This window comes from Argopecten irradians, chromosome 16, assembly GCF_041381155.1.
Source record: "Argopecten irradians isolate NY chromosome 16, Ai_NY, whole genome shotgun sequence".
In the NCBI taxonomy this organism is placed as follows: domain Eukaryota; kingdom Metazoa; phylum Mollusca; class Bivalvia; order Pectinida; family Pectinidae; genus Argopecten; species Argopecten irradians.
The window spans coordinates 14,213,955-14,329,386 of NC_091149.1; the positions used below are offsets into that span (position 1 = coordinate 14,213,955).

Consider the following 115,432-nt stretch of genomic DNA (forward strand, 5'->3'; position numbering starts at 1 on the left):
CTATTTGATATTCATAGTCAGTCTATTTGATACCATAGTCAGTCTATTTGATATTCATGGTCAGTCTATTTGTATTCATGGTCAGTCTATTTGATATCCTTAGTCAGTCTATTTGATATCCATGGTCAGTCTATTTGATATTCACGGTTAGTCATTTGATATTCAGGTCAGTCTATTTGATATCCATGGTCAGTCTATTTGATATCTAGTCAGTCTATTTGATATCCATGGTCAGTCTATTTGATATCCATAGTCAGTCTATTTGATATTCATTGTCAGTCTATTTGATATCCATAGTCAGTCTATTTGATATCCATAGTCAGTCTATTTGATATTCATGGTCAGTCTATTTAATATCCATGGTCAGTCTATTTGATATCCATGGTCAGTCTATTTGATATCCATAGTCAGTCTATTTGATATCCATGGTCAGTCTATTTGATATCCATAGTCAGTCTATTTGATATTCATGGTCAGTAAATTTGATATCCATGGTCAGTCTATTTGATATTCACGGTCAGTCTATTTGATATCCATAGTCAGTCTATTTGATATCCATAGTCAGTCTATTTGATATTCATGTCAGTCTATTTAATATCCATGGTCAGTCTATTTCACGGTCAGTCTATTTGATATCCATGGTCAGTCTATTTGATATTCACGGTCAGTCTATTTGATATCCATAGTCAGTCTATTTGATATTCATGGTCAGTCTATTTGATATCCATAGTCAGTCTATTTGATATCCATGGTCAGTCTATTTGATATCCATAGTCAGTCTATTTGATATTCATGGTCAGTCTATTTGATATCCATGGTCAGTCTATTTGATATCCATGGTCAGTCTATTGGAAATCCATATCAACCTATTCGAAGTTAAAAGTGTTATCATCATCAGAAATCAATTGTCAGTCTAATTTCAAAATAAAATATGATTATGATAAAGATAAATGTCCTTTATACAGATGGCATTCATATCGTAAGTTGCACTGATGGGGTTGATCCTTGGCGGTGTCCTTTATATAGAGGTTTCCTTTATTTAGAGGTGTCCTTTATTTAGAGGTGTCCTTTATAGCAGGTTTTACTTTATATGATATAGATCACGGAAAGTCGTGTAACGTACGACTGGCACATGTCATGGTGACATTTCGAACATTATTTCATTATCAAGTTTATTCGAAACTCCTCCATCGAAAGTTATAAACTTAATTTTTTTAAAACTTTCAAATTTTTCATTAGATAAACGAGATATTTTTTCTTGGGTCTTCCGGTATGTTGGGGTTATTTTGGGACAATTAGATTATGACCTCTCCGAACTCTCTTTGTCGCGTAGTTTGTTTTACCCCCAACTGTCGGGGGCGTATTGGCATCATTAAGATAGCAGTCGGTATGTAGGTCAGTCTATCTGGATAATTCCTTGGTAACGTTTAGGATTTCAGTAGTGCACTAGACTGACAACCAGTCTCCATAATATATTACAAAAAGCATAAGTAAATTTTGACGTGATTATGTTTGTCCCTTCTACATGTCTCTCTTACGTTTCAAACTAAGGGGAGATAATCTTGTATCAAACTCTGCTGAGAAAGTCTACCAACAACTAAGGGTACATGTATGTCTGGGGGTCAGATGTCTTGTAGTGTATATTTACTACATTGAAATGTTTAAAAGATGTATAACGACGTATGCTACATGTTCTTCATGCAATTTTACAACATTTTTGACGCACTTAATCTTGCTTTTCTTTGGTCACATATTCCTGCCACCATGTGATATTTAGTGAGATAATTATCTCCCCAAAGATATCACGATAAGTCGGTTGTAATGATAAATAAGCGATAATTTGATCCAGATGATTATCTCACTAAGTATTAAGCGGTGTCAGGAATATGCCACATGGCCATAGTTTTCAGAAAAACATTTAAAGAGTGATGTAGATCGTACAAGAGGTGTCTTTATTCCATGTGTGAATTGTGCTTTAAAAATCCTTTAAGGCTTGTATTGATATATTTTACACTGTTTACAAACAATATGATGTATGTCTTTTGTAGTGTAATTATCCATTTTGTTTTGTTTTAAGTTATATGCGCCGTAACTAGGTGAATTCTTATAGGTTGTTTTCTCCATCTATTGAAAACCAAACTTTTTGATGACTTATGCTGTGAAAATCGTTCGAATGTACAGGCAATATACAGGCATTCCTTATAAGCATTTGAAGCAATAGAGAATATATATTTTTTTATATATGTTTAGATAAAAACATATTTGAAGAGGTCACTAACAGTTTTCGCTGTAAAATAAGCAATATAAACCACAAATTGACTTATTGGTTGACTGTGTGTACTCATTCAACTGAGGACGTAAATATGCTAATGTCCTTACATACAAATGGAATGACAAAAATTGAATTGTTCTTGTCGAGCAAATGCAATAATATTCAATTTAGAGTAAATTGCAAAATAACGTATGTTAAATGAACATTAACAAAGTTTTAAAATACGCAATTTATCTTAAGCACAAAAAGTGATAAACTAAATTAAATACAGCCGTTTGATATTGTATATTGATAATTGACGAAACAACTGAAAAAACACAAACATGAATACATATATTGATGTAAAACTAAATAGAATAATGAAGATACGTGTACTGGGACTTATAATAACTACTAAACTTATAATATATGGCATACAAGGTGTTTCAGAAAACATGTCACAACAAAAGAATTTGAAAACGTCCCTATGAAAGATCACATTTGTATGAAATAAGAATTATGAAAATCAAATGTTATCACTTTTGTTATCATAAAACAATATACAGCTAGTACTATATACTTAGTAATGAATCATTATGACGGCATTGATGACATTATCCAAAACAAAGATATTTGGGTTTACCAAGGTATATCGTGCACAAAAAATTACATTATTGCGACAAAAAATAATCATTTCCCCGATGAGACTGTAACAGAGGTTACTTTTTGCCACGTACTTTTAGACATTAAATAAACTTCATAAAGTGTTTTGTTTTACTAATTTACATTTATATTACATATTTGACTGATCTATGTTCGTTCCTTTACGGTATATGTATTTAGCAAGCTTGAAAGTCATGACATGTTTTCTGAAACACTATGTTTATATCATAATTCATAATATTCTGAGAAACGATAAAATTCTAATTAAACAAAAATGGTTTTAATAAGCTTGAAAGTCAGGACATGCTTTCTAAAACACTGTTTATATCGTAGTTCATAATATTACGTACAAACGATAAAATTGTAATTAGAAAAAAGTTTACCTGCACTATGACGTCTTTCAATTCCACCCGGCTCTACCGGTAGCAAAGATCCAACAATATATTTTAAGTAACGGACAATCCAATATAACTTATCACAGGGTTAAGGGTGTGGCAAGATGGTAAGTTAAGGAGTGCTAACCTGACATACCCGGCAGGTAAATCCGAGTATATATTAGCTTAAGAGCAATGGGGCATTTCTGTTATCAATTTCCAAATAATCTTAAGTTTGTTTTGAAAAAGTCCGTCTACTTGAAATAGCCCCGAAAGATCGCGACCTTGGATACTTACTTGAGGTAATAGTATGTATAGAATTTTGTCACCTTCTTCACGGAAGTGTTTAATGGAATCGTCATAAATTTCCCATGGGGATTGAATGGAGTATGGCTACAAACGGAAAAGTGGTTATTTGATACAAGTATGGTTGTTCTTGTAAGGAAAACTGGTCGCACTCAACTTGTCAATCAATTAACTTTATAAAGAAACTATTATGCCAGCAGAATACATATATAATATGCATCAGGGAAAATAGACTGACCACTAGAACCTAAGTTATTGATACGAATTTCTCAGCTCTCAGCAGAAATCTAATACCAGATTATCTCCCTTAGAATAAGACATGCCGTAGAGACAAAAAGTATAAAGCCACATTTTAGTGACGTTTTAATATTCTAGAGACTGGTGGCCAGTCTACAAGGAACAACCAACCAAATAAAAAGAAAACCTTCGAAATGGCCCCTGTGTATACAAGATGGAGCCCAGGATTGAATTTTAACCCGGCCGCTGATTGGCTGGCTAATTATGAATTTCAAAAGTAAAAATATTTTTGATAGGTAATTATTCCTTAATAACCATGATATAAATTTGGAAATTCAGATTGAGATTTAGGTTGAAAACATCAAATTTGATAATGAATAGGTAAAAACATTAGAATTTCAGGATTTTTTTAGTGAAAAATGCGTCTGATTTCAACATGGCTACCCTGGTTGGAGTTTGGCTAAAGGACCCAAATTTTTTTTTTTATCTAGTGTTATATGAGAAACTAGAATTTGATTATAAAACACAATAGCTAACTAATATTCCTTTGTTTTAATAATACATTACAAATTTTAACAAACTTTAACACTGTGGTCTGTGTAAAATTATTTAGTTGGTTGTCCTCTATACAGGGAAAGCTGTACTCGAGGTTTGTATTCTTGTGTAATGGAAATCAAACAATAAAATTTGTGCGCAATATAAGTCTACCAATAGATCAAGCTTTTTATTATTAATGATATGATTCCTGCTTATTAAATATTACGCTCTAAAGTTATATGTGCCATAACCAGGCAAAACTTTTGACATGTCAATTTTTCTTCAGCAATCTATTTAAAAACATCAGGTATGACGAATTGAGTTGTGAAAATCGTTCAAAAGAACAGATAAACATGAATGATGCCTTATAAAATATAGTTACAACACAGAATTGATGCACTGTAAAATTATTGTTTTATGCTTTATGTGTGTTGAGATGGAAACATACCTGCAGAAATCACTTTACAATATCACTTATATCATTTTGAAAATGCTAAATGATTGTAGATCACAACTTGGCTTCATGGGCTGACCGTTTGTACTCATTTTACTGCATGGTAGCACTATATAGATCTAATGATTTTAGCAGTTCTGCCAAAACTCATTTCCAGCTTCCATTTGTACGTTTTTGTGGTGGAAACATAATAAAAGCTCTTCTTGATTCGTGAGTATGAAAATAACTCACATATAATTGATTAATTGGGATACATATCTTGAAACTGAAAGTGAGCATTAAAATAAAAGAATGGAAATAAAAATAAAATGAATCCTTGAGAAATATCCGTAAAATATTTCAAATGACATCCATGCCTATGACTATTTTATATTGAAATGGATAAAAAATATTAGAACACACTTCATGAAATATTTACACTTATTTTAATGTTCTCTGGAAACAATTTGTATATAACTTCAAGCGTCATCGGGAGATCTGAAAATTCAGCACATACTGGCTGAAACCTAATATCGTGTAAAAGTTATTTAGTGTCGGATTTTAAGGGATCTATATATCATCAACGGACAACTATTCAGATTGATAAAAAAAGATTGTTATGTATGAGAAAAAAAGAAAGAAAGAAAAATATTGTTATGTGTTATGTATGAAGAAAAAATGAAATTGAATATCAAAATATAGATAGCTATTGTAAGTATAATTATTTGTTTTAAATAACTGCTGCAACAATTTTCATGCAAGAGAGAAAACGTGTCTTGTTTGCGACCATTTTATATCGCAAGATTATAGGTACATTGGGAATGAAGCAACCGTCATTTCAAGATATATTTCTTGCAAGACAACGAATGTTCTTCACATGTCTTGATTATTGTTAAACATTTTGAATAAATATCCAAAATAGTTCAATGATCTTTTATAGTGAAAATAATGAAATAAACAAACTGAATAACTAGTATTCCTTTGTTTCCTTTGTAATATCATATATATCATATATTTCATCATCTGGTCAGAATCTTTTATGTCAGTTACTAAGATTGAATTATCTCCCTTCCAACTTTCGTTTTTCAGACGTTGTTGTCTGCTGTCACAGTAAGCAGACGGTACGGGAATTAAGGTCATTTAGCTTAGAATAAAGCCAATACCATTCACCTCCTAGGCCCGTCACCATAAAACTTTCTCAAACACATTTTTTACATTTTATACTTGTGAGATAAGATTTACTGAATTTAGAAGTTTATTCTACGATTCGAATTTTCTTATAAAACCTAATTTTAATAGGAATAATTCACGTACTACCTGATAACGATAACGTTTATGCCGAACTATTGTATCTATTGGTGATTGGATGACGTTGTGCGATGACGCCCCACGCTAATGTAGTTTCAGCAAAGATAACAAAGCGTTACGATCCATCACCATTGGAGAAACTAGTACCTCTCAAATATTATCGGGTATCATGTGGTACGTGAATTATTCTCATTGTTTTGGTATGACGCGCCATTCAAAATCACAAAATGACAACAACAAGTATCAAGTAGAGGTTGTACATATGAACCCTAAAAACGTAACTTTATAAAAAAAAAACCAACAACAGTAAATCTCGTTATTTTCAAATAAAAATACACGCATGTTTTCAAAATTATCTTTGGAAATGACATTTTAAGCTTATATGATCCGAACAGCATCCATAGCCCATCGATCCGTCCTTTAAATCATTACAAGGGAAAATACAATTACAAATATTTAAATCGTTAGCAAAATATGCCTTTAATAGAAACTTTCATGTAACGGCGGTCAATATTTGTCAGCACGGCAGTAAAGTGACATTCTGCATTTGCATATTACCGAGTTATCTGCCCTTGCGTGTAGGTATTGATTGTGACGTCATGGTTTTGCGAGGAGTGTAACGTCATACTTTTCGGAGAAAATGACGTGAATGCGCCAACAAAATAATGACTTTATAATGGATACCTACCCGCAAGGGAGCTAACTCTGTAATGTGCAAAGACGGAATATGTCAATCCTCGATTAGATGTTGGAACTCAGCTGGCTGGTAAATCTGTCTCGAATCCAGTCACTATTGGAAAATGAATTAAGCTGAACGATCCATCTAGAATTCATTCAACATGAAAATGGTATTAGACCAAATGTTAAATTTCGAAACTACTCACTGATAAAAATGGTATTAGGCCAAATGATCATTCTCAAATCCACTCAACGAGTGATCATGTTCAACTCCAATTATCCTTGCAAGAGTCAAGTCAGCATATTACACAATGATAAGTTCGTTGAGTAATATCATTGCGAAGACAAAGTTCCAATGATGATGGCAATTGTTTCAGCGTTTATAAGTTGCTACGCTTGAGTTTTGACCATTGGACTAGTATACAAATTGATGATTATGTCAGGTATCCCTGGTGAGATAAATTAGTAACTAGGTGTACGTTATACAGGTATATAACCAACATAACGCCATGACGGCAGTGGAGTATATGTCCCAGCACTATAGCAAGAGCATTCCTTCGAAATTCAATATGTCGATTTTGAAAAACAACAAAGTCTGTTCTTATTATTGCATCCAAAGCCGTTAGATCTGAAAGTAAAACAATAGAGAATATTAGTGATTTTCCGGAAGAAAAGCTATATCGGACATGCCATTAAATGTTTAGCGAATGATTGTTTGTTTGTTTGATTAATTAACATCTTACTAACAGCAATGATCATGTAAGGACGGTCTCCTATGTATTCAGCGTAAAACATATATACATGCACAATTGTCAGTAAGAACCCTCAATAGAATGTTTAATATGTATTCGCTGTGTAGTTATTTATTGTGTGTTTGTTTATATTGAACAAATGTGGATGTATGGTCCTATGTATGTTGTGTAATTTTAAATAAAAAAAAAATTTGTAAAAAAATAAAACGCGAAACATTAGACTACATACGCAAAAATAAATTGGTTAACAATATATGAACCAAAGTATGAGATAGTAATATAAATGTCAGTATAAACTAGTACGTTTTGATTGATTTATATTGATTTATTCATAAGAAAAAAACCTATTGATTAGTTTAAGTGTTTGCCAAATATACGGGAAAATTAGCATCTGTATTTACATTTCTAAAGAAACATTTTATATTGTAAAGTCTACATTAAAAGCCACACTATACGTAACTATCAACAAAAAGTCAAGTTAGATTCGTCCCCGATACTGAAACTATATTATTTTTGTCCATGTAATTGAGATTAAGATACAAAATGTATATCAAAGAATATTTACATTTATTTCTTTATAATTTTGTTACAGCAGTTGTTGAAAATCGGTACTTGTAAACATGCCTTCATGTCAAAATGGTCGCCATAGGCGTTACGACTATTGTTGAACGGATGTCGGAAAGTTCATGACCCGTTCTCGGAAGAGTTCGGACAGACGTTACGTAGTTACGGTAGTCACATGACATTCTTGGCAACGACGTTACAATGTCGGCTAACTTCGGGTTATTTGGCTAAGTGGGACCCACCTAGCGATGTTCAATATTTATTTGATTTTATCAAAAGTTTCCGAATAATTATTGCTCATCTTGACCTCGATTTAGCCGTGTCTCTGCATGATTTACGAAAGGATTTTTTTTTCAAGATTCTTCTAAATCATGAAAAAAATAAGACAGATAAAGATAGTGGGACTTTAAACATTAAAAAACTATCTTTTTGAGGAGTCTATCTTCAAATGTATGTATAGATGTGAGAGCTTTGCAGATAATTTTCATATTGCGCGAGCTAGTGCCTTATGAATTGATCGTCTACAAAATTAAATTCTTTCATTTAATTGACAATAGATGTTATAACATATATAGTATTGCTGGTTATTTTCATGGGGATATATTTTTTGCGATTTTCGTAATTTGGCGGAACAACACTTTGATTGCCAAAATTTGATCACCGAAATATTGATACATGACCGAGTTGTACATGTATACACCCTGAAAGCTAGGTTTGGTGTGAACAAGACAATAGATCATAAACGATGATTTATAAGATCCAATATACATATTTACATATTTTATATGAGTGACGTTATAATGGTCACGTTTTGGATGTCAAGAATCGTTCTGTAGTAGACTTCACTTCGGTTGGGTTGGTTTATATAATAGTAATCGTGACAAGTGATTATCAATATTGTGAAATATCGACTGAAAAAGCACGTGTTGTTTGTTTAAATTGATAAAGAGTGCACCCACTGATAGTAAGGTAAATGGGTGCGAGGGTGTCATCTTTTATACACAGCTATGCTATCAATTGATCAATTACTTTTATGACGACAACCACTCATCAAAAATAAAAGTCTGAATTACGCTATTTAATGATTACAATGGAAGTAGAACATGTACTGAGTTTTTTCAAACATAAGTTTTATTTTCTTTGTGTATGAGTCAATTATTACAATTAATGTAGTTTTATATAATATTTACAATACATTATTCATTAGGAAGGGTATTTTAAATTATCACGATTTCTATTGTAACGAAAAAACAACCATTAATCGAAATTCTTGTGTATTTACACATATGTATTTGTTTGTTATATCTTTGTAAGTATGTTGCTGAATATCTTTGGACACACCCATTAAAAATAAATTTGTTTTAACGGATCCATACACAGCACTCGAAAACATATATTAGATATGATTGTATACACTCGAGGTTCTATCAATGAAGATGGGATAAGGATAGTTGTTTTTAAATAATTAAGATTTTTGGAAGAAAAGATTTAGAAAAAATCGAAATCTACACATATTTGGTCATAGTTTTCTTCTTTGATAGTAAACTATTCACGTCAAATTAACAGATTTTGGTGACCGGTCAACCACCGAAAAAAAGAATTATGACTATCCATTTCAAAGCATAAGATGAGTTAACTTATCCGAGCTTATACAGGTAAGGAAAGTCACTCGGTGATAATCTTTTCCTTTGAACCTATACTGGCCATATTGTCCCAAGTGTCTTTGATCATTTAAATTCAACATATGTAAATCCTTCTTTCCCCTCGTCCAGAGGAACAGTTTTCAGAAAAAAATATTAAAATGTAATAAGCGTAATGGTTATAGATCGGCGACCATGTAATGTAATTGATAAAGCACTCCGGCTTGTGTTTGGAAGGTCTCCAGTTCGAATCCCGGTATGACCGTGTATATTCCGCCCCAAGTACATAGTATATATATACTTACTCTGCCTTCTTTAAATGAAGTTGTATTGTCATTATCCAGTGATGTGTTATCATAAGCCTGGTTATCTACAGCATATAACTTGTGTATTGTATCAACATCCTCCTTTGTCGACCTGTAGTAGTACGCATCGTTGAATTCTCTACAAAACACACAGAAAAAGAATTATATGAATAAGATTTATTTGATGAATTCTGCGCTTTTATGTATTTGTTCTTAAAATGTACAAAAACACCGTCAATGGGATAAGATAGCAGGCATTGCATATATAGACCCCCTCTTGAACGGTTAGCATAAAGAGAGTGTGACGAACCGCTCAGCCATCGTTACATTGTAGGATAAAGTGATTGGGTAAGATGGGCTGTCCGATGTCTCTGGCAGGATGCAAGTTGCAGATGAACTATAAATACAATTTAGTGAAATATCGCCCAATCAAGAATGTGAAATCACCCCGCCCTGTTAAACACCACCGACGGCGATAAAAATCAATTTATTACTTTCGTGCTATATTACCCATTATAACATGGCTTTGATGTCATTTATTGTTATAGCTTGAGGTATAGTTGGTGCAAAGTCTATTATCACCTACTATTGTGGAATAGTTACCTTTCGCTGTGAAATAGTTTGTGATCTATTCCACAGGAACACAGGTTTTCTGTATTTAAAACACAACTTTCCTTTGAATATTCGTCGATCGGTAGCCTTTTCATGATTTTATTTAATTACATGTATGATATATACAGTTAAAATAGTGTAATAACAAGTTAATATCATGACCATTTAGAAATCTCACCCCAAATAAGCACTCAAACCTTGATATCAGCCCTTGGTCCTAGAGGGCTTGATATCTGTACCCTCAGTTTGATAAGCTGTGTGATATCAGACTGGTTATGAAAAAGTATCCAAATATTAAACAGTTTTCCTTCTATAGCCAAGAAAGCATGTGATAGCGAAAAATACAATTTTATAAACTTTGTCTATATAAATTTATCACAAAACATAATAGAAAAAATGCAAACGGTAAAATAAAATTTTACACTTAAATAAGGATATGGAGTTCTGCGTGAGTGACATCATGCCACCATGCGACAATAATTGGAGTGACCAATATGGACAACTTCAAAAGCTCTTGATAAGCTTGGATAGTTATGTTGTGTGTAGGAGGTTATAAACTGTGAATTTTAAACGTTGTACAGCTATAAAATATTTTATATTCCTTTGTGAATACACTTACTGAAAACTATACTCTCCTCGATCGAATGGCCTTTTCCGGAAACAAATATAGCTGATGAATACTAAAATTAGGATGAGGATAGCTCCGGAAACACAGGCAATAACTATTATGTACTTTTTCTCTAATGCCAGGCGCTCGTCAGAGCTTTCGCAGTAATCGCCGAAATATACTAAATCTGAATCTGATTTACACCTGAAATAAGACAAGGAAAAGTAAACCAATTGTAATTAGATATGAACAGAACGTTTTCCTGTGTAACAAAATTCATTATATTTTTACATAAGTATTGTATAAGTTCATATTTCTTGTCTATTCGAACTGTAGCCAAAGACATATCATGGATGACTGAACAAAGGTTTCCTAAGAAGTGTCATCGACAAATATGGAGGAAATGGCAAATTTAAAATGCGGCATTGCTGTCTAAAAAAAAAAAACACGAAAAAAAACCAGCTGGATGACTGTTGGAAAATATCAGACATGTTAACTGTCTCTTCGATATGACTCCTTCCTATCCAATAGAGTTTGTAAATAGAGCTTAAAACATAGCCACACGACGACTTTTTGTTTTTATTAATTTCAATATCTGATTCTGAGGGATACACATCTTCATGACATGTTGATATAAATAGTAAGATCGTATAAGAAAACGAAATAACTCTGGTATTATCAAATTAATGAATATCATGAATTTCAATGAACACATAGAGAGTTTAATTCAATATATATATATGGACGTCTTCCGAAGGAAAGATATCAGCAATAAGCTTACATGCAAACTATTTCATGTGATATCAATAATATAAGCTTCGGAACATCATGACTAAACCTTGCTAGATTCCGCATTCGGCCTCCGCTCTCCGAAGGGTTTATTGCATTCAATCTTTATAAACCCCGTCTCCTTTTAATTTGTCTTTTTGTACTTGTCAATTATATATCATGTGGCCATGTGTGTTTTATATGTATCATAGTAAAGAGGTAGATTGCCTTGCAAGTTTCACAAAATATTTGGTCTATAGGATAGTATTAGTTTCTTACCTTATATGTGATATTTAACTACTTCACATAATAAAAATGATGTAATGCTTACTTGCATCCAACAAAGTTTTGTTCATTTATATAGCACGTGCCGCCGTTCTGGCACGGGTTATCGGTCGTACACATGTGTACACATGTGGTCTCCTCGGACGTGTGTAGGCACGTGTAGCCGAATGGACATATGTCTGTAGCATTGCATGGTGATTGTGAATCCCTCAAGGCTGCGAATTAAACAAAAGATAACACCATGAAATTAAATCAATGCTAACCCAATATAATAATATATCACCACACGTTAGGCTATTTTACGTAATATTTTCGTGACGTGAAGAAGTTATTGTTGTGAAGAAAATATTTTCACAAAGTTCGCGATGTAGCAGGACAATGAATTGATCGAGTAAAAAGAATCATTAGATAATATAATCATACTCTGGAGGCCAAATTGCAAAATTGTTCATCCGTTTTATTACTCTTTTCATCGTTTCAAGTCAATATTTTTCAAAAATATTTCTTCGAGATAACAATTAGCTATATGGTATATCGAAATATTTACTTGTCTGATATGATATATACACTGCGCATCTTTTCCTTCTTTGTCATCATTAATTTTGAGATGATTTTAGATGGTAATGAAGTAAACAAATCTTTGAAATGCCCTTAAATCTTCGCAAAAAATAAAATAGAATAAATCGTGAAGCTCAATTGTTACAGAAAACTTTATTCAGCCAATTTTCAAGAAAACAAGACGAAGCATTAAACATCTTTAATGGTTGTTGTATTCAATAAGGAGTCCATATCTTCCTACTTTTGTTATTTTTTTTCTAAAACAAATCAATTAATTTATTCTTAGCTGTATAAGGGACATCTTGTTCATCATAATGCAGTCACTAAAGTCACGGTCATTCAAATGCTTAAAAAATTGAGACATTCATCATTTTTCATTATTCAACAATGAGTTGTCTCCCTTACTATCAACTACCATCTTATATCGTTTAAAATTTTTAGTTTTTAATTGTACATAGTTATATGGTCGCCCTCCAGCTTCCCGTAGAAGGATTTCCTCTTTAGCTCAGACGGTAGAGCGGCGGACCAGTACGTTCGGGGTCAAGGGTTCGAGTCAGGCTGGCATAACAATCATAATATGTTTGCAGACACAGCTCGTACTGTACGCCTACCAGCCCAGCATGAAGTTCATCCCAAATGACTTAAAGACAAAAAAGCTGAATCATACAAATATTGATGTGATGGTGTTGATTTATAAACAAGCTATTATCAAAAACAAAGGTGTCCCATCGACATTTAATCTACAAGAGTGATTTTACTAACCTTGTGCAAACTCTGTTTTTCTGTGTCTATTGACGTAGTTAACGCTAAGCTCGCCAATGTTGGCCACAGAACGTCGCGATTCAAGGAGTTCTTGTGCTTCGTTGATCTTCTCCATAGTTACGTTATAGGCTCCCAGTGTTCGGTATAGATATGCCGACACACTCAATGAATATGTACAAACAACACTTCCCTCACTGTAAATATTAAAACTGATTGATAGATTAATTGAGTCTAATTGGAAAATCACATCGTTATGTAAATATACATGTTATCGGATCCCGCAATTAATTGATGAGAACATCTCTGAGATGTTAACAAATTCTTGTTTTAAGTAACGTTACGCTTACGTGGCTTTTCGGATTACACTTTGCTTCTCGTGAACATGAATATTTTCTAGGATATTCAAATCCATATCCCATAACAACATCTTAAACCTAAATGTCAAACGTTTTTGCTTTCATTAGTCAGGTGCTGATATCTGAAAGTTGTTTTCCCATCAATTCGGGGTAATAACCAATTGCTTATTTATAAGGATATTTATGAAACAAATAAAAGGAAATCAAGTGCTATATAGCGTTTCTAATTATTTGATGAGAACGGTTATAAAGAAATAGGTCAAATCAAAACCTGAAATGCTAATGAAGTAAGTATGTTTGTTTGTTTGTTTGTTTAATTAACGTCCTATTAACAGCTATGGTCATGTAAGGACGGCCTCCCATGTATGCGGTGTGTTGCGTGTATGTTGTGCGAGGTGCGTGTTTTGGGAGACTGCGGTAAATTCATGTTATGTCTTCTTGTATAGTGGAACTATTGCCCTTTTTATAGTGCTATATCACTGAAGCATGCCGCCGAAGACACCAAGCAACACACCCCACCCGGTCACATTATACTGACAACGGGCGAACCAGTCGTCCCACTCCCCGTTTGCTGAGCGCTAAGCAGGAGCAGAAACTACCACTTTTATAGACTTTGGTGTGTCTCGGCCAGGGGACAGAACCCAGAGCCTTCCTCACAGGGGCGAACGCTCAACGCAAGGCCAAAAGTGAGGCGGTGCCAAGGAAGGCAGTAGGAAAGATAAAGTCAGTTAGGAAGAAAAGAAAAGATAAGATCCTAAATTTAGTCGCCTTTTACGATCATGCAATAGGGGCAGCAGGTACAATTCTAACGCCCTACCTGCAGGTAAGTATGCAATGAAAACGTCGCAAGATGGTTTGCTAAGTAGGTTCAATGTAATCTCATTTTTATATTTACCTCAAATCGATTATTGTTGAGCTCCGTAGACCCGGTATATGTATGTAAACATCCTCTAACTATAAAAGAGAGAATATAAAATGTATTTTGAGGACTAAATATGTGAGACCATGGTATCTAGTATGGTGTTTAGTTAATTAACATGTATATTTTATCTTGGCGTCTGAAATATGTAAATATTAAATCGAACTACACTGGAAATGCGAAGCACAAAGTGTTTTATTTCAATATTGAAATACATTCTTTTTCAATATAGCTTGACATCTACGGCATTTCGATTTTTCGTGATAGGTACAATGAATAGCAGTAAATTCATGTTTTACTATACAATAAAGAAAAATAGTATTAGAAGGTAAAGACCACGTTAAAATATTTCATGAAATCATAAAAAATGAGAAAAATCGAATACCAAATTTTTTCATAGATATACGGTATAACATTAACGATGTTCCACGGCTGACAAATGGTATTTTTTCACCATCAAAAACAGATGCAGACGAATTAGTATTTTTCTTCAGTTACAAAAGTTACTTATTTTACACCATTACCACCATTGAAAAGTTTGAGCTTCCAATTTTCCTTCTAGTTAAAAATATGAAAAAAAATTAATTGCATCCCGAAAAAAATTCATCTCACTATATCCTATATGGAATGAGTACTGATTGCGCGTGCACCAAAGGCAAAATAAATTATTTCATATTATTTTTTGTGTTAACTAGTCATATATATATAAAGACGATTAAACACCAATTACTGTTCAAATGATGAATATCATTTATGCTCTGTCGGCGGTGGAGTATCTTTGAATATTTGTGTTAACTTTATTTCGTGGTTTGGAGCTTTCATAAAACTTCGTGGATAGAAATATTTGTGGTTAGCCGACAGAGTTGATAAATTAACATGTAGTATATACTCACAAAGACAAGAATTTTATTCGACAGATCCATGTACAAGTTGGTTGTTGTTAGGTCATAGTCTGGTCTCCAGGGAATGTTAAAGGATATAGTAAAATGTAACGGAAATACGGCAACCGCTGAAAAAAAATATATAAGCAACCTAAAATACACGGATATTGTGACATGTGACATTCATTTTTGTGTTGCAAAAAAAATCAAACATTTTATTCAAAAGGAAAGCTTAGTTATGTTCTTACATATCCTGAGGTTAAATATGATTTATAGTTACATAAATATCAGTATACGAATTTCGTTCAAAATTATTAGGCCTATCGATCTAACAAAAATTAGACTTGTAATTCCGCTCCATTACGATGCTCTACAATACAAGATCTAACAACTCCCCGTCAGACGTCACTTCAGCATTACCCCTGTTAGCCAATCAGTGTCTCGCCTACGGAATCTTCGATGTTTTTGACTCTCTCAGAAGTATAAACTGCTAACAGTACGTCCCAAGATGTTCCGATTCTAGGTCATAGATCAAGCTGAGGTGACCCCGAACAAGGTGTTGTTAGATCTTGTATTGGAGAGTATCGTATAGTTGAACGGAATTACAAGTTTAATTTTAATTAGATTGATAGGCCTACAATAATGTATATACTTAATTTCATATTGCGATTAAGAGTAATGAGATTTTAATGTACCTATGCCTCCGTCGTCTTAATTTCGAGATTTCTACTTGCCCGCGAAATATACGAAATTTAGTCGAACCATTTGTTGGTTTACCGCATCTACAATAAAAAATTCATTGCTCACTTATATAATTTTCAACTTACCCCATTGTGGTGGCATATTGTCGTATGATGATGGGGGTGCTGTCACTGATGACGTTGTCACATGTGATGATGACGTCACAGATGATGTTGTGCTATTAATGGGTGTTCTTCCCCACGCCAGACAAACAGCAACGCAATCTATCGATGTAGTTGTTGGTGCCGTGCTTTGAGTTGTGGTTGTTTTAGAACTTGTAGTTGGGGCAGTTGTAGACGCCATGGTTGGATGTGTGGTTGTATGAAGAGTTGTAGGTGATCTTGCTGCAGTTGATGGAGTGTTTGTTGTTGCTTTTATTGTTGATACATGTTCAGTTTGATTAGTAGTATTATAAACCTCAGTTGTGACCTTATCAGATGGTAACGATGCAGGAGTTGTGATTGCGGGAGTTGTTGAAGAATTGGAAGTTGCCACTGTGGATGTGTTCATTCCTACAGTAGTGGTTGTTAATGACGAAATTTCTGCTCCTGCTTTAATCGTCGTGACAGACGACGGAATAGAAGTTTTCTTTGTATATTCCGAAGAATATGATGACGACACATTAGAAGTATTAGACGATGTTGTCATTTCTGGCAGTTTCGTGGTAGGAGTGTGTGTTGTTATAGATGTTGCGGCTGAAGAATTGCTTTCTTTCGATGTCGTTCTTACTGCAGTCGGAGTAGTGTTACCTGCGGTTTCTGTGTGCATTTGTGTGTTGGTGTACGGGGATTCAGTTTCTGCTGTGATTGCATATGGGCTGGTGGCTACAGAACCATCAGTTGGTGGAAGTTTTGATGACGTTGTTACTGTTGGTGCTGTTGATGGTTGTGATGGTGTTGTTGGTGACATTGACGGTGTTGCTAATGCTGGTATTTCGGATGTTGACGCTGGTACTGATGTTGTTCTTGGTGATGTTGCTGATGTTGACGGATTTGGTGATGCTGCAGGAGGTGGAGAATTTGGTGATGTTGTTGATGTTGATGGTTTTGGTGATGCTTCGGGTGGTGGTGGATTTGGTGATGTGATTTTATTTGTACTTGAATATGTTGGTGATGCAGATAACGTGGTGGATTCGGTGACTTTATTTGGTGGTGGTGTAGTTGTTGTTGTTGTTGTTGATGACGATAATGATGATAACGATGAAGATGACCTAAATGTACTTAAGGCTATGGTCGAGGACGAGCCCGGCGTTGTTAAGTCAGGTTTTAATTTTGTTGTCAAGTGATGACCAGCAGTAGTTTGTGCATCCGTCGATACTGCCATACTCGTATTAATTGTTTTGTCAGTGACTGCAAATGGTGACGAGGTATTCGTGGATTCAAGTGGCTTGATGGAGGTAATGTGATGTGCATCTGTTGTACTTGATAGTTCATTGGCTGTAAGGTTTGTCTTTACAATGGTTGAACCAGTCGTTGTTGAAGTATCCGATGCATTTTGTTTGAGACTATCGGTTGTCGTTATATGCGGGTCAGATTCAGCTACGGTAGTCATTGCCAATTTGTCTGTCGTAATTGTTTTGTGGTCTGGTGTAGTCTCATTTAAAGATGACATGGTTGTATGTGTTGGTGCTTTAAGTGTTGTTTTCTCTGTGAGTTTAGAAACCGATGTTGTTTTATCTTCTGAAGTACTGACTTGTGTGGTCACAGCAGCCGTGGTTGATACCGTAACTGGTGTTACAGAGATTTTCGCCCCGGCCGTGGTGTTATTGGGTACAAATGTTGTAGCTATTTCAATTGAATGTGATGTCGCACTGTCAGATTTGGAAGAATCGGTTACATGATCAGGTAAGAGCGTTGAGACACCTCCAGGGATAGAAGACGACATTGCGAAAGTATCAGTTATAGAAGAAAGTGTTGCTGCACTATTAGATACAGAAGAGCCCGTTTCGGTCGACGTCACTATACTTTGTGTTTGCGATGATGGTGTCAGTGATGAACTTGTAGATTTGATTGAAGTCGTATTTGATTTCACTGTTGAAGGTGATGGGATTGCAGCTGTTGTGATTTTTGATGGTGTAGATTTAGTCGATGGCGTAATTGGCGATGATGACGTTTCATTAATCTCTGCAGTCTGTGTATTAGGAGTTGTTTTGTTCGTTAAACCACTTGTTTGTGTTGAAACAGGTATTGCGTTTGTTATATTAGATGTTTTACTAGGCATTCCAGTCGTTTTAGTTTCTGATGTTGCATTTGCTGTGCTTGTGTTAGTATAAGGCGATAATGTTGTTTTATTTCCTACATTAATTTGCGTTTTAGTTGTTTTAGTATTACCTTCCGGTGCTTGCGTTGTTTTAATTGTTGCAGTATTTAGAGTTTCGGTCGTCTCAGTGGTCGAAGCAGCTAATATCACGGTTGATACAACTGGCTTTGCAGTTGGCACAGTGGCTGGTGACGTTTCCAGTGATGTTTGCACTGGTGTCGCAGTCGTTTGTGTAGGTAAAGTAGTGGTTGATGAAGTTGATGTGGATGTAGTGGTAGTTGAGGTTGAAGTGGTAGGACATACAGCATAACACATCGCCAGCGCTGTAATAGAGACTCTTTCCATGTAAACATTATAAACAATCACTCCATACCACAAGCATGATGTACTGCTTTTAACGATTCAAGTATTTGACGGTAAATATTTCAGATGATGGATAAATATTATAATGATGACATATAGATTATTCAAGTCATCTTGTACATGAGAAATGAGATATCAAGCGTACACATTTGGAATTGGGTAAATAATTGATATTAATGATAGCGATATCAAGAATTGTTATACATGATTAATTGTATATAATAGATTAATATATCAACAGCTTATCAGGTTATTATTTGAAAGCAAGCACACTATTTCTCTTCATTATCTGTTATATTTACTATTTCCATATTTGTTGTATGGGTTCAACGAGGTGCAATGTGTAGTACACAATAAGATAACATTTCCATGTAAAACATATAAATTCTTACCAGGGTCAACTGTTATAGCATTACACTTCAGACACAGATACACGGCTATGACTAGAGCACACGGGATGCTCCTGAGCATTTTGGTTTTTCTGAAATTAAATAAATAATAATATCTTGCAAAGTGTAATAATGTTCACTAACAATCATAGCATGTTAATTCCATTAGTCGAATGGTTAAGATGTCCTGACATGTTACCACAAAACCTCCACCTCTGGGTTGTGACTTTGAATCTTATGTGGGGCAGTTGCCAGGTAATGACCGCTGGCCGATGGTTTTCTCTGGCAACTCCGACTTTCCTCCGCCAATTAACCTGGCTCGTCCTTAAATAACCCTTGCTGTTAATTTAATTTAAAAGGTTGTTGACGATTGCAATTCTCATTCTGATAATACTCCAACCAAAAAACTCAAGAGTGTAAGACTCATTCTTATGTTGATACGACGGATAGGGACATCAAACGTTTTCAACATCTTGCAGACCACATATTGCAAAGCTACTTAATAAAACATTCTCATACAAACGTTTTCACGTCGATTTGATTCGGTTAATAACGCTTGTTTTAAATTGCAATTGAGTACAGTTAGTGGTTACTAATATTAGTGAATATGTTGACGAAAAATACTGTATAAGTACTTATTTTAGCGCTGTCAAATTTAGCGAGAATACAAATTAGCGCAATTCGATGCAATATCGAAAACATCCTTTTGCCAACTTTATTGCTGTACACGGATTAGCGTATCACAGACTGCGCGAAAAGCTCTAAAATAAAAGTACCGCTAACAGAAGTACGTTTACAGTATACGAAACTCATTCACATCCGAAAATAAAATTTGTCTGATTAAAGGTACAATGACACGGACAATCGAACCACGGTCACGTTTGTCAAATCCAAACTTGCTACCTCTATTTCACCTGACCACGCAATGCTATATGGAAACATTGGTATTTTAAAATAAATCCTTCCAGGTGAGTTAAATGTTTGTTTAAGGTGATCGATGACCTGAGATGTTCCCTATAAAACAAACATACCTCTCACCTATCATGTAGTACAGGTGACACCCCACCTTGTGTGGATAGATGTCCAAACTGATATACATGTACCCTGATCTCGTTATATGCTTAAATAGCTGCGGTCACACCCAAGCTTATTTCGATTGAGAGCAATATTTTAATGTTAAAAATAGTGAGTAAAGGTCCAATAGCAAAGTCACATTATCGTGTCTTACTTTCCCTTTTTACAATGCGCTGTGGATATATTTATTTAATTAAAATCACATAAAACATAATAATTTATATATCAATTATTTCTACCAGGGTTGGTATAATACCATATGGACCGAATCAAATGTTCTTAATTTTAATTTTAGATTTGTATATTCTTTGGAAAATGTTAAAGATATTATCCAATGTGCATGTTAATTACAAGAAAAACGTTGACCACAGAACGTCACCCTGAAGAACACAACGTTCACAAAAGTACATTGACTCGGTGTTTCTAAAAATGAAAACATCAAGTCGATATGTTATATGCCGAACATCACGTGACCATGTATTACCCAACGATAACAGTGGGAAATCGAAGCATACCTCATAAATATCAATTACAGACCTTTGTTGGGATCATTATGGTGTTTTATTATACCTCGTGTGAGAATCCTGCATTTTGATTGGTCGAGAGATATTTGGTATTTTACACTTTCACACAGCAGTTAACATTTGAACAATAGGAAACAATAGACACGTTCATAGCAACCCACTAGCAGCGGGTGATAGTGTAGTTTTGACAGTGCAAAATATGAACCACCCGAAAAAGATGCGCACTCGTTTCTGTTTTCGACGCCATATTTGTTTTTTGAAGCGACGCTTCAAAATTTATCTGGAGCTATTTAGTAATAGTTTTGCCAAATTAGTCTATTTATCAATATATTTTTTTTTTAAATTAAGGACGGAGCTTTCCGTGCACGCCTTTTCGCTTACCGTCCAAGCACTATATGTTGGTTTTTATGAACTCGTCGGTGATTTTTAGGTGAACGGAAGACATGCGATTTCAAGCGTCTTCGTTGCTAATGTTGTAAACAGACGACGGGACGAAACCAAAATTCATTGAGATTTACAAAAACGTTAAGATTTAAACAAACGCAAGCGACAAGACAACAAGAATTTTCACTAAATGCTTATTATGAGTATTCTTTTTATAATGCAATGATAGTTAGCGCTACTGAGTAGAACTGATATGCTATTCTACTGCCGACGGTGACTGTTCGACTTTTGCTAAAATCAAATATTTCAGTTGATTGCAAATACTTGAAAACTAGTGTTGTTTCTAGACTTTTGGTACAATAAAATAAATACTACCTGCATTAGAGGGTGACAGTGCCTAGTGTAATCCCTCGGAATATCACTGTCACCCTCGGCTTCGCCTCGGGTGACAGTGATATCCACGGGGTGACACTAGGCACCGTCACCCTGTAATGCAGGTAGTATTTATATGATATTACCTCAGTAGAATAAATAATGACCGAGGGTAAAGCCCGGGGTCATTATTTGAAATTCTACAAGCGTAATACCGGCAACAACAGACAAATAATTCATTTCCTACTTAATACTTAATTTTTATATCATTCCATATCATACATTTGTAAGCATAATTATACATCATTTATATAACACGATTAGACATCAATTATTGTCTAAATAGTTAATAATGTTTGTGTACTAAAGTGACGTTATCAATACCTGTAGTTAAGTAAAACATAACATAAATTATTTAATACTGTTAATACAAAGTAATAACATCGTAGTTTTTAATATACACGACGAAAAAAATTGCCAAGAACATATAATGTAAGGAACAACCTGTTTCCATTTTATCATTTTTAAATTGTTTGTACTTTTTATTTTCCAATCATCTTCGGAATGATAAGACATATATATATGTTTTGCAATAATCCTCTTTACCAACGGAAACTTTTATTCTCCGGCGAGGCATACGTAATGATTGTAAATACAATGTACATATCGTTCACACAGATTTATAAACATACTACTGAATTACTTGACCGACATTTCATTGATTTTACACCAAAGTAAATCTGAATGGTTAGAATATTTTGTCACTCAAGTCTACTCTACGACTGATAAGGAAGTGATAACACACAGAGGCTTGAGTAAATATGTTAAACATGGTTTATATGTTTCAATGGTGTTTATTAGGCAATCGGGCATGCAAGTCGAGCCTATTTAATTTTATATCAAATATTAACACATAAAAAAAATTTCCAACAAGCAAGTAATGATGGTAAAAAATAAACCAACGCTAACACATGATCTACATGAGATGGAGAATGTGAGAACGATTTCATTTTTCTTACAATTATGTCAAAATTGAATATGAAATTGCTGAAAATAGATATTTCAATTATAATGTTTCAACTATATTAAGTTTATAGAAAAAAATGTAGAAATGTACTGTAATACAAGGGGGTTAATTAATGTTCTGGTATATACAATAATATACAATAGATATGACACAATACCATTAGTTTCACTGATTAAGAATTCAATCATTTTATATAAACAGGAGTCATGAAACAATATATAAAACAAAATATGTGAAATATAGATTTTTTTATCTGTGATTGAGATGAGTTGCAGAGTTGTTGGAAGGTTCACGGCGAAATATGCCCTATATAATATGATCCGCTGGCAAACTGATTAAGCTAATAATTGGATATGAAATAAAGCTAATAATTGACAAATAAATATTGACGGTCAACCGTACAATGAAGGTCAAACGAAGGTCACCTAGTTATTAGCGATTTTTAGTTATTGGTTTTCTGTTTAAATACGGTATAATATTTCATTCCTTTTACATGTCCATTAGGTTGATTTAACAATTCTGTAATGATTTGTAGCTGATAATTAAGGTGGTTCGATACAGTTAGGCCTAAAAAATTCTCCTCGTTTAGTTTTCTTTAAAGTTTGCTCACTGAAAGATTGGTTGATGTATTGTTTATTAAGGCTTTTATTTGAAATTTGACCGAGCGGTTTTGGAAATATTGTACTCTCAATAACCCTACCGTCTGTTTTACTCAAAATACTATTTTACACACATATTTTCAAAGCTTGGTAATTGACTGAAATATTTCAATCAACAACATTTTTTTATCATATTATGCATTTCCCTTAAAACATACGTGTATTAAGTGTCAACTATTCACAATCTAACGGAGTTTAACAGAAAATGTTTTAATCACTTGATTGTTATCAAATCTCATGTTATTCACCTTATCAAATGGTATCGGCATATATCACTCCGTTTGTATGAGTTATGTTATTTGCAAAAGATACATGTAATTTCAATATATATTAGCTTAGCCAAATTAAAAGCTCTGACAATATAATTTTTTTCTAGGTTGTAGAAACTAGGTCTTACACCTACCATACAAACTTTGATTTTCACCCGGTATCAAGGCAAACCGAACAAAATACAATATCGACAAATACGCCGTTTAACGACTATACTATCCTGATTTTAACGTTAAAATGTAAGATATCGTTAGACGGATATCATATAGACCGCTATTCTTCATAATCTTAGTCACAAAAGAGTTTTCATGTGCTGTTCCGAATGCACTCATTGATCCGAGGAGGTCCGAACGAACGTCCTTTATTTATTTGTTTTTTTTGTAAGTTTAACGTACTGGTAACAGTCAGGGTCATGCAATGACGTGTTAGTTGGTGAAGGAAAACCGGAGTACACGGAGAAAAAAACACCGACAAGCGGTCAGTACCTGTCAACTGCCCCACATGTGATTCGCACTCGCGAACTAGAGGTGTAGGGCTTGTTGTTATATGTCGAGACATCTTAACCCAATAGTCACCACGGCTCATGAATTAATTTATTCAAAATGTAATCTGCAGTAAACACAGCGCTAAATACGGCAATGTTGTTCTGTTCATATAAGGACATATGCAATTCTTTGAATGACACCATGCTTGATTACTCATAATTGTTTATAGCGTATCTTAGTAAAAAAAATATTTAGAATACAAGATTCAAATTAATTATATAGGCTATTTTAATACTTGCTGTGACATCTTTCTCTTCACCTATTCACTAGACTTTGTCGTATCATATAGTGTTTCCGAAGCATTTACGCATATTATTATTTATTTTAAGTAATTTATATTTTTACAGCCAGTGTTCAACCTATATAGGCAACCTATCTTTCATGTTATGTCATGTAAGTTTCACTTTAGGTATATAAAACAAAACTATAAAATATGTCATGTTACATTCTTTGTCGTGAGATGTAATTATATTTTACATACGTATTTTTATTCAAAGGTACATTAATAACATTTTGACAATATAGAATTATTCAATGGTTAAGCATTAAACGTCATTGTAAGTCATCATTTTGGAATATAGAAAGCCAATCTTTAACAGCTATTAAATCATAAGCACATAAAATATATAGAAAAAAGAATAAACTTTTTTTGTAATGTCGAAATTTTAACACGTAGCTTACCTTTTTGTTTTGCCAAATATGTCCTTATCCACTGGTGACAGGTTTAATTTGAAGCGACTAGGAGTGCTATGTAGGATTGGGAAACCCTACCTGGGCGGTACACCTGGGATGTAGCCAGGGATTATTTTAGGGACTGTTTCAGGTATGTGTGTCCCCCAAATACCCTACGTGAGCAGTAGAGCTTTATCATGGAATGAACTTATACATGAGCTATGAAAAAAGACAAAAGACATAGTATCTAAATCGAGGTGTTATCTTTGGTTTGGTTAAGCATGGGCTTGTACGGTGAACGACTAGTCATACTGGAACTGATAATGACCGAGATAAAGCGACCACCATCCATCCAGGTCACAATCTGTCAGAGGGATTACTCAACCTTATGCTAATATTTACAAGGCTGGACACAAAGTAAATAAGAATGCAATATGAAAGGTTATCATATTGGTAAAATGGACTGAAACAGTTTCAAACCAAAGTTACTTTTAGACCTGTTACACACTGATAATGTTTGGATAATGATCTATTTATATGATCATACAATCAAAGTGCTGATTTATATTTAAAACGTTTGTCTGGTACCTTGATTTGTGGCGGAATTTTAACCAATTCATGTAATAGTTCACACAAGTGGCGTAATAATTGAATTGGTGATGCCACACACTCCATATAATTAATATTATTAGAAATAGCATTAACATTGCATGGTTGGTTGTTGCTGATCATCATTTTTTGTATATGTTCACGCGGAAGGACTGAATTCGAAGCGAGCGCAAATGAAGTGGTTTGAACTTGAAGGCCCCAGACTCTTACAATTTCAGCGCATAGAATAGATGGGGTTTAATAACACAGCTCGATATATCTTAGAGGTGCGAGAAAAAATCAATTACCTGTAAGTGATCGAGATCGGGTTATCTCAGTCTCGGGCTAAGATTTTATATTTACATTTACTTGTCACTTTTACTATATATATTAACCAAGGCAAAGTGAAGTACATGACGGTATAACTGACGCCAAAAACGTGACCAATATGACGTCACTGATTTTGACGTTGTGACGTCAACTGATCACCGTCTAAATGGTTGTTCCTTCCTGTGAATTAAATCGTCGTTGATAAGCGGTTTTCCTGGTCCAGCTTAAACAATTTTAATGCGGAAACCCTAAAATGAGTTTATGATGTAAATATAAGCATTAAACTATCTTCCTAGCGCGCATTATGAAGATTGTCTGTAAAGTTGTGGCATCTATATAGACCATAGATGCCATAGGAAGATAGTTTAATGTTTAAATAACATCCCGACCTCGGTCACGTACTGACAATATATTTTATTAGTCACATAATATTTTTTGTGTGTGATGAATGTAGCATGTTATAAACAATTCGTTATTGATACATTTATACCTCACTATATTTTTATGACAGTTTCAGTCAATTCTTTATATGCAATTATTTACTTTAAAAGTATATACCGTAACCAAAACGACTCTGAAAAATGTAACTGTAAAACGATAATTTCGAAGAGTTTTTGACAATTTTTGAAAGTTGATAACTACCCGTTAATATTACAATTAATTCCTAAAGAACTTTAAATAAATAAAGTATTTATTTTCACAACGCTGGTCCTAATTAACACGCGTTAGTGCACTACGCTTTGCGGCAAAAGAGCGAAATGAACCATCATTCTACATGGGATCTTGCTTTTGTTTGGTTGTATATGTTGTGATGTTGTAAGTGTTGTGGTTTCTACTTATGTACAATGATAATGTAGCTTATTTTTTGTTTGGAAACATCACTGGGCTTTGGCTTTCAATAGTTTGTGGAATGGTTCGTTTGGTTACAATCGATTCTTAGGCCTTGTTAGTAATACCTATCCTCCCCATTTTGCCCCAAACGCGTTGCACCGACCGGTTTCGCAGTTACCAGTCATCTGCCTTCTATTCGGGTGGGCTTCTCAATTTCTTTCTTTCGCAACATCATTCAGTCAGATAATATTATACAAACTACAAGAGTCTCTGTATCACATAAAGACACAACACGAACATACTAAGGTCAACGAAATTGTGATATTTGCCTCATATAGAGAAGCATGTCTAAATTTGACTAACAGAAACATAGGAAAGCATTAAAGAAGCAAAGAAAAAAATCATTGAACATTTTGATTTCAATTAAGGTTATTCATTGGCTTAAAATCTCAATAGAATTGCACCACAGAAGCTAGGAAAAATGATAAGTTAAGGAACATCTTTAATGCATTGCCATGGAAAGTTTTAGTTAAAACAATTTCCTTTACTTAAAGAATGTTCATAAAACTGAGCCTTTGTCACTAATGAAACCCACTGTCATTCTGTCCTTGCAAATTACAGAGAAGGGTAGGTATTGATTGTGATGTCATTGTTTTATGAGCGAAACCCACGTCTTTTTTCTCTTTAAAGTATGACGTAACGCTCGCAAACACATGACGTAACAATGCAATATTTACACACCAGGGTATGTCCTTGTGCTATACGCATGAATGAAAAATAGATTAAAGCAATCTGATCCATCCAGATAGCATCCATACACACCATGCTCAATGTAGCCATTAAATGAAATAATGCATGTGGGAGAGAGAATTACAGAATTTAAGTGCACGTGAACTCATTTTGTATAAACACATTGACCATCCATAACTTAATCATATACAATAGGGAAGTGTATATTAATTTCCGCACGTATTACTGTAGACAACACAACTAAGTCTTCCTTTATTTACCTATCAAACTGTGACCTCAGAATCGCATTGGTTCCGCACGCGTCGCTATAGACAATATCAACTAATTCATTGCTCCACTCAGCGTAAAATCATGTGACATAGAAATCCGATCGGGTTCTTGCTTGACTAGATAAAACCATTCAACTAATGGGGTGCCTAATGAAAATGATATTGATGGATATTTTTCTTTTCATTAAGGGTTCCATATTCAATACTTTGAGTTGTTTACAGTGTTACTGACAACTGGTAATTGGAATCACCTAGTACTTCTATAGAATTTATATCACCTTCACGAGGTTTTGTTTTAGATTTCACAGAACCAAATGGTTGTCCATAGACGATGGCGTTGATTGTCACTGTCAAGGTTAGGTTAAAGGCAGTATAAGTCTGATATTTCAATGCTTATTTCATCTCATAAACCTGCAAATTGATTTTCTTTTAGAGATAAACCATCATGCTAAACTTTGAGGTTAGGGTTGTCATCTTGTGTTGAATTTCGCAATATCAAAAAATGGAAAAAAATGTATTTTAATTATCTCCCCTTTCAGAACTTGTCTTGAAAAACAAATTCTTGACACATTTCATATCTCCATGTATTGCCCAATCCAGACATTGATTTTTTGAAATTTCAAACAAATGCTTCCTACAAGTATATAACGTAATAGAAACGGCTTTTATAAAATTGTAGCTACAATTCGAAAAATTTGATGCTAAGGTTTTAGTTTCGGGCTGTCATCTTGTGTTGAATTAAACAAAAATTCATTTTGATTATCTCCCCGTGTCAGAACCATAATTGAAAACAAAATCTTTACATATTTCACATTTTCATTTATTGCCCATTAACCCACAAATTGAACGTTTGGAGCAGATGCTACCTACATATGTTACACAACCAGAGTCTCTTCTCTATGAAATCCTCTACTCAAAAAGGTTTTCCCTGTCCAAAAGGTATCCCCAGAAATTTATTTGTAGTTTGGTGTTGCAATTCGTAATAGGGGGAGATAATCACATATTTCAGGTTAGTGAATTAGAAAAGATAATACCGATTGAACGATCCCGTAATACATTATTTCCTGCTACAGTACAGCGAATCCTCATTACTTCGGAAAACTCACAATCCGGACGGACATACCAGGGAACGGATTTTATGATAAACCAAGTGAAGGGAATCCGGCAGGCAGGAAATTTAACTATCCGGCAGACTGTACAGAAGGACATCGGTGTCCAAATTATCTACGGTTCCTTGTATACGCGACTTTAGTAATGATTTTCATTACTATTACACGTGTAATTGTTTGAAACATTTTTTTTGTTTCTGTTGGTTAAACATACTATTAAAATCATTCAGGGATGAGGCGAAAGAAAACAGCAGTACCCGGAGAAAAACAATCGGCCTTCGGTCAACACCTGACAACTGCCCGACATAGAATTTTGGTCCGGACCCTACCTTGTCTTACTTTCGGATATTGAGCCATTTGTCTATAACAAACCGCAACTATCAAAATCCGAGATAGCGGTCTGTTGGCTCTCCTGCTGACTGATAAGTCCAAAAAATGCAATATGCACAACTAGGAACTTAGGGAAACCTTCATATATAATTCAGAGAAATTGTGGTAAAATTGTTATCGAATGGAAAGACGGACTGACGGACAGACAGATGAAGGAATGGAAGGCAATTTGAAGAGCTCACTATCTGATGATGGTGGGCTAAAAGTCAAATTGTAAGTTTTTGGTTATTCAAGAAAGACAAAATAGCTGTTCTGGACTTTTATATTACATGTACAAAGTTGTAAAATGCCATTAAATAAAATATACCACAAAGTGATAGTAATCATGTCACACGTTCGCTATTTCTCAAGGGTGTGGTTTTAAAGCCTAACATCCTATTACTAGTCATTAAAGGATGTCTTAGTGGATGCAATTTGGAATACTCGGAGAAAAACCATCGACCAGTAGTCACCACCTGGTAACTGGCCCACATGGACTCGCAACCAGGAGATATAGCATTTGTGGCAATATTTATTGTAATTAAGATAGGTGAGCTCAAAATTAGACTGAACCTATGTATTATCAATATATTTTCTGTTTCATTTTATGTGCATTGTTTCTTGTTTGCAAAGCAATCTTTCCACTTTTGGAGAGTGATTACGGTTTTACGAAACATAACGACTAACCCCTTTCCTACTTATGGGTTGCGAGTTTGATCGGTGATATTTCCCTACTTTCTGATTGGTTAATTATATTTACGTTATATTAACACCAAGGGTCATTTAAGCGCAGACACCCGTTTATGCGGTGTCATGCATGCGTGAAATACGAGGTACGTATTTTTGGAGACCTTGGTATACTGAGTATAAGTATTGTGTCTTCTTATATAGTGGAACTCTTCTCCTTTTTATAGTTCTATATCACTGAAGCATGCTGCCGAAGACACCAAGCAACACACCCCACCCGGTCACATTATACTGACAACGGGCGAACCAGTCATCTAACTACCTATATGATGAGCGCTAAACAGTGTATCTTTTGAAACGAAACCCGAGGTGGATGAAGACTTACCATCATTGCAATAAAATTGGCTTGGTAACGTTATAATTTTCTGTTTTATAAACATATATTTGTATCTGCTCCTGCTTAGCGCTCAGCATACAGGGAGTGGGACGACTGGTTCGCCCATTGTCAGTATAATGTGACCGGGTGGAGCGTGTTGCTTGGTGTCTTCGGCGGCATGCTTCAGTGATATAGCACTATAGAAAGGGCAACAGTTCCAATATACAAGAAGACACTACATGAATATACCGCAGTCTCATAAAACACTCACCTCGCACAACATACACGCAACACACCGCATACATGGGAGGCCGTCCTTACATGACCATGGCTGTTAATAGGACGTTAAGTAATCAATCAAACAAACAAACATATATCTGTACTCATATGGAAGCCACGAAAATATTCGTGATGACATATAATTCTGAGGTGGTCGTATATTCGTGATGACATATAATTCTGAGGTGGTCGTATGGTGACATTTCATTAAACCAGTTGAGATTGTAACGGAAATTTATCTTAAATTATTGGCATTGTTATGATTCACCGGTTACTGGGTCAGAATATTTTGAACCAAAACCTGTTTGAAGATCTTAATAAGGTGTACGATACGTCGAATTGGGTCTCAGCAGAAGACCAAAAGTGATGCAGTGTCAAGGGAGACTTTGGGAAAAAAGAGGGAATCAGACGAAAACGATAGATAATACATTAATTCACTTTAACTATAGTGCAAATGATTAACACTGTATATTTCAATATCATGTTTACCAATCCAACGGTTACTCGGTCGGAAGATTTTCAAATTCCGACCGGTTTGGCAACCCTAATTGTAAGAGAATTAAAAGAAAATATAGATCTTTTAAATTATTAACATGTTATGTATATTTTAATGTCATCTCCAGCGATTCACCGGTTTTCACATTCTGATCGGTTTGACAACCCTTCTTGATAAGGTGTATGATACGTCCAGTTGGGTTGTCCTATCAGAGACATGCCGTGCGAGGTGTGTCCGACAATTCATCCAAATATTGAGATAAATCCAAATCAATATTTAACTTTCCTGCTAACATCACAACTTCACACACAGCCATCAATATCTCTTTCTTTTGCGTTGCAGTGAAAATGCTATCTATGCTCGTCTCAGTAAGGTTTCGTGGAGTCCGGTGGTGTTCGCCCTCTTTATTCCGAATCGTACACCAGAATTCCTTCTGAGTAACCTGTAGTCCCAAGAACCTTACTAGTCTGAGTAGTTCCTTCGGGAGGTTCTTAAGCATGTTTTCGTAAACAAGAATCATGGATCTCCCTTTGAACAGCTTCATCCAGGACATGTATTGCGTTTTCCATCCTTTCACACAACTGGCCACATGCTTTGTCCATTCTGAGATGCAAAACACATATACGTAATGGATTGAATATAAACTATAAACACTTATTAAACTTATATTTAAGGTAGGTCCATACTTTCGGAAATCGTTCCATATCTCATAACGCTATACAGGAAACTGCGTAGGTCGTTTAAAATTCCAGAATGAGCTCCGGTACACTACGACATTCCACTTTTTTCAACGAGTGGAATTCACCTACATATACTGACGAGTATCGGAACTTATTAAATACAACAAATAAAAGAAATAAAGTGACAATGAGATGATATTGCTGATACTGGGGTTTAATTGTCCGTCGTAAATCTGGATGGAGTTAAAAATACCGGAAGATACATTGGTAAAAGGAAAAGATAGACGATTTCTTAAAGCGGACCCGTTAGGAAATTCCGGAATTACACAAAAATCCTACGCATTTCTTTTAAAAAAAACAACAAAAACACAAAGTCATCAAAATAAACAGAAATAAACAAGATGTACTATCACGAAAACATATGGATTGATGTGGAGTTTTGTTCTACGACTTTAATATAAAATATTCAAATTTACGCATCTTCTCACAATATGGACTGGGTCTAAGGTTATTGATTAACCTCATGCTTAGCAAATTGTGAAAATTGGAATGATATGTTTGAATTTTATTAAAAAATATATGGCATTGGGTATCTCATATCAACAATTGAGAAATTGAAATGGATTTTTTTATATTTAATTTTCGTATATTCGTGGATGTTTTTGAGACAAAAACATCCCAAAACATGATTTTGTTATAGAAGCGGTCGTTTGAAAACTATCGTTAGCATACCATTATTTTGTATTTTGATTCATCGTTATAATTCCGAAAAAAGTTTAACAGAATAAAAGTTACATTCTTCCTAATTCATCATAAAAATAGTTTTTTATGATATCCTTTCTATTTATGGCTAGCAAATCTTAACATATGGTATATTGTAAGCTCAAATATCTCAAAACGTATGTCACGGATGTTTTACAGTTAAAGTAAATAGAATAGCAATAATTGTTTGCCGGCTATGAAAAAAGTCTAATTAAAAATTAAAATTTGGATTTTTTTCCTAGAAGTAAAACAACCTCAAGAATATACCGACTTAATCAGAAGCGTGATGTATATAAATTTTTATTATACAATGTCTACTTACATGTATAAAAAACATCGTATACTCCTGATTGCTGAGCATAAACGTGACGGCGACTGACAAAATGGGCCCAGATGTGGCGATAATGACGTCGGAATGAATGACGTTATAAAATTTCGCACATCTTTTACCGACGTCACCACGTGTTTATGCGGAAATTTTCAATAAACTACGGTTCATTAAGCCCGTGATACATTTCATATGTAAATTTAACTACTTGTACAATAATGTAATATCAAATATAATATAAATACATAATATGAAGGGTAAAACTTATCAGTGTCGGGTGATCAGAATATTACATGTAGGTACTTTCTAGCAAAATATAAATATTCAGCACATTTACAGAAAAATATTGGGATAATATGTATATTGTAAGCTCAAATATCTCAAAACGTATGTCACGGATGTTTTACAGTTAAAGTAAATAGAATAGCAATAATTGTTTGCCGGCTATGAAAAAAGTCTAATTAAAAATTAAAATTTGGATTTTTTTCCTAGAAGTAAAACAACCCTCAAGAATATACCGACTTAATCAGAAGCGTGATGTATATGAATTGTTATCATACAATGTCTACTCACATGTATAAATACATCGTATACTCCTGATTGCTGAGCATAAACGTGACGGCGACTGACAAAATGGGCCCAGATGTGGCGATAATGACGTCGGAATGAATGACGTTATAAAATTTCGCACATCTTTTACCGACGTCACCACGTATTTATGCGGAAATTTTCAATAAACTACGGTTCATTAAGCCCGCATTTCATATGTAAATTTAACTACTGTACAATATAAATACATAATATGAAGGGTAAACTACATAATATGAAGGGTAAACTTATCAGTGTCGGGTGATCAGTATATACATGAAGGTACTTTCTAGCAAAATATAAATATTCAGCACATTAAGAAAAATATTGGGATTGTTTTTCTCTTCGTTTGTAGAGATGACAATTAATAAATTTATGGAAATCAAAAGGATGTGATCCGACACATCAGAGAGATCTAGCACTAGGACAAACTCGCTGAAAATATTCCCCCAACATACTAAAACATCGATCAGGAAGAACTCATTCTCCGTTAGGATTGCTTCAATATGGAGTAACCTGCCAGACCATGTCGTTACATCTAAGACATTGGATACCTTCAAAAACAGATTGGACAATCACTGGAACGAGCAGGAAATTAAATACAATAACTATAAAGAGAATATCAGCTAGGAAGTGACTATAATCATGATATGTAACTAAATAATGTTATGAGTCCAGTAAAGAGGATCTTGTATAAGGAGCCTGTGCTGGAAAACATCATTAAGAATCATTAAGAATCATTAAGATGCATCAACTATAGAACGGACGTTGATCTTTCAAGCAAGCAGTTAATCTGATTGGTTAATTAAATTAAATGGCCAATCAGATTGCTTTTTGCAACTGCTCGCTTGAAGAGTTCCACTTCCGTTCCACAGTTGAAGTATCGGAGTGTCTCACCTTGTGCATATAGTAGGGGTAGGTTATCATATTTTTAAACCAGAAGCAGACGCCTGTGCTAAAATGTACTTTCGTAAGATGTACTCTCGGCATAATCTTTTAGCTAATTTTTGCCTGGTCTCCGGCAGGACACCAGACATGGCCGCCGGTGCCCGAAGAGTTTTAATTCGAAGTTAAAATATCTCTGGTGTTCAGTTGAATTTCATAATCGACCACATATCCTTAAGCAGCGTCCGATACCCGACCGGGAATCGAGCGGCAATCAAATCGCCCGACATTCGGCCGGGCCTAGCTAGTAGTACAACTATCCTTCGTTTTCCGTAAGATACCCGGGCGATATTCGAACGATGTCCGGTGAATAGGCCGGTTATCGCCAATCCATTTTTTTTATTGATTTAAAGATATTTTATTTGCAATTTTTACAATACAAAAGGATTGGGCACAAGTTAAAAAAACTTATATTAAGCCCGTTCCAGTTATTTTTCAACATATACAAGCAAATGGATGACCTAAGTTATATGCAGATAAACTTTATATAGAGAGAGAGAGAGAGAGAGAGAGAGAGAGAGAGAGAGAGAGAGAGAGAGAGAGAGAGAGAGAGAGAGAGAGAGGGGGGGGGATTATAAGTATTTTGATATAAAATATACAAACATATAATATAATGATAGTGATTATAATACTAGAGCAATGGGTCTTTTCCAGCTCAGGTGACAATCACATCTGGAACACTAATCCTAATGTCATGCCATAAAAAACTGATCTAATGTCTTTTATATAACATTATTGGCAGGCTTGTGACATGACATCAATGATCATGACCGTGATGATTTGACGTCGCTAATTTTGTCATTAATTAAAGAATGTAAATGTTGCCTCATTTAAAGTCGCATATCTCTGAAATGCTTTATCCTACGACTTTTAATATTTATAAACGTGATCTACACACTATTAAGTAAATAAAAATGTGACAAAATGAAAATGTGATTTTCCTCATATGGGCCCATTTTGTCAGTCGCCGTCACATAAATCTAATGTGTTCATCCACTGTCTTTAGTTTTTGTTTTGTTTTAATTTGAATATTTACTTTAATCATCGATGCATACTTTCGAAAATAAGGCGGTCTCGCAAATAAGTCTATCATCCATTCCAGGATATATTACTTCGAAAACAAGATGGGCCTGAAAACAGGACGGTAAAATAAGCATGGGGATTCCTTCCAGAAATAAATACAGGCCGCGGCGTATTATCGAGATTTTAGGGTATTTAGTCTTTTTCAGAAAATCTATACTTACTTGGAGAGAAGAACAGCGATGTGTTGGCGTAGATGTGATGTTTATTGCGTTTGTTGTCAAGCTCCCCGTATCTATAGTGGAAAAAGGACTTTATCATGTATAGAGGATTTCTTATGAGGATGATCGCGTCACTGAGCCTTGACATTACTGAAGGTGCTGAATTATGGCTTTTGTAGGTAATACAAACTTTGGCATTGGTGTTGGATAACCTGACATCATGTCCCATTAGAGTCGGGTGAGGTTTGTCACAGGTATAAACCCCTGCAACAAATCAAATCACGGGAGAAGACGGATTATAAGTTTGCAACTTGTGTTCAATCCCATTTGTATATATTGTGCAAATAAAATATGTTTGAATCAAACAAATCAATTAGTTTAACTCAATTTACAGTATTGAATTTAAGGCGGTAATTTATTACACCACACAGATAAATGTAGATCAAGAAATTCTATCAAGTAATTTTTACTATTTTGTATATCAAATTATGTAGTTATTGAAGTATTGAACTGAATTCATTTGGCAATTACGAGAGTATGAATGCCAACTGGACAACGGCACATTTTATGAAGCGCTCTAGCTAGCGTTATGTTGAATTTCCCGATGTCCATTTAACATTCATACACCCATAATTGCAATTGAGGGTTTATATTTACATTCGGTAACATTTGTATGATAAAATATCAAGATATAGTGTATCTTTAATGAATAAAGAATTAATTATTGTCTAAGACAAACAACCATTTAAAAAACCCTTTTCCGATCTTTCGCACGACATTTGTAACGTCACAACGATAATTACATCAAAAAAAGCGAATAGCAGTTAATGGACTGATGAACGCCTTTATTACATAATGCATTGAAAATGTAAATATAATATCGTCTCGTTACCTGACATATGTTCTACTAGATGTCTGGTCCATGAGTTCCCAGAAGCCGGGTAACTTAACATTCCTGTACGTTTGCGAACATAGCTGTTCATCAATCCTAATTTCCTTTCCGGACATGGGTCGTCCATGAACTTGTCCTGTAATTTTTTCAAGTCAATTTGTGTTTCGAATTTGATAAGATCTTCTTTAGAAGACATTTCATTTTTCTTCAACGGATTACCTGTTTTGTATCCCATGGAATCAAAGAATTGTGGAGGTCGGTCGATATCATAGTGCGTGGTAAAATATACCTTCAAAACTACACCGATGCAGCAAAAAATCCCAACTATCATGAACAAGATTGAACGTTTCTGAATAAACTCTGTTAATGAAGGCATATCAAAAACATACAATTCCAGACGACTGCCAAGGCGTATCTTAGGCTCCCTACTTCAGAGCGAGGCTTTAGTTGATTTAAAATAATGTACAAATGTTTAATAAACAATTCTTGTTGCCTAGGGAGTTGTTTTTTTTTTCATTTTTTCTTTAGCTTAACACATTGTGGCAAAAGCAAAGGATAATTATTTCATTTAAATACAACATCCTCAGGCGCATGGAAACATAAAATAGGTCATTAAAGGCTCTTTCACAAGGCGAAACAAAAGAAAAGTTTCTTAAAAACAATAATAATAAAATGTACATATCAATGGCCCAAATGTACATATCAATGGCCCAAGAGGATGTTATAACACCAACCAAATGCATGCAGTATAGATTCATTTCGCTGTCTGGCGCTGTAATAATCAACCGACACGCGGTAATAAGGGCGACTGCGGGAAACATAAAACAACCAGTGTTATAGTAATTTGCATATAATTTATCTAAATTAGATTATTAAGAATGTGATGGTATGTGCAGTATTAATTATAAGTTAATAAATTTTGTGACTCCATAAAATTATCAATTTCGTTTCAGACCACACCAACCAAATGCATGCAGTATAGATTCATTTCGCTGCCTGGCGCTGTAATAATCAACCGACACGCGGTAATAAGGGCGACTGCGGGAAACATAAAACAACCAGTGTTATAGTAATTTGCATATAATTTATCTAAATTAGATTATTAAGAATGTGATGGTATGTGCAGTATTAATTATAAGTTAATAAATTTTGTGACTCCATAAAATTATCAATTTCGTTTAAAATTACCATTTTAAAAATTAAAAGCCGTTTCGGAAAGATAGTGGCCTTTTAAAAACATCATGTTATTTCAAACCTTAATCTGGGGTCGCACTATCGCATAGTAATATGTGAATATATAGGCAAGACAATATGGCTGTCCACGACTCCCAGAATCACAAAAAGCTTATCATTTCACATGTTTACTATTTCATATTAAAGACCTCGTGTCATTTTAAACGTGCCCTAGGATAGCATCATCTCTGGACGTACATGTAGCCAGCATACCATAAGCATCAGTTAGTATTTATAACATTTAGCCTATAAACTGGTACAAATATCTTTGGCGCCGTGTGAAATTACCAAGATGTAATATATATATTATAGCTGTAGGTTGGATCTAAAGTGGGACAGAGTTTGGTCTGGTTTATTAGTCTTACTAAATTCCAGAGTCATGGAAGGACGGCCTTCAATGTGTACAATGTGTTGTGGTATGTGGATGGTTGTGGACAGCGATATATTCGTGTTGTATCTCCGTATAATAGTGGAACTCTGGCCCTTTTTATAGTGTTATCCTACTGAAGCATGATGCCGAAGACATCAACCAACACACCCCACCTGGTCACATAACAAAGGCATTATCATCGGATGTATCCTCAAATGACTTTGACTATAAAATGGTGTTTCTAACATTAAAGACCCACTACCTTTCAGGAGCAAAATATAAAAAATTCTTAAAAAGAATCAATAACACCAGAAATTATATATCGATGGATTCGGATGAGCTTACAACACCAAACAAGTGCAAGATTTCCTGCTTATTGTATAAAAACAGTGGAGAGTCATTTCGCATTTCGCTGTTTTGCCGTCGGGGGCAGTGATAGTCAACTTCCGTCCGTTAGTACAGACGACGGCCGGAAACATAAGACGACCCGCGATCTGAAAATTAAAATAATTGAATTGTTTAGAAGGTGATGATAAAAGAAGTATTAAATCTAAGTCATTGATTTTTGCAACTCTACAAAATTATCGATATCATTTTACATTCCCATTTTAAAATTAAAAGCCGTTTCGGAAAGGTAGTGGGCCTTTAAAATAAAATATATGTATAGTGTGTCTTCGCAAACATTTTCTCAATATTATCATATGATGAATATCTGAATGGCCTTTTGTCCGTAGTCCTCCGCTAAAAGTTCTCGTTGCTGCTAATTCTCAGAAAATACAAGAGATACCTTCAAATCAAATGCATTGGTTTTCATAGGATCTCACTTACGCAATAGTACAGTAGTTTGGGACTAATCAATAAACAAGATGGCGGACAGATAGTCATCTTGGAATTTAATGGTTGACACGATTTATAGTGACAGTACTCAATGATCTGTCTCAACATCAATATGTCATAGTAAAGCATAGACCCTAATTGTGTATATTGCATAATGAGTTCGATCCACAGACAAGATAAATGGCCGACGGGCAGCCATCTTAGATATTGATAAATGAAGTTTGTTCCCGCTGTCAATCGGAAAAGTACGTAAGAGATCAAATTTGATATTGTGGTTCCATACAGGTACTTGTTTTGCATATTTAAGCATTGGTTGTAATATTTTTGACATGCATTGGTGTGTAACATACATTGGATGTTCTAGCATATCCAGTGGAAGCTTATATTAACATTGAAAGTAGTTATTGCCGAAAAAAAGAAAAATGATTGCAAATAAAGTTTGAAAATAAAAACATGAACGCGTCTGCATAGCGAAAAATATCAGTAGATGGAGCAGCCTATGTTTTGGCGGGAAATATTGTGTGCCACTGGCTTCCGGTATGTTGTCAAATCGATAAACAATATATGCGAAAAATAAATACAATGCTTCAATCTATTTCGAATATTTCAATTGAAATACATTTCCTTATTGATCAATTTTAAGAATATTTAACATTTTTTGCAGTGAATTCTCACACTGACCTAAAGCAAGTGTTGTTGTGACCTTTTGAACTCTGATTATGATATTAGTACGCCAGAACGTAACTGACAATGTTAAGATTAAAAAATTACATACAATGGGCTTAGTAGCTACATATAGGTAATGCACAGTGCTAACGTAATTATTTAAGCATTGGCTGTCATATTTTTGAGATGCATTAGGGTGTAACATACATTGGGTTGGGTGTTATAGCATAGCCATTGGTGCACGTTAGCGCACCATGATAGATATGTTAGAACACCCAATGTATGTTATACACCAATGCATGTCAAACATATGACAGCCAATGCCTATATTTACATTTATATTGTCATTCCCGTTATAAAAAGAAAAGGATGAAATATAAAGTATGAAAATAAAAGTTATGCGTTTGTATAATGAAAAATATCATTTGATGGAACAGCTAATTATTTGGTGGGAAAGAACTGAGTTCTTGCAATTTCCGGTATGTTGCAACAGACGATTGACTAAAAAATAACAGTAGATGAAACAGTCCAATCGATGAAATAGGATATACAACGATAAGTACAACATTTCAATTGATTTCAAATATATTAATAAGAATATATTTCTATATTGATCAATTTTTGGAATATGTTATATTCTGCAGTGAATTATCATACTGACGTAAAACCCCATCATGTCTTGACCTTTAGAACTCTGATTATGGTATTAGTAAGCTAGAGCCTAACTGCTAATGCAAATACTGGAAAATATCTTGCATTGGGCTAATTAGCAACATATAGGTACTGTGCAGTGGTAATGTAAATATTACAATTTGGAACCGATCTGTGAAGAATATTGGCGACATTTTGTAACATCTGTATTTCATTAGTTTTTAAGTGATCAGTCTCAATAAAGATATGCAAGTTCGTCTTGCAATCTGATTAAAATACAGATCCTTATAACCACTCCGTTAAATAGAGGATCTGACAAAATCCCATAGGGGGTCACGTCCAGATGACCTTTATACCACGTGGAATTCATACCAAATCCATTTTCTACACCTTGCTACATCAATTGAAAACGATATTTCGTCCCAGTAAACATATACAATTAGCTTTGTTGTGCTCTTTGGGCGAGATGACTACGTAAACCAAAATAATTCTGACAGTTTTTTTCAAACAATTTCGTCCCCTGAAATTCACTGTCAAAATTTTGCAAGTAGCAATTTGATTGCCATTTTAAAAGGTCACCTGGACATGACCCCTAATGGGATTTTCTCAGATCCTCTTATCAAACGTAGTGATAATAAGTAACTGTATTTTAATCAGATTGGTTCGTCTTGGTCCTAATTATTTGGAAATTGCATTTGATATGACAGACAAGCAACCATCTTGAAAATTACTTGAGAGGTCTAACTTCCTTAAATCCGTGTTCTGTCTGCTTGTTCCAGGGTTCTGTAAATCCATTTTGGAACCAACCCTAGCACTGGTATGGCAGACAGTAGTCATATCCAATTTGGCAATTTATGTAATAGCAAATCAGACTGAATAAGGGTTTCCGCATGTGTATTCAATATGTCAAATTCGAGTAAAAACGTAAATGAAAAAAATCTCTTTCCATTGACTAACATAATATGTTATGTTAAACGCTAAGACCCCTCTGGGATCTCTTGTGGATTATGACCTCTTTATGAAAAAGTCATCAATGTACAAAATAAAAAAGGGAAAGCAATAGTTATTAACAAAATAATATAAAGATATCAAGAGACGCATGTGCCTTAATGGTCACATATGGTGGGTTTTGGCCATGTCGCACTGTCATTTCCGCCATACGATAATACGTGTGATAATACGTAAAGCAAATAAGGACAGTAAGCCAATGCGCCAGTACGACAACGCGCAATGCGACAGTGCAAATATGCACCATGCAACAACGCGCCTTGCGAAGAGCGACATTGCGACAATGCGCCATGCGATAAACACGCTTTTCCATGCCGCATTGCCACACCTAGTTATTGTGTTCATAAGTTCCAAGAAAGGTCAATAACTCTGGAAAGTAGTATTAAAACGGTCTGGTTTTCTAACTCGTCCGAGATCTGACTAATGCTAGTCTGCATACAAAGTTAAGGTTTAAGATCCTGTTTTGACAAGTGGTATTTTGTATGCCTATAAGGTACACACACTTGAACATAACTTAGTTGCTAAAAAGTGTGAATGGATCAGGCCTAACCTTAGGTAGTACTATTGAACCGTAGTAGAGTGTGTTTTGTTGCTTATACAATTTGGCAACTGACTATATAACGAAATTTATCGCATCGAGGACCATTTTAATATGCAATCTTTGTCTTCCTATTTGTTTTTCTCAAAATCCGATATCAAACCTGCATGGCGAAGTCGCTTTTTAAATATTTTGGCAATACAGTAGGCCTACGTATTTATTTACATGTGTATTTCTTTCCGGAATCCTGCAAATAAGTATAAGGAACCTGAAGAACAATAATTCGACATTCCTAGTATTGCAATGCGACATATAGGAAAGCATCACAAACAAAAGTGCATTTCAATCATATTCTCGCTGAGATAACATACTAATGCCGATAAATTAAATGATAGATTTACGAACCCCTCATTTGAATGGTCGCAGCAGAAAAATTCTTACGTTTGACCGCGTCATCACTTTCAAATGGCGTAGGGGAAGCAACTTTATTCAGAAAAAAAAATATTAAACCGCTGTATTTTGAAGCATATAATGCGATTTGTGGATATGAACTTTACATAAAAAATAATAAGTAAAATATATTTTTTCGGTAAAAACATGGTTCCCATTTAGTTGAAGAGGATGGTTTAAATTTTTGAATTGAATATGTACATTGGCCATCGATTGGGAAACCATCATAAAATTTGCCATGAGTTGCCCCTATAATTTACATAGGGGGTCACCATGTGATGGTTTAAAAAGGCCAATCATTTGGGGACATTTCTGTCCGAGGTGCGATAAAATGGCATGGTTATTCAGAGACATAAATATGAACCGAACCTTATGAACTTGCTTTCCTGAAATGTACATTTGTTTGCATATTGTACCATTCACATACAACGCATTAATCTAAGAGCCAACAATAACACATAAGATTAGGTGAGTGTAATATGAGTATCTACGGTACAGACACACTTAGCTAGGTATTACGTCATCAGCTTATGTTTACTTTATGTGTACTGTGTACTACGTCATCAATATGGAATAAAACTCGTGTTTAAGAAGTCAGCCATCTTGTGTCCACTGTTACATGGTGTCAGAAGTGGGATGAACGGTTTACGAGCCCCAGAATCCCTAAAACTTGACGGGAACTTGTCAGAAAACTGGCGCAGGTGGTATCAAAGATTTCAGTTTTATGAAACAGCGACAGGAATCGCAGAAAAAGCGGAAGGTGTCCGTTTAGCAGCGTTTCTACATGTTATCGGTACAGAAGCTTTGGACGTGTATAACATGTTGAGATTTGAAAACCCTGGGGACGAAAATAAACTGGAAAAGGTTGTTGACAGATTCAAAGCCTACTTTCATCCTAGGTCTAACGTAACATACGAACGTCATTTGTTTTTTTATGCGTAACCAGGAAACAAACGAAACAGTTGATCAGTACGTCACTGAACTCAGAAATAAAGCACGCACGTGTTAATTTGGAACACTAAATGACAGTCTAATCAAAGATAGGTTAGTTTGTGGCGTGCAAGATAATGCAGTACGTGAAAGACTTCTGCGTGAAACGGACCTCGATTTAACTAAAGCAGTGGATCTTTGCCTTGCATGTGAAGCTAGTAAAACGCACGCACAGGGCCTACGTGAGGGCGAGAAATCTCAGCAAGTAAGTCTGGTGAAAGAAAAGAAAAAACATTCCGGCTCAAAACCTCAAAAATATGTCGAAAAAAGCAAAACACGTCCCGGTCAAGAGAAAAACTTTAAAGAATGTGGAAGGTGTGGTTACAACCATCATCCTGATAAATGCCCCGCTATTGGTCAAACGTGTAGCAAGTGCCGCAAACCGGACCAATTTTGCGGCGAAGTGCCATTCCAAAACCCCAACAAATAAACATTCTCAACATAAATAGGAGAAAGGAAAGGTCGACAGGTACATTTAAATTTTGATGATGATGATGAGGAGGAGGATTACGATAAACATCCATTATTTGTGCAAGCCATTGAAAATCAAACTGTCAAAACAAAACAAAATGGCGATGAAAAAGATTGGTCTGTGACTGTGAAAATAAACAATCAAAACAAACAGTTCAAAATGGACACTAGAGCCCAATGCAATGTCATGTCACAGAAGGACTACAAAAGGTTAGGTGTAACAACAGTGACAAAAGTGAAACCAAAGAAACTGGTAACATACACTGGTCAGCGAATCAAAACAGTTGGTACTACAATCCTAACATGTGAGTACAAGAATGCATTCCATCTACTCAAATGCCAAATTGTGGATCATGATGTGACTCCTGTTATCGGACTCAAACCTGTAAGGACTTGAACCTTATACAGAAGATCGAAACTGTCGAGAAAACACCAAAACTGGCAGAATACACTGATTTGTTTGAAGGGCTTGGCAAAATTCATAAACATCACATAAACATTGACAAATCAGTAAACCCAGTCGTTCATCCACCCAGAAGGGTACCAGTCATGCTACATGATCGTGTCCGTAAAGAACTCGACCGGATGGAAAAATTAGGTGTAGTCGAAAAAGTAACTGAACCAACAGAATGGGTCTACTCTATGGTTGTGGTTACCAAACCCAATGAAAAATTGCCTGTATGCACTGACCCGAAGGACCTAAACAAGAATATAAAAAGAGAACACTACCCGATGAAAACCATATATGATGTCACATCCAAGGTTTCCGACGCAAAATTCTTTTCTAAGTTCGACGCAGAATGCGGACTCTGGCAAGTCGAACTTAAAGACGAAAGCAGCAAATTATGTGCCTTCAACACACCGTTCGGTAGATATAAATTCTTGAGACTTCCATTCGGAATATCCTCAGCTCCCGAAGTGTTCCAAAGGGCAATATCCGAGATCTACGAGGGAATGGATGGAGTGGAAACTATTGTAGATGACATTCTAGTATGGGGTCAAACTAAGGAACAATATGATAGTAGACTACGTGCTGTACTTGATCGTGCTCGTGACCGCAATCTTAAACTAAATCGAAATAAGTGCGAAATAGCCATGACTGAGCTACAGTACATCGGACATACCCTCAGCGACAAAGGTTTGAAACCGGACCCGGCGAAAATCCGTGAAATACGCGAAATGCCAGAACCTACTGACAAAACCGGCGTACAGAGGTTTATGGGAATGGTCCAATATGTCGCGAAATTTATTCCAAACTGTCAGAAGTAAGTGCACCACTTCGCCAATTGTTGGAAAAAAATGTGCAGTGGCATTGGGATAAGCATCACAGTCAAAGTTACGAACGCCTGAAGGACTTGGTATAATCGGCACCAGTGCTCAGATTTTATGACGTAACTAAACCAGTTACACTTTCTGTTGATGCCTCCTCCATGGGACTAGGAGCAGTGCTTCTCCAGGAAAATCAACCGGTCGCGTTCGCATCAAGGTCGCTTACACCAGCACAACAGAGATATGCTCAGATAGAAAAAGAGATGCTGGCTATCGTGTTTGGAACGAAAAAATTCCATCAGTATCTCTACGGCAAGAAAGTAAATACTCAAACTGACCACAAGCCACTAGAAATCATAGTGAGAAAACCCCTGTACTTGGCCCCTACGCGTCTACAAAAAATGCTATTGAATCTACAGCAGTACGACGTAAATGTAGAATATGTACCGGGAAAATATCTGTGTCTCGCAGATACACTGAGTAGAGCACCATTGACTTAACAAGCTTCTGGTCTAGAAGAGGAATATGATGTGAAAGTTGTACTAGCGGTCTCTGAAAATAAACTGGACATAATAGCCAGAGAAACGGAAAATGATCCAGGCATGAAACTTGTGAAAAAAAAACTTGTACTGTCAGGGTGGCCCGACGACCAATCTGAGCTACCGAGCGAGACAAATGTATACTGGAACTTGCGTGACGAGCTCATTGTTGAAAAGGGTGTCATATTCAAGGGAGACAAGCCTGTTATCCCTCCTTCCATGCGAAGTGAAATGTTGCAAAAAATACATGAATCGCATCTCGGGATTGAAAAATGTCAACAACGCGCCGCTGATGTACTATTTTGGCCAGGCATGTCCAAGCAAATAGCTGAAGTGGTAGGCAGGTGCAAAGTCTGCCAGGAGGTTAGACATTCAAATTCAAAGGAACCGCTCATACCACATGAGGTACCGAATCGTCCATGGTCAAAAATCGGATCGGATCTCTTTCACTTAAGAGGAGAAAACTATTTACTACTTGTGGACTATTATTCCGAGTTTATAGAAATCTCGAAGTTGGCCGACACGAGGAGTGAAACCGTAGTAAACCATTGTAAATCACAGTTTGCAAGATACGGTATTCCAGATATTCTTATCACTGACAACGGACCACAATATAACTGTCGTGAATTCCGCAACTTTGCTACAAAGTATGGATTCGAACACAGAACGTCTAGTCCCAAATACCCCCAGTCAAATGGGATGGCAGAAAAAGCTGTTCAAACGGCAAAAAAGCCTGCTCTAAAAAAAGACCAGCAGGATGGAACTGATCCGTACTTAGCCTTAATGGCTCATAGAAACACCCCCCGATCGTCCGCGATTGGTTCTCCGGCCCAACGGCTAATGGGAAGGAGAACGAAAACGCTCTTACCCACCTCTAACGAGCTACTGGTTCCAAAGATAATTCCGCATGATAAAGAAGCCCTACAGGAAAAACGACGAGTGCAGAAACATTATTATGATCGTGGTTCACAAGAGTTGCCTCCCCTGACACTTGGACAAAATGTTAGAGTACAATCTGGGAATGTATGGCAGCCCGGTCGCGTCTTGATCTTCACAAAACTCCACGTTCTGCCCTTGCCAGAGCAAACAATAACGTGTATCGGAGGAACAGCCGACAACTTCGCGCCACTAAAGAGACATTTACAGATATGGACATAAATCCACACGAGTTTGTTTCAGACAGTTCACCAGTCGCGAGAGAACCTGCTATTAGTGAATCATCCGCGAGTGCCTGTGGAAACAAAGAAACTGTATCTCCGTGTTCAGAGACTGTTACACGAAGTGGTCGTGTGGTACGAGAACCACAGCGCATGAAGGACTATGAAAAGTTCTGATAAGCTTAATGATCGGCATACAGTAGCTGTTAGTCAGATATATGTGAAGGACTCAGTAGAGAAACTTTCAGTTCTAGTCAAAAGTTTGTTCAATGCATCTATTGATATAGAGACTGTCAATAATGTTTAAATTTCTGTACCTTTTCAATTTTTTGTTTATATTCACATAATACTTAACGTAAACAGTGATTTGGTAAATTTAATAATTCGTTTACTGTAATAGTCTTATGAAGTTATATTCTTAAATACATTACTGAGATATAGTAAAATAACATAATGGTCATTCTGATAACTATCACCCAGTTCTTTCAAATTACATTTGTTGTGTCAATTCACTTTAGCTTAATTAAAAGGGGAGATGTGATATGAGTATTTACGATACAGACACACTTAGCTAGGTATTACGTCATCAGCTTATGTGTACTTTATGTGTACTGTGTACTACGTCATCAATATGGAATAATTTGTTTGTTTGTTTGTTTGATTAATTAACGTCCTATTAACAGCTATGGTCATGTAAGGACGGCCTCCCATGCATGCAGTGTGTTGCGTGTATGTTGTGCGAGGTGCGTGTTTTGGGAGACTGTGGTATATTCGTGTTGTATCTTCTTGTATAGTGGAACTGTTGCCCTTTTAATATATGGAAAAACTCGTGCTTTAGAAGTCAGCCATCTTGTGTCCACTGTTACAGTGAGATACATTGACACTTTTTACCAACTAAGATATATACGCTTACAAAATCTAGTTACCAACTAAGATATATACGCTTTACAAAATCTAGTTTAAACATGGTGCCTTAAGCTCAGTTAATAATTATCACACATGTTAAGATATCGTCTCTACAAGGAAATGTTAAGAGATGACAAACAGCGCACGACGGATGATTCTCGACGACGTACAGACGATTATCACATAGGCCACCATGACATATGGTCAGGTAATCTATTAAAATAAATATTCACTGAATTAATGTAGTTAACCAAAATATCTGCAATGAGTAATTATGCAGTTTGAATTCCAAGCACGACGCAAGAAACAAATTACCAATTGAGAATCATGGCTAGCATTTATTTACTGTAGTTACCCCATTTTTCCGTAATCTACTTTTGTGGGAGGAGCATGATTGTTACGTCAATGATTTTAACAGCAGATGACGTCATTTCATTGAGAAAGATGACGTAATATTCACAAATAAATGACGTCACAATTAATCCAAACCCAGAAGAGTAAGATAATTTTATAATTTGTAACATGCAAAGAGAGACTGACATAAACATGCCTCAGGGGAATTAAAACCGATTCACAAGAGACAGTGTACTCAAGCTAAATCACGAATATAAATTATATTTAACTTCCCAACCAACGAATTTGTTGGAAGGAACAATGCAGAAGTGTATTTATAAAATTACTGGAATCATTCAAACAATTAAGAAAGATCGATATGAATGAAGCGCGGTGTCTGGCGTCCTATCGATTTGATATCCGCTAGTTATAATAGTTGGTGTCAGTGTAGGTAGCCATATAGTTAAGGCACGTTTACAGAAGTAGCAATAAAGTGTACGGTTCATAGACACTTAACTACCGGTATGGTAAACCATATTTACAGGTGGTGTTTTCTAGGACTCAGTATTCTCTGTCAAGGTAAGTTAAACTTTATGATATTTCTACGCATATGGGATACAAACATTTTAGAAAGATATCAACACTTGTGATTTAGAGAATTTTCCTATAATTTTCTATCTAGACAATCTAAGAAGCGAGATTGTTTTACACTGTTGAACGCCTGTATTGCTACTAATGTTTACAGCGAATGCTACATATATCATTTTAAAATGGGTTATCAAACTCTGTGGGCTTTAAATAATTTCTAAATGAACATGTATGCCAAGCTTTAGCACACATGACTTTAATTTTGTTAAAACGCCATTATTATAAATTACGCAATGCAGTTCAATTAACTTCTTTCTAGTAGAATAGTTATTCTGATAAACTCTGTCAACGATGTAACATCTTAAACAAATGTATTATTTCATTTAACATAATTGCATGAAATTTGTCATGGATTACCCTTTATTTTGTCTCTATTTCTTTACCATCTCAAGGTTTTGTGTTAGAATGCTAATGACAATTTAAAACCAAAATAGTATCAGACACAAAATCACACAGAGATTTAAAATAAGACTTTGGTTAAAGAATTTAAACCTCAAAAGTATGGATTAAAACAATAACTACTTTATATGTAGCATTTTACCTCCTGCTCAATGGCGCCATCATAGATGACGGTTAAATTTGAGATAGGTTTTCTAGTCTTTCAAATTACAACGTCCTTGATACTGCCTCACTTTTGGCTTTAAATCGAACATTCGTCCCATGAAAAAAGGCTCGGCAAATGTGCACGATAACCTGTAAAAAGTGGTAGGTAGTGTTCATATTTGACGTTCAGTTTTAAGAAAATATGACGACCTGGTTTGCCAGTATAGCGGTTATATTTCGCAGGTGGTTTATTTTCGCTACATTGGCGTTTTCACTCGAAAAAACCCGCAATTTTTAAACACCAGCGAAATATTCAGAAACTCATTGTCGTACATAAGAATAAAAATTCAGTGAATTCTGTGAACGGCGAAATTTATTCTCCACGAATAGGCCCTGTACAGGAAACCGCAAAATACTGAGCCCGAGAATATAAATTGTATTACAGTATACGCCATAGTCCCGTTATTAACATCAAAATACCTTTTATTACAAAGTACACAGCATTGATTACATAAGAATATAATATCAAAGTTTTTTTTCCAGAATTGTGTTCATACGCGAGTTGATCAAAGACGCCATGGCGTGCATCAAAAACAATAAATAAATAGATAACGGTTAACACTTACATGATTACACAAATAATACTTCAATTACTATCTTCTAATTACATAGGTTTCTAGACATGCATTGACATTTTACATTTCAAAGACCTGTCTTTTACTTCTGTTTGATGAGTCGCGTGACTTTTGTTAATGTTTTATTTGATGATTATTACCCCCGTGAATGACTTTGATAAAAGTTAGGATCTGACACAAAAGTCAATGAAAAGCAGTTTGTACAAAGTACTTAATGCAAAACTACCATAAGCTTGTACTATTAATGCAAAACTACCATAAACATGTACTATTAACGCGTACTAAACAGAACTGTTAGTTATAAGACAGATATTGGTGTGTTTGTTTGTTTTTCTGTCATTTAAAAATATTGTCAGATGTAGGTAAATTTTCTTGGCAAACATCTCCGTGTTAATATAATTAGTTTTCGCGGCAATTTATATTTGCGTATTTATATTTTCACGACTAATTTTATTTTCACGACTAACGTCATTTTCACGACTAACGTCATTCGCGCGTCGATTTCATTTCTATATGAATTGCTAAACTGTAGGGTACTGGTTATTTCGATATTACGTTAATACTGGAAACTGCTTTATGTTTGCGTAAACAATATTCAATAATACATATATTCGCGATGATGGGTTCTTACTGACGATTATACATTTATAAATACGCTTTGTTCAGTTATTCGCTTTGTACAGTTAATCGATTTGTAGTTATTTGCCAACATTTGAATACGCATTCAAGTTTTCTCGCGAAGTTACGCGAAAATTGGTATTAATCGACAATACAGTGGTTTACTGTATAAATGACGAATTAAAGGTGAAATGAATAGAGATAATTTTGTGTAAGCTGACTAAACTTAATTATTATTTTGAAAGGTGGGGTTGCAAAATCCGCCCACGTGCCGATTTTTTTTTCAAATTTGCAGTGTTAAAGGTCTAGGTACATAACTACTTTTTATGTGTTGTATATTAATTTTGTATGTTTTAAAAAGGCATAAAGGGCCTGAAATGATATTTTCTAAAATTGCTTTGGGTATGTGGCAAGGGGACCCCTTGTGTCCATCTTTTGAACATAATTTTTATTTTTTAATTATTTTTGTTAATAAAAGATACTTCATTCTTTATTTCATATCCATTTATAATTATATTTACGAATTATTTTTACGACAAATTGATTTTGAAGCAAAAAAACCTCAAATTTTTTTCAGGTTAAAAATTGAGGATATTGGGTTTGCTCGAAATATTTGGCATGTTATCGATATTGTCCACACTTTTAAACCATTTTAAAAACATGCTTTAGGTATAATCTTATAACAGATACTTTTTGAGAAAAATTGAAGTCCGGGAAAACAGCATTTCATAGGCTGAAATGTAGCGAGGGGAATTTTCTAAAACATCAATATTTGCCCTAGTTGACCATAAATTTTAAATTATCATAGACACTATAATAAAACAACAGTTAGTGATAGAATTTTTTGTTAGTTAACATATGTACTCTAAAATTATTGCATTTCTATTCATGCATCTTCCCCACCAGTACAAAAAAACCTAACAACTAGATATACTCTTGGGTGAAACAAATAGTTTCTCTTTTCATATATCAGAAATCAAATAATTATTGGAAAGAAATATATTTTTCTCAGCAACTTAAACTCGCAAGATACAAATTAAGATTATCCATCTCTCTTATGTAAATAGAAACTATTTTAAATTGAATTAAAAAATGATTAAAGAGGGAAACAGAGTTACATTTGAATTTCAAATAAAGTATGTATAATTTAAAAATAATACCAGCACCACAAAGGCTACAATCTTAATTTTGAGCAATCAGACGGCTTTTGTTTCGAAACAATGGCAACAATGTATTTAAAACTGTTACTATCTCATTCGGCCGAATGAGCCCTTTGGGCCTTTTTAAAATCACAAAAGGAAAAAGTGTCATTTTAAAGGGACAACTAGTAGTACTTAAAATATGCAAAGTTTCAAGAAAATTGGACTGTGGGCAGTTTCTATGTGATTTTTAACATTAGCTTGAACACCACCTTTAATGGTAATTTACAGGTTAAATTTCACAATACTAAAAAAACACTTGGGATTTATTCAATTGGTTCGTGGGCGACATTTAATGGTAACTGTAAAAGGTCCTTTACCACATTTTGAAAATCATTTTTAGTAACAGACATGCTTTTGTTTCGCAAATAAATACCCTCTTATCCTTACGCCATCCATAACACCTGTTAAATCCTTGTAAACTGGGACATAATGATATATCGGCTAATCATAGTGTCAGTATACAAATTATCTCATTATATTCTTATCTACAGGCATATTTATGACGAATTACAGAAACCTCGGCGGAACGTTGACGATTCGAATTCGATCGAAATAGTAATAGATGCTATCTAGGTTCAAAGGATGCTTATTCTATGAGTTTTGTCGTCGACATTTATCATTATAAATTGTACATCGCACTTTCTAAGAACTCATTAATTAATAATAAAAATTACCTAAACGTATTTTGGCGTGTATGCCAGACAGTTTTTATTTGTATGTGTTAATAGCCTCAGAATCTATTAGTAACGGCATTGTCTGCCATGTTCTGGACAAATGATAATGGACTTAACACCGCGTAACATGACACGTTATATTGATAAAACAGTGGATAGTCCAAATATCATGACCCATTTTTAGATTTGCCGATTAGATAAAAAACCCACCGTAACACATATGGGCATACCAGCCGTTTTCTATTATATGTGTCAATGCTATAGAAATATTTTAGGAATGGGTTTGACGTCATGCCCTGGACTAATGGGCTAAAGAACGTGAAACGCGAAACCTGACACTGACACGTTCATCTATTGATAAACTTTAAGGATACTACATAAACACAGACATTACTGATGAATGATACAAAACGCTGGTCAGATGTTAACGCGACGATGAAATCCAGCTTTAAGCTATGATTGGAAATATATTATCCCATACATCTCAAGAGATTCCTCCCATACTTTTCCGCGGAAGGGAAAAGACAGCTTACACATGCTTGACAATGACGTCATCGATACATGAGGAGACTACTGACGAGAACGTCATCATTTTTGTTTTCTGAATTTTTCTTTACAATATGGGAGAAAAATAGTTAAAAATGGATCTGTTAAGTGGATAGGGTTATGTCAACCCTCGTAAAAAATTTTGGCCGCCAACCTTCGGCAAGGCTCGGATTGAAGAACCAAAATCTTTCAACAGTATTGAGATGCCATTATCCACTTGACAGACCCATGTAAGATTCTATTTATCTTTTAGTAATCTCTATCTCAAATTAATGTTTCTGTTGTATTGAATGTCTTTTATTTCGATAACTGACTTTACAAACTGATTTATAATCAAATTCTAATTAAATAATTTATGTCGAATCCACGCATCAGCAATTTTCCATTAGCAAGAAATAGTGCCATCATATCTTATGGCAAAATATTGTCGATATACTGGGGGCAGTGGTCATTTGCAAACCATTTGAAAGAAATACATGTAATTTTTGTTATCGCAACACTCGTTTTTAGTTTTACCTATCAATGGAATGAATTGACTTTTAAATCCATGTAAAACAACCGGTTATTGCATGGCCCTTATTGCATTGGTCGTAAAGGCGACTAAATGTAGGATCCTATCTGTTCATTTCTTCCTCATAGCGTGTCCCATCCTCGATACTCCAGGGGTTACCATCACTGCGTGGAAACATTTTAACCGCGGAAATATTCCCATTCGTAATAGTTTGTGAAACTATGATACTAGTAGTTCGGGTCGTGAAATTAATCACTCGCGAATATATTCATGTTTACAGTATCTTGAGCGGTTTATTATATGCTGTGTTTCCGATTGCATTTAATGTCTCTGTCATTATATCCTGGTATCGCCACGTTTCTCTGCTTAACTGCTTCATAATGCAATCAAAAGGTAATGATAGAAAATTGATAAAGATAGATAGTGTCGCAGTATGATAGCATACCTCCATAAATTATGTCACCGATAATTCTGGAAAATGTGTATTGCATGTAGTGACCTCTTTGGTGTATTTAACCAAAGGATACAATACCATGAAATCTAGTGTACACATAAGTAAGATATAAACTTCAAAATAACACTGTGTGTTACAATTATATATCTGACAGAGAAAACGTAGTTGGTTTAAGTAAATATGAAAAATTGATGTAATAATGCTGTAGTGAATTTTCAGTTTTGGAAATGATAAAAATTGTAAGCTAATAACTTTATAAGTATCTTAATGCAGAGTCCTGGAACGATTAAGATATTATTGATACATATACAGAGTATCAATACACGTTGTTATTAAAAATCAGTATTCAACCCGTTAAAATTCCCCATGGACAATGTGTAAGTATTGTAAAATATGACTTCATCTTTCAGACTTCTCATAAAACTCCTTCGTTCTTGAATTTTTGCGGAAGGCGCTGGGTTCGATCATCTCCTGGCTACGCCACACATCAATCTATAATGAATTTCTATTCCTGTTTAAAGTTCAGCATCATCGGGATAGAGGAAGTATCCAACATGCATTCTATCGTTCTGTTTCTTTGGCAATTCGCTTCATTGATATAGCACTATACAATTAGTAAGATGTTACTATCACAAGGAGACACATCACAAACATACCACAGTCTCCCAAAAAAGCAGATACCACGCACAATACATTGCATACATGGAGATTGGTCTTCCTCGAAGATAGTCATTATGAAATATAATTTATCATTTAGTATTGATGTGCATTTTATATGTCTAATTGGCACAAATTACATATAGTTGCACAATTAGTGCCGCTTACCATATATGACACAATGGCATGGACTTTTTTCGGGATTTAATAAATTAGTCTTAGTACTATTATTCTGAAGTAAAAGAAGAAACTTTTAGCTTTGCAATGATGGATATGGTGAAGAGTAAGCAACTTTTGTTACTGAAGAGAAATAATAATTCGTATGATGCTGATTTCAAAGTTATATATGCCATAACTGGGAGGAAATTTCGTTATTTTTTTAAAAAGTAATCTCTAGTAAAACCCTGAGATTTAATTAATTAACCTGTGAAAATTCATTCAAATGTACAAACAAACACATGTATTGTATAACCATTAGTTACAACACAGAATCGATGTACTGTAAATATCGTTGTGTATGTTTAGGTGAAACATACAGGCAGAAATCACTTTAAAGTTACTAATAACACTCTCAAAATGTGAAATGAAATTGTAAACCTAACTTGTCTGTATGGTCGTACCATATATAAATATAATGTTTTTTGGCAGTACTTCCAAAATTCATTTTCATCTCACTATTACTTATTTGTAAAATTAAAACCTCTCTATTGTAAGTATTGTAATTCTCAAAATGTTGGTATTTTTTGGTGGTGAATAAAATAATATAATTTCGTCTTGATTACTGAGTAGGAAAGTTACAGCACCTACAACTTAAATAAATAAAACATACATATTCGTCGGCGTTGTACTACATTTAAACATATTTCGTAATCATTTATCAATTATTTATTAATCGATATACACTTCAAAATTTGCTTTTAGCTCCTGATTTTATCTATTTCGTTACGGTAATTAAGTGTAACTTTTGTCTAACATCATCTATGGCTTCCATAGTATGATATTCATATCTTTCATAACTGATTACTCATTCACAATGTGTTGATGATAAACATCGATTGAATAGGAATACGCATGTCCTTTTTGTATTTTATATGTAACCGTATAGCGAAACGATACCTAGGCATAAATAAAGCTGGATAAATAATGTGTAGGAAGTCATTGACATAGCTTTGTCTTTGATACGTTTGCCAGGAGCAATATATTGTTATCATTAAGCCATAAACAACTTTGTAAATACTTCTCCTGGGACCTTTTAACTGGCTTGGTTCGTTGCCTATGGTCATTAAGGATATAAAAAGAACATTTGTTTTATTTTTTTCACGATTCATATAATAAATACGGCTGAACACCTGCTTAAAAATCAATTTTATTGGGATCATCTAAGCGTTTTGTACGACCGTCCTAAGCCTGTTTTCATTCGATCATTTAATTGTCCTTTCGGATTGTGTATTGTTTTAAGTAAGCATTTAAATATAGTCATAGCTTTAGATTGGTTTGGTTTGTTTATTTTTACGTCCTATTAACAGCCAGGGTCATGTAAGGACGTGCCAGGTTTGTTGGCGGAGGAAAGCCGGAGTACCCGGAGAAAAACCACCGACCAGCGGTCAGTACCTGACAACTGCCCCACATGGGATTCGAAGCCGCATCCCAGAGGTGGAGGGCTTGTGGTAATATGTCGGGACATCTTAACCACTCGGCCACCGCGGTCATAGCTTTAGATAAATCTACATAACTATGTAACAAATAATATTACTTTTCCTGTTGCAATTATCTTCTTCTCAAGTTGAGAAAACGTTTATAATAATAGGTACATACGACCTATGAAAAAAGATTTTTCAAGGGGAAAATTGGAAAATAAACAAGAGGTGTTCAACTAAGACATTGGTTATAATGCAAGATGAGAGTAGCTAATTGATCGGATAGATAAGTCTTCGGACTGAACACCTCAGAATACAGACTGAATGAGTTTGGTCACAAAACATAAATCTAGTCCAGGCCCCGATTTCTCGAAACAAAATTGCAGACTTAGGTCAAAACTTTTTCTCCTTATGTAACATATATGAAAAATTATGACTCAAGTCAGTTTTTGATTTAAGTTTGTTTCGAGAAATCGGGGCCAGGTCAAATTAATATGCCTGCCACTTAGGCATTTACACATGGGGATACGCTACTAAGCCCGAGTATGATAATTCAGGATTTTCAGAAAGTCTGGTGGTCAAATGTTAAATTATCAAAACGTACTTTATATATGCATCATAGTTTTCTACAACAGAAACAATCAGAGGAATAGATTATAGACTTGCTCGAGTCCTCAACACAAAACAACATACCGGGTATCAGTTTTTGAGTACTGAAAAGCATTATTTTTTCCTGCGATCTGGTAATCATACATGGTTCATACTTAACAAATAGGAGAGTGAATAAGAATTTATATCATCCCCAAGCACGTTAGAGCCCCTTGGAATCTTGGTTATTAAGAATATGTTGTTTAAAGATTTTAGCCTTTTTGACTCCTGTGACCTTGAATAAAGGTTAAGGTCACTCATTGGAACAAACCTTGTAGGAAACTATGATTCATATATAAAGTACGTTTTATGATTTAACGTTTGAGCACCAGACTTACTGAGTTTGAGCACCAGACTTACGGAGAATCCTGAATTATATATCGAAGTATAAGGGAGAGTTACCAGAAGTGGTTTTTGTACTGCTGATATGGTTCAGACATCGCTTGTTATTTGAATCATTTGATATAACGGATATCTATCTCTAATTTTTACCAAGTATTTCCTACAGTAGTATATGTTTTGAATAGTAACGGCGAAATCTATATATAGATGTACGAATTTTCCCCTTTTTCGATGTGTCATTGCTGCGTAGCGGACGCCACGGATAAACTACGATGCGTCCCGAGAAGAGAGCCTTTATATAGCCATTTGCAGCATAGGCCTAGCTCATGCATATTTTAGCCGGATCCGCCAACGTGAATATTAATTAGCTGCCGTTCAAGATGTTTGTCATAATGGGGCTTATATCGTCTTAATGACGGCATTTTGTATAGATGTGTAGGATGATTTAGAAAGGAAAATTATCGCTCTTTCCAACGGTAGTAACCGTTTTTATGAAGATGTACAATGAAGATGTACAAGAAATACGTTTATAGCCGCTAAAGGTAGGCGGGTTAGAAATTTGGAGTCTAAGGCTTTTCACCCTTCTCGTATATAGTACCATGTAGAGTATGATTTTTATCGGTTTTATCTAGAGCTTTAAAAGGTCTAAAAATGGTCTTAGGGCACTCTGGTGGGTCCATGATTATATAATCTGTAACTATTTCTCAGATCTCTGTGGTCCAAACTCGATATATTTAATTAAATGGCTGGATTTATCTAAATTGACAAATAGTCAAATTGCACTTGGTTTAGTTTGGTTTATCACGTTCAAAGTCATATTAACAGCAAGGAATATTTACGGACGACATCCTATGTGTTGTGTATGTGAATATCTGAATGTTGTGGGAGACTGCGGTATGTTCGTAATGTGTCTCCTTAGAACAATATTTATATTTTCACTTCGCTACGCATCAATGAAACTAGTAAACTCTTATCACTTCATTTCCCAATGAAGACGCTTGGTCACGAGCTGACCTCTGACCGGCGTGAGAATACAATTGGACATTGTTTACATTTTGACCTTGTTTTACGCCGCTTCAGTTTTGAATGAACTTTCTGCGATGTGGCCTATCGTTGAACATTTAGAAACACAGACAGAAATGCTTGATAAAATGATATTAGAAATTGTCAGTAATATAATATTATACAGATATTACACACGTATTTTGATGAAACGCTGACTTAGGCTAGCTCAGGCCCCGTAAAAATGCTGAACATGACTACCGAACGCAGTGAGTTTTATCACTCATCGCAAGTAGGCATAATCGAACGCAAGTAGTTACGATAATGTGAACAATATATATATGTGAAACGGTGACATACATGTAAGTTAAGAAACGATAGCTTCTATGAAAATACGCTCAAATAGCAAACAGGCTGATTTCAGTGACATTAAGCCTAAAGAAACGATTGTGTGAGTGTCAAAACCCACGGCATTGGAGGGTCGTTGGAAACCGCCAATATTTCAAATCGATGTTTCTCTACTAACTTTATACATGTACTTTATCCCTAAACTCCAGTTGACAGAGAAGTTATCACATTTCAAGAATAACACAGAAGTCTGCCAGTGATCTGCGCCTAATCCCTCAATTTAACACGTTTATTGAGCCCCGGAAGCATGGTTATTGGACTGTATCGCATACCCTAGACACAAGGGTTGGATTTCACAACAGATTTAGTTAATACACATTTAAATGCCAGCTACAAATAATTACCAGATGGAAATACAACATTCAGTTACATTCCACAGCAATTGCAATTGAGTGTTAAAAGATTTGATTATGTTTTGATACCAGCTATTCATCATTTTCACCACAATCGTCATTTTCTTCAAAACCGGACCCCTGCTAAATCGAGAAACTAGATTACACATTAACTGCACTGCTAGTACTTTCACAGCGCTACAGCTAGTGTATTGGGGAAATAACTCTAATATAGTCTGTGGAAAAAGGATAATCCAAAGATGATATTTTCTATATACTGATTTATTACAGTCGGGTGCGGAGCGGAGAAATATCCAACTCTACACTTCCAAACCTAGGCCTAAAGTGAATATACAAGTAATACAAAATGATAATATACAAAATATACAGGAACAAACATGTAAACGGCACTAAGTCTAAACGTGATATACAATAGTCGCTAATTAATTGACGCAAGTGGTACCGGTATTGAGAACTGCTAAGAAGGATTAGCTAAAAGAAACACAGTTAAATACGTTAAAGCAATATATCACAATAAAGAAACGGCTATTATTTTCAAAATGAAGCTTTGTATTTTACTTCTAAACATAGAATATTAAGTATGTTCGAGTAGATTAAAACAGATAAATAACATCACAATTGTCCGAATAGGAACCTGTCATAAACCGCGTGACAGTACTGCGCAGCAATTTTTGTATTTGAAGCTACATAATAACAATATTTCAAATTGCCGTTGTTAATCGTAACAACGCAAAAGAATGAAGTTATTTTCGGAACTACATTTTGTGTTGCCTTGGTGACGAGAAGAACTGACTGGCAGCTGTTCCGTAGCTGTACATACATGTACGGTAACTGGTACAATGTTGCAACTTGTATGATAATCTTATACCAAATACATATAATTTCAATCTGATTTAAATACAGATCCTTATAACCACTCCGTTAAATAGAGGATCTGACAAAATCCCATAGGGGGTCACATCCAGATGACCTTTATACCACGTGGAATTCAAATCAAATCCATTTTCTACACCTTGTTACATCAATTGAAAACGATATTTCGTCCCAGTAAACATACACAATAAGCTTTGTTGTGCTCTTTGGGCGAGATGACTACGTTAACTAAAATAATTCTGACAGTTTTTTTCAAACAATTTCGTCCCCTAAAATTCACTGTCAAAATTTTGCAAGTAGCAATTTGATTGGCCATTTTCAAAGGTCACCTGGACATGACCCCCAATGGGATTTTCTCAGATCCTCTTATCAAACATAGTGTTAATATAGATCTGTATTTTAATGAGATTGGTATAATTTAATTTTTTTTCAACAGCGGGATTTTTAAATTAGTTAACGTAAATTAGTTAACGTAAATACTGCTTCGCAGTTCACTTCATTTGCACGAGATTAACTTTCTTAATCAGTCAATGTAAGCAACAAAATTGACAATCAATCCTTAAGTGGAACCCTTGTCCCTTTTATAGTGTTATCTTACTGAACCGTGCCGCTGAAGACACCGAACGAGAAGACGCGTGCCCAGAACAAAACACTCTAGGACATTGCCAGAATATAGAAATATCTGAAGCATCAGCATCAATGTCTATAACACATTAAAAATTACAACCACGTATATTTCCGCAGCAGTTTGGTTCGTAGACACAAATTGTAAAATGCATCACAGCAGAATCATGGTTACCCATAATGTTATCACACTTTATATGTTATCATTTAATTGACATTCTTTTCTTTCTTAATAAACAGAATGGACATTAAACATTTCGCTAGTTGCGATTCAGCATCAATGATCATAAGTTCCGAATCAGCCATATTGCATTATTCAAGGTCACATTGAGTAAAATTATAAGTAACGAGTCTATTGTAGTATTATCACTTATTCAAACATTCAACAACCAGTCGTGAACTATTTGTTTTGTATTCATTGAAGTACATTTCGATACCATTAAAATCAATTAGCAGTGTATTGTTACATTTTAAGTGTTATTGTAAGGCAGCTATCGTGTCTTACACGACACGTTTGATTAATTGATTGTTATGAACTGATCACATTTCTGTCTGTTGACTCAGTGTTATGTTTTATAAGGATATGCTATCATACTTACTATTTCTAATTCCTTTAATTACACTTTAGCTGTACAGTATTGATGTATTTGACTTACAGTAGATAACAAACACACGATAGGAAGCTTTTAAATCATACAGGGTTTGAGTAGAGATTCTGACGTCATACTCGAAGAATGCGTATTACAACTGTTGTATGATTATCATTGACCAGTTAGTGACATTTGGTAATGTTCACATGATGTTCTACCGCCCCGATATACTTAAATAAAAAATGACCTTGAGTTAAACAATGACCGATGTCTTTAAATTAAATTCTACCAGGTCGGTATAACACCTTATGGGCCAAATCAAAGGTCCCTATTTTTATATTTTGTATTAGTGTCTTTGACAAATGTCAATATGATGTTCATGATAAATACCAGAAAAAACGACGACGGCTCTAGGACGTCACCCTGGAGAACTGAACTTTCTGTTATTGTAGCTAAGGTTAGATTCCATAACAATAATGATATCAACCTATAGGTGTTTCATGGAAAACGCTTCTTTCTGAGATAATATATATATATATACATGTATACGGTGAATAAATAACGCAGACACTTTTTAGGAAACATATGAATTATGTATCAATATACAAGGATACACAGACTTTGTGTAATAAGAAAATTTCAATTGTCTATAAAATGGGTCGACTGGGCTGTTTTCGATTACACGGTTTGACTAGTTGAAACAGGTTTTTCGTTTATGAATTAAAGACAGATCTGATAATTTATTATTGTTATCAGACGAGCCTTGACAAAGCCTTCACAGGCCTGTATCACAAACTGCAGGTCCGTCAGGATTTATACTTTAAAGATGCTCCACCGCCGACAGAGCATAAATTATATTCATTATTTGAACGATAATTAGTGTTCAATCGTGTGTATGTATGCCTAATTAACACAAAAAATTATATATATATTTTCATTTTGCCTTTTGTGCATGCGCAATCAGTACATCATTCCATATAGGATATAGTGCGTCTGAATTTTTTTCGGGATGCAATTAAGTATTTTTCATATTTTTAACTTGACGTAGAATTAGAAGCTCAAACTTTTCAATGGTGGCAATGTTGTAAAGTAAGTAGTTTTTGTAACTGAAGAAAAATACTAAATCGTCTGCTCCTGTTTTTGATAGTGAAAATATACTATTTGTCGGCGGTGGAGTATCTTTAACAAACGGTCGAACCGGTTGTTCCGAATAAACGAAAACGGTCCTAGTGTCTTGATTTTGGGACACCACATGATTAAAAAATGTCGTCATGGAAATACCGGAAGCCTCTGGCTGTTTTAAATGTAGGTGGTGTCTGTTTATATAAATACATATATCTGGTGTTGTTTTGTGAGCTTAGGAAGTATTTCTGATATATAGAGGTAATCAATTTTCACATTTGTCCAATCTGGAGAAAGTATGCATGGAGTGTCTGTGAAATTCAGATTTACGTGATAAGTTGACATAAACATTAAGTTAAGTACTTATTAATCTCCTTTCATTACGTTCATATTATTTGTTTTAAGTAACAAACATTTCCATTGGCTTAAAATATGTACAGTACATGTACATAACGTTAAACTGACGTCGCCAGTTATAATGTCGCCTTCGATTGGTTGATAAAGCAGCCTAAGTCGACCAATGAAAGTGAAATTACTGGTAAAATATAATTAAATCATCGACTTGAATACATTTTGATGTTATGGAGATATACATTGTGACACAAAAAACTGAATGTACTATCATCATTAATCGCTTCAATGTTTATTTAGAATATACGCAGGAATTTATATCTTCATAACATAAAAGATATATAAAGTATATCCTGAATTAATCCCTAGTATGCCGCGGTCTCCCAAAACACGACCCACATAATACATACACGCTGCACACCGCATACTTGGGAGGCCATCCTGACATGACCCTGGCCGTTAATAGGACGTTAATCAATTAAACAAACAAACACACGAGTAATCAGTTGATTTTGAATTCTCTTACAGTGAGGATATTGCACTGTTTCACGATTAATGGCGCCAACTCCGTCCACTCAGGCCTGTGGACAGGCTACAACAGACTGGTGAGACCGTCAGACGTGGTGACGGTCGATGTGGAGTTTATTTTACTCAGCATCAATGACCTGGTAAGTCGAATTGAACCCTTTATCAAGCATATAAAAAGGAAACAACGGGATTTTCAGATCCATGGCAGTATAACATGGCATGATTGCTATGTAACCAAGGACATGAAAACATAAGCAACTATGCTGAGGTACAAAATGTAGTAGAAAATGCATTGTTCTGAAGTTGTTGTTTTTTAAAAGCTATACAAAACAAAGCTTTGTTTTTGATATAATGTCTTTTTTTTTTAAAAAGCCTCTGGTCAACACGACTTTGGAAACATATCAATAGCGAGCATTTGTGAACTGACATACATTTTTTTCGCTCTCAAGTTTTTTTTATATTTGACGAAGAAGATTTTATTACTGTAAACCAACATTTGTTTTTTCGAGATAGCTCGAACACGAATAAAAAATTTCCGTCACTAATTATATAAAAAGTACGGTTGGCATTAAGAGCCCTTGATCGCGGTTTTGTATTCCGTATTTGCATATTAGAGAGTAATCTACCATTGCGGGCAGGTATTGTTTGTGACGTCATGTGTTTGTGAGCGTAGCGTCATACCTTTCGGAGAAAACGAAAACGTGAAAATTGAGAAAACGACTTGAATTTCGCTCACAAAATCGATACCTACCTGCAAGGAAGCTAACTCTGTCATATGTAAAAATGGAATTGTATATATTCGCGAATATGTTGTAAATGACGAAAAATTCTATATACACAAAAATAACGTGTTTATGTATATTGGTATCTGACGATGTATATTTGTTTAGAAAATGTTTGTGTCTCGATTGTGAGCGAATTGTAAGTGATAATCATTATAATTGTTTCAGAATCTTAAACAACAGAAATTTTCCACATCTGGATTTTTCACAATGGTAAGTCAATAATATATTTTTTATCAATACAATGTATTAGAGAAAACTATTGCTTGAAGCCAAGTAACTAATCGTTGGTGAATCTTATATTTTATTTCGTGGTATATGTTAATGACCTCCAAGTTCAAAGAAAAATTGAACTACTCTATGGATATTGTATCTTAGTGAGTTTCTTTTTCAATTTGGTAGATACGGAAGTACTTGTATGTGTTTCCTGTTTTTTTAAAAAGGTCGAGAAATTAATATTTTAGCAGTCAATTTCATTGTGTCGTTGTTCATGACTGTCATGGTCAAAGGCAAATAGAGTAAGTAAGTAAATTACGCAAATTGCATTTTAGTATTTTGACGTTGGTAATTCTATGATAATGATATTCTTATGCATGTACGATAAAAAATTCATGACAACGTCTTAAAAAGAGAATTATTTGTTAGACATAAATTTAAGTGCCTGTTAAAAGGCAATAGAACCGGCCGGGACTGGAGAGATATGGAACAATGTAACTTTGTGTTTTTAGAAGCTAACTTAATTAATGCTACTGATTGTATTAATTTAAAGGGATTGTAAACAAAAACCTTCTGGTGTTATTCATATTTCTAGCTTTAGCATGTATTGTATGATCATTTCCTATTACAGTACTTATATATATTAGATATGCTCTAATATTCCACTATTTTTTTGGTGTAATACATGGTCACGTGACGTTATATTTAAAGCATTTTGATTCGGTGTTTCCATTTTTAGAAACACTGAGTTAAAATTCCTTTGCGAACTTCATTACAAAAACACTGCATTCTTCAAGGTGGCGTTCGTTGATTAATGCTTTACGTTTTGAATAATATACACATAAGTTTTTGACATTAGTTAAAGAAACGACATATCTAATATAAAAAGTAAGGATCTTTGGTTAGGTCCGTTTGGTGTTATATTACCCTTGTAGAATTTAACATAAAGAACTGGGCGATACAACACCATATGAACCTCAACAAATGTCCATAATTTGTTATATATTTTGGTATTAATAATTATTGGTTTCGTCTGAATCAGTACTGGACAGACAGCAGACTAACTTGGACCCCTTCATCAAACGACAACATTTCCTTCATATATGCAAATGAAGATATAATCTGGAAACCAGAACTGGTCATAGACAACTCGTAAGTACAAGTGGACATCAGATATTTCATCATTCTCGAAAAATAAGGACAATATTAGCAAGTATTTGTTTTAGGAAGTTTATTTTCCTACGCTTTTATTCAAGTACAATTGACACATGGTTCAGTAAAAGAGCACTATAAACATGGCAAATGTTTAGCTATTGCATGGAGACACCGCACGGATATACCGCAGCCTCCCAAAGCATACAGGTATTCACCTACTGCAACAAACATCATACACACGAAGGCCATCGTGTATACACTGAGTTTATAGGACGTAATATCGGATAAGTTCAGCTGATGGTTATATGTAATAAAACGTGCTTTCATTCCTAACGACTATTTCACAGAGATTTTGTTTACATTTAAGTGATGATTGATTTTTGTGAATTCTAATTGGTCACAAAATCCACGAAATATGTTCACACGATGGTTTACCAGTAAGATGGTTTACCAGTATACAAGAAAACTATATATCTCTATATCATTATACCCCAATGATATTAACACGGAAATACCACAGTAGCAAAACACGCATCTCGTGCTTAACGCACGCAAGACACAACATCCACGGGATTCTGTCCTTAACTGACACTGGCTGTTAATAGGACGTATACATCATAATCCAAACCAATACAGTTTTAATTGACACGTTTTGCGTTCCGTTTTGTTCCAGGATTACCCAGATAGCTGTGATATCGGACCCTAATCTACTTTTCCGGGTAGATTATAACGGTCACGTGAAGTGGGAGCCCCCTGGGATCTACGACACTCACTGCGAGGTTGATATCACGTGGTTCCCCTTTGATCGCCAAAGTTGCTATATAGAAGTAAGTGTCAGATGATGATGTTAATTGATTGTATAATTACACTGTTACTTTTCTAATCCGGATAGTATCGGGACCAGCCTACTTGGTCGGTATAGTCAGATTTACAGATTATACAGATTTTATTATAAATAACAAAATGCCTGGTGTGTGCTAATGGCTAAACAACGCACTATCAGTAAGGAAGGAATATGCTATTCGATCTTGTCGGAATAAATAGATTAGATATCCAGATTAGACAATGGCTGGCTTGTAAGAAGGAGGTTTCATATCAAAGAAAGAAACGTGACATCGTTATAAAACAAACGAATAACAAGCTTTTATTCACTATTTTGTTACTTCCTGAACATGGCCGATATCAAAACCGCATTGCAATGAGCATTTGTACGCATGACTGATATTGATGATTCGACCTCCACATAAGACATTTTCAGGACCATGAAAAAATGTTTCCATTTTAAGCCTATACGCTTCTGTATAAAGGTCATTAAATTCAATGTACACTACGATCGGAATAAAAAATGAATCTTTTTAATCATCATGATAACTGCATTATCCTTTTTAGTATATAATTATCATGAAACAATAAAATAAAATAGGATGACAACTGATATAATATGTCCTGTTACAGATGACAAGCTGGGGTTATTCCATAGATGTGGTTAACCTATCGCACCACAAGACCAACATCAACCTTGAAGACTACAAAATAAATGGGGAGTGGATCATCGAAAGTACATCCCTGGACTGGCATGAACTTACCAACGACGGCGTTAAATACTCACAACTTAGTTTCGTTGTTCATTTGGCTAGGCGACCAACCTATTACTTCATGAATATGATATTTCCGGTAGTGCTGATCTCCTTCCTGACAACGATTGTGTTTATACTTCCGGTCGAATCAGGGGAAAGAATTTCGTTCAGCATCACCGTGCTGTTATCTCTTGCGCTGCTTCTGACTCTGATATCCGACAACATGCCGACCACGTCAGTGCACACATCTGTTCTATGTAAGACTTATAGTTTGTTTTACATAATTTTTTCATATCTTATCAATAAAATCCAATACCCCATAGATAACGCATGTACATTGTCTTGGATACTGCCAAAATTGCTGGTGTTTAATATTAATTCAATATCAAATGGTATTTATAAGGAAGATGAACGCAGTATAAAGCGTCTGTCTAGGTATATGTCGTATGAACTCATTCGAAATGTACAAATTGTTTTTTTTCGTATTTTTTACTTTTTTTTTGTATTTTTTACTTTTTTTGTATTAGGGTGTGTTATTTTGCGGGGTGAACATAGGAATAACCTGCTTTGAAAGATAAATTTATCATTTGTAATCTTAGTTTACATATGTAATTTAATCATCTTTGAAATATACAAGGTGACTTTGAAAATATTCTGTTTGGTTGATGGAATTTGTGCATTTAAAATATAAATTACTAATGGCGGAGGGTATGTCATTTATTTTCTGATTTACTTTGCAGCTATATACATCATGTGCATCCTAACCCTGTCATCACTGTCTGTGTTCCTGACGTCATTGAATTTGCGACTTTACCACCAAGAAGAACAAACGGACATCTCAAACTGGCTGAAACTGTTCACAACGAAAGTCTTGCTGAGGTGTAAGGGCAAAAGAAAGTACGAAGACAACCGAACGGATTCTAGGAGGGAAATTATTAAGAACGATACCAATATGACGAACCCTGAACTCAAGACTGTCGGCAAGGCTTGGGAAAACGAAGACAAGACAACAGAAGAAACCGAGGATTTGGATTTCTCTACAAAGGACATTAGTATCATGTTTGATAAATTCTGGTTCATCCTGTTTCTCGTATTAACCATAGTTTGTACATTCTTCTTTTTACTTATTCTCGGTATTGGTGCACATCTGTGAAGTTACATGTATTTAACCCATAATGCTTTACTTTTATCTGAATCACATGAACGTTTGAACCGTTCGGTAATATATGAGCTTACTACAAAGCATCATATCAATGATGATTTTTACCTACAATCCACTATATGAATCCAAAATGTCCCCCGCAAGCTTGAGCACTCAGGGTGCTGGCTGGACTGATAGGTGTTGTCTTATATTTTCATTGTTTTGGCTACCTTAATAGTGTTTCGCACTCCATGTACTAGAGCAGAATGTGGGAAAGTTGTGTTAAACTATATATCACAAATATATTAATATTGGGTAGTAATTCATTTAATCAAATTAGTCTACATTTACTAGTCAAAACATTAGCTTTAATTCACTAGAGCACAACTTTCTTGAACAAACATGGCAAAAAATTGTGCATTTTATTATATTCACATACATATTATACACAATCTTCTGTAATAGTATATATTTCTGTAAATATTTTACGCGTCTGTAGTATACTATGTGAAGATATCTAAGTCAAAAGAAGAATCCTTCAAACAAAGAATTTTAATTTTAATCAATACTATTTATCATTGTATATACACCTGGCTAATGTTTTATCATATCCTGTAGTTTTACGTGTCAAATTTTAATGACTTTCTTGGAAAATAACGAAACAAATATTCTTGCGATACATATTTAATATGCGTCAATATAAATGCATTTTCGCCTGATACCTAAATGATAAGAAAATATACAGAAATGCCAAAAACTTAAACCTGATTAATTTGAACCAGATAGAAAATACTACATGATAAATACGACCTTAAGATGACATTTTGAGTGCCTTATGACACACAGTGGCATTATGTTTGTTATTATTAAACACTTTCAACAACGTGTTTTTTGTTTGTTTTGTACCACTTTGAGTGTTGTGGCCGAGACACACTATAGTCTATAAGTTAATAGTTTATACTCTTGTGAAGAACTCAAAAAAAGGAAGTGCGACGACTGGTTTTTGCCTGTTGTCAGTATAAATTGACCTGTCTTGTTTCCCGGGTGGTATGCTTCAGTCAGGTTTGCCAGTGAAAGAAAACCGGAGTGCCCGGAGAAAAACCACCGTCAGCACTCAGTACTTGCACTATTTGGCAACTGCCCCACATGAGATTCGAACCAGCATCCCAGAGGTTGAACGCTTGTGGTAATACATGTATGTCGGGACATATTAATCATTCCGCCACTGCTGCGAAAAAATAAACAACAAAAATGTTTTCATTATTGCAAAGATACAGAACATGACCATACCACAGACTCTAAAAATATATAGACATTACACATACACATCGTATACAATGGGAGGCTGCTCTTAAATGACCCTGGCTCTTACAAATGTTATCGGATGTTCATAAAACAAACAACCAACCTGTTACTGCTTCGCAAACCTTTATTTAAGAATGAACGCTATACTGGTTCTTGACTCACAGAGAATCTAGAAACACTCATGGGAACGTGACCATACATGCATCTAGGTTAAATTAAGATAATAATGACAAAACAATGACAATTAGCACAACGAAGAAAAACAAAACAGAAAAAAAACAGTCTTTGTACACTCGCCGGAATCCATCTATCGATATGTGTATGTTTATACAAAACATATAATATTTGGAATTGGTAAACAAGCTCAAACTTTTCAATGGTGTGAATGATGTTTAGGTAACCTTTGAAACAAGAAAAATAGTAATTCATCTACTCCTGTTTTGATAGAATAAAATATCAGTTCGTAAGCGGTGTCGAATCTTTAAGATAGTATAAGGTAAATTAGTTAGTTTGTTTGTTTGATTATATTAACGTCTTATCAACTGCCATGGTCTTGTAAGGACGGCCACCTCCCATGTATGCGATGTGTAGCGTGTATGACGTGGGGGTTGCGTGTTTTGGGAGACTGGTATATTCGTGAATTGTCTTCTTGTATAGTAGAACTGTTGTCAAATTTAGAGTACTATGCAGTATCCCACCGAAGACAACAAGCAGCACACCCCACCTGGTCACATTATTCTGACAACGGGCGAACCAGTCGTCCCACTCCCGGTATGCTGAACATAAATTCGACAACGTCGATGCTCGGCAACGATTTTTATTTTTATATTCCAAACAATGTTTCAACATAAACTACATTTGCCACATATACATGTAAAATACTTATCTCCAATTTTATCATCTGGTAATTTCCTTTCTCATAAAATAGAAATTTAATTGTTTGTTTTTTATTATTAATGAGAAGGGGATGGGGTGGTAGAAAAGAAAGAATGAGAAAGAGCAAGGATGTAAAGGAGTTAAGGTATGAAGGGGGATGATGGCTTTAGAGGAATAATTATGCTGTCTAAAAATATTCATGTGAGTCCTGTATGAAATAAGTAAATAAACTGATAAATAAACAATAAACGTAAGGGGAAGAGAGAAAAGGGGGAAAACGGCAGTTCACAAACATAGAGTGCAAGAATGACGTATTGAAAACAATATATGTATAAATAACTATTTCATGAAAAAAGATAGTTTCCTTATTAATTGCAATACGAATAAAAGCATATCCAAAAACTTTCGAAATTGGCTAAAAAGTTCTGAACATCAGAAAATTCCCAAAAAAAATGTGTGATTGTCTCCCTTTCTAATGCAGATAACATACAGTGAGGATTATTTGAAAGACCAATTGTACAAAGATATGTATAAGCTGATCGTATATGATGAGAAATTCTGAACTGAAGCCACTGAAGTTTAGTATTATTAGTAGACATGGAGGGTATATTGTATATTTGTGTCCACATTTCTTAATCATAGTCAAAGGGTAGCCATTTATGTAGACTTCTCATTAAACATAATTTACAAAATTTCATAAATGAGCCTACGAGAGTAACACCTGATAATACCACATTCATGGATTTTTTTTTATTTTCTAATAATATAAACTTGATAAAAAGTACCTATGTACCACCCCCATTCTGTAGTGATCATTCATCAATTCATGCTAATATTTCTTTTAACATATTCAAGCATACCAATTTAAAAAAAATTAAAATATGATGAAGCAGATTTTGATAGTATGGAAATTGCAATATCAGATATGGATTGGCTTAATTTATCACAAAATCAAGACACTGAACTTAATTATTTAATACTTCTATAATTAATTGCATTACAGATCAAATTCACAACTTTATTCCTGTTAAGGTTATAACAGTACGGCCAAATGACAATTTGTTTGTTTGTTTGTTTGATTTATTAACGTCCTATTAACAGCTATGGTCATGTAAGGACGGCCTCCCATGTATGCGGTGTGTTGCGTGTATGTTGTGCGAGGTGTGTGTACTGGGAGACTGTGGTATGTTCGTGTTGTGTATTCTTGTATAGTGGAAACAACCGTGGATGAATAACTCTATTAGACTCAAGATGTGACAGCGAAACAGAATACACAAAAAAAAATCAAAAATAGATAATAGTCATCATGATTGGCATATATTTCGTATTATAAGAAATGAAGTTGTAGATTTGTTCCGCGAGGCGAAATTAAAGTATATTGAACAACTTGAAACCTCTTAGTGAAAATAAAGTTCCTCAAGATAAATGGTGGAAGATAGCCAAATCCATCACTAACTTTGCTAATAAGTCTTCCTAAATTCCCCCTTTTGAATCTCACAATCAAGTATCTCACCATCCTGTTGACAAAGCTGAAATACTAAACAACTATTTTGTCAACATTTCTACATCTTCATCAAACCTTGAACTTACTCAAACAACAGAAAACGTACAACTACCAACATTCTCACTTTCAAATATCAGAATTACGCAACAAGATGTCATTGATCAAATTAATTCTCTTAATATAAATAAGCCAGCTGGTCCTGATGACATTATTCGAAAAATAGTTAAAAAGCTCAACACTTCTCTGGTACTTCCCATATCAATATTGTTTAAAGATGCTCCACCGCTGACAAATGGTATATTTTCACTATCGAAAACATGAGCAGACGATTTAGTATTTTTCTTCAGTTACAAAAGTTACTTACTTTACACCATTGAAAAGTTTGAGTTTCTAATTTTACTTCAAGTTAAAAATATGAAAAATAATTAATTGCATCCCGAAAAAATTCCGAAGCACTACACCCTATATGGAATGAAGTAATGATTGCGCATGCACCAAAGGCGAAATAAATTATTTTATGTTATTCTTTGTGATAATTAGGCACAAATATACACGATTAAACACCAATAATTGTTCAAATAATAAATATCATTCATGCTCTGTCGGCGGTGGAGCATTTTTAATAAATCACTAGAATCAGGGTTAGTACCTTCTAGCTGGAAATAAGCTAATGTAAATGCAATTTATAAAGGAAATGTATCTACAAATGATGTTCTGAACTATAGATCAATTTCAATTACATCTTGCTTTAGTAAACTGATAGAAAAGATATTTGTAGATATCTTTATAATAACCTTGTTGACAACTCTAATTACAACACATCAGTCTGGCTTTACACCAGGTGATTCAACTGTGAATCAATAATTGTTTATTTATAATGAAATTGTTTGTAATATGGATCAAGGCAAAGAGTTTAGGTTTATTTTGTGTGATATTAGCAAATCAATTGGCCGGGTATGGCACCAAGGTCTTTTATTCAAATTAAAAAATAATGTTATTAATGGAAATATGCTTAATTGGTTTCAAAATTACCTTTCTGGAAGAATGCAAAGAGTAAGTACAGAAAGTTATTATTCCTAATGCAAGACTATTAATGCAGGAGTACCCTAAGGATCAGCTCTTGGCCCACTTCTCTTTCTTCTCTATATCAATGATATCACTGAAAACATCTCTACTAATATTAAGCTCTTTGCAGATGACACCTCCCTCTATGTGATTATAGACAATGACCCTGCACTAGCGGCACACAAAATAACATCCGACCTTACTAACCTAAGCGAATGGGCCCATTTATGGGACATAAAATTTAACCCTACCAAAACTAAATCTGTTACATTTTCCAGGAAACGAAACGCAAATCACCCCACAATAAACTTCCAAAATAGTCAAATTACTGACACTTTCACATTTAGGGCTTACACTTCAACATACGGTATTCAAAGATATATATAAAGAAGCTAATAAAAGACTCAATTCGTCATATAAAAACTAAAGTGAGTCGGAAAACATTAATTTCTCCATATACAACATTTATTAGGCCAATTTTAGAATACGCTGACATTGTTTGGGATAACTGTACTCAACAATCTTCATAACTTTTAGAATCAATTCAACTAAAAGCAGCAAGAATAATTACAGGCTTAAGATCAGGCACTTCTCATAACAAACTTTATACTGAAATTGGTTGGGAATCTCTGACTGCCAGAAGGGAAAAACATAAATATATCATGATGTATACATTAATGCACAATATATCCCCTCAGTATTTACAAGATATTCTAATACCTTTTATTAATAATCCTAACGATAATCACTACTCTCTTCGTCACACAAGACAGTTTAATTCCCCAATTTGTAGGACTAACAATTACTATGCTAGCTTCTTTCAATTCATGTGCCGCACAGTTAATACCTCAGATGAAAATCTTTTAAACTCTACTTCTCTTGCAAGTTTCAAACATCTATTAGATAAGAATAAAGTTTCTGGTATGATATCTGTAGATACTTTTAAATCTGAAGAGGAAAGGAGAGCAAATATCATACTTACTCAACTTAGGAACATTTGTAGTGATTTAAAGTCCTATTTACACCATAATAATATAACTGATAACCCATCATGTAGTTGTTCTGATTCATCTTAGACAGTTTTTAGCTCACCTGGCCCGAAGGGCCGGTGAGCTTATGTCATGGCGCGGCGTCCGTCGTCCGTCCGTCAACATTTCCTTTAAATCGCTACTAGTCATAGAGTTCTGCATGGATTGTAACCAAATCCTTTGGCCACAAACATCCTTGCGGGAGGGGGAACAGAACTTGCATAAATTTTGGCTCTGATCCCCCGGGGGCAGGAGGGGCGGGGCCCAATAGGGGAAATAGAGGTAAATCCTATAAATCGCTACTTGTCCTAGAGTTCTACATGGATTATAACCAAATTTGGCCACAAACATCCTTGGGGGAAGGGGAACAGAACTTGTATAAATTTTGGTTCTGGCCCCCTGGGGGCAGGAGGGATGGGGTCCAATAGGGGAAATAGAGGTAAATCCTTTAAATCGCTACTTGTCATAGAGTTCTGAATGGAATGTAACCAAGTTTGGCCACAAACATCCTTGGGGGAAGTGGAACAGAACTTGTATACATTTTGGCTCTGGTTCCCCTGGGGCAGGAGGGGCGGGGCCCAATAGGGAAAATAGAGGTAAATCCTTTAAATCGCTACTTGTTGGAGAGTTCTACATGGATTGCAACCAAATTTGGCCACAAACATCCTTGGGGGAAGCGGAACACAATTTGTATAAATTTTGGCTCTGGCCCCCCGGGGGCTGAGGGGGTGGGACCCAATAGGGGAAATAGAGCTAAATCCTTTAAACCGGTACTTGTCCTAGAGTTCTGCATGGATTGTAACCAAATTTGGCCACAAACATCCTTGGGAAAAGGGGAACATAATTTGTATAAATTTTGGCTCTGACACCCCGGGGGCAGGAGAGGTGGGCCCAATAGGGGAAATAGAGGTAAATTCTTTAAATCGCTACTAGTCATAGAGATTTGCATGGAATGTAACCATATTTGGCCATAAACATCCTTGGGGGAACGGGAACAGAATTTGTATAAATTTTGGCTCTGCCCCCCCCCCCCCCCCCCCCCCCTGTATTCAGAGCATTACTTTGCATTACAAACCAAGTGAGCGATACAGGCCCTCTGGGCCTCTTGTTCATTATTTTTGGAATGTCCCCTTAACATTAATATTCGCAATGAATTATTTCAAAACATCAACAAATACAATGATACACATAACCACATTAGTGTTGATACATTTTTATATGGATGCAATAATTGTGAATTTATATAAATAAACAAATGCTTAATGGTATTCATCATTTCATTGGAAAGTCTAAACGACTCAATATTTATAAAATTTAAGTATCTCTATTGACCGTAGGATCCAATTCCGAATATAGTATAATTCTTGATTCTGATTGAACCCAGTTGAACAATAATTCTGTGTTTGTGTGTTAATAAATCAATTTTTAAACAATTAGTTTGTGATTCTTTAAACTTTACTATAATAATTATTATTCTCACATAGCTAGCCATGTAAGATAGAGTTGTCCCATGAAAGACAGCTATGTAAGATAAATCTATCTTACATAGCTGTGACGTCACAATCGCCAAACAATCAGATGACGTCATATCAGCCAAAGTTGACGTCATTTTTTTCTTCTATTTCGATTGATTTGCCGGATTTATTTACCATTTCATTTGTTTAATTTGCATTTCAAACCGTTTTACCTAAGATTTCTTGTTTATATTTATTGATATAAACCAAACTTTGATGAGCTCTTTCGAATAGCGTTCTTATTTTTAAAATCGATCAATTATTTAAGAAGTTAAGATTTTGTCACAAAATGGCTGCCTCACCTTTCGTGCAAGTAACTCGACAAGCAATGTGAGAAAATAACTCTTTCATATGTAAATTATGTAGGATAGGACTATTCCACCCTCGGGTACAGAATTTTGGGTCAGAAACCTCGGCAAGCATCGGTTCTGACCCAAAATTCTGTACCCTCGGGTGGAATAGTTCTATCCTACATATGTACATATGAAAGAGTCATATAATAAATATCCAATTAACATACAGTTAGTAAATATATAAAATTATACACAAGTTCAGACATTATCAGATAGGATGGTTATGGCCTGTGCATCAATAATGCACAAGGACATTTGGTCAAAACACCGAACTGTTTGTCATTCTCATAAAAATGTTTAATTTCATATGTGTTTATTTCCTATACATAAGTTTGAAAATTACTATACATGTAAAAGTTTGTAATGTATGTGTTTGTAATGGTGTGCGTGTGAATGTATGTATCTATGTAATTTGTATATATAACCTAATAATTACCTTTTCTATGTTTTTGTTGATATATAATTATTCATTTCACATATTTTAACCTATAATCCACCCAGGGAAAGAATTTATATAGCCTTTGTCTGTTATTCGATCCTTTTGACTGCAGCATCATGTCAATAAAATTTGTTGAAATGAAAAAAAGAGGTTCTCCATTTATGTTGGCCTGTTATGGCCGCATCAATTTTGACTAGCACTGTGTAGAAATCTTTGACTTCACGGTTATTTTTCAATATCAATTTAAGGCTAAAAGGAATGATTGGTCAAAATAAGTTTTTATTTGTTATATTTATATTTTTCTGATACTTTGTAACATTAGATATAAGTCCATGCTACTGAAGATATTTACCTATTGCACTATGAATATTACAGAAAAAGTGTAAAAAAAATATTGGAGAAACAGTTGTTAGCAAGTATTGTATAGTGATGTTTCCCTTTTCTGAACCAAGATAGGTAAAAGCAGTTTTATTTCCTATAATAGGATATTTTGTTCCAAATTGGAATTTTGAGTACAGAGTATTCTTCCGCTTTTAATTGGTTTACCTTTGATCTTAATTTGGCAACGGTTTTTATGTTTCTTTTCACTGTATACAAAACACACAAATATCCGAGTAATTGGATATAAAATAATACAAATTATTTAAATGATTTGTGACGAGAATACGTAATCTCAATACAGAACATGTCAGTTGAAAGAATGTCATTCTGCTAAGTCATTATTTACATAATTGTTTATAATGACTTTGTGCCATTTCGTAAATACACATCCTATACAATGGGAGGCTTCCTACAATGACCCTGGATATTAGACGTGTCACGTACATAACGAAGCAACCTACCACTGCTTCACAACCCTTTATTTTATAATGAACTCTTCCTAGAGGTTCTTGACTCACAGAGAATCTACAACAAGATGGGCAAGAGGATCTGTATCGCTCACCTGTTTGCGATGTCAGGTAATGTTCTGAATACAGCTTCATTATTTCTTTTCTGAAGGAATTTGAATATCTATCTCTAATTCCACTATTAGGCCCCACGGTTTCTGCTCCAGAAGGTCAAAGCCAAAATTTATACAAATTCTGTTACCCTTCCCCTGAGGATGTTTCTGGGCCAAATTTGGTTACAAAGCAAGCAAAACAATATGGGTAGTAGCGATTTAAAGAATTTTAATCTATTTCCCCTATGGGACCCCGCCCCTCCTGCCCAAGGGAGCCAGAACCAAAATGTATTCAAACTCTATTCCCCTACCAACAAAGACATTTTTGGCCAAATGTTGTTACAAGCTATGCAGAACTCTATGAAAAATAGCGATTTATAGGATTTACGTCATATTTTCCCTATTGGGCCCCGCCTCTCCTGTCCCTGGGGGTCAGAGCCAAAAATTATACAAACTATTCCCTCCCCCAAAGATGTTTTTGGTCAAATTTGGTTTCAATCCACGCTGAACTCTATGACTTGTAGCGATTTAAGGGAAATGTTGAAGGACGGACGACGGACGCCGCGCAATGCCATTAGCTTATCGGCCCTTCGGACCAGGCCAGGAGAGCTAAAATCATGAGCGTAGATTAATTTGTTACAATGAAGATAAGAATGATAAGTACAATGACATTAATTATAATTAAATTAAAAAAACAAAAGATAAGAAAGCAAATCGTTATCTAAACTTAAATTCTTTCAATAATGTAAGCTTTCAAAAATTTCGATTTCTACGCTCGTTTATATATCGATATGTATGTTTATACAAAACATGGAATATTTGGGATTGGAAAATAAGCTTAAAGTTTATATACATTCCGTTACGGGTTTAATCCTTCCCTAATTGTTTTGTACGTTTTCACAATAATTTTAACTTCGGGATTTTTTAACACCAACTAAATATTCAGAAATTAAATGACGTTCCTAAAACCAATAGGCCAAATTATTCCAGGAATCGACGAACCGTGTAATTTTACTTCTACGAATATGGCTCATAGAGGAAATACTGATTCCAACATACGTGTTAGTATGACTTCACTTACGCTGATTGTAAGTAACTTTTCCCATCTTATCATCGTATCTACTCAACATCTTATCGTTTCATCAACACTGTGCAGACGTTTATACCATACAATCAAATTTTGTAATTTGTGGTTTTTAGTTCTTATTTGCCTATGTCTTACCCTAACCTTTTAAATGTAATAATTATTTATCTTCTATCTTTAAAACTACTGCATTACTTGTAGTTAAGTCGTAAATAACTTTAGTTGTTGATGGGCCGTAAAACTCAAACAAACAAATATTGTGCATGTAAGTATCCCCGTAGGTTATCGTGAAGCATCATACTTTATATCCTATGACCTTCCCATCTGGAATGAAGACATTTGAAAATAATTTATGTAGGATTGTTAGCACGTTGAATTCATTAAAGGTGCTCAGCCGCCGATGAATGGCATTTTTTCTCAATCAGAGACAGGAGCAGACGAATTAGTATTTTCTTCTGTTACAACAGTTACTTAAATTACACAATTACCACTATTTAAAAATTTGATCTTATTTCAATTCAAGATAAAAATATCAAGCATAATTAATTGCGTCCCGCAAAAACATGATCTGTCGTATGTGGAATTAAGTTCTGATTGTGCATGCACCAAAAGCAAAATGTATTATTTTATATGTAAATTTGTCTACATTAAACATATATATTACACGATTAAACATCAGCTATTGTTCAAATGATGGGTATCGTTTATGCTCTGTCGGCGGTGGAGCATCTTTAGAATAACACTTGGTAAGCCTTAATAACGTAAAATAAATTTCTCAAAAAAAGCGTTTCATGTCCTTGCAGCAAATTAGTTTAAACTCGGAGAAACCAAATACAAACCACTTATTTCATTTTTTATTTTTTTTTTGTGTGTGAACAAATTACAGCCAAAAGTTTAAAACTGGGACAGTAAGGGTAATGCAAATTAAAGTCGTTAAAATGATTTCAAAGTGCGGATTGCAGCCGCGTCATGAATATTTAAACATGAGCAATCTGATATATATTGCACCAAATGCAGAGAAGATAACATCATTTTGAACTACAAAGAAATCTTGCACCGCTAACGTGACAAGAATGTTACAAAACCAAAGGCTTGCCGACGGCTATTTAAAACATTTTTTGATCCCGAAGGCAGATTATCCTTATTCTTCATATCCACGTATGAAAGACCATTTTTCTCTCATACCTCGATGTTTTATTGCAATTTTACTACTATGATTTTCCATCGTTGATTATAAGTCTTCAATGCATGAAAATTCTGTAATAAGTGTGTGAAAAAAAATGTTAAAATTGTACCCCAATAGTATTTTGTTTAAAGCTATGAAAGAGTCTTATATTATTGCATGGGTAGCCATGCAATACAGCCTCAGGTGACTTATGTGTATATATTGGCCAAGACCAGCTAGTATTACACTTGTAGGTATGAGAGAATACATCATCTAAACATCAATGTCTGGTCCATAGTGTACCGCTAAGACATATAATACAGGATAATTCATATACACACAACACACCCAGTATCTAACATGAATCGATCTTCAATAGGTTTCTCATCAAAGGGAATATGATTAGTTTTCAAGTTTTAATGATATGTTTGTTTTATTACCTTAATACCCTTCTTTTAACATGGGAAAACCTGTAGACAGACGATGCCATATATTCAATATAAAGTCAGGTCATGACAAAAATTAAAAACCGCTCAAATTAAATTTACTCGTTTTTAGTTCAAATCGCGAGAATTTATACCCGAAAAATGACCGGGAATATAGTATTGTGTTTCCTGCTGTGTTAACAACTTGTGTCGCTTAAAGAATCAAGAACTGTAAACTTACTTTGTTTTGCGTGAGGCATACTTTTGTAATATTCGCGGACATAAATTTCCGTAAACTTATTTTCATGCGGATATCGTGGAATTTAGTAGCTGCGAAAGAAAGTTGGTTTACAACGACAATCAGAACGAAAGTATAAGATTATATTAAAGTTTTGATGTCAAGATATCATAAGGGATAAGAAAGACATTTATTATATTTTATTGATACACATAAAAGACAACATTCATGTTCGTCAACGGTGTTTCTTTCACCGCAACCGAATAAACAAATTATCCGAGTAAATTGATATCAAGCAATATATTTGTAAGTGATTTAAATGATTTGTTACGAGAATATAGTTGATCTTCAATCTGATTAAAATACAGATCCTTATTAACACTACGTTTGATAAGAGAATCTGAGAAAATCCCATTAGGGGTCATGTCCAGGTGACCTTTAAAAATGGCCAATCAAATTGCTACTTGCAAAATTTTGACAGTGAATTTCAGGGGACGAAATTGTTTGAAAAAAACTGTCAGAATTATTTTAGTTAATGTAGTCATCTCGCAAAAACTTATTACAATTATTACAATACACAGCTTATTGCGTATGTTAAATGGGACGAAATATCGTTTTCAATTGAACAAGTTGTAGAAAATGGAATTGATTCGAATTCCACGTGGTATAAAGGTCATCTGGACGTGACCCCCTATGGGATTTTCGTCAGATCCTCTATTTAACGGAGTGGTTATAAGGATGTGTATTTAAACCAGATTGGTTGATCTTTTGAGTTCAATCACAGGTGATTAGTTTACGATTTTGAACGATTTCCGGTCTTCTGAAAATTTAAATTTCTTTTCACGATAGTTCCCTAGATTGTTTTTGATTCCATGATTGTAAACAAAATCTGATAGTTTTTCAAAGGCGTCAGGGCTTGGTGCGACTCCAGCTAGCTTCGCAAACTCCTTGTCAAGTTGCCAGATCTGTTCATTCATCGAGAATAAATGCGGTTTATCACCTCTCTGTTTTCTTAACTCGAAATCATTGTCAATATCCTTCAGCATTTCTGTTTCAGAGGGAAGAATGGCATCGCCATCCAACACGCGAACCGCATATTTAGACATCATGTGTCCCATTCCAAAGTAGTGAACAAATTCTAATATCCCGACAAAGAACAAATTCGAATATTTGACATTGACAACGTGCTTGTATAAAGGTGTGACTTTGTCCCTGGTTGCTGTGATGACGTCATCACTCAGAAACGGAAAGCTGTATCGATATCCGGTGCATAAAAGCAACACATCCACTTCCGCTTCCGTGTCATCAAGGAACACAACCGTCTTCTGTGTCATCCGCTTAATTCCTGGCTTCTGAGTGACATTTTCGGGAAGAACAGATTCCAATCGATCTTTTATGTGGCTTAGAAAAATCTATTAAAAATTACAGGAGTAGATATTAAGGTGTTGTTTCACACAATATAAAAACGTGGGTTATAATAGCCGCACCATACAAAGAGAAAAGAAAATGTTTACTTAGTCTATTACATTGGCGTAAATGATAGGCCAAGCCACACAATTAACATTCTTAGTCATTGGAATTTCGCTTGTTTTCTAAAATTGTTTGTAAGGAACATTTTTGGCATATTTTTTTCAGCATTTACACAAAACTTACACAAGATTTCGTATATATACGTTATATCAACTTAGCTATGGTCAAGTAAGCATACTATCACTATCACTAAATATCACTAATTTAAACAGGTAATGACACTTTAACTTAACTTAACAGCGAAACACTGGAAAATGGTGAAATATTCCAGAGGGCAAAAAAAAAATCTAAATTCCCATACGAAATATCTCTTCCTTGAGTTTCGTGGGATGAACAATTCCTTGATAACTATAAAACATTATAGTATTCATGTATTTTAATAAGTTACCTGCTGTGCATGCGGAGCTATAGCGAACGTCAAATCCGTGCCAGAGAAAGCGGCTCCCAATATGACTATTCTTTTATCCGCAAACTTCTCAGGAATTCGATAGTTCTTGCTATGGATTATCTCACCTTGAAATTCTTCAACGCCGTCAATATCCGGTATGTATGGTGTGTGCTGATGGCTAAAGAAAGGGGAACATAATATACTGATAGCAATACAGAAAACATAAATTTACGAAAAGTTACGCCAACTCCTTCTCAAATAGAGCATGGATACAATGAAAAAACCTAAAGCAACATTTTGTTTAAAGATATTTTGTGATATAAAGAAGTGTATTTTTATCTGAGATTTGTTTCTGTGATATGTTTTCAAAATTCAAAAGTTTTTATGGATAACGTTTCCTTAATATTTATATTAGCGTCCATAATAAGTTACCTTCATTAATATATTACTTTTGTACGTTCAAGTTCCTGAGATTAAAAATGATATATAAAAGAAGACAAATCGTTAGATGTATTTCAAAAACACAAGATTGTGCCAAACAGAAAAATGTCTATTAAACAATTTATTTACCCAGTACAAACAAAAACTGCATCGAAGTCAGCTTGTTTGATCTCCTTGTCCCGAACGTCACGGTACGAGACAGTCCATTCGGGACACCTCTCATTAGTTTTCGGACTTATGTCGGTGACGTATGTATGTGTCTGCATTAAGAAACAAATATTCTAAATGTTGCGATTGAAAAACATCGTCTTTTAAAAAAACTATATAGACAATTATTCGATAAGTTAATAAAGTTCATATAAAGACACCGAATCATTTTTGAGCTATTAATTTTTTTAGAAATCTGACCCGAAGGGTCAGGATGACCTATAGTCGTCATGTTTCGTCCGTCGTCGTCCGCCGTGCGCCGTCCGCCGTGCGCCGTGCGCCGTCCGCCGTGCGCCGTGCGCCGTCCGCCGTGCGCCGTGCGTTAACTTTTCACATTTTGAACTTCTTCTAAAGTTCTACCAGTGCGATTTGGCTGAAACTTGCATGAAATGATCCTGACATGGTCCCGACAAAGTGTTGTTATTTTTTGGGTCGATCCGAAATCCAAGATGGCCGCCACAGCCGCCATCTTGAAAACACATTTTGAACTTCTTCTCAAGTTCTACCGGTGCGATTTGGCTGAAACTTGCATGAAATGATCCTGACATGGTCCCGACAAAGTGTTGTTACTTTTCGGGTCGATCCGAAATCCAAGATGGCCGCCACAGCCGCCATCTTGAAAACACATTTTGAACTTCTTCTCAAGTTCTACCGGTGCGATTTGGCTGAAACTTGCATGAAATGATCCTGACATGGTCCCGACAAAGTGTTGTTACTTTTCGCGCGATCCGAAAGCCAAGATGGCCGCCACAGCTGCCATCTTGAAAACACATTTTGAACTTCTTTCTCAAGTTCTACCGGTGCGATTTGGCTGAAACTTGCATGAAATGATCCTGACATGGTCCTGACAAAGTGTTGTTATTTTTTGGGTCGATCCGAAATCCAAGATGGCCGCCACAGCCGCCATCTTGAAAACACATTTTGAACTTCTTCTCAAGTTCTACCGGTGCGATTAGGCTGAAACTTGCATGAAATGATCCTGACATGGTCCCGACAAAGTGTTGTTACTTTTCGGGTCGATCCGAAATCCAAGATGGCCGCCACAGCCGCCATCTTGAAAACACATTTTGAACTTCTTCTCAAGTTCTACCGGTGCGATTTGGCTGAAACTTGCATGAAATGATCCTGACATGGTCCCGACAAAGTGTTGTTATTTTTCGGGTCAATCCGAAATCCAAGATGGCCGCCAAAGCCGCCATCTTGAAAGCACATTTTGAACTTCTTCTCAAGTTCTACCGGTGCGATTTGGCTGAAACTTGCATGAAATGATCCTGACATGGTCCCGACAAAGTGTTGTTATTTTTCGGGTCGATCCGAAATCCAAGATGGCCACCACAGCCGCCATCTTGAAAATACATTTTGAACTTCTTCTCAAGTTCTACCGGTGTAACCGGGCTGAAACTTGCATGAAATGATCCTGACATGGTCCCGACAAAGTGTTGTTATTTTTCGGGTCTATCCGAAATCCAAGATGGCCGCCACAGCCGCCATCTTGAAAACACATTTTGAACTTCTTCTCAAGTTCCACCGGTGCGATTTGGCTGAAACTTGCATGAAATGATCCTGACATGGTCCCGACAAAGTGTTGTTATTTTTTGGGTCGATCCGAAATCCAAGATGGCCGCCACAGCCGCCATCTTGAAAACACATTTTGAACTTCTTCTCAAGTTCTACCGGTGCGATTTGGCTGAAACTTGCATGAAATGATCCTGACATGGTCCCGACAAAGTGTTGTTATTTTTCGGGTCAATCCGAAATCCAAGATGGCCGCCAAAGCCGCCATCTTGAAAGCACATTTTGAACTTCTTCTCAAGTTCTACTGGTGCGATTTGGCTGAAACTTGCATGAAATGATCCTGACATGGTCCCGACAAAGTTGTTATTTTTCGGGTCGATCCGAAATCCAAGATGGCCGCCACAACCGCCATCTTGAAAACACATTTTGAACTTCTTCCCAAGTTCTACCGGTGCGATTTGGCTGAAACTTGCATGAAATGATCCTGACATGGTCCCGACAAAGTGTTGTTATTTTTTCGGGTCGATCCGAAATCCAAGATGGCCGCCACAGCCGCCATCTTGAAAACACATTTTGAACTTCTTCTCAAGTTCTACCTGTGCGATTTGGCTGAAACTTGCATGAAATGATCCTGACATGGTCCCGACAAAGTGTTGTTATTTTTCGGGTCGATCCGTAATCCAAGATGGCCGCCAAAGCCGTCATCTTGAAAACACATTTTGAACTTCTTCTCAAGTTCTACCAGTTTGATTTGGCTGAAACTTGCATGAAATGATCCTGACATGGTCCCGACAAAGTGTTGTTATTTTTCGGGTCAATCCGAAATCCAAGATGGCTGCCACAGCCGCCATCTTGAAAACACATTTTGAACTTCTTCTCAAGTTCTACCAGTGCGATTTGGCTGAAACTTGCATGAAATGATCCTGACATGGTCCCGACAAAGTGTTGTTACATCTCTGGTTGATCCCAAATCGAAGATGGCTACCATGGCACTATATCTAATTAACTTCCTACATGTTAAGGCCCTTTGGCCTCTTGTTTGAAAGAAAATTTGTTGAAAGAAATTGAAAATGATCCTGACATTGTCCTGACAAAGTGACACCATATGAAATTAAATTTACCATTGCCAAGGTAGTCAGATGACCGGTAAGGCCCTTTGGGCCTCTTGTTAAATTTGAATATGTCTTAATAAAAATTCACATCATGAAAGAAAAATTGTCCTTACTTGAATGTACTTTTCAAGATCATAGTGCTTGCAAAATCGCTTGATGTAATTGAAGACTTCCTCTCTGTGCAAATATGACGAGGATTTCTCCGGTTCTGTGTTCGGAAATCCTGGGAATTCCATCAATTGTCTTGGGAAGTTGCCTCTGCAAACATCAAAATTTTAAATGACAATTTATATAACACCTGGGAAACAAAAGGCAAATATCACAGAATTCTATCTATATATTGATTGTGACGTCATCAATTTGCGCTCCAAAGCAATGTAATATAATCGCACACATAGGAAACTCTATATGCATAAAATATGAGCTCACTTGGGGCGACATGATTCAGTGATATAGCACTATAAAATGGCAAGAGTTCCACAAGACAAGAAGACACAACACGAATATACCACAGTCCCGCAATCTCCCAAAACACACTTCATACACGCTACACATAGCATACATGGGAAGTCGTCCTTACATGCCCGTGACTGTTAATAGGACGTTAATTTAATCTAACGGGCCCGAGACAGGTACTGTTCTGACCGCTGCTATTTCTCTGGGTACTCCGGGTTACCTCCACCAACAAACCTGGCACGTCCTCAAATGACCATGTCTGTTAATATTAACTAATAAAATCTTAACCCAATTAATCAAATAAACAAACAAACGATAGAAAATAGTGAATTACAACGGTTTTACAACCAGCATATCTTCAGGTTGGGGGATATTCCAATTTATATCCATGTTTTATGACAGCAATGGTCGAAAACAATAAAATCGAATGTGTACTTGATCTGACAGACACAACCTTTCTAGAATTAATTACAGATCCTTTATTTGGCCCACCTCTTTGAACATCGAATGTATGGCACAAGCATTATATACAAATCAATCTGACGTCTATATGGTGTTTCAAAGCGTTTATGGTAGCAATCCTCACAGTTATTTATGACAAGTAGCGATTTAAATAAATGATGCTGGACGTCGGACATACAGCGAACATATTGATGCGTCTATATGAATTAGTTTACACGTCATTCGGGCCAGGTGGCATCGCCGTCCTTACATAACCATTGCTGTTAATAGGACATTAATTTAAGCAAACAAACAAGGTGACATCGACTAAGAATGTTACATTTAACAACTGCACTTACATTAGATCCCGGTACATACTAGAAAACACGTTCATCCCGAACTCATCCTTGTCCGCGTTCTCATTATACAGCCATACACCGCCTATATCACATCCTCTTTCAAAACACTTGATGATGTACTTCCTATCTGATGACAGTAAGTTCCTTATCGTAGCCAGACCAGAAATTCCGGCACCTATTACTGCAACGCGACGAGCTTGCTCCGACATGGCAATTTGTAATTTCTGTTCGGTGTCTTTCAGTAGGAAACTAATAAAGCGAAATTTCACTGATCCACTACTAAGCTGTGAGAGGTGCATAAGTTATGCTATACACATATAGTGCATCGAGACTGATTTATGTATGGTTACGTAATATTGATGTAAACTGGGTCAGGTGTACGTTTATTTTTGTGCCCATATCGTGTTTAGACTAAATTCCGTTTCGGAAATGTCATGTGTTATTCCTCAAAGTATCCCTGTATTAGACCATAACAAGTATATATTTGTTTGTTTGTTTGATTATTCAACGTCCTATTAACAACCAGGGTCATGTAAGGACGGCCTGCCGTGTATGCAGTGTGGATCATGTATAAAGTGTGTTTTGTGTGTTTTGGGAGACTTCGGTATGTTCGGGTTGTGTTTTCTTGTATAGTGGAACTCTTGCCCTTGTTACAATGATATACCATTAAAGCATGCCGCCGAAGACACCAAGCAACACACCCCACCAAGTCCGTGATAAGTGTTTTGGGAGACTGCGGTATAGTCATGTTGTGTCATATTGTATAATGGAACTGTTGCCCTTTTATAGTGATATATCACTGAAGCAAGCTGACGAAGACACCAAATCAACATACCCCACCCGGTCACATTATACTGACAACAGGCGAATCAGTCGTCCCACTCCCTTAATGCTGAGCGATAAGGCCAGTTTCCGTTAGGTAATCTCAATACAGAACATGTATTGGAAAGTTGAAGTGTGTCATATTTGCCCATGTCTTTACTTACATAGTTGTATATTTTCAGTTTGTGCCGTTTCGTAAATAGACATAGAAATGTATGAGGAATAGTATTGCACTTTACACCATCAACGTTCGCTAACCACTGGAGACAGAGCATAAATAATATTTATCATTTGGAAAATGTTTAATCGTAATACATATATAATAATTAATCGTAATACATATATAATAATTTGTTTTGCTTTTGTTGTCTGCGCTATCAGTACCCCATTCCATATCGGGCATAGTGTCGTGGGCTATTTTCGGGATGCAGTTAATAATTTTAAATACTTTTATATTGAGGTAAAATAAGAAGCTCAAACTTTTCAATGATGGTAATAGTGTAAAGTAAGTAACTTTTGTTACTGAAGAAAATACGTACTCTTCTGCTCGTGTTTTTAATAGATAAAATTGCCATTCGTAGGGGGTGTAGCATATTTGATATTAAGGTAATTCATTAACTTAAATATTTCATTCACATGATTTAATATTGTAAACAGGAGCAGATGAACTACTATATTTTTGCATTAACAAAATGAACTCACTAGACTTACACTATTACTATGATTAAAACGTTTGAGCTTCTTATTTCAAATCAAATTATGAATTGCATCCAGAAAAAAAAGGATGGCACTATGCCCCTATACACCGAAAGCAAAACGTGTTAGAGTATAAGTCATTATCCAGATAATAATTATTATGAATACTATGTCGGTGGTGAAGCAGATTTAAAGTTAGGGATTTATTTATGTTCTCTGTTATGCTTTCTTTTGAAATATTTTACGTTTATATGAAACGCATTCTTTTTTCAATGTAAATTATCCTATCAAAGTAATTTTGTCCTATACTTAAAGTCCAATTATGTTTTTATGAATGCTCTACAAACTAAACATCGATGATCCTTATGAATTTATCTTTACTTAATTTTGTTCAGATATGTACAGTTTCGACAAAAATGCATATTAAAAATATCTATAGATAGAACACGTAAATGTGTATGCCTGAATATAGCTTATGTGCATGAACGTACCCGGATGATCACCAGGATAATCCCAGCGACATCACGGGGAAATGTAGAACATGTTTATATTTATTCAATGTTTTACAATGTTTATCCTTATAAAACTGGCTCTTCTTTCCAAAATAAAAACACAAAACTTCAGTAGAACTGTAAACTCCATTCTGACGACTTTTAACACGCACTTGTACGCCAAAACTACAAAAGAGCGAAGTATTACCAAGTAGAGAAAAACACTCAGTTTCCTCTAAATCGAGCGCGTGTACCCGCTTCGCTCTTACCTGTGTAAAGTGCATTGTATGGTCTCGTGCAAAACTGTTTGTTTGCTTAATACTTACTTTAATGTTTAAAGAGACTCATTTATAGAAACGACAAAAATAAGATGACAATGCATTTGCGTCGTCTGTCAATATCTATCAGTTGACAAACATACCTTGGGTCAAAAGTTATACAAAGCGGTTCCCATATGTGATGTTTACCTACGTGTGGACTGTGGCACCAACAGACCGTAACAACGGAATCCCCAATCATTGCTACAATCCTGATTAACTACGACATTTTTAATTAAGAAATATCGCCATAAGGATATCAAATCTATCATTTTACGAAATGTGGTATTTTTTCCGATTAAATATATTACGAAAACATAATGGGACTTTAATGCAAACTGTACTGAATATCTTCTCATTATGCATAATAAAAAGATTTCAGCAAAATTTACACGAAAAATAAAACCAAAATTCGGGTCGTAAATTTACTCAGCAATTTTGCTACATTGATTCTTTTATTCATAATAAATACGTACTTTTTATCAAATTAACAAATGGGAAGGGGAGGCAACTGTTACTGAATACTGAAAGTTGGGGCATGAGATATATTTATGTAACATTACATAACTTTTCATTGTGGAGAAGTGTATACTTACATAAGATCTCTGTACATAATAGAAAACACGGGCATGCCGTACTCATCAGTATGTGTGTTTTCGTTATACAGCCATACACCACCCACATCACTTCCTCTTTCAAAACATGTCGGGATATACTTCCTTTCTGAATGCAATACATTCTTTAACGAAGCTAGACCTGAGATACATTCTTTAACGAAGCTAGACTTGAGATACCAGCACCTATCACTGCGACACGACGGCCTTTTTTCCGACATTGTGCTTAAAATCCGCTGTACGAAATGACGGTTTCACAAGAGGGAATGGCTCAGGTCAATGAACTACATGTATGTGACACGTGAAAAACACAGCGTGGTGCTTGATCAGTAATATCAGTTAATTAATGTCACGTAACAGTGGCAAAAAGTGGGTCATTTATATATTTACATTAGTCGCTATATATGCGTCTTAACTATCATACATTGTACATTTCGTCCCCGATTATATTTGTACTATGCTCCGTTTCATAAATACCTCCTATAATAGTTGCAAAATTATACTCTGTTTCGTAAATATACCCGTTTATATATATAATTATAACTATTTCTGTTTCGTTAATATCAAAACTATGCGCTGTTTCATAAATGTCCCTGATTATATATGAACTGTTGCCCGTTTCATAAATGTCACCATGCACGTCTGAACACAGTCCTGTTCGTACATGTCCCTGAGTATGTATGTAACTATATATGTCTCTGCATTTTATTATATATTACAAATATTACAGGATCATTAATATACACGCAGTACACCCAGTGTCTCGCATGTATCAATCTTCAATGGGTTTCTCATCAAAGAGAATAAGGTCTGTTTTTTAAAGTTATAACTTGTTTTATCACTTAAATAACCTTCTTTAAACATGAAAAAACCAATGTGACAGATGATGCCATATATTCAATATAAAGACATGTCACGAAAACTTGTACCGCTCAAATTCAGTTTCCTCATTTTTAGTTCAAATCTCACAAAATTTTACCTGCGAAAATTACCGTGTATATAGTATTATGTTTCCTGCTATGTTAACAACCTCTATCACATAACTGGTTCGTCCAGTCATGTTATGCGACCATGTCAGACACATAACACTAATAACACTATTATGACGTCACATTTAGATTTGACGTCATAATATCTGTATGACGTCGCATGATTGTTTCAGTAGACGGAAACGTCACATTCTAGCCTTATTTCTAATGTTTTCTATAGAGACGAAATTTAAAGTTTTGCTTATATTTCTATTTTAGATGCACCACCGCCGTCATCGCATAATCGACAAGTGGCATATCAAATTATTGAACTAGTTTGATAAATTACATTACATTGTCACTATTGTAAATTTGGCGAACATTGATCTCCGTGTTTACATACGGACTTCGGGACATTAAGTAGCCGCGAAAGAAAATTGGTTGACACTGCTGATATTACAACGCCAAACATATATATAAGATATGAAGCTCGGATTTAAAGATATCATAAGGAATGAAAAAGATATTGATTATATTTTATTGATGCACATAAAAGGCAACATTGATGTTCGGCAACGGTGTTAATATTTCTTTCAATGTACATAGAATATACAAGTTATCCGAGCATATGTGTAATTGATAATTGATATAAAACAATATTTATATTAGTGATTTAAATGATTTGTTACGAAAATTTAATTGATCTTTTGAGTTTAATTAATTTTCGATTATGAACGATTTTCCGTCTTCTGAAAATTTAAATTTCTTTTCGCGATAGGTTCCCAGATTGTTTTTGATTCCATGATTGATAACAAACTCTGCTAGTTTTTCAAAGACGTCAGGGCTTGGTGCGACTCCAGCTAGCTTCGCAAACTCCCTGTCAAGTTGCCAGGTCTGTTCATTCATCGAGAATAAATGCGGTTTATCACCTCTCTGTTTTCTTAACTCGAAATCATTGTCAATATCCTTCAGCATTTCTGTTTCAGAGGGAAGAATGGCATCGCCATCCAACACGCGAACCGCATATTTAGACATTATGTGTCCCAGTCCAAAGTGGTGAACTAATTCTAATATTCCGATAAAGAACAAATTTGAATATTTTGCATTGACAACGTGCTTGTATAAAGGTGTGACCTTGTCCCTGGTTGCAGTGATGACGTCATCACTTAGAAACGGAAAGCTGTATCGATATCCGGTGCATACAAGCAACGCATCCACTTCCGCTTCCGTGTCATCAAGGAACATAACCGTCTTCTGTTTCATCCGCTTAATTCCTGGCTTCTGAGAGACATTTTCGGGTAGAACAGATTCCAGACGATCTTGGTTGTGGCTTAGGAAAATCTGTTAAAATACAGGAATATATATTAAGGTGTTTTACACAATACAAAAAAATCTAGGGAATACTAGCCGCAGCATACAGAAAGAAAAGAAAACATTTCTGTAGCTTGATCGGCTATTAGATCGGCGCACATGATAGGCCATGTGCCACACAAGTAACGCTCTTAGTTACTGGATTTTTTTTTCTTATTTTCTTAAATTGTTTGTTGTCAAGATATAACATAGTTTTGTTTTGTTTGTGAAATATTGATAACTTTAGTACAGGTGTTTTTTTAGGAATTTAAATTTACCGCTGTAAAGTATTCCCTGTTGGATAAATTGTATACCCGTTCTGTGGAGTTTACCTGTAGGAAGCCGGGTGAGCATTTTTAGTCAATCAGAATTAAGCAAGCCCAATCTCCGGGCAGTGTAAAAAACAATTTATACTCATGGGCGACATGCTGCATTGTTTCGGCACAATGTTGGTTCGGAAGAACAGGTTTTTTTTATTGTTCACCTTTGAAATATGAGTTCACACTATGTAACACCATTATAACATTGCATATTCATGCATTTTGAATGTCAGTCGATAATATGGGAATATTTTGATATGTTATGTGTAGACACTCGAGCACGTGGGTGAAATTTATGAAGGTAAATATACTTCACTTTTCTGTAGAATTATTTTACTATGGTATTCAACGTTCACTTAGTTATATAAGATTACTCTTTGACGTTTTGCAGCCGTTACGGTAAAACATTTCGATACTTTGTATATTGTGTAAACTCAGTGGAAACCGTAAAGTCACGAAAGTAAGTTTTAATTTCCTGTGTCACCGGAAGCTTCTGCAAATATTTAAACAAATATTTGAGTGATAGTCAAGGTTAAATTTTGGTCTGACCGACTCCAGAAAAACAGTATCATGGGGAAGAACAGTGGTAGTGATCTGACCAGGATATCTGACTATGGCGTAGCAGTAATCGATGGGCGATGACCTGTAGAACCAAGGCATTATGAGGGCACGTCTATTGCTGACCACACCAACCATCCCCCGCGGCTCATCTTCATGCGGAACATCAACGCAGAGGTTATACATCCGGGATTCTCGCGCCGAAACTGGCTCATCTTGATGGAATACGGTAACACACTACAGTGGCTCCCATATGTGATAAACTGAACTGAACTGTGTAATGTGAAATGTGTATTATTTTTGTTTGTTTGTTTGATTAATTAACGTCCTATTAACAACTATGGTTAGGTAAGGACGGCCTCCCATGTATGCGGTATGTTGCGTGTATGTTGTGCGAGGTGCGTGTTATGGGAGACTGCGGTATATTCGTGTTGTGTCTTCTTGTATGGTGGAACTCTTGCCCTTGTTACAATGATATACTATTGAAGCATGCCGCCGAAGACACCAAACAACACACCCCAGCCGGTCACATTATAATGACAACGGGCGAACCAGTCGTCACACTCCTTGTATGCTGAGCGCTAAGCAGGAGCAGAAACTACCCCTTTTATGGACTTTGGTGTGTCTCGGCCAGGCGACAGAACCCAAAGCCTTCCTCACAGGGGCGAACACTCAACTCAAGGCCAAAAGTGAGGCGGTGCCAAGGGAGGCAATAGGAAAGATCAAGTTAGTTAGGAAGAAGAGAAAAGAAAAGATCCTAAATTTAGTCGCTTTTTACGATAATGCAATAGGGACAGCAGGTACAATTTTAACGCCCTACCTGCAGGGCCAGCAATGTGTATTAATACAGAGGATTATAACTTCTTGAAGAGACACTAAACTCTCATTGTATGGTGACACTTTGGTTAAACTAGTCTTTATTTTAGTCTTGAGTGTAGGACAGAATGTTTGATTTATTAACGTACTATTAACAGCTATGGTCATGTAAGGACGGCCTCCCATGTATGCGGTGTGTTGCGTGTATGTTGTGCGAGGTGAATGTACTGGGAGACTGCGGTATGTTCGTGTTGTGTCTTCTTGTATAGTGGAACTGTTGCCCTTTTTATAGTGCTATATCACTGAAGCATGCTGCCGAAGACACCAAACAACACACCCCACCCGTTGTAGGGAATTATATTCTATTCACTAATAGAGAATGGAATACTGCGTGAACTTGCAGGAATGTAAAGATAATTGCATTAAGTCTTTATCTAGTCAAGTCCATTCAGATATGCAGTATAGTAATCCTCAGTAGCCACAGCAGCTGGTATTGTTATTTATCTTATCTGGCTGGTGGTTACTTGGAAGAATGTCTGATATTATGTAATTTTACTGATGTTGTTTAGTTTTATAAAAAATGGTGTTTGAAATTTATTTTCGTGTTCTAGTATTCTACTCAATAAGTCGCACCAGGCCTTCGGTTAACTCTACTTTTGTAATGTACATTTTAGTTTTATTTTGGCAGCATTTACACGAAAATTACACAAGAATTGGCATATACACGTTATATCAATTTCAATATGGTCAAGTAGGCATACAAAATATCACTATTTTAAACAGGGAATAATATTTTGCGTACCTTCATAATTTCAGCGATATACTATGAATTAAATGGTGAAATATACATATGCATCACCAGAGGGCAAGAAAACTAACTGAATTCCCATACAAAATAACTCTTCCTCGAGTTTCGCAGGATGGAAAAGGACAATTCCTGGTTGAATATAAAACATATATAGTATTCATGTATTATTAGTGAGTTACCTGCGGTGCATACGGAGCTAAAGCGAACGACAAGTCCGTGCCAGAGAAACCAGCACCCAATATCACTATTCTCTCGTTGGCAAACTTCTCAGGAATTCGATAGTTCTTGCTGTGGATTATCTCCCCTTGAAACTGTTCAACGCCGTCAATATCCGGTATGTATGGTGTGTGCTGATGGCTGAAGAAAAAGGAATATAATTCACTTGTCATTACAAAAGTCGTTAAGGAATTTTAAGCTGCGTCGTAAGGGAATAACTAACCGTTTGCTTGGCATCTTAATAACAGCGTCTGCCATACCAGCACCGTGAGAACTAGTCCACTAAAACTGACCATAATCGCAGACTGATTAGTCAGAATTTTGAGCCTGCGATTATGGTCAATTTTAGCGGACTAAGAGAGAACGCTTCAAACGGATGCATCGACAAGAAAAGAAGAGAAGAAAGAATGTACGTAGAAGAGTGGTTAAATCTCCCCGACTACGCTCACACAAGGTCTTTCAGATACAGAGCAAGGAGAGGAACATTATTATGATAACTTTAAAAGACAGAATACAAATAGGAATTTCAGGAGAGTTACAAAAGTTCCTTTACAAACAGAGCAAGTATATTAATAGAAATGACACACTAAACTACGTGAGGCAACACTTAGTTTAAAAGGCTGAGGCACATACATTCGATCTTTGCATTTATAATGAAGTCTTTTTTCATTTCTGATACCTCTTCATCAAATTACCAGAAGTCATTAATGCCAGGGATTCTTATCATTATTGTTTAATTATTTTGCTCCAAAGGCGCCCAACATCTAGTTACATGAAGTGATATTCAGCGTTCTAATCCTTGTGTTTTTGAATAAGTGGTAAAGCCAGAAATATCGTTAGGTATATTTCATTAAATCAGTTACCCAGTACAGACAAAAACTGCATCGAAGTCAGCTTGTTTGACCTCCTTGTCCCGAACGTCACGGTACGAGACAGTCCATTCGGGACACCTCTCATTAGTTTTCGGACTTATGTCGGTGACGTATGTATGTGTCTGCATAAAGAAACACATATTCTAAATGTTGCGATTGGTTTGAAAACTTTGTCTTAAAAACACCTATTCTGACATATATTTAATAAGTTAATTAAGTTCATATTAAGTAATACATGTAACATGTTATATTAGATCAAACGAGGCCTATTAATTTTCAAAGAAACTCGAAAATGGCTATGATAAAAGTCATTTTAGTCAATGAAAGGTAATTTTCCTTACTTGAATGTACTTTCGAAGATCATAGTGCTCGCAAAATCGCTTAATGTAATTGAAGACTTCCTCTCTGTGCATATATGACGAGGATTTCTTCGGTTCTGTGTTCGGGAATCCTGGATATTCCATCAACTCTCTTGGGAAGTTGCATCTGTAAGCATCGAATTTTAAATAACAATTAATAAAACACAAGAGGCATATATTATTTTCCAAGTCTTAGTATATCACAGAATTATAAATACAGATATTAATTGTGACGTTATCAATTTGTGAGCGAAAGTGTCGTCAGAAAAGGCATACACATATTACGTAATTTAATCACTTTATCATCATAAATTCAATCTGATGATGGTATGCATAGGTATAGTGTGAATGGTAATCACTTTTAGACTCAACTATGATATATTTAGATAGGAAGAGTAATCACAACAGTTTTAAAGATAGTCTGGATTTGTTGATGTGACGACATGAACTTCAGAGAAGTCAGTTTTCAGAGATAACGACAGTAATGGCGTTTCAATGTATTCCTGTACTTTGTAATGACGGAATAACTCAGACACAAAATAGTTCGAGCTCGGGGTAGGTAGACTCCAAATTATATCCATTTAAGCTATGGGGTAGGAGGGTCCCACATGCACCCCCCTCCAAACCTCCAAACCAATATTTTTCTGAACCCTTATGACCCAATGATCACAAATCAAACTGTTAACATTGCGTAAGTTCGGATGAACTATCGGTTATGACGTCATTAAGATGGCCGCCATCTCGAATTTCACTGAAAAATAGTCATAACATTGACATTTTTCAACTGAAGTAGACAAATGAGGTATCAAAATGACCACAATAGAACAACAAATACATGTCAGGACCAAATAATCCAATATATGTAGTGATTTGAACGCAGGAAATGAAAAAAATAAGCTTAAGCTTAAAAATGGTAATTTTTCAGCATCTTTTCATGTTTGGCGTGACGCAGCAAATTTGTTTTCCAACAACAAATTATTATTCGTAATCAGTTAATTCAGGTAATTCCGTAAATACCATGACACTTTTCGAAACGTGAATGAGCACATCCATTGTTTATTTCCTGTGTATAACGTAAGAAAATATAAGATGGTTACTACAACAGTGTCACATATTTCTTTCACTAGTTCTTAATGATAATCATTTTCGTTGTGCGTGCTTTCTCGCCAGAGTGTCGTCTTCGACCTCGATGACCCGATGTGCATTACATTACCGGGTACCATCGTGGTTCTAACTTGCCAACCGTCCATGGTCAGAGTTAACATCAGAAACATCGGATTCAGGGATGTGGGAGCTCTTCCTGTTTCCGACCTAGTTTCAAATATCGTATATGATGTTCCAGACTTCCCCGGCATGATGGAAAAGACACCAGATCCACATCCTGCGGAGGGTTGAGTTGGATCTCCTTAATTCGTATGAGGCAAAATTCCTCATTCTTGTGAACCTCTAGGTGGCACAGGTGGATTCTTTGAGGTCATAAATGAGGTCTGCAGTGAAATTTCACTCTTTGCTAAGTCTGGAAAGCACTGTAGAGAACTTTTTACTGGAGAGTCTTCAATGGTCACTTTACGCATACAGATGTGACCCAACCAGCACCTTCAAGGGAGTGGGAAAAGTCAGACCAATGAAAAGCATTTAACATTTATGGCCTCATTATTGACCTCGATGATATCACCTGTGCCATTTTTGGTTGCACGAGGGTCCACAAGATTGATGAATAGTACTTCATACGAATTATGGAGCTATGTGCTAAGGAGAACCAGTTCCACCTTTGGAAGAATGTGAATCTGGTGTAATTTCCATTATACCGGAGAAGTCTGAAACAGCATATACGTACGATATGTTAGAAAGAGATCCCACATCCCTGAACCTGTTGATCCTGATATGAACTCTGGTCATAGATGGGTCATAAAAGATGACAGGCTAGAACAACACTGGTAATGTAGTGTCACATCAGCTCATCGACATCGAAGACGACACTCTGACTTTCGAAGAATTGGATATTGATATCTCGATTACTCTGATTCGGACTGCATGTACCAGCTACCATATATGCCGAGTCTCTTCAGTGGATAGTGCAGTGAGGCGCGAAAGCAGGCACAATGATAATGTTCATCATTGAGAACCAGTAGAAGACATATATGACACTGTAGTAACCATCTGGCATTTTGCTTAAATGCTATGCAAAGGAAATAAAAAATGAATCTGCTCATGACTGATTTTCAAAGACACAAACGTTTTGGAAACTGTCAATGATATTAAAGGAAAAACAGGCTTAGCTTAGGTTACATTTGTATACGCTATCAGTAGGTGTTGTGCTGTAATAATTATTTTTGAGAGGCTGCTATTCTACAAAATTTCAAACATGAAAATGGATTTTGTTATGAAATTAGGATCTTACCAGTGAAGGTAAACTGGACAGGATGCCAGATAGGGTTCTGGATTCATTACTGGCCATTGTAAGCAGTTCCGTTTAGCTATATTTTTATTAATTTTTTTTTATCCTAGGCTGTATATGTAATGTGTTTTTTAACAGATGATACTGAAGCCCCTGGACAACAAGGACACGGAGGTCATTCTTCTTGGAGGGGGATTGTGTAACAGGGTTATATTTTGTAGTTGTTTAAATAAGTCATCAATTGTTATGTTATATTTAAAGGTGTGTGCATCTTTAAAGTAGTATTGAGATTTGTATGGAGTATGCGTCTTTAATGGGTTTAAATATAGGTATGAGAGAGTTTGTTTGTTTGATTCATTAACGTCCTATTAACAGCTTTGGTCATGTAAGGACGGCCTCCCGTGTTTGTGGTGTGTTGCGTGTATGTTGTGCAAGGTGCGTGTTTTGGGAGACTGCGGTATATTCATGTTGTGACTTCTTGTATAGTGGAACTGTTGCCCTTTTTATAGTGCTATATCACCGGATAATGCCGCCGAATACACCAAGCAACACCCCAACCCGGTATGAGAGAAATGTGAGTAGGTATGTAAGGTGACTTGGTACGGACATCGCCTATGGAAAGTTTGAAGTTATGTTGCATGCTTTTAATCTTCTTCTAAATTTCAACGCACTTCTATTTTGGCACCTGAGCTATATGCACCACACTTACTTCTCCAGAGTATATTCAGGGAAATTTAGAAGATCTGTAGGCCCTAATTATGCCAGCTAGTCACACAACGCTTAAGAGGCTATAATCGTCCATTCTGGAAACATCCGCACGATGTGGTTTTTTAAACCATAATAAAGGAAAAACAAAGGAAAACATGGTTTTGTGGTTCATGACAAGTAAACCCGATCGACCCCTGCAATAGGCCTAGGGGCAGCAGGTACAATTCTAACGCCCTATCTTCAGGGCCGAGACACACCAAAGTCAACAAAAGTGAAAGTTTCTACTCATGCCTAGCGCTCAGCATACATCAAAATTAAAAATATCATCAATGATGGGTAGGGCGTTAGAATTGTACCTGTTGCCCGTTTTGCATGATCGTAAAAGGCGACTAAATTTAGGACATTATCTTTTCTCTTCCTCCTTACTGACTTTATCTTTCCTAATGCCTCCTTTTGAGTTGAGCGTTCGCCTAATGCCTCCTTTTGAGTTGAGCGTTCGCCCCTGTGAGGACGCTTCTGGGTTCTGTCCCCTGGCCGAACACCAAAGTCTATAAACGTGGTGGTGGCGCTCAGCATACAGGGAGTGGGACGACTGGTTCGTCAGTTGTCCGTAGTAATGTGACCGGGTGAGATGTGTCGCTTGGTGTCTTCGGCGGCATGCTTTAGTGATATAGCACTATAAAAAGGACAAAAGTTCCACTATGCAAGAAGACACAACAACAATATGCCGCAGTCTCCCAAAATACGCACCTCGCACTACATACACGCAATACACCGCATACATGGGAGGCCGTCCTAACATGAAAATAGCTATTAATAGGAAGCTAATTGAATAAAACAAACAAATGTCTGCGAAATCTGTAAGTTTCGGTTTTTTGTTGATTTTGATGGTTTAAGATGACGTTGAAAGTTTTATTTTGCTCCTCGAAGGCAGAGTTAAACCAGCTGTTTCCGAAAATCATACAGGTTTTCACTGAAAGTGTATGCTTTTAACGCAATAGGCGCTTGAAAAATTATGCTTGACGACGGACGTTCAGCCAAACTTAGGACCGACGCGGCTATATGAATTAGCTTACCGCCCTTCGGGCCAGAGACATCGGCTTCAAATGTAGCATCTTACATTTGTACTTACATTAACGCTAGAACCCGGTACATACTAGAAAACACGTCCATCCCAAACTCGTCCTTGTCCTCGTTCTTATTATGCATCCACAAACCACCTTAATCACATCCTCTTTCAAAACATTTGATTTTATACTTATTATCAGATGTCCGTACGTTCATTATCGTAGCTGGACCAGAAATTTCAGCACATATAACTACAACTCGACGAGCTTGCTCCGACATGGCAATTTATAATTTCTATGCGGTGTGTTCCAGTTGGAAACTAATAAAGCGAATTTTCACTGTTTAACTAAAGTCAATACCTCAACAGTGAGAAATACCTAAGTTATGCTATAACTATAGATGTACATCGAGCCTGATTTGGCTCTTGGTTCTGTCACCTGGCTGAGACACACCAAAGTCTATAAAATGTGGTAGTTTCTACTCCTGCTTAGCGCTCAGCATACCGGGAGAAGGAAGACTGATTCGCCCGTTGTCAGTATAATGTGACCGGGTTGGGGTGGATGCTCGGTGTCTTCGGCAGCATGCTTCAGTGATATAACACTATAAAAAGGGCAACAGTTCCACTATACAAGAAGAAACAACACAAACATACCGCAGTCTCCCAAAACACACAACTCGTACTTAAGCACGCTACACACTGTATACATGGAAGACTGTCCTTACATGACCATGGTTGTTAATAAAAGTTAAAATAATCAAACAAACAAACACACAATTATGAATGGTTACGTAATATTGATACAAACTGAGTCAGGTGTACGTTTGGTTTTTTTGCCCATATTGTGTATACACTAAATTCCGTTTCGGAAATGTCATGTTTCCTTAAGGTATCCCTGTATAAGATCATAACAAGTATCTATTTGTTTGTTTGTTTGATTTATTAACGTCCTGTGTAGCGAGTTTGGTCACAAGTTATAGCCACAGTAGTGAAAATAGTAGACATCTCCAGATATGAGCGTAGACGTACTCGTACACGTAGACGGACGCGTATTCGGGGGGCGTATCAAAAGTTAAAATACCTTTACATAACCAAATATAGTACCATGCATAATGCGCCGTGTAGTCGTTTCGTTAGTGATAATATCAACTTAAATAATTAAGGCCAAAAAAAAAAAAAAAATATGACAGTTTAGGGTTACCCGACCGACCCTATTTTTTTACCGCCGATCCTAATTTTTTTCCCCACTGTTCTACGAAAAATAATTAAAAAAAGTCGGAATTTCGATCTCGGACTCCGGTTCCGACCATCATTTTAGAGTGAAAAACACTAAATACTCCCTCCCTCCCTCCCGACCTTTTTTTTTTTTTTTTGCATATGTAACCTTAAACAGACCTTTTTTGGCTTAATTGGAAATGCAACATGCATTTTTCATTTGACCAAGCTGTAACATATCACAGTATCTCTCAGAGTAAACATATAACGCCCTTATATATCATCATAGTATATTTGCATTACCGAAAATCAAATACTTTTAAATTGTCGGATTTCTTGATACTTATCTTTGTACCTAATTGTGATAATTTTGCCGCCACCATTTGACGAGAAGGAATTTATGATTTTTAAAAAATACATGTACATGTACCTACTGGATCCCGACTAGTTTTCATGATTTTCCTTAAATGTTTCAAAGAATATTGTCAACAAAACCAACCGCACAGTATTTGCTGAATATCCAGATAGATAATCTCAATTTCAAGATATTTTTAAAAGTAAGTTAAGAGTCTGTAGAGATAAGTCAACAATGTACATTTAGTGTATATAGATGTATACAACGGATAATTTAGAGAATATTTGATAATATTCATATCCTTAAATGAAGATATCTTTACAATTGTTTCTTACAATAGTCTCGATACGATACAGTATCGGGAACTTTTGTATAATTCAATTTCGTATTTCGGGGGAAAAGAAATCAAGAAAGAGTGAGATTCCCACGAAAGAGAACTAATTGACTAGATCGCGAAATCAAACAAATCTTGTTACCACTATTTCTCAAGAATTACTGCAGAGATCTATCTCATATTTCATATGTGCACTCTCTGTAGATCGTAGTTGCGTATTTTCAGTTTTGTGATTAAATGAAGACAAACAATTGTCACTGATATTAAAGCTTTTGATGTGGATGGACCGGACGAGGAAGAGCGTTGAGCCACAACTGGACCATCTTCCTCAATTCCGGAATGTTTTGACTCCAGCCTAACAGATATCCTTTGATGACGCCATAAACTCGACCGGAAATTAGGAGGCAGGCCCCAAATTCTATGGTCTTCACACACAAGCTAGGCGTCACCTCCACACGTAATTTTAAGTTTGTTCAAATATTAGTTCATACTTTAAAGATAGGAACGGTGTATTTATTTTAGATTTTCGACAATGCTTTTCCTCTGCGAAAAGGCTTACGGATTGTGTTGAATTAATCATGGAACGAATACAAAATGTACAGATCCATTTGATCAATTTATCAAATTAATTATTATACATATTTGTATTTTTGTCAACAACATTCACTGGCGTAGGAAGATGAAACGTAATGGGGGAGGGTAGGTTCTCAATATTTTGTAAACCCCCCCCCCCCCCCCCCCCCGCACCCCGCACCAACAGGAGGAGATAAGTTTAACACACAATCATATATACTCTATATACTTTTTTTCATTTATCACTACATATAATCTTTGTACACATCTATAAACAGTAGCGTTGCTAAAAGGAAATTAATGAATACGCAAATTGGACAAAATGGCGTGCGAGCGCCGAAGGGGCGAGATTTTTGCGTTTAGGGGTCCTTGGTCTCCCTCGGAAAAACGTTACGATTTAGAATGGCTGAGATGAGTGTTATGATGTATTTTGATGATTTTGCAAACTCCGAAGGCGCAAAATTTTAGTGTTTGGGGTGTCTCCCCCGGAAAAAAAATTTCGATTTAAAATGGCTGAGATGAGTTTTACGTTGCATTTTGATGAATTTGAGGAGTCCGGGGGTTTCCCCGGGAAAATTATTACCCCCCCCCTCTCCTTGCTTCCTTCGCCCTAGATATTTATCAAGAAAATTTAACAAAATCTTCACCTCTTATAGGGTGAGCGTTGAACACGTTATCCGGGAAATCAAACTACACAGAGCCATTGGTACTCTCTGGCGTCATCCCCATTATAAAACTCGCCAAACCCTTGACATCTGTGGAGCATTATCTTATAGAAGGAAATCATTGTTTTCGTAAAACTGGAATCCCGTATCATTCCTGTGTGTCACATATTACGTCTCACCGTACTTGAACAGTCACTAGGGTACTAGTTTCTTCGGTTGACTTCCCACACGTTCTCTGGTAAATACCAGAACACAAAACGTTTTTTACTCAATTAGATAAAATGTCAAAATTGATTTGGCTGATGTTTTTTAATACGTATAGTGAAATAATGCGCAGTAATAGCGTTGAAAATGTATATATCGAGAACAGTGGTTAATCTGTCGATATATTGTTAAACATAATATACTTAAGAGCGAAACCTGTCTAATCTGACACCTGCTTTCCCTACATCCTATTTGTAACTGTTCCGTATTCAACAATAGCAACAATAGTATACAATAGTATCTGACTTTCCTACACCCTGAATAATCTGACCAAACAAGTTGCTCACACATGGTGTCGGATTAGACAGGTTTCACAGTATACCAGTGCAATGCTATCATAGCAATCAGATATGGATTTGTTTTATCATATCTATAACATGCGTATGGTCGATTTTTTTTAGGAAAAACAGTTGTTTAAATTGTAGGGAAAACTCACCTTGCTTGTATGTATTTGATGTAAAGTTAGACAATGCACCTGTCCTTGTGCGAATAAATTGGTCACTTTAAACAGGCACACCCATTACTCCAGTTAGAACGTTATATCATCTGAATCACAGCTTCGTACATCCCTAAATGATTGCCGGGCAAGGTAATATCACTATCCGACATGTTCAAAAACACTGTTGTACCTCCAAAGGTGTAAAACTAAATGATTGTGCATGCATCTCAACACTGTTACTCCATTATTTGTCACAGGTGAGTGAACACCTGTGCTATTCCTGAAATGGGATGTCCCATTTCTCAAACAGGGTACGCAAGGTAGTGAGTAGTGGTATGATGGGTTTTAAGTAGGATAAATTCCTCAAACTGTCCATTATTAGCCCTGCGGGCTCGGTACTATCCATTCTCTCTAATAATGGACAGGTTTTCGGAAATTATTCATTACATAATGCGCAGTAATAGCGTTGAAAATGTATATCGAGAGAACAGTGGTTTTGTCGTTTATTTGGTTTGCTTGCTATTGTATAAGAAGCGCTCGGGTCGGTTGTAGCAAATGTCCACACCAGGGACTATGAAATATGTGTTGCAATTCATAATAAACAGATATACCACGCTTTATATGAAGAATGAGGAGAATGTACCTGATTGTTCTAGAACCCAAAAACATGGTCAAGTACATATCAGCTTCATATTGTCGTCCTATAACATAAATGGTGTGTGCTCATTTTTGAGACGCCCTGTATCGTATACGGCGTCCGTCAACGTTGTATGTAGTTACGATTACGATCAGAACTGGAGATGTCTAAAAATGTGATCGAACTTGCAACAGAAAACCAAAATTGCTCATGCGCGATCGTCTGATCGCCTATTAGCCTCAAACTACCGATTTCTTTAGGTCTTTTCAACGTACCTAGATTCTCCTTATTTTGGTTGTTGCTTAACAAGACATCTAATAGAGAATAAGTTCCTAAAAAAAAATGTTTGTTAAGGGTCGTCCACTAACAAGACATCTAATAGAGAATAAGTTCCGTCCACTAACAAGACATCTAATAGAGAATAAGTTCCGTCCACTAACAAGACATCTAATAGAGAATAAGTTCCGTCCACTAACAAGACATCTAATAGAGAATAAGTTCCGTCCACTAACAAGACATCTAATAGAGAATAAGTTCCGTCCACTAACAAGACATCTAATAGAGAATAAGTTCCGTCCACTAACAAGACATCTAATAGAGAATAAGTTCCGTCCACTAACAAGACATCTAATAGAGAATAAGTTCCGTCCACTAACAAGACATCTAATAGAGAATAAGTTCCGTCCACTAACAAGACATCTAATAGAGAATAAGTTCCGTCCACTAACAAGACATCTAATAGAGAATAAGTTCCGTCCACTAACAAGACATCTAATAGAGAATAAGTTCCGTCCACTAACAAGACATCTAATAGAGAATAAGTTCCGTCCACTAACAAGACATCTAATAGAGAATAAGTTCCGTCCACTAACAAGACATCTAATAGAGAATAAGTTCCGTCCACTAACAAGACATCTAATAGAGAATAAGTTCCGTCCACTAACAAGACATCTAATAGAGAATAAGTTCCGTCCACTAACAAGACATCTAATAGAGAATAAGTTCCGTCCACTAACAAGACATCTAAATAGAGAATAAGTTCCGTCCACTAACAAGACATCTAATAGAGAATAAGTTCCGTCCACTAACAAGACATCTAATAGAGAATAAGTTCCGTCCACTAACAAGACATCTAATAGAGAATAAGTTCCGTCCACTAACAAGACATCTAATAGAGAATAAGTTCCGTCCACTAACAAGACATCTAATAGAGAATAAGTTCCGTCCACTAACAAGACACTAATAGAGAATAAGTTCCGTCCACTAACAAGACATCTAGAGAATAAGTTCCGTCCACTAACAAGACATCTAATAGAGAATAAGTTCCGTCCACTAACAAGACATCTAATAGAGAATAAGTTCCGTCCACTAACAAGACATCTAATAGAGAATAAGTTCCGTCCACTAACAAGACATCTAATAGAGAATAAGTTCCGTCCACTAACAAGACATCTAATAGAGAATAAGTTCCGTCCACTAACAAGACATCTAATAGAGAATAAGTTCCGTCCACTAACAAGACATCTAATAGAGAATAAGTTCCGTCCACTAACAAGACATCTAATAGAGAATAAGTTCCGTCCACTAACAAGACATCTAATAGAGAATAAGTTCCGTCCACTAACAAGACATCTAATAGAGAATAAGTTCCGTCCACTAACAAGACATCTAATAGAGAATAAGTTCCGTCCACTAACAAGACATCTAATAGAGAATAAGTTCCGTCCACTAACAAGACATCTAATAGAGAATAAGTTCCGTCCACTAACAAGACATCTAATAGAGAATAAGTTCCGTCCACTAACAAGACATCTAATAGAGAATAAGTTCCGTCCACTAACAAGACATCTAATAGAGAATAAGTTCCGTCCACTAACAAGACATCTAATAGAGAATAAGTTCCGTCCACTAACAAGACATCTAATAGAGAATAAGTTCCGTCCACTAACAAGACATCTAATAGAGAATAAGTTCCGTCCACTAACAAGACATCTAATAGAGAATAAGTTCCGTCCACTAACAAGACATCTAATAGAGAATAAGTTCCGTCCACTAACAAGACATCTAATAGAGAATAAGTTCCGTCCACTAACAAGACATCTAATAGAGAATAAGTTCCGTCCACTAACAAGACATCTAATAGAGAATAAGTTCCGTCCACTAACAAGACATCTAATAGAGAATAAGTTCCGTCCACTAACAAGACATCTAATAGAGAATAAGTTCCGTCCACTAACAAGACATCTAATAGAGAATAAGTTCCGTCCACTAACAAGACATCTAATAGAGAATAAGTTCCGTCCACTAACAAGACATCTAATAGAGAATAAGTTCCGTCCACTAACAAGACATCTAATAGAGAATAAGTTCCGTCCACTAACAAGACATCTAATAGAGAATAAGTTCCGTCCACTAACAAGACATCTAATAGAGAATAATTGCCGTCCACTAACTAGACATCTAATAGAGAATAAGTTCCGTCCACTAACAAGACATCTAATAGAGAATAAGTTCCGTCCACTAACAAGACATCTAATAGAGAATAAGTTCCGTCCACTAACAAGACATCTAATAGAGAATAAGTTCCGTCCACTAACAAGACATCTAATAGAGAATAAGTTCCGTCCACTAACAAGACATCTAATAGAGAATAAGTTCCGTTCATTAACAAGACATCTAATAGATAATAAGTTCCGTCCACTAACACGTTCTAATCGAGAATAAGTTCCGTCAAATAACAAGACATCTAATAGAGAATAAGTTCCGTCCACTAACAAGACATCTAATAGAGAATAAGTTCCGTCCACTAACAAGACATCTAATAGAGAATAAGTTCCGTCCACTAACAAGACATCTAATAGAGAATAAGTTCCGTCCACTAACAAGACATCTAATAGAGAATAAGTTCCGTCCACTAACAAGACATCTAATAGAGAATAAGTTCCGTCCACTAACAAGACATCTAATAGAGAATAAGTTCCGTCCACTAACAAGACATCTAATAGAGAATAAGTTCCGTCCACTAACAAGACATCTAATAGAGAATAAGTTCCGTCCACTAACAAGACATCTAATAGAGAATAAGTTCCGTCCACTAACAAGACATCTAATAGAGAATAAGTTCCGTCCACTAACAAGCCATCTAATAGAGAATAATTTCCGTCCACTAACAAGACATCTAATAGAGAATAAGTTCCGTCCACTAACTAGACATCTAATAGAGAATAAGTTCCGTCCACTAACAAGACATCTAATAGAGAATAAGTTCCGTCCACTAACAAGACATCTAATAGAGAATAAGTTCCGTCCACTAACAAGACATCTAATAGAGAATAAGTTCCGTCCACTAACAAGACATCTAATAGAGAATAAGTTCCGTCCACTAACAAGACATCTAATAGAGAATAAGTTCCGTCCACTAACAAGACATCTAATAGAGAATAAGTTCCGTCCACTAACAAGACATCTAATAGAGAATAAGTTCCGTCCACTAACAAGACATCTAATAGAGAATAAGTTCCGTCCACTAACAAGACATCTAATAGAGAATAAGTTCCGTCCACTAACAAGACATCTAATAGAGAATAAGTTCCGTCCACTAACAAGACATCTAATAGAGAATAAGTTCCGTCCGTCCACTAACAAGACATCTAATAGAGAATAAGTTCCGTCCACTAACAAGACATCTAATAGAGAATAAGTTCCGTCCACTAACAAGACATCTAATAGAGAATAATTTCCGTCCACTAACAAGACATCTAATAGAGAATAAAGTCCGTCCACTAACAAGACATATAATAGAGAATAAGTTCCGTCCACTAACAAGACATCTAATAGAGAATAAGTTCCGTCCACTAACAAGACATCTAATAGAGAATAAGTTCCGTCCACTAACAAGACATCTAATAGAGAATAAGTTCCGTCCACTAACAAGACATCTAATAGAGAATAAGTTCCGTCCACTAACAAGACATCTAATAGAGAATAAGTTCCGTCCACTAACAAGACATCTAATAGAGAATAAGTTCCGTCCACTAACAAGACATCTAATATAGAATAAGTTCCGTCCAGTAACAAGACATCTAATAGAGAATAAGTTCCGTCCACTAACAAGACATCTAATAGAGAATAAGTTCCGTCCACTAACAAGACATCTAATAGAGAATAAGTTCCGTCCACTAACAAGACATCTAATAGAGAATAAGTTCCGTCCACTAACAAGACATCTAATAGAGAATAAGTTCCGTCCACTAACAAGACATCTAATAGAGAATAAGAAGTTCCGTCCACTAACAAGACATCTAATAGAGAATAAGTTCCGTCCACTAACTAGACATCTAATAGAGAATAAGTTCCGTCCACTAACAAGACATCTAATAGAGAATAAGTTCCGTCCACTAACAAGACATCTAATAGAGAATAAGTTCCGTCCACTAACAAGACATCTAATAGAGAATAAGTTCCGTCCACTAACAAGACATCTAATAGAGAATAAGTTCCGTCCACTAACAAGACATCTAATAGAGAATAAGTTCCGTCCACTAACAAGACATCTAATAGAGAATAAGTTCCGTCCACTAACAAGACATCTAATAGAGAATAAGTTCCGTCCACTAACAAGACATCTAATAGAGAATAAGTTCCGTCCACTAACAAGACATCTAATAGAGAATAAGTTCCGTCCACTAACAAGACATCTAATAGAGAATAAGTTCCGTCCACTAACAAGACATCTAATAGAGAATAAGTTCCGTCCACTAACAAGACATCTATAAGAGAATAAGTTCCGTCCAGTAACAAGACATCTAATAGAGAATAAGTTCCGTCCACTAACAAGACATCTAATAGAGAATAAGTTCCGTCCACTAACAAGACATCTAATAGAGAATAAGTTCCGTCCACTAACAAGACATCTAATAGAGAATAAGTTCCGTCCACTAACAAGACATCTAATAGAGAATAAGTTCCGTCCACTAACAAGACATCTAATAGAGAATAAGTTCCGTCCACTAACAAGACATCTAATAGAGAATAAGTTCCGTCCACTAACAAGACATCTAATAGAGAATAAGTTCCGTCCAGTAACAAGACATCTAATAGAGAATAAGTTCCGTCCAGTAACAAGACATCTAATAGAGAATAAGTTCCGTCCACTAACAAGACATCTAATAGAGAATAAGTTCCGTCCACTAACAAGACATCTAATAGAGAATAAGTTCCGTCCACTAACAAGACATCTAATAGAGAATAAGTTCCGTCCACTAACAAGACATCTAATAGAGAATAAGTTCCGTCCACTAACAAGACATCTAATAGAGAATAAGTTCCGTCCACTAACAAGACATCTAATAGAGAATAAGTTCCGTCCACTAACAAGACATCTAATAGAGAATAAGTTCCGTCCACTAACAAGACATCTAATAGAGAATAAGTTCCGTCCACTAACAAGACATCTAATAGAGAATAAGTTCCCTCCACTAACAAGACATCTAATAGAGAATAAGTTCCGTCCACTAACAAGACATCTAATAGAGAATAAGTTCCGTCCACTAACAAGACATCTAATAGAGAATAAGTTCCGTCCACTAACAAGACATCTAATAGAGAATAAGTTCCGTCCACTAACAAGACATCTAATAGAGAATAAGTTCCGTCCACTAACTAGACATCTAATAGAGAATAAGTTCCGTCCACTAACAAGACATCTAATAGAGAATAAGTTCCGTCCACTAACAAGACATCTAATAGAGAATAAGTTCCGTCCACTAACAAGACATCTAATAGAGAATAAGTTCCGTCCACTAACAAGACATCTAATAGAGAATAAGTTCCGTCCACTAACAAGACATCTAATAGAGAATAATTTCCGTCCACTAACTAGACATCTAATAGAGAATAAGTTCCGTCCACTAACAAGACATCTAATAGAGAATAAGTTCCGTCCACTAACAAGACATCTAATAGAGAATAAGTTCCGTCCACTAACAAGACATCTAATAGAGAATAAGTTCCGTCCACTAACAAGACATCTAATAGAGAATAAGTTCCGTTCATTAACAAGACATCTAATAGAGAATAAGTTCCGTCCACTAACAAGACATCTAATAGAGAATAAGTTCCGTCCACTAACAAGACATCTAATAGAGAATAAGTTCCGTCCACTAACAAGACATCTAATAGAGAATAAGTTCCGTCCACTAACAAGACATCTAATAGAGAATAAGTTCCGTCCACTAACAAGACATCTAATAGAGAATAAGTTCCGTCCACTAACAAGACATCTAATAGAGAATAAGTTCCGTCCACTAACAAGACATCTAATAGAGAATAAGTTCCGTCCACTAACAAGACATCTAATAGAGAATAAGTTCCGTCCACTAACAAGACATCTAATAGAGAATAAGTTCCGTCCACTAACTAGACATCTAATAGAGAATAATTTCCGTCCACTAACAAGACATCTAATAGAGAGAATAAGTTCCGTCCACTAACAAGACATCTAATAGAGAATAAGTTCCGTCCACTAACAAGACATCTAATAGAGAATAAGTTCCGTCCACTAACAAGACATCTAATAGAGAATAAGTTCCGTCCACTAACAAGACATCTAATAGAGAATAAGTTCCGTCCACTAACAAGACATCTAATAGAGAATAAGTTCCGTCCACTAACAAGACATCTAATAGAGAATAAGTTCCGTCCACTAACAAGACATCTAATAGAGAATAAGTTCCGTCCACTAACAAGACATCTAATAGAGAATAAGTTCCGTCCACTAACAAGACATCTAATAGAGAATAAGTTCCGTCCACTAACAAGACATCTAATAGAGAATAAGTTCCGTCCACTAACAAGACATCTAATAGAGAATAAGTTCCGTCCACTAACAAGACATCTAATAGAGAATAAGTTCCGTCCACTAACAAGACATCTAATAGAGAATAAGTTCCGTCCACTAACAAGACATCTAATAGAGAATAAGTTCCGTCCACTAACAAGACATCTAATAGAGAATAAGTTCCGTCCACTAACAAGACATCTAATAGAGAATAAGTTCCGTCCACTAACAAGACATCTAATAGAGAATAAGTTCCGTCCACTAACAAGACATCTAATAGAGAATAAGTTCCGTCCACTAACAAGACACAATGAAAATTCGTCCATAACAAGACATATAATAGAGAATAAGTTCCGTCCACTAACAAGACATCTAATAGAGAATAAGTTCCGTCCACTAACAAGACATCTAATAGAGAATAAGTTCCGTCCACTAACAAGACATCTAATAGAGAATAAGTTCCGTCCACTAACAAGACATCTAATAGAGAATAAGTTCCGTCCACTAACAAGACATCTAATAGAGAATAAGTTCCGTCCACTAACTAGACATCTAATAGAGAATAAGTTCCGTCCACTAACAAGACATCTAAGAGAGAATAAGTTCCGTCCACTAACAAGACATCTATAAGAGAATAGGTTCCGTCCAGTAACAAGACATCTAATAGAGAATAAGTTCCGTCCACTAACAAGACATCTAATAGAGAATAAGTTCCGTCCACTAACAAGACATCTAATAGAGAATAAGTTCCGTCCACTAACAAGACATCTAATAGAGAATAAGTTCCGTCCACTAACAAGACATCTAATAGAGAATAAGTTCCGTCCACTAACAAGACATCTAATAGAGAATAAGTTCCGTCCACTAACAAGACATCTAATAGAGAATAAGTTCCGTCCACTAACAAGACATCTAATAGAGAATAAGTTCCGTCCACTAACAAGACATCTAATAGAGAATAAGTTCCGTCCACTAACAAGACATCTAATAGAGAATAAGTTCCGTCCACTAACAAGACATCTAATAGAGAATAAGTTCCGTCCACTAACAAGACATCTAATAGAGAATAAGTTCCGTCCACTAACAAGACATCTAATAGAGAATAAGTTCCGTCCACTAACAAGACATCTAATAGAGAATAAGTTCCGTCCACTAACAAGACATCTAATAGAGAATAAGTTCCGTAACAACATCTAACAAGACATCTAATAGAGAATAAGTTCCGTCCACTAACAAGACATCTAATAGAGAATAAGTTCCGTCCACTAACAAGACATCTAATAGAGAATAAGTTCCGTCCACTAACAAGACATCTAATAGAGAATAAGTTCCGTCCACTAACAAGACATCTAATAGAGAATAAGTTCCGTCCACTAACAAGACATCTAATAGAGAATAAGTTCCGTCCACTAACAAGACATCTAATAGAGAATAAGTTCCGTCCATAACAAGACATCTAATAGAGAATAAGTTCCGTCCACTAACAAGACATCTAATAGAGAATAAGTTCCGTCCACTAACAAGACATCTAATAGAGAATAAGTTCCGTCCACTAACAAGACATCTAATAGAGAATAAGTTCCGTCCACTAACAAGACATCTAATAGAGAATAAGTTCTGTTCTTCACTAACTAGCCATCTAATAGAGAATAATTTCCGTCCACTAACAAGACATCTAATAGAGAATAAGTTCCGTCCACTAACAAGACATCTAATAGAGAATAAGTTCCGTCCACTAACAAGACATCTAATAGAGAATAAGTTCCGTCCACTAACAAGACATCTAATAGAGAATAAGTTCCGTCCACTAACAAGACATCTAATAGAGAATAAGTTCCGTCCACTAACAAGACATCTAATAGAGAATAAGTTCCGTCCACTAACAAGACATCTAAGAGAGAATAAGTTCCGTCCACTAACAAGACATATAATAGAGAATAAGTTCCGTCCACTAACAAGACATCTAATAGAGAATAAGTTCCGTCCACTAACAAGACATCTAATAGAGAATAAGTTCCGTCCACTAACAAGACATCTAATAGAGAATAAGTTCCGTCCACTAACAAGACATCTAATAGAGAATAAGTTCCGTCCACTAACAAGACATCTAATAGAGAATAAGTTCCGTCCACTAACAAGACATCTAATAGAGAATAAGTTCCGTCCACTAACAAGACATCTAATAGAGAATAAGTTCCGTCCACTAACAAGACATCTAATAGAGAATAAGTTCCGTCCACTAACAAGACATCTAATAGAGAATAAGTTCCGTCCACTAACAAGACATCTAATAGAGAATAAGTTCCGTCCACTAACAAGACATCTAATAGAGAATAAGTTCCGTCCACTAACAAGACATCTAATAGAGAATAAATTCCGTCAAATAACAAGCCATCTAATAGAGAATAAGTTCTGTTCTTCACTAACTAGCCATCTAATAGAGAATAATTTCCGTCCACTAACAAGACATCTAATAGAGAATAAGTTCCGTCCACTAACAAGACATCTAATAGAGAATAAGTTCCGTCCACTAACAAGACATCTAATAGAGAATAAGTTCCGTCCACTAACAAGACATCTAATAGAGAATAAGTTCCGTCCACTAACAAGACATCTAATAGAGAATAAGTTCCGTCCACTAACAAGACATCTAATAGAGAATAAGTTCCGTCCACTAACAAGACATCTAATAGAGAATAAGTTCCGTCCACTAACAAGACATCTAATAGAGAATAAGTTCCGTCCACTAACAAGACATCTAATAGAGAATAAGTTCCGTCCACTAACAAGACATCTAATAGAGAATAAGTTCCGTCCACTAACAAGACATCTAATAGAGAATAAGTTCCGTCCACTAACAAGACATCTAAATAGAGAATAAGTTCCGTCCACTAACAAGACATATAATAGAGAATAAGTTCCGTCCACTAACAATACATCTAAGAGAGATAAAGTTCCGTCCACTAACAAGACATCTAATAGAGAATAAGTTCCGTCCACTAACAAGACATCTAATAGAGAATAAGTTCCGTCCACTAACTAGACATCTAATAGAGAATAAGTTCCGTCCACTAACAAGACATCTAATAGAGAATAAGTTCCGTCCACTAACAAGACATCTAATAGAGAATAAGTTCCGTCCACTAACAAGACATCTAATAGAGAATAAGTTCCGTCCACTAACAAGACATCTAATAGAGAATAAGTTCCGTCCACTAACAAGACATCTAATAGAGAATAAGTTCCGTCCACTAACAAGACATCTAATAGAGAATAAGTTCCGTCCACTAACAAGACATCTAATAGAGAATAAGTTCCGTCCACTAACAAGACATCTAATAGAGAATAAGTTCCGTCCACTAACAAGACATCTAATAGAGAATAAGTTCCGTCCACTAACAAGACATCTAATAGAGAATAAGTTCCGTCCACTAACAAGACATCTAATAGAGAATAAGTTCCGTCCACTAACAAGACATCTAATAGAGAATAAGTTCCGTCCACTAACAAGACATCTAATAGAGAATAAATTCCGTCAAATAACAAGCCATCTAATAGAGAATAAGTTCTGTTCTTCACTAACTAGCCATCTAATAGAGAATAATTTCCGTCCACTAACAAGACATCTAATAGAGAATAAGTTCCGTCCACTAACAAGACATCTAATAGAGAATAAGTTCCGTCCACTAACAAGACATCTAATAGAGAATAAGTTCCGTCCACTAACAAGACATCTAATAGAGAATAAGTTCCGTCCACAACAAAAACTAACAAGACATCTAATAGAGAATAAGTTCCGTCCACTAACAAGACATCTAATAGAGAATAAGTTCCGTCCACTAACAAGACATCTAATTAGAGAATAAGCTCCGTCCACTAACAAGACATCTAATAGAGAATAAAGTCCGTCCACTAACAAGACATCTAATAGAGAATAAGTTCCGTCCACTAACAAGACATCTAATAGAGAATAAGTTCCGTCCACTAACAAGACATCTAATAGAGAATAAGTTCCGTCCACTAACAAGACATCTAATAGAGAATAAGTTCCGTCCACTAACAAGACATCTAATAGAGAATAAGTTCCGTCCACTAACAAGACATCTAATAGAGAATAAGTTCCGTCCACTAACAAGACATCTAATAGAGAATAAGTTCCGTCCACTAACAAGACATCTAATAGAGAATAAGTTCCGTCCACTAACAAGACATCTAATAGAGAATAAGTTCCGTCCACTAACAAGACATCTAATAGAGAATAAGTTCCGTCCACTAACAAGACATCTAATAGAGAATAAGTTCCGTCCACTAACAACACATCTAATAGAGAATAAGTTCCGTCCACTAACAAGACATCTAATAGAGAATAAGTTCCGTCCACTAACAAGACATCTAATAGAGAATAAGTTCCGTCCACTAACAAGACATCTAATAGAGAATAAGTTCCGTCCATTAACAAGACATCTAATAGAGAATAAGTTCCGTCCACTAACAAGAC

At 35.6% G+C, this 115,432-nt stretch overlaps 4 protein-coding genes across 6 annotated transcripts; 1 reads left to right on the plus strand and 3 right to left on the minus strand.

The window, feature by feature from the left end:
- Positions 1-5,230: 5,230 nt before the first annotated feature.
- On the minus strand, positions 5,231-25,267 carry LOC138310294 (mucin-2-like). Of its 2 annotated transcripts, XM_069251431.1 has the most exons (10): positions 25,085-25,263; positions 19,552-19,640; positions 16,624-19,119; positions 15,809-15,924; positions 14,892-14,950; positions 13,641-13,834; positions 12,367-12,535; positions 11,280-11,471; positions 10,049-10,187; positions 5,231-7,415 (listed from the first exon to the last, which is right to left on the minus strand). In XM_069251431.1, the coding sequence occupies exons 2-10, from the start codon at positions 19,628-19,630 to the stop codon at positions 7,410-7,412; spliced, it is 3,450 nt and encodes a 1,149-aa protein (XP_069107532.1). In that variant the 5' UTR covers positions 19,631-19,640; positions 25,085-25,263; the 3' UTR covers positions 5,231-7,409. The 2 variants fall into 2 exon arrangements, with proteins under 2 accessions (XP_069107532.1, XP_069107533.1); XM_069251432.1 differs by lacking the exons at positions 5,231-7,415; positions 10,049-10,187 and adding an exon at positions 10,789-10,929 and having other exon boundaries at positions 25,085-25,267.
- Positions 25,268-48,469: 23,202 nt separating this feature from the next.
- Positions 48,470-68,873, plus strand: LOC138310989 (neuronal acetylcholine receptor subunit alpha-2-like). The gene is made up of 7 exons (XM_069252403.1): positions 48,470-48,592; positions 62,980-63,119; positions 63,930-63,974; positions 65,020-65,129; positions 65,806-65,959; positions 66,588-66,966; positions 67,450-68,873. Exons 1-7 carry the CDS (start codon positions 48,538-48,540, stop codon positions 67,860-67,862), a joined length of 1,296 nt encoding a protein of 431 aa, XP_069108504.1. The 5' UTR covers positions 48,470-48,537; the 3' UTR covers positions 67,863-68,873.
- Positions 68,874-79,971: 11,098 nt separating this feature from the next.
- On the minus strand, positions 79,972-89,317 carry LOC138310695 (senecionine N-oxygenase-like). Of its 2 annotated transcripts, none has more exons than XM_069252025.1 (5): positions 89,158-89,317; positions 85,093-85,237; positions 82,275-82,405; positions 81,705-81,882; positions 79,972-81,198 (listed from the first exon to the last, which is right to left on the minus strand). In XM_069252025.1, exons 1-5 carry the CDS (start codon positions 89,190-89,192, stop codon positions 80,575-80,577), a joined length of 1,113 nt encoding a protein of 370 aa, XP_069108126.1. In that variant the 5' UTR covers positions 89,193-89,317; the 3' UTR covers positions 79,972-80,574. The 2 variants fall into 2 exon arrangements, with proteins under 2 accessions (XP_069108126.1, XP_069108124.1); XM_069252023.1 differs by lacking the exon at positions 89,158-89,317 and adding an exon at positions 86,236-86,558.
- Positions 89,318-90,668: 1,351 nt separating this feature from the next.
- LOC138310755 (uncharacterized) lies at positions 90,669-95,602 on the minus strand. The gene is made up of 4 exons (XM_069252094.1): positions 95,425-95,602; positions 95,075-95,205; positions 94,175-94,352; positions 90,669-91,484 (listed from the first exon to the last, which is right to left on the minus strand). Exons 1-4 carry the CDS (start codon positions 95,545-95,547, stop codon positions 90,861-90,863), a joined length of 1,056 nt encoding a protein of 351 aa, XP_069108195.1. The 5' UTR covers positions 95,548-95,602; the 3' UTR covers positions 90,669-90,860.
- Between the last annotated feature and the right edge of the window lie 19,830 nt (positions 95,603-115,432).

Bases quoted from the DNA above. Each gene is read 5' to 3' on its own strand.
- LOC138310294 (XM_069251431.1), bottom strand. From the start codon at position 19,630: ATGCTCAGGAGCATCCCGTGTGCTCTAGTCATAGCCGTGTATCTGTGT. The intron at 19,120-19,551 runs GTAAGAATTTAT...TCTCTATTACAG, and splicing joins TGCTATAACAGTTGACCCTG to CGCTGGCGATGTGTTATGCT. The intron at 10,188-11,279 runs GTAAGTGTATTC...TGTGTTTTGTAG, and splicing joins CGAGGAGAGTATAGTTTTCA to AGAATTCAACGATGCGTACT.
- LOC138310755 (XM_069252094.1), bottom strand. From the start codon at position 95,547: ATGGAATATCCAGGATTCCCGAACACAGAACCGAAGAAATCCTCGTCA. The intron at 95,206-95,424 runs GTAAGGAAAATT...TTCTTTATGCAG, and splicing joins ATCTTCGAAAGTACATTCAA to ACACATACATACGTCACCGA. The intron at 94,353-95,074 runs GTAACTGATTTA...CTTTTTCTTCAG, and splicing joins GCAGTTTTTGTCTGTACTGG to CCATCAGCACACACCATACA.
- LOC138310989 (XM_069252403.1), top strand. From the start codon at position 48,538: ATGGTAAACCATATTTACAGGTGGTGTTTTCTAGGACTCAGTATTCTC. The intron at 63,120-63,929 runs GTAAGTCGAATT...TAATTGTTTCAG, and splicing joins TACTCAGCATCAATGACCTG to AATCTTAAACAACAGAAATT. The intron at 63,975-65,019 runs GTAAGTCAATAA...CGTCTGAATCAG, and splicing joins CATCTGGATTTTTCACAATG to TACTGGACAGACAGCAGACT.
- LOC138310695 (XM_069252023.1), bottom strand. From the start codon at position 86,534: ATGCACCTCTCACAGCTTAGTAGTGGATCAGTGAAATTTCGCTTTATT. The intron at 85,238-86,235 runs GTAAGTGCAGTT...TGATGTTTGCAG, and splicing joins AGTATGTACCGGGATCTAAT to AGGCAACTTCCCAAGACAAT. The intron at 82,406-85,092 runs GTAAGGACAATT...TTCTTAATGCAG, and splicing joins ATCTTGAAAAGTACATTCAA to ACACATACATACGTCACCGA.